Source organism: Aegilops tauschii, chromosome 6 (assembly GCF_002575655.3).
Source record: "Aegilops tauschii subsp. strangulata cultivar AL8/78 chromosome 6, Aet v6.0, whole genome shotgun sequence".
NCBI classification, from domain to species: Eukaryota; Viridiplantae; Streptophyta; class Magnoliopsida; order Poales; family Poaceae; genus Aegilops; species Aegilops tauschii.
This window is the reverse complement of record NC_053040.3, coordinates 90063329-90207507: the sequence shown is the minus strand read 5'-3', so window position 1 is coordinate 90207507 and position 144179 is coordinate 90063329. Positions and strand designations below refer to the sequence as shown.

At 50.0% G+C, this 144179-nt stretch overlaps 1 pseudogene; it reads left to right on the top strand.

Annotated features, from left to right (window-relative positions):
• The first annotated feature begins 67534 nt into the window (after positions 1 to 67534).
• Positions 67535 to 118532, top strand: LOC109740419 (uncharacterized; annotated as a pseudogene).
• Positions 118533 to 144179: the final 25647 nt, after the last annotated feature.

Here is a 144179-nt window from a genome sequence, read left to right as displayed (position 1 = left end):
GCTGACACGGCTCATACGGGATCATTTATAACCCGCCGCAGTCACCTCAACCTTCTGTGGATTCACATCGTGCTATCAACACCAACAATATACAACTTATGCTGGTTTATATCACGGTCAAAGTCAACTCCTCGAGTCACCTTGAGACTCGGGGGCTACAGTAATATGGCTCAGCAAATGTTGCCGTTTTTCAGTGAAGTCAAGAACCCAGGACGTTGGAGGGAAAGATAACCCGGTCCTGGAGGCTACTACCATATGGATGAAAATTTAAAGGCCGTCAGAAAGTTTCCGGCTTAGAAAGTACATGACGGTTACAAAATCCCGGCTCAATGAAGAAGTTCCGGGTCATCAGAAAGGATTCCGGTTTAAAAATCCAGTTCAAGGGAAGTCAGTCTCACTGAAGCTCTCAAATCTCCGGTTTACAATCCGGTTCAAGGGAAATCTATCTCCCACAAAGCTCCGAAGCTCTCAAATCTGGTTTAAAAATGTCCGGTTCAAAAAGGAATTAACTTCTCGCAAGTTCGAGTTGAAAGGCTGTCAGAAAATTTCCGGCTGAAAATGAAGAATCCGGTTTAAGGGAAATCTGTTCTCCCACAAAGCTTTTAAGCTCTCAATATCCGATTCAAAATCCCGGTTCAAGAAGGGTTTATCTCTTGCAAAAAGTTAAAGGGTGCCAAAGAGGACCTGCTGCCATGATGCGTGGTTCAAACATGGGTATCATGCCTTATTGGTTTATTATATCATTGATCACTTGGGGGCTTGGTCGTATCCGAACCATAGCTACACCTCTTGATCGGCGTAATGCCACAACATCACTTGGGAGCATGGTCGAACCCGAACCATGACTACGCCTCTTGATCGGCGTAAAGCCACAGAATCACTTGGGGGCTTGGTCGTATCCGAACCATAGCCACGCCTCTTGATCGGCGTAATGCCACAGCATCACTTGGGGGCATGGTCGAACCCGAACCATGACTACGCCTCTTGATCGGTGTAAAGCCACAAAATCACTTGGGGGCTTGGTCGAACCCGAACCATAGCAATGCCTTTTGATCGGCGTAATGCCACAGCATCATTTGGGGGCTTGGTCGAACCCAAACCATAGCAACACCTCTTGATCAAATATGGGGCCTGGCAGCCCGTGAAAAGCCTCGACTACAATGATTTTATTTTCCATTTGCTAATTTTTTCTTTCTTTTGACAAGATTTGTGATATTTTCAAACCAGTGTTCATCAACCCGGTTAGGCTGTCAACTCCAAGTTGTCAGTACATGATCAAGTTATAATCCGGAGACTATCAGCCCGGTCTGGTTTCGACTATAAGTCGCCAGTATTATATATGATTACTCCGGTGTTTATCACAACCCGGTGCGGTTTTATCATAAACCGACACAATATGGAAGGAGTTATCAGTACTCAAAATTTGGGTTATTACGCTTACTATGAAAGTTGGTAAACCAACGATGTGATTCAATGTCACAGATATGATATATTTCCTATTTGATTATTCTTAAGTGCAGCCTTGGTTATAAACCTGGGTTATATGTTGGGCACTATGACCCGTCCGGCGGTAAACCGCCAAGACACTTTAAACTTGTTGTATGCAGAAACAGGTTGAATAAAGCATGATTATAAATCACCGACGTTTATTAAACCGGCCTGGCTTTAAGACGATAAGTCGCCAGTATATGATGAGAAATTGTCCGGTGTTTATTAAACCGGCCTGGCTTTTGACTATAAGTCGCCAGTATATATTTGGATTGCGCCATTGGAATCATGCGCTTATAAATCATTGGGTTATATTATTCAAATAGCCAAACTTGGCTGAATTTTCATTATGATATTGAATAAATAAGGTTTTCATACCGGATTATATTATCTTGAATAGCCAACATGGCTGGATTTTTAATATGGTTATGAATAACCGGTATGATTGAGGTTTTCAAAGTCGCTTTAGCGCAATGGCTATTATTTTATCAGTGGATTTACAATGGAAGAAATAGTCCCGAGTCGCTGCAGGCTTACGACCCGGCACTTGGGGGCTACATTATTCAAATTGAGATTACATCAAATGTGCAAGTCCCATGTCACTGCCAGCATGCACCATGGCACTTGGGGGCTAATGCAAGATTACTTTTTATTGGCCATGTTGAAGACCCGACTCATCATATTATGATAAACCGGCCCTTAGGGGCTACGAATTGCTCCTGTCAACAATTCAAGGTACACAAGTCTTAATCCATTATATTGAAGGATCCACTGCTTAGTTGGTAAAGCACAAAGCTCTTAACCTTGTGGACGTGGGTTCAAGCGCCATGGTGAGGGTTACATCATATGATTATTTTCAATGAAAAGTCCCAGCTTAGTATTATCTTACTAAGCCGGCCCTTGGGGGCTACACATTGCTGTTCAAATTTACATGATCATATTTATAAAGTCCCTGCTCATTATTGCATAATGACCCGGCCCTTGGGGGCTACACTGGTTGAATTTTTTGAGCATCAGGCAATTACAAGTCCCAGGTTGCTGCAAGCATGACAACCCGACACTTGGGGGCTACATAATATGGAATATTCAGTTTTTACTAGTGGTTGGGATGAACAACATGGATTTCTTCAAAGTGGCAGCATTCATATTGAAGCAAGTCTTAAGCCATCGCTTTGTTCTGCTCAAGACTTGGGGGCTACAGGTATTATATTATTATCAAAGAAATATTTTCAATTTCTCTGTTTTGAGCAAAACCAGATTGATCCGGTGTCACCAATCATTATGACCCTGTGTCTGTAAACCGGCGTCATCAACAATCATAAACCGGCGTTGGCAACAATCATAAATCGGTGTTGGCAACAATCATGAACCGGTGTTGGCAACAATCATGACCCGGGATCATCAGTTTTTATAAACCCGGCAATTTTGGCAATGATAAACCGGCAAGCTCTACATTTTCAAACCAGTTGAGTATCAGTTGAATATTTGTAGACCAATATTTTTGTCAAATCAGAGCATTGAAGGCCGATTCAAATAGATTCTTTATTTACAATATTTATTCTACAAGCAAATTGGTTATGAAGCTGGCCTATTGACCCGGATTTTTTAGAAGAAGTGCCTGGATTTTTTGCATGCGCAAGGTTTGGACATATCTGTTAAAGGAGATTTGCTATAAGATCTTAAGTATGCATCCAGGAGGAAATGACAAGGACTTAAAGATGATCAGGTGCCAGTTCCGGAAAATGTTTAACCCGGAGCATAATCTGTCAAGTTTGTTCTTGTGTTTATTTTACAGGATCAGTTTAACATGGATGAATCCAAATTAAACTAGGGGTTAATGTTGGGGATATACCCCATGGCGTAAACCGGCCGGAAGTATAACCCGGCCGGACTTGGCGGTTTATTTGAGACCCCGCTGACACTTGGCGATTTACTGGCGACCCGCCCTGACCTGGCGGTTTACAAGCGACCCGCCTGGTCATTATGACTCACTGGTGATCCGGCGGGCGGGTCAGACGGATGACAAGGCCCAAGGCATAGAAGGCCGGTTCACATTATGGTGGGCCGGTTTACAAGGAAAGGCGTGAGGAGTATTTGTCTTACAAGGAGTTAAGACCTGGACTTGTATCCGGTTTGTATGAGAGATAGATTAGTCCTAATCCTAATAGGACTCTACATGTAACCCGCCCCTTCAACATATATAAGGAGGGGCAGGGCTCCCCAAAGGGGACGGACACGCAAGAAATAATCTTTAGGGCTAGACACAACTAGAGGAGGGCCGGTTTACGGCGACCCCCTCGTGATGATAATGAGACCTAGCCTCAAACAGCATGTAGGGCTATTACCGGATGATGTTTGCCGGGGCCCGAAGCTGTCTAAATCCTTGTCTTGTGTGTTGCGTCTCTCGTCCCGATCAACCCCTCTCAAGCTACCACATAGATGCGTTGGCCTCGCGACTAAGTCCTCACACTAAGGACATCTGACGTGTTAAATCCACGACAGTATGGGAAGAATTAATGATATTCTTATTCTTGCAAATAGGAATTATGTGCCCATAGATTTTATTGTTCTTGATATTGATTGCAATCCGTCTTGACCAATTATTCTTGGTAGACCGTTTTTACGCACTATCAGTGCCGTGATTGATATGAAAGAAGGAAATATCAAGTTCCAATTTCCTTTGAGGAAGGGTATGGAACACTTCCTTAGAACAAGAACTAGGCCACCATATGAATCAATCATGAGATCATCTTATGGATCTCGAAACAAAGATGACAAAACTTAGATCCTTGCTTTATGCCTAGCTAAGGGCATAAAACGTTAGCGCTTGTTGGGAGGCAACCCAATGAATAAAATTTATTTTTGCTATTTGCTTTCTGCTCTTGAGTGTTATAAAAATTATGCTACTGTTATGATTGTGTTTTTTGTGTTTTAATTAGTGTTTGTGCCAAGTAAAGCCTTTAGGATCTTCTTGGGCGATAGTTGTTTGATCTTGCTAAAAAACAGAAACTTTTGCGCTCACGGAAACAATTCTAATATTTAACCAGAGCATGGTAAAATACCAATTCTTTTTGCAGAAGATTAATATACAAATTGCTTTGGTATTCCTAATTTCTCAAGATTTTTGTTGTTTCATAAGTATTCAAACTATCCAAATTGCCATAGACTGTTCTGTTTTTGACAGATTCTGTTTTCTTTGCGTTGTGTGCTTGTTTTTATGATTCTATGGTTTTTTTGATAAGTTTTTGCCATAGAAAAGTTGGAATACAGTAGATATAATGCAAGAAAAAAATATCAATTGGTTTTCTACAATACTTACAGTAGTGATTTGTTTTCCTATACGAACGGATCTCACGAAGGTTTTGTTGAGTTTTGTGTGATTGAAGTTTTCAAGTTTTGGGTTATCTTACAATGGATGAAGGAATAAGGAGTAAGAAGAGCCTAAGCTTGGGGATGCCCCGGCATCCCAAGCTATTATCCAAAGAGAAGAAAGCAACTAAGCTTGGGGATGCCTCGAGTGGCATCCCCTCTTTCTTCTAACGACCATCGGTATTTTACTCGAAGCTATATTTTTGTTTGTCACATACTATGTGTTTTGCTTGGAGCGTCTTGTATGATATGAGTCTTTGCTTGTTTTGCTTTGTGTTTTTAGTCTTGATTCCTTGACGGACACACCTATTTGAGAGATCCAAAATTATGTCATGACTTGTTAGAATTGCTCTCTATGCTTCACTTAAATTTTTATGAGCTATGGATTTGCTCTAGTGCTTCACTTATATCTTTTTTAGCATGGTGTGCTTTAGAATTTTTGAAGAAATTCTCTCTTGCTTCACTTAAATTAATATGAGAGAAAGAAATATTATGCTCATGATCTTCACTTATATTTGTTTGAACTTATCAAAAGCAACATATGAAAATTAGTCCCAAAGTGATAGATACCCAAGAAGGATATAATAAAAACTTTCATGAAGATCATCGGACAAAATAAACTTGATTCCTTGCAATAGTTTTGAGATATGATGATGTGATATGTGAGTCATGTTTATGAGTAATTATGCTTTAGTAAGAATATTGGTGTTAAGGTTTGTGATTCCCTATGCAAGCACGAAAGTCAATAGTTATGCAATGAAATTATATCCTACTTGTGGTGCATTATTCAGTGTTGATTATGCTTAATGCTCGCTTATGAGATTATTCGTTTCTTGGTTGATCGCTTCTCAATCTTTTGTTAGCCTTCATTTTGCACTAAGTATGATCACTACTTGTGCATCCAAAATCCTTTAAACCAATTTTTCCACATGAGTCCACTATACCTTCCTATATGTTGTATTCTTTTGCCGTTCTAAGCAAATTTGTATGTGCCATCTCTAATATTCAAAATAAATTTCTCCTTTGTGTGCTCGTACCGCTCGCGAGGCGGTGAGGGGAGGCTAATATTTTCCATGCTAGATGTGTTATTCTCACGGTGAGTGTTTATTCACTTGTCATTGCACGAGAGTAAGGCAAAGGTATTAGGGATGCCCAGTCCCGAAATGAAAAATAAATTTACTTTATGTTGTCAAATAATAAATTCCTTGGAAAGTGTTGGTATGGAAGGCATCCGTAGATACGGTTAACCATGGAAAGTGAAAGTATGGTGGAAAAAGGAATAAACTTTAATTTCTGTTTGGGAACCGCCTATGATATATTTAGCGTGGAAAGTGTTGGGAACTCTAAGTCATTTTCGTTGGTGGGAAAAGTATGCCTATCAAAATGTTTTTATCTCTCAATTTTTGCTTTGAGCTCTGGCACCTCTACAAATCCCTACTTCCCTCTGCGAAGGGCCTTTATTTTACTTTATGCCATTTTTATTTTTAATTTCAGTCTCCATCTTCTCTTATAAAGCACCAACTAGGAGGCAGTATGATCGTACTTGAGCATTGGGTGTAGCTAATATGCGAGTGTGTTTCATGAATGGATCAATGGTTGAGCATGATGGGCTAGGGATAACTTATTTTAGCGTTGATATTTTGAAAGACTTGGCTGCTTGTTGGTATGCTTGAGTATCTAAATTATCATGTCAAAACTAGACTATTGCTTTGAAGAATATAAAAATCCAAATGTCCATGCTATAAAGAAAAGAATATGAGATGACATGTTAGGCAGCATTCCACATCAAAAATTCTGTTTTCATCATTTACCTACTCGAGTACGAGTAGGAACTAAGCTTGGGGATGCTGATGCGTCTCCAATGTATCTATAATTTTCGATTGTTCAATGCTGTTATATTATCATTCTTGGATGTTTTATAATCATTTTATAGTCATTTTACATCATTTTTTGGTACTAACCTATTGACATAGTGCCAAGTGCCTGTTGTTGTTTTCTGCATGTTTTTTACATCGCAGGAAATCAATACCAAACGAAGTCCAAACGCAGCAAAACTTTTTGTGGATTTTTTTGGACCAGAAGACATCCAGTGGACCGAAGAAGCACCTGTGGGTGCTCCGAGGGGAGCACAACCCACCAGGGCGTGTCGGGAGGCCCAGGCGCACCCTGGTATGTTGTGCCCACGTCGGGTGCCCCCTGGACCAACTCTTTTCTCTATAAATAGCCCAACATTCCATAAACCTTAGGGGAGTCGACGAAAATCAATTCCAGCCGCCACAGAGTCCGGAACCACCAGATCCAATCTAGACACCATCACGGAGGGGTTCACCAGTTCCATTGGTGCCTCTCCGATGATGCGTGAGTAGTTCTTTGTAGACCTTCGGGTCCGTAGTTAGTAGCTACATGGCTTCCTCTCTCTCGTTTGATTCTCAATACAATGGTCTCTTGGAGATCCACATGATGTAACTCTTTGTGCGGTGTGTTTGTTGGGATCAGATGAACTTTGAGTTTATGATCAGATCTATCTTTTTATCCATGAAAGTTATTTGAGTTTCTTTGATCCCTTATATGCATGATTGCTTATAGCCTCGTATTTCTTCTCCGATATTTGGGTTTTGTTTGGCAAACTTGATCTATTTATCTTGCAATGGCAAGAGGTGCTTTGTAGTAGGTTCGATCTTACTGTGCTTGATCCCAGTGACAGAAGGGGAACCGACACGTATGTATCGTTACTACTAAGGATAAAATGATGGGGTCTATTTCTACATAAACAGATCTTGTCTACATCATGCCATCGTTCTTATTTCATTACTCCGTTTCTCCATGAATTTAATACACTAGATGCATGCTGGATAGCGGTCGATGTGTGGAGTAATAGTAGTAGATTCAGGCAGGAGCCGGTCTACTAATCTTGGACATGATGCCTATATAATGATCATTGCCTGGATATCGTCATGATTATTTGAAGTTCTATCAATTGCCCAACAGTAATTTGTTTACCCACCGTTTGCTATTTTTCTCGAGAGAAGCCACTAGTGAAACCTACGGCCCCCGGGTCTCTTTCTCATATATTTGCCTGCACGATCTACTTTTATTTGCCTTTTATTTTCAGATCTATTAAACCAAAAATACAAAAATACCTTGCTGCAATTTATTCATATTTATTTTATTTGGCGTTCGATCTATCAATCTACTACAATTTATTCACGTCTGTTTGCCAATTTCTGGCGCCGTTACCCGAAAGGGATTGACAACCCCTTTAATACATCGGGTTGCGAGTATTTATTATTTGTGTACAGGTGCCGTTTACGTATTGTTGCTTGGTTCTCCTACTGGTTCGATAACCTCGGTCTCATCACTAAGGGAAATACCCACCGTCGCTGTACTGCATCATCACTTTCTCTTTGGGGAAATACCGACGTAGTTTCAAGGCGCATCAGTCGCCGGCGGCGAGCTTTCCGGAAGATCTCTGGTGACATCGATTTGGCGCTGCTGGCTATGGTTGATCCCGTGTGGAATTGATGTGCGGGATTGAAGCACGGGGACTGGGTGAAGCTCTTGGTGAAGGAAAATAAGAGGGGGAGGCTGTGGAGGCGTCAGAGCCAACACGACAGGGGCGGCGGCCCTTGTTGCCGGAGAGGAAGAGGACGGCCTCTCCAGGTTGTTCTGCTGCTCGGGGCAGTTTACAGAGGGAAAGAGAGGGGTGGTGATCAGCTAGGAGGGCTCTGGTGGGATTTTTATAGGGAGGGGAGGGCAGTGCCGTGGGTTCCACTGATGAACACATTGATGACGGCCATTGATGGCAAAGCGTGGGCAGTGGCGAGGTAGGCGTGGACGGCGCGGTTAAGTACGGACGGTGGCCACCCGCAGTTATGCTTGGGAGGAGCTGGGCTGCTCGGGATGCGCCACGTGGGTTGGGCGGAGACGTGGCCGAGCGGCACTCGTTGGGCGGCGGTCCTGGTCGTCGTGGATGGCGGTGGACAGTGCTAGGGGCCAAGGGAGGTTGTCGGCGAAGTCCTGGGTAGTCGTGCTGATCCAGAGGAGGATTAGGACGAGAGGTCGAGGCAGCAGAGACACGGAAGTAGCTCGGTGCCGACATGTCGACGTGTGCAAAACGCACGCTCTGGCCGTGCCCAGTGCATGCGCGCTAGGTGTTTAAAAAATTGCCAGTGGCATCTACTGGTACCCAAATGAGCTGAAAATTACCAGGGTGGTGCTTCTAAACATGGGAGGAATGATGGACATGTTGGTTTGGCTCAAGGCTCAAGTGTCATATGGAGTTCAGAAAGCTTTGCCCAATCCTGTCATGAGCTGAAGGTGTTTGACAGAATGCTAGGGCAAGCTAGAGGACTTTGATGGATTTTAAACTTTCCAGGATGGAGTCTCTTTAGAGGGTAGAGATGACGGTGGAGTTGTTTTGGCAAGAAGAGAAACTTATTAGTACAAGTTTTACCATAATTCAGTTCTGGACAGAAACTTGGGAGGAATGTTTGGTGGACTTAAAAGATGTAAATGGATCCGATCTTCCGGACTTAAGGTACTAGTTGGAAGGACAACAAGATAGCAAAGTTTCAGAATTATTGGAGATAGGAAAAAGAGGGTTGCAGTTGTAACTCAAGATGGGCCAGAATTGAAAAGTGAGTGTTTCACTGAAAATTTTCAAAAGACATAGTTAGGTTTTTGCACAAAAGTGATTTATAGGCATCGCCTGACCTCTTATAATTTTTGTGGGATGTTAAAACAATTATTTGAAATATTTTTAGTGCAACAGTAGCATTTCAAGGATTGAAAATGCTAGTAAAAGAATTGTTTGTGGAAAATTTTATTATGAAATTATTTCCTACCATTATTTATGATATGAATGAAATGATTTACAGAACAACCAAGGACCACAACATTCTACCAAATAATCTTCTATGGAGGGAAGAATTTTGTAAAAAAACAGAAAGGCTCTCAAATTATTAAATGACCTTGAATAGCTCAAAATTTAATTTCTGATCAAATTTTACTTAATAAAATTATGGTTAAACTTTTGGGGTGTTACATGATGTCGCTTGAAACTATGTCGGTATTTCCCCAAAGAGGAAGGGATGATGCAGCACAGCGGCGGTAGGTATTTCCCTCAGATATGAAACCAAGGTTATCGAACCAGTAGGAGAACCAAGCAACACAACGTAAACAGCCCCTGCACACAAATAATAGCCACTGGCAACACGACATGTTAAAGGGGTTGTCAATCCCTTTCGGTTACGACACCTCAAACGGTGCGTGGACGGGAAATAAATTGTAGTAGATTGAGTAATAGATAGCAAATAAAATAAAGTGCAGCAAAGTATTTTTGTATTTTTGGTTTAATAGATCTGGATAAAAAGAGCAAAGGAAAAGTAGATCGCAAGGCAAATATATCAGAAAGAAGACCCGGGGGCCGTAGGTTTCACTAGTGGCTTCTCTCGAGAAAAATAGCAAATGGTGGGTAAACAAATTACTGTTGGGAAATTGATAGAACTTTAAATAATTATTAGGCAATGATCATTACATAGGCATCACGTCCAAGATTAGTAGACCGACTCCTCCCTGCATCTACTACTATTACTCCACACATCGACCGCTATCCAGCATGCATCTAGTGTATTAAGTTCATGGAGAAACGAAGTAATGCAATAAGAACGATGGCATGATGTAGACAAGATCTGTTTATGTAGAAATAGACCCCATCATTTTATCCTTAGTAGTAACGATACATACGTGTCGGTTCCCCTTCTGTCACTGGGATCAAGCACCGTAAGATCGAACCCACTACAAAGCACCTCTTGCCATGGAAAAACGGAGTAATGCCATAAGAACGATGATGAATGACATGATGTAGACAAGATCCGTTATCTATTGCGGCAGATAGGGATCCCATCCTTTTATCCTTAGTAGCAATGATACATACGTGTCGGTTCCCTTTCTGTCACTGGGATCAAGCACCGTAAGATCGAACCCACTACCGGGCACCTCTTCCCATTGCAAGATAAATAGATCAAGCTGGCCAAAAAACCCAAATATCGGAGAAGAAATACGAGGCTATAAGAGATCAAAGAAACTTGTAACATCCCAAATTTTCAATTTGGAATGTTATACATTAGATCATCACTGCATATCATATTTTATTGCATTTTGGTTTGATCCTAGAAATTCTACGCAACTCAAGGACCCACGGAGAGAGTTGGGGATTTTGTTATTTTCATATTTGAGGTTTTCTCAAATTTTGAAAAGAGGATCATTTGATTTTAATTATTTTTCTCTCCTAATATTTCTTTTATGAAAATAAAAGAGAGGGGATAAAATGACTTTCCCAAAATAAAGAAATATTGGAGATTAAATATTAAAATCAACTAAGAATTTGATTCAGAGTTTTATCGCTATTTTATTTGAATTAGGAAAAATATGCATTTTTCAAAATTGCACTAGAGGCCCAAATAAATGTTCATTTTGTCCGCTATATTTTTAGAGGACGGGGAAATTTTATTTCAGGATTTTTGGAGTCCATTTAGTATTTCTTTTCTGTGTTTTTCTGCGCGCGGAATTATATTAAAAAAATGCCAGCCGACTTAACGGGCCGTGTCCGACCCGGACACTGCGCCCGGCCGGCCTTTAAGAGCCGGGAGGCCCGAGCCGCAGCCCAGCCCCCCCGAAACCCAAGTCGCCGCCGCCACCGCGAGTCGCCGCCGCCGCCGCGGATCCCGACGCCGCTGCCTCTCGCCCGCGCCGCCGCCACCCGATCCGCCGCCGGTTTTGCCGGTTTAACCGTTCGGTTTTTTATAAACCTGCGATTATATTTTTTTAGATCGGTTTATTTTTTCCCGGTTTAGTTAATTAGCGAACTCCCGTTCGTACGTTCGTTTTAACGAACGGTGTTCACCCGTTAGCTGCAGACAGCGAACGTTCATTCGTTAGCCTGTTCGTCAGTTTTCTTTTTCCAGGGTTTTTTCGCGATTATTTTTGATCACGATTTCTGCCCTGTCTTTCGTTTTAGTTTACCTTTTCGCTCGTTTATCGGAATCAGGCGATTCAAGCGCCTAGATCTTCGTCTTGAAGCCCTCTTTCTATTTAATCAACTTGAACAAGGTTTTGGTACTGTAAAATTTGACTTAAGTCCAGTTTAGTAAACTGATCTTGTTTCTTTCGCAGTTGGAGTTTCATTGCTTCGTTTGATTTGATTCTTTTTGCAAGCCGGAGTTCTTAAGTTGAACTTCCTGGTTAGATCTCTTATTTGAGTTTTACCCGTGCTTCTAGTTTAGTGCTTATTGTATGCTTGTTTGTCTGCGATAGAGTACCCGGAGTGCGAAGCATGCTACTATGAGTCTCTAGGTTTCACAGATCATCAGCAAGGCAAGTAACACTTTGATCATACCTCTTTACTACCCAGTTTTATTGCATCAGATCAATCCTCAAACAATTGCATGATTAGAATCTGATTAATATGTGGGTTTTGGGAAGTAGATGATGAGGTAGAACCTATTGCCCTATTTATTACCAAACCTTTGGGAGTTACTTTTATGTTGCTTATATTGCTATGATATGCTCGTAGACGTGGTTTGGTTCGATAGATTCATGACAGATGTGAGTGTTTTTACTTAATGATTAACTTAAGGTGGCTACTTTAACACACATCTGGGTGGATTGCTTGAGGCACCCTGGAGTACCCAGTGGTTGTTAGGGCACCTGGAGAATCCAGTGTTGTCCAAGGATATCCCGGAGTACCCGTGCGATCATCCTACGGTCCGCTACCCAGGCTCAAAGGGATCATAAGATTATTCATGCTAGAAACTTACGTGTGCAGCCACGAGCTATTATGGGCTCTAGCATAGTTGAGTATGTTGCAAGACCTCTTTCAGTGGTGGGCTAGCAGATGTAGGGGAAAGTAGGTGTAACTGTCCAGCCAGAGTAAAGAGTTATTGTTTCAGAAAGACTGTGTCTCGAATCTTCGACCATGGATGTATTCGAGTCTTGTGGGGAAAAGTGCGCAAACCTCTGCAGAGTGTACAAACTAATCATGGTTAGCCGTGTCCCCAGTTATGGATGTCTTGAGTATCTAGTTCTTGGATTATCATGTTGATCTCATCACTCTTAATATATTTTGATTGGGTTAATGATGATGCTTCATTGGGATTGAGTTGGAGGAACCTTCACAATGTTTAACAACCACCATGATACTTAAATAAAATTTATTCCTTTGTTGTAGGAAAAAATTGGCTTTATGCAAAGCTGTAACCATAGAGCTTTCCACCACCCATATATGCATGTAGTGATAGACATTATTCTGTTCATTACTCTATGTGTTACATTGCCAGCATATTCCATGTGCTGACCCGTTTCGGGCTGCAACGTTCATGTTGCAGACTTTTCAGACGACGTGTAAGGTGCCATAGGTCATTGTCTTTCACTCAGTGATGCCGTTGGAGTTGATGGACTCACTTTATCTTCCAAGCCTTCCGCTGTTATCGTTTTTAGATGGCCTTAAGCCATATTATCGTAATAAGTTCTGTTTTGAGACATTCAATGTAATAAGTGTGTGATTGCTACTCTGTTATAAATCCTCGAGTACTGTGCGTGTCAGCATTACCGAGCTAGGGATGACACTGATGCACAGAGATCAGACTGTTTGGGGTCTGGTTGCTACAAAACTCAAATAACTTTCATGGATATAAAAAGATATAACTGATCATACTCGAAGTTCATCAGATCCCAACAAACACACCGCAAAAGAGTTACATCATATGGATCTCCAAGAGACCATTGTATTGAGAATTCAGCGAGAGAGAGGAAGCCATCTAGCTACTAACTACGGACCCAAAGGTCTACAAAGAACTACTCACGCATCATCGGAGAGGCACCAATGGAAGTGGTGAACCCCTCCGTGATGGTGTCTCGATTGGATCTGGTGGTTCTGGACTCTGCGGCGGCTGGACGAATATTTCATCGATGCTTCTAGGGTTCTGGTATTTTTGGGGCATTTATAGAGCAAAGAGGCGGTCTGGGGGCACCCGAGGTGGGCACAACCCACCAGGGCGCGCCAGGGCCTCTTGGCGCGCCCTGGTGGGTTGTCCCCTCCTCGTGACTCCCCCCAGGTGCAACTAGGGCCCATCTGCTTCCTTTTGGCCCATAAAAAATCATCGTGAAGTTTCGTGGCATTTGGACTCCGTCTGATATTCATTTCCTGCGATGTAAAAAACATGGAAAAAATAGCAACTGGTACTTGGCACTATGTCAATAGGTTAGTACCAAAAAATGATATAAAATGACTATAATATGATTATAAAACATCCAATATTGATAATAAAACAACATGGAACAATAAAATATTATAGATACGTTGGAGACATATCAGCATCCCCAAGCTTAACTCCTACTCGTCCTCGAGTAGGTAAGTGATAAAAACAGAATTTTTGATGTGGAGTGCTATTCATCAAGTCATATCATATTCTTTTCTTTATAGCATGGACATTTGGAATTTTATGTGATTCAAAGCAATAGTCTAGTTTTGACATAATAATTTAGATACTCAAGCATATCAACAAGCAACCATGTCTTTCAAAATATCAATGCTAAAACAAGTTATCCCTAGCCCATCATGCTCAAACATTGATCCATTCATGAAACACACTCGAATATTAGCTACACCCAATACTTAAGTACGATCATATTGCCTCTTAGTTGGTGCTTTTGTAAGAGAAGATAGAGACTCAAATTCAAAATAAAAATTGCATAAAGTAAAAGAAGGGCCCTTCGCAGAGGGAAGTAGAGATTTGCAGAGGTGCCAGAGCTGAAAGCGAAAAATTTGAGATAAAAACATTTTGGGAGGTGTATCCATCCCACCAACGAAAATGACGTAGAGCTACAAACACTATTCATGCTAGATATGCCGTAGGCTGTTCCCAAACAGAAAATAAAGTTTATTCATTTTTCCACCATACTTTCACTTTCCATGGCTAGTCGTATCCACGGTTGCCCTCCATACCAACACTTTCCAAGGAATTTATTATTTGACAACATAGAGTAAATTCATTTTTTTGCATTTCGGGACTGGGCATCCCTAAAACCTTTGCCTTACTCTCGTGCATTGATAAGTGAATAAACACTCATCGTGAGAATAGCACATCCAACATGGAAACTTTTAGCCACCCGTTACCGTTCCGCCAGCGAAACAAACACACAAAAGAGAAGTTTATTTTGAAAATTAGAGATGGCACATGCAAATTTGCTTAGAACGGCAAAAGAATACCGCATATAGGTAGATGTAGTGGACTCATGTGGCAAAACTGGTTTAAAGGATTTTGGATGCACATGTAGAGGTCATACTTAGTGCAAAATGAAGGCTTGCAAAAAGATTGAGAAGCGACCAACCAAGAAACGAATAATCTCATAAGCAAGCATTAAGCATAATTAACACCGAATAATGCACCACAAGTAGGATATAATTTTCATTGCATGATTATTGACTTTCGTGCATGCATAGGGAATCACAAGCCTTAACACCAATATTCTTACTAGAGCACAATTACTCATCAACATAACTCACATATCACATCATCATATCTCAAAACTATTACTAAGAATCAAGTTTATTTTGTCCAATGATCTTCATGACATTTTTTACTTTATCCTTCTTGGATATCTATCACTTTGGGACTAATTTTCATGAGTTTCTTTTCATAAGCTCAAACAAATATAAGTGAAGATCATGAGCATAACAAATTTTCTTTCTCTCAAAATAATTTTAGTGAAGCAAGAGAGAATTTCTTCAAAATTTACTAACTCTCAAATAAATCTAAGTGAAGCAAGAGAGTATTTCTTCAAAAATACTAAGCACACCGTGCTCAAAAAGATATAAGTGAAGCACTAGAGCAAGTCCTAGCTCATAAAAGATTTAAGTGAAGCACAGAGAGCAATTCTAACAAGTCATGATATAATTTTGGCTCTCTCAAATAGGGGTGTCCAGCAAGGATTGATGACTTAAAACACAAAATAAAACAAGCAAAGGCACATATCATACAAGATGCTCCAAGCAAAACACGTATCATGTGACGAATAAAAATATAGCCTTGAGTAAAATATCGATAGTCGTTGGAAGAAAGCGGGGATGCCACTCGGGGGCATCCCCAAGCTTAGTTGGTTGCTCATTCTTGGATAAAATCTTGGGATGCCGGGGCATCCCCAAGCTTAGGCTCTTAAATCCTTCCTTCATCCATCGTAAGATAACCCAAAACTTGAAAACTTCAATCACACAAAACTCAACAAAACCTTTGTGAGATCCGTTAGTATAATAAAGCAAACCACTACTAAAAGTGTTGTATCAAACCAATTCATATTTTGTTTTTGTATTATATCTACTATATTCCAACTTTTCTATGGCAAAAACTCATCAAAGAAAACCATAGAGCCATCAAAATAAGCACACAACACAAAGAAAACAGAATCTGTCAAAACAGAACAGTCTGTAGTAATCTAACTTTGGCGAATACGTCTGTAACTCCAAAAATTCTGAAAAATAGGACGACCTGGATAATTTGTATATTAATCTTCTGCAAAAAAATTGGCATTTAATCACGTTCTGGTGATTTTTAACAATTGTTTTCGTGAGCACAAAGTTTCTGTCTTTTTCAGCAAGATCAAACAAAAATCACCCACGAAGATCCTATAGGCTTTACTTGGCACAAACACTAATTGAAACATAAAAAGCACAATCATACCAGTAGCATAATTGTGTAAACACACAAGAACAGAAAGCAAAAAGCAAAAGTAAATTTTATTCATTGGGTTGCCTCCCAACAAGCGCTATAGTTTTACGCCCTTAGTTAGGCGTAAGGCAAGGATCTAAGTTTTGTCTTCCGAATTTTTGGCAACTTTTGTAAGGGTTTACTCAAACCCGGAAGGCTCTTTACGCTTCCCTAAATTCTCCGGAAAAGAAACCATCTTAAGATCCAAAATATCCAATCGCTTGTTGCAAAGAGTAATCAAAGTATTCATGCGATTGATACTACCATTGAGGTGCTTGAGGGGTTCATTATATTTCTGTATTTCAACCATATGTTTATGCCAATCACCAAGTTTGTCCAACATTTGAACTCCCTCAGGGGTAAAAGAAAACCCCTTCTTTTGAGGAGGAATTCCCAAAATTCCCTCTAAAATTTCATAGGCAGCATTAGGATCAAGCTCAATAAAATTTCCTTTAGCGGCAAAGTCCAGAAGTTGCCTATGATGCAAAGCCAATCCTATGTAAAAATTACGAAGCAAAATTTAGCATCCCCCTTTAGACTGGAAACACGATATGATTCCATAAGCCTATACCAGGCATCTTTCAGATTTTCTCCTTGTCTTTGCTTGAAGTAAAGAACTTCAAAATCTGGTGACAAAGGAGGAGTAGGGACGCTAGCCATCAAGACTAGAAAGCAAGAAAATGACGAACGGAAAAAAGGGGTGAATAAAGCGGCAAATTTTGGTGAAGTGGGGGAGAGGAAAATGAGAGGCAAATGGCAAATAATGTAAATTGCGGGGAGATGAGATTTGTGATTAGGAACCTGGTTATGTTGAAGATCATCCCCGGCAACGGTGCCAGAAAGTGGAACATGGCCGGGAGACTATCTTGACTTGATCCTCCCCGGCAACGGCGCCAGAAATTCCTTTTGATGTCGCTTGAAGCTACATCGGTATTTCCCCAAAGAGGAAGGGATGTTGCAGCACAGCGGCGGTAGGTATTTCCCTTAGATATGAAACCAAGGTTATCGAACCAGTAGGAGAACCGAGCAACACAACGTAAACATCCCCTACACACAAATAACAGCCACTCGCAACCCGACGTGTTAAAGGGGTTGTCAATCCCTTTGCGGTACGACGCCTCAAACGGTGCATGGACGGGAATTAAATTGTAGTAAATTGAATAATAGGTCGTAAATAAAATAAAGTGCAGCAAAGTATTTTTGTATTTTTGGTTTAATAGATCTGAATAAAAAGAGCAAAGGAAAAGTAGATCGCAAGGCAAATATATGAGAAAGAAGACCCGGGGGCCGTAGGTTTCACTAGTGGCTTCTCTCGAGAAAAATAGCAAACAGTGGGTAAACAAATTACTGTTTGGCAATTGATAGAACTTCAAATAATTATGACGATATCCAGGCATTGTTGGGTTTAGTCCCACATCGGTTGTGGGTGGAGACATAACACGATTTATAAGGGCGGGGGTTTCCCTTCCTAACAGGCTAGTCTTTTGGGGGGAGAGGGCCCAAGGCCTCTCATAAGTCGGTGTTGCTCTCTAGTTGGGCCTAGTGACGCATGTGGGTCGGAAACGCTGGTGTAGCAGACCCGGGATTGCGTAACAATTGGTATCGGAGCCCAGGTGCCCGGAATAAATCTCGGTGGACTCACGGGTGGTCGATCATGGTTGGTGGGCTGGAAACGCTGGTGTTAGCGGGTCCATGGATGACCGATGTGTGAGGGTAGATTGTTGGGTTTAGTCCCACATCGGTTGTGGGGGGAGACATAACACGATTTATAAGGGCGGGGGTGTCCCTTCCTAACAGGCTAGTCTTTTGGGGGGAGAGGGCCAAAGGCCTCTCATAAGTCGGTGTTGCTCTCCGGTTGGGCCTAGTGACACATGTGGGTCGGAAACGCTGCTGTAGCGGACCCGGGATTGCGTAACAATGTTACATAGGCATCACGTCCAAGATTAGTAGACCGACTCCTGCCTGCATCTACTACTATTACTCCACACATCGATCGCTATCCAGCATGCATCTAGTGTATTAAGTTCATGGAAAAACGGCGTAATGCAATAAGAATGATGACATTATGTAGACAAGATCTGTTATCTATTGCGGCAGATAGGGATCCCATCTTTTTATCCTTAGTAGCAACGATACATACGTGTCGGTTCCCTTTCTGTCACTGGGATCAAGCACCGTAGGATCGAACCCACTACCGGGCACCTCTTCCCGTTGCAAGATAAATAGATTAAGTTGGCCAAACAAAACCCAAATATCGGAGAAGAAATACGAGGCTATAAGAGATCATGCATATAAGAGATCAAAGAAACTCAAATAACTTTCATGGATATAAAAAGATATAACTGATCATAAACTCGAAGTTCATCAGATCCCAACAAACACACCGCAAAAGAGTTACATCATATGGATCTCCAAGAGACCATTTTATTGAGAATTCAGCGAGAGAGAGGAAGCCATCTAGGTACTAACTATGGACCCCAAGGTCTACAAAGAACTACTCACGCATCATCGGAGAGGCACCAATGGAAGTGGTGAACCCCTCCGTGATGGTGTCTAGATTGGATATGGTGGTTCTGGACTCTGCGGTGGCTGGATGAATATTTCATTGATGCTTCTAGGGTTCTGGTATTTTTGGGGTATTTATAGAGCAAAGAGGCGGTCCGGGGCACCTGAGGTGGGCATAACCCACTAGGGCGCGCCAGGGCCTCCTGGCGCACCCTGGTGGGTTGTCCCCTCCTCGAGACTCCCCCAGGTGCAACCAGGGCCCATCTGCTTCCTTTTGGCCCATAAAAAATCATCGTGAAGTTCCGTGGCATTTGGACTCCGTTTGATATTGATTCCTGCGATGTAAAAAACATGGAAAAAATAGCAACTGGCACTTGGCACTATGTCAATAGGTTAGTACCAAAAAATGATATAAAATGATTATAAAGCATCCAAGATTGATAATAAAATAGCATGGAACAATCAAAAATTATAGATACGTTGGAGACGCATCTTTACACCAGCTAGAGAGCGAAAACGGTCATGAACATGCATTATGCATAAGTAACATTGGATATTAGCATGAGTAGGATATGAACACCATGAACATAAATATCATAGAGGCTATGTTGATTTTGATTCAACTACATGCATGAACATGTGCGAAGTCAAGCCACTCGAACATTCAGAGGAGGATACCATATCATCATACTACATCACAATCATTTTAACGCAATGTTGACATCCAAGATAAATCATTATTCACTCCTAGCTACTTAAACATGGAATGAGCAACTATAGTCTCTAATTGTCATTGCAAACATGTTTGATCATAATAGGCTGAATCATGGATACTAGGTTAAACATATTTACAAAAATGGAACAAGTCGAGTTCATACCCGTTTCTCTCTGCCACAACCAGTTCATCAAATATCGTCATTATTGCCTTTCACTTGCACGACCGAACGATATGAAATTAATAATAGTGCAAGTGTGCCATGGACTTAGCCGGAATCTGCAAACATTTTATTCAACAGGAGAAGACAAAGCAATATGGGCTCTTTGTTAGATCAACAATAATGCATATGAGAGCCACTCAACATTTTCATCGTGGTCTTCTCCTCGGTATGACTCAATAAAAAGAAAAGAAATTCAGAGGAACACACTAAAATATTTTTAGAGTTTTCGTTTTTCTTAAACAAGCAAATAAAAGGGAAAAGAAAAAATGAGAAAAACTATTCACACGGGAGAGCTCCCAACAATCAAAAGAAGAACAAGGAAATCTTTTTGAGTTTTCTTTTTAGTACTACAACAATTTAAACTAGGAAGAAAAACCGAAAAGAAGCAGGAAATATATTTTTGGATTTTCTAAAAGTTTTTCAAACACACAAGGAGAAAGCGAAAATAAATCTAGCATGGATAATACAATGAAAAAGTGAGGACAGCGACAACTGGAATGAAATGTGTGAGCATGAATGTAATGTCAGTGGAAATATGTACTCCCCCAAGCTTAGGATTTTGGCCTAACTTGGTAGTCAGTCAGTAGCCTGCATAATGGTCGGAGTGATAGCTCACGGAGGCTCTCGGTGCGGATGCCTCAGCTCGCCGTGCGGTCACAACCGCCGCGTTATGGGCTCGGGCCTCGCTCTCAAGAACGAAATATCTTCCCCTACTGTGAACATCAAAGAGAGCAGGTGCATGTGAATATGTGTCCACAACAGAACTTTTATTAAACAAAAGGTTATAAGTGGAATTATGGGGTTCACCACTAAGAATATTATGACGTTTCATAGCATCAAAGTCTAAGTACTGCGTGGGTAAAACAGGGTCATAAGGCCAAGGTGAAACACCCATCTCTCTTGCTAAGCGTGTGGCATCAATTTCACCAGAAAAATATCCACTACTAGCATTACGTTGCAATCTACGTGCAATAATAGCTCCAAGGTTATAACTTTGTCACCGGTGGGAGCGGTGCATATGAGGCTCAAGTCTGGAGCACAAAGTGTACTACAATCTTGTTTACTTACAATATATTTTCCATTAAATAATGCAAAGTACTGGTGTCGGTGAGAAACGACACCTATGGGATCACGGGAATCCCTACTACGGTTGTAGGGGCGCGGGGTTGTGAGAAGAGCAGGATCAACAGTCAACACAAGGATCGTTTACCCAGGTTCAGGCCGCGAGGATGCGTAATACCCTAGTCCTTCTTTGGTGGCTGTATTTCAGAGAGTTCTTGAGCTCTCGAACTAGCTATGGTGGCTACGTAGTTCAAAAGAGCTGACCCCCCTCCAGTATGCCATGGGCCTCCTTTTATAGTTGAAAGGGGATGCTACAGTGGCACACATGAGGTGGAAAGGCGTACAATGCTGCGAGCTTATCTCTTGTATTACAGGACAAGGCGCATTTAATGCGCCGCTTAGGTGTCCAGTAGCTTTATCGGGGCTGGGAACGAGGCCCGTCCCGTCCGCTGCCGCTCTATCCTGCTTCGACACGCGCCTAGGCCAGCAGTCACTACTAGGGAAAACCTTATACACAGAATGTTACCAGTAGCGCTTGTTAAAATGAGGCTCTACTGCTACTTAGCAGTAGCGCGTCTGCTAGAACGGCGCTACTGTTACCCGCTTAGAAGTAGCACGGCAGGAACAGAACGCGCTACTACTATAATTGCCACACCGTTCCCGACGTGCTAGGTATAGTAGTAGCGCCCTTCTACGAACAGCGCTACTACTACGGATTTTAGCAGCAGCGCGTTTTGCCTCCCCACGCTACTATTAAAGATATTTTCACCTAACCCCCCGCGCGGCCTGATTCCCTCTCCTCTGCTTCCTCCCCCAATTCTCCTCTACTATTCCTCGTCGCCTCCGCCTCCCCCGACCCCGCCTCGCCACCGTCTCCCCCGACCCTGCCTCGCCGCCGTCTCTCCCGACCCCGCCTCGTCGCCGTCTCCCACGACCCCGCCTCCCCGCCGTCTCCCCCGACCCCGCCTCGCCGCCGTCTCCCCCGACCCCGCCTCGCCGCGCCTCGGTGCCGCCGTCTCCCCCGACCCCATCTCTCTCCCCGCCCTCTGTAAGCACTCTCCCCTTCCGATCCCTCTTCTCTGCTTAGTATGAACCCTAGCTATTTAGTGCTAGTTAGTATGAACCCTAGGCTATTTTTAGTACTAGTTAGTTAATTACTTATATGGTAATTAGGGCAGTAGTTCCTAGGTACTAATTAGTTAGTAAGAACTAGGTACTAATTAGGTATTAGTTTATTTTTATTTATAGTAAGTTTATTTTTAGTAAGAACTAATTGAATTAATAGAACTCGTTAGTAAGAACTTGTTGCTATTTTTTTAGTTAAAGCAATTTTTCCCGCATCGACGTCGACGATGCCTATCCCGCATCCTCGTCGTCGAGTCGGCGGGGGACGACACCTGCTTGACCAGACGGGCCATGTCCGGGACTGGGCTCCGCCGGGGTGGTACTGGGAGGCTCTACCTACCGGGGGCACAGGTTGGTGAGGAGCCAGCCTGTCGTTGACCTGAACCTTCTTTGGTGGCGGTCGCGTGGGCCAGTGACGGTCCAGAGGCTCGAGGACCCCGCGGAGGTGGTGCGTCACCGTGTCAGTGAGGAGGACGCGCACGTCCGTCGCTAATTGTTTGCGTTGGAGCATAGGTTCTCCAATACCTGGCAGGTTCTCCAGGGATCTCACTGGAGCTATGATCCCGTGATGGTTCCTTCTCTGTGGGTGTCCACCGCCCGCGCCGATACCCGTCGTGTGCTAGGGTTTTAGTTGTATTAGTGATGTTATATGTATGACACTATTCGGGATGTATTAGTGATAATATTCGACGATGTACGGACGCATGAGATGATTTACTTTTGCTTATTGAATGCATGCTAATTTGAGTCCTATAAGATATTTTGAAATGTATATCTTGTGTTGCTCAAATAGGATATGTGCTTGCCCAAGTGGCCGGTCATGTTTGCAGGTTACACCTCCGAGTGGCCTATGTTTTGCCGGAGTGTTGATTCATTTCCGTTCCGGCAAATTTCAGGCGCTCGATATGTCCTATTTTAGCAAAGGTCATGCCGGATTTTTCCGTGAATTTTGGCATGACTTGTGCCAGAATATGTAGGAAATATCGAGTGCCCCAGATTTGTGTGTTGAGTATCCTGGTAGTTGTCTTCGATCGATTTTCAATTAATGTTTTAACTACGAACATAGGAAATGTCTGACGACGAAAAGGATTTCGGTATTTGCAAATACTGCGAAGACGAGCGCGGCCTGTGCGACAGAATCTTCCTAGATGATGATAGGCGCTTCAGCATCAAGATAGACGAGAACTTCGAAGTGGATACAGTAAGTCACAACGACAAGCCTTTTTTCGTAATTAAGCATGACATTTGCTTCAACTTATAATTTAAGCATGACATTAAGCATGACAAGTCTTTTTTTACTATTCTACTAGGGTATCCCCTGCCATGCAAGAGTTTTTGTATTGGATAAGATAGGTTTCAGTCGTACTATGGAGGAAAAGAAATTTTAATTGAAGACCGAGCATGGTTATATTTTCAACGTAAAATTGTACAATTCAGACGACTACACCTATTTTGGATGCAAAACATGGCGAGCACTATGCAAGACTGATGCATTTGAGCCTGATATGGTTATCACCTTTTATATTCGTCCGGAAGATGATATTGAAGGTAATACCGACATCTGGGTCGATGTGCAGACGCCTCCAGTTATACCATTATGTAAGTTTCTCAACCATATTTATGTCTTTGATATTGTTTATTCAAAAATAGTTGACAACTAATTTGTATTGTCAGCTTATTTCGGTGCAAGCAAACATGTCCAGCGCTTGGTAGACAGGACCGTATACTGTGCCGGGGCTGAACTCAACTGCGAGGAGCTCAGTCATTATGTTTCATGGCTTGCGGATCTTGATACTGTCAAGACAAATTTTCTTCCTGCATTTAGAAATGTTAGTACTGAAAACGCGCGACCAATAGTGTTCGTAATGAACTACGGTCACATCTATTTAGGAAGGATGGTAATATTTTTACTATTTGTCCTCAGTGCATCTTTTCCATACATTATTTTTGAAGCTAAACTTCATTGCTAAGTATGTTACCATACGATGTTCTTCAACAGGGACTCCCGATGAATGTTGTGCCTTATGGGATCGAGACTAAAGGTACCATGAGTATTATTAGCTTACGGCCAAGATATCCTATAGATTACTTTAGTGCATTCAAGATTAGTGATGGTTGCTTAATAGTGCAAGACTGGACCAAATATGTGATGGGGGAGCGCAGAGAAGTACTAGGGGGCAGCAAACAGATGCGCTACCCACGATTAGGAGACAGGTTCATCTGCATGCTCCAACTTGATCAAGGAGGAGAGCTACACATGTTTTATGTTATTTTACCTAAGAGAGAGCAGCAGGAGTGATTAGCTAGCTAGAAATGAGTTTGAGGATGATGATGTGCTACGCTATTACTATGATGATAAAATAGCTAGTGTTGGTGGTAATGACTATGATGATTATTATTAGCTAGTGTTAGTGGTGATTAAATAAATACTGTTGGTGGTAATGACTATGATGATGATTAAATAGCTTGTGCTGGCGGATTAGATTCAAGTGGAGGCAACATGTGGTGCACATCGAAAGTACTACTAGTCCAAACTAGATCAAGTTTGGATTAGTAGTATACTTTTGACATGCACCACATATTGCCTCCACTTGAACCTAATCCACCTTCATTTGACACACTGTTATGGACATAATGATGTAAACCTCATAACTGGTATTGTACCAATATTTGTACGATGGTGCATAAATACACTAAAAATAAAAAAAATAAAAAGAATACTAGTAGCGATGGAGAGAAAACACGCTGCCAGTAGTTACATTAGCAGTAGCGTGGGAGTGAACAAACGCTGCAGCTATTTGTCCTAGCAGTAGCGCATGCGGGCACGCGTTACTGCTAAGCAATAGCTGTAGCGCCTTATTAGTAGCGCGCCTACCCGCGCTACTAGTGAGCACAAAACCAGCGCTACTGCTAGGGTTTTCCCTAGTAGTGAGTGCGTGTGGTGCCATGTAGGCAGCCAGGCAGCTAAGGTGGCGCGGTGGTAGGATCTTCACGAAGATTTGCATGCCGCCACGTAGGTGTTAGCTGAGTTGGCCTGGAAGCTGCATGTTGCCACGCAGGTGCCTGCCCAGCTGGTTGGGCTGGCAGCTGCATGCGAACGGCGGCGGGGTCTTGACTGATGCGGGCCTGGCTGTGGTCCCGCTGATGTCCTCGGCAAGGGTCTTGCCGGGGCCCCGGCAAGGGTCTTGCCGCAGCGTCGTAGTCGTCCCCGGCAAGGATCTTGCTTGGGGTCTTGTGGTTTTCCTCGGCAAGGATCTTGCCGAGGGTCATAGTCTTCTGGTCCTCACCTGATCTCATATGTTCATGATCTTGACGAAGATCTGCATGCCACTACAGAGGTGCCTCCCGAGCCCTGGGTCCAACCGTAGTTGTTGGTGATGTTGGAACCCTTGGGCTCAAGGGTGGCTCACTCCATTGGCGTCGGGCAAGTTGCCCCGGCAAGGCTCTTGCCGGGGCCGAGGAGGTCGCCCCGGCAAGGGTCTTGCCGGGGGAGTCCACCTTGCCCTCTTGCTCTTTTGTGTTGCTGGTCTTGGCGTTGCCTCGGTTGTCTTGTGCCTTCGGCTTCCCTCCGGCTCCCCTCCTTTTCCCTGCTACGTGCGGCCGTGGCGCATGGCTCCGACTGCCCGTGCACAAGTAAAGGGGTCAAAAGGAGAGCCCCTACTTTTGTACACCGACAGGAGCCCCCGGGCCTGCGCCACACATAAGCGCGACACGTTGTTGGGCCAGGCCCGGAATGGTGCGCGGGCAGGCGGGGCAGATTTTACCGCAGTAACTTTTCATCCGCTGCGCTTCCCCATGACCCGCGTTGAACGCGCGACATGGAGGGTCGTGCGTGACATGGGGGTCATGCGTGGGGTGGTTTCCGCACGCATGCGTCACATCATGGGGATGGGGCGGCTCGCGCCTTCCCCAGGAAAGAGGGAGGCGCAGAGGCGCGGCTCATCTATTCGGGCGGAACCGGGTCGTGGCCTTCAAGGCGTCCGTGCCCCATGATCACGGGGTGGGGAACGGTCGCCTCACCCGTCCCCTCGATTGTGCTTGCTCGCCATGCGTCCCCCATGCAGGTGGCAGGTGGTGGAGGCGGGAAACCGGGCCATCGCTGATTGGGGCAGCGGGTCGGTCCTGGTTCCCTGCACCCCTATTGACTGGATTGGTCGAATGGGGCGGCCGAGCCCCAACTCCGCCCCTTTATAAGAAGGGGAGGGGGACGGTGTCCCACATTCTCCCATCATCCATTTCCTTCTACCTCTGCTCCCTTCTTCCATCTGCCATGGCGAGAGGAGGCGTCGGTCCTTCGACGGTGGCAGCGAGGGTTGCTGCTCGACAGCGCGTCCCCCCATCCCAGGAGCTCGCGATGGCGGAGCCAGCCGTGAGGGGAAGGGGAAGGGAGCGAGGCCGATGTCACTGTGGCGCTCAGGGGAGAGGAGGACGGGGTGGCATGCCGGCCCTGCCTCCACCCGCAGTGCCTCTCCCGACGGAGGGCCACGCCGGGGACCAGCCCCGCGAGTTCTTCATCAGGCTGCGCCGGCCACCGCATCGTCGTCTTCGCCTCCCCACCCCGTTCGCTCGGGAGATAGAGCTTGACCCTCCTCAAACCCTTAGGTTGCACATGAGGGGCTGCGGGAATGGCGGCACGCGGGTCGACGTCGACTTCCCTGCTCCTGAGGTCATGTACCTTTGCCACGGATGGAAGACGTTCGCCCGCATCCACAGCCTGACGGCGGCGCTCGTCCTCTACTTCAAATTAATGGAGGACGGCCTGCTCTCCGTCAAGGTCTTCGGGGATCTTGGAACTCGCCTAAAGTGCTACGTGGAGAGCTCTTCCGATGATGAAGATTCTTCCTCGAGCGGGAGTGACAAGGAGGACAGCGACAACGACGACGAGAGGGTCGGGCGGTAGGATGCCGACTCCGACTTCGACTGACCGCGCCGCCCCTCCCTCGGCCTCGCGCCCTGCTGAGGGCCTTCCTCGTCGAGCTCTCCATTGGGGTGCTCCCCTCCGTCTCCTTGGGTGGCTGGCGTAGGAGGGTTGGAGATGGCGAAGAAGGCGGGCCGCGGCCGTCAACTCGGAGTACGCGGGCACCGACGCCTTCGTCGCGTATTGGCGGGCCGCTGCCTCATCTTCCAGCTTTCTGCTCCTCGCACCTCACCTAGGCGCCCCTTTTGCTCTTCCGCCATCTTGTTCTGTCCCCCGAGGAGAGGGACAATAAAGGGATTACGGGCACCTTATCTCTTTTTAGTTTGTAAGCCTTCAGGCCTTAGTAGATTTTAAAGTTTGTAATCCCCTTGCTCATGTTTTTCATTCCGTGTGAACTGTACCTGTATGGGATGTTTTTAATGAAAAAGGGTGCTTGCCGGGTTCTTTTGTGCGTGAGAGAAGCCCATGCCAAGGAACAAATCCTTGTTATTCTTAAGATAAACATCGTCACTCAACAATAGGCCGTGCCGTTCCCCCCACTTTGTTCGACCATTCTCTCGCTCTTGGCGGAGGCAGGTGTGAAGTAGAGTTAGGCCCCTCGTTTACTTTCTCGCCACCGCGACTACGACCAAGTTCCGACCCAGGGAGATAGCCCTTGGGTACGGGACAAGGGGAGCACGGTGGTTTAAGAGTATAAATGTGGTTTCACACGTCCTAGTTCTATACGGAAAGGCATAACAGGGGATGGAAGACTTATCTGAATCCGCAGCCTCCGGCATCCTTGGCTCGCCATGGTTCGATCCTTGTGTCTTCAACCCTCGGCAGTCTTGGCTTGGCGGGGCCGGAGCGCCGGTCCATTCTCTTCCTCCCGACCAGCTCAGGAGAAGTGTCCACGTGCCCTGCGAACCAAAGAGGACAGAAAGACGCACACTCGACCTCTAGGCTAGGGGTTAGTCGCTGCTAAGCACTATCAACCCTAACCGAGAGAGAGACTCAACCTAGCATGCATGCTATAACTTAGGGCGCCAGCGCTTCATTTATTTATGCTCAGGGTCTGCGCCTGGCTTTGTACAGAGGGTTACATGCCTTGTTGGCAAGGCTCGTACAAAAGGTGGCTTGCCGGGAGGCTCGGCAAGCCACGCCTTATGGGTAAAACTTGCGAAGATGCTCGATGTTCCAGGAGTTGCTCACTGGGACAGCATCTTCGGTCTCCAGGCGGACTGCGCTGGGCCTGGTGACTCGTATTACCCGATAAGGGCCTTCCCACTTTGGCGTCAACTTGTTGGAATTCTTGGCTGACTGAACGCACCGAAGAACAAGGTCGCCTTCCTCAAAGCTTCGGGCATGAACCTTGCGGCTATGGTAGTGGCGCAAGGGTTGCTGGTAGCGTGCTGCTCTCACAGCCGCCCGAAGACGACCTTCCTCGAGGAGTGTTGCGTCATCTTGCCGCAATTGCTCTAGCTCAAGCTCGTCGTAAGCGAGCACTCGAGGCGACCCGTATATGAGTTCCGTGGGGAGATCTGCTTCTGCCCCGTATACCAGGGCAAAGGGTGTCTGGTCGGTGGCTCGATTTGGCGTCGTCTTGATCGACCAAAGAACCGCCGACAACTCATCAATCCAGCGCCTTCCACTCTTGTGCAGCTTGTCAAAAGTCTTTGTCCTCAGGCCACGCAACACTTCAGCATTTGCCCTCTCCGCTTGGCCGTTGCTCCATGGGTGTGCCACGGAGGTAAAACAGACCTTGCTGCCGAGGTCTTGGATGTACTGCATGAAGGTGTGGCTTGTGAACTGCGTGCCGTTGTCGGTGATGACTCTGTTGGGCACACCAAAACGGCAGACTAGTCCTTTGAAGAACTTGACGGCTGACTGTGCTATCACCTTCCTCACTGCTTCCACCTTCGGCCACTTTGTGAACTTCTCGATCACTGTGTAAAAGTACTCAAAGCCCCCGACAGCACGGGGGAAAGGGCCCAGTATGTTGAGCCCCCAGACCGAGAATGGCCAGGAGAGAGGGATTGTTTGAAGGGCTTGAGCTGGCTGATGAAGCTTCTTCGAATGGAACTGACATGCTTCACACTTGGTTACTAGTGCCGTTGCATCCTGGAGGGCAGTGGGCCAGAAGAAACCCTGCTGGAAGGCCTTGCCGGCAAGGGCCCTCGACCCTATGTGGGAGCTACATATGCCTCCGTGTATCTCTGCCAATAGCTCCAGTCCTTCCTCACGGGGGATGCACTTCAATTTCACACCGTTCGGTCTCTTCTTGTACAGGACGTCATCGACGAACTGATACATAGCAGACCGACGGGCTACTTTCTCTGCTTCTTCCTGCTCCTCAGGAAGCTCCCCTGTTTGGAGGAATCGGACGGTATGTTGTGCCCATGCCGGAGCCTGGGGCTCGACGGCAAGGACAAAAGGCATCTCCTCTGCCATGGGAGCGGCCGTCTCTACGGCCAGGGCCTGACGCTCTGCCAGAGTCTGTTGTCCCACGGCAGGCTCAGTGTCCCCGGCAACATCCTTGCCGGCGGCTCCGGGGAGCTCGGCGGGAAAGTACTTGCCGGGTCCTGATTTCCTCCGCTTGTTCTGCTCTGTTGATGGATCAATGGATGGCTAAGTTAATCGAAGCACAAAAGCACCTGGTTCCATAGGTAGTTTGAGGGCAGCGCGTTTTGACAGGTAGTCAGCGATGCCGTTCTCCACTTGGGGAACATGCTCCGCTTGTATACCGTCAAAACGCTCTTCCAGCTTCCTCACTTCATCTACGTATGCCTCCATCAACGGGCTGTGGTAATCCTTGTTAACTTGCTTGACAACGAGCTGTGAGTCACCCATGACGATGAGCTTCTTGATTCCGAGGTCTGCCGTGATCCTGAGACCGGCAAGCAATCCCTCGTACTCAGCAGTGTTGTTTGTCGACATCTCCCGGGGGAAGTGCATCTGGACCACGTACTTGAGGTGCTCTCCGGGTGGGTGTGACAAGCAGTACACCAGCACCTGCGCCTTGCCGCGAGAAGGCCCCATCAAAGTACATGATCCAGTCGCAACTTGCCTCCTTGCCGGGGAGAGTGGTCTCCTGGATCTCTTCGTCGGGTGTCGCGATCCATTCTGTGACGAACTCTGCCAAGACTCTGCTCTGGATCGTCAAAGTACTTTCAAACTTCAAACCAAAGCTTGATAACTCCAAGGCCCACTCCACAATCCTTCCGGTTGCGTCTGGGTTGTGCAGTATCTGTTGCAACGGGAGGCGGGTGACGACAGTGATCTCGTGTGCTTCGAAGTAATGACGCAGCTTCCTCGAGGCCATAAGAAGGCTGAAGAGCAATTTCTGCACACCGGATTACCTTGATCTAGCCCCCTGCAAAAGGGAGCTGACATAGTAAACCGGGCGCTGAATCATCTTCTTCTTCTGCACCACTCCACTTGGCTGTGCGGGCTCTGCCCCGACGGCGTCAGACTCTGCCGGGAGCCTTGCCTTGCCGGCACCAGGCCCTGCCGGGGGAGTCACTGACTTGCCGTCCACCGGTCCTGCCGTGGCCACTGCCTCTTCATCAACCTCCCTCTGCGCCACTAGCGCGGCACTGACCACTTGATTCATCGCCGCTAGATACAGCAGCAACGGCTCTTGTGGTTTAGGCGCAACTAGTATTGGTGTAGAGGAAAGGTATCTCTTCAGGTCTTGCAACGCCGCCTCGGCCTCTGGAGTCCACTCCATTGGGCCTGCCTTCTTCAAGATATTGAAAAAGGGAAGGGCGCGCTCGGCAGACTTGGAGATGAATCGGCTCATGGCGGCGACGCAGCCAGTGAGCCGACGCACATCCTTGATCCGCTTGGGCGCCTCGATCTGCTTGATAGCCTTCTTGTCTGGGTTCGCCTTGATCCCATGCTGCGACACAAAGAACCTGAGAAGCTTGCCGGACGGAACACCGAAGACACACTTCTCAGGGTTCAGCTTAAGGTTGATCTTGCGCAGGTTGGCAAACGTCTCTTCTTAGTCTTGTACAAGGGTTGTCCTGTCTTTGGTTTTGACCACTATGTCATCCATATATGCTTCCATATTTCTATGTAGCTGGGGCTCAAAACCTATTTGGACTGACCTTGCAAACGTCGAGCCAGCACTCTTCAACCCGAAAGGCATCCGTAAAAATCAGTACGTACCACATGGGGTGATGAATGTTGTCTTCTCTTCGTCTTCTCTTGTCATGAAGATCTGGTGGTAGCCCGAGTAGGCGTCGAGGAACGATAGCAGATCACACCCGACCGTGGAGTCAACAATCTGGTCGATGCGCAGCAACGGGAAGGGGTCCTTAGGACAAGCCTTATTGATATCTGTGTAGTCAATACACAGCCTCCACTTCCCGTTTGCCTTGCGCACCACCACCGGATTGGCCAACCACGTCGGATGGAGCACTACCCTTACCAAGCCTGCTGCTTCCAATTTCCTGATCTCTTCTGTGATGAACTCCTGCCGTTCCAAAGGTTGCTTCCTGACCTTCTGCTTGACAGGTTGCGCATGGGGCACATCAAGATGGTGCTCAATCACTTCCCTGGGAACACCGGGGATGTCAGATGCTTGCCATGCAAACACATTGACATTCGCCCGCAGGAAAGTGACGAGCGCGCTTTCCTATTTGCTGTCGAGGGTGGAGCTTATGGTGAAAGCCCCCCCGTGCCATCCTCCTTGACGGACACCTTCTTGGTCTCTGGTGGTGTAGCTCTGGATTTCTTGCTCTTGCCGGTGGAGCTCTCTGGCACGTCCTCGTCGGTAGCACAACACTCCGAAGAGGCGCGGTTGCCAGAGTGGGTGCGAGAGGAATTGCCGGTCTTCTTCTTCTCTCCCAGGGCTTCAGCGGCAGGGGCAAGTGCCTTGGCGGCAGCTGCTGCGACTACTTCTCGGTAGAGTAGGTCGGTGCAGATCGGCGTGTCTTTCCTGTCGGCGGGGACGGTGATGATGTTCATCGGCCCGGGCATGTTCAGCGTGTTGTAGGCGTAGTGCGACGCCGCCATGAACTTGGCCTGTGCGGGGCGGCCGAGGATCCCATTGTAGGACAAGGGGATCTTGGCTACGTCGAAGACAATCCTCTCCGTCCTGTAGTTCAACTCACCTCCAAACGTCATAGGCAACATGACCTTCCCCTTCGGCTGGCTCCTTCCCGGGTTGACCCCTTGAATCGTGCCCGTTTCCTCGAGGTCTCCATCAGGAATTTGCAGCCTTCTGATCACAACAGGTGAGATCAAGTTCAGACTGGCCCCACCGTCAACCAGCATCTTGTTCACCTTGAGGTTGCGTATCGTTGGTGAGACCAACAACGGAAAACACCCGGCCACAATTGTGCGGTCAGGGTGATCCTCGGTGTCAAAGATGAGGGGCGTGCTGGACCACTTAAGTGGCTTCTGTGCGTCGAACGAGGGCTCCGCTGCTATAATCTCACGCGCCCACTGTTTGAGCTGGCGGTGAGAAGTATGCAGCGAGGCGCCACCGTCAACACACATGGCCTCTGTAGCCTTCTGGAACCCTTGCTCACCGGACTCGTCGTCCTCGTCATGATCATCATATTCTTGGTTCTTGTCATGGCCCCGAGCGGGCCTCTCCTGTTGGCTATCGTTGCCGCGGCGACCTCCTTGGCCGCCACGCTTCTTGCTGGATCCCTCGGCACCATCCTGACCATTCTCCTTGTCCCGCCTATCATACTAGGCCTTTTGCTTCTCAGCAAGTAGCTCGACTTGCCGACAGTTCTGGAGGTCGTGGCCCTTGGTGCGGTGGATCTTGTGGTACTGCTTGTCGGAGCCCCCTGGCTTGTCGGCAGCCGTGAGGGCCCGGTAGGCGGTGCACCCAGCAATCTCCTTGCCGGGGTCGTCTGCCTTGGCCTTCTTGGTGGCGCCGGTGTCGTCGGATCCCTCGACAGCAAGCACGGCTTTGCCCTTGCACTTCTTGTTGCGACGCTGGCCCTTCTTCATTGGGGCAGCGGTGTCTCCATCGGTGGAGTTGGTTTCCGCGCCGGCGTCTTCTCCGGGGTACTTCCTCCCCTCCTCAGCCCGGGCGCACCTATCGGCCAAAACGTAAAGCTTGGTCACATCCTTAACCTTGTTCATGGCCAGCTCTTTGTGCATCTTGCGATTGCGCATGTTCCATCTAATCACGGCAGTGGGATGCACATCAGGGATTTTGTACTGCACCCGGCTGAATCTCTGGATGTACTTGCGCATGATTTCTCCATCCTTCTGGGGAATGATATGCAAATCACTCGCCTGGCTGTGAGCTTGGTGGGCTCTAGTGAAGGCACCAACGAACTCGTGACACATGTCCGACCAAGAAGAAATGGAATCCACCGGCAAGTGCATCAACCAAGACATGACGTTAGGCTTCAGCGCCAACGGGAAGTAATTGGCGAGCACCTTGTCGTTGCAGGCTCCAGCAGCCTGCATCGCGATGGTGTAGATGCTGAGGAACTCCGACGGATGGGTCTTGCCGTTGTACTTCTCGCCGACGTCGGGCTTGAACGTGCGGTGGGATGGCCACTGGAACTGCCGCAGCTCACGGGTAAAGGCTGGACAACCCACCTCGTAAGGTAGGCCGCCGGAGCCTCCCGGAGCCGGGGGGTCCGTAGCGGGCCCTTCCCGCTTGTCCAACTGGTGGCGTGTATCGCGCCGGCGCTCGATGGTGGTTCGAGCGTCTTCATGGGCTCGCTCCCAAAGAACTTGTCGCTGGTCACGGTTGGTCCGCGGGTCGGACGACGCTATGGAGTTGTTATCACAAGCGTCGTCATGACGGACTAAGACGCGCGCGGGCTGGCTTGGAGGAGGAGAGTGCACCGTGACCGTGGCACCCCCGGTCCTTCCACCGCCGGAATGTGGTGGCTCGATGGAGCGCCGGCCCGAGGGCCCCGCCGGTCGCGGATCGTCCTTGTTGGCGACGGCGACGAGGCTCCGGATGGTGGCTCTCCACTCGTCGAGCTTCTCTGCAGCGGGAGGGAAGTCGAGAAGCAACTGCACGCGCGCGAAAGCTTCTGCTGGCATGGGTGGTGGAGAAAGCTGCATGGACCATGGCGCGCTTCGACTTCTAACCACGTTAGGAGGATCTCTATCACGGCCTAGCGGCTGCGTGCCACTTTCGCCAGCACTTCGGCGGGCATGCTGGGCTCCTTCGTCGCACGAATGACGCACATGACTCTTCCCACGGCGATGTCCGGGGTTTCTAGCGTGGTGGTGCTGCTCGTCGCGCACACCCTGGGAGGAGCAAGTTGCGGGCGCTGGCGCTGGCGTCTCGGGGGCTGCGGCGCCACCCGTGGGTGGCACAGCAACACTCCTGGAGGGCCCCGCGCTGCCTGCGGGGGACCCAGTCCCGTCTTTGGATCTGGCGGTGTGCGGCGTGCCTGGCGCACGAACGAGGCTGCTCGCCAGGCTCCGACTGCCAGAGCGATGCTGATTCTCGCGGGCTGCGGCTCGGGTTTTGTCCGCGACCGGTCCGCCGCTCGCTCGCACTGGTGCGGGCCATCCGGCTCCCGGTGGACCAACCACGGTGGCCACCTTCTTCTTGGGAGCCATGGCGAGGAAGAGCTACTAGGCTAACTGCTAGACCAGATTCTCACAATTGCGCGCCCCCTACCTGGCGCGCCAAAGATGTCGGTGAGAAACGACACCTATGGGATCACGGGAATCCCTACTACGGTTGCGAGGGCGCGGGGTTGTGAGAAGAGCAGGATCAACAGTCAACACAAGGATCGTTTACCCAGGTTCGGGCCGCGAGGATACGTAATACCCTAGTCCTGCTTTAGTGGCTATATTTTAGAGAGTTCTTGAGCTCTCGAACTAGCTATGGTGGTTGCGTAGTTCAAAAGAGTCGACCCCCCCTCCAGTATGCCATGGGGCTCCTTGTATAGTCGAAAGGGGCTGCTACAGTGGCACACAGGAGGTGGAAAGGCGTACAGTGCTGCGAGCTTATTGCTCGTATTACAGGACAAGGCGCATTTAATGCACCGCTTAGGTGTCCAGTAGCTTTATCGGGGACGGGAACGAGGCCCGTCCCGTCCGCTGCCGCTCCATCCCGCTTCGACACGTGCCCAGGCCAGCAGTGCGTGCGGTGCCATGTAGGCAGGCAGGCAGCTGAGGTGGCGCGGTGGTAGGATCTTCATGAAGATTTGCATGCCGCCATGCAGGTGTTAGCTGAGTTGGCCTGGAAGCTGCATGTTGCCACGCAGGTGCCTGCCCAGCTGGTTGGGCTGGCAGCTGCATGCGAACGGCGGCGGGGTCTTGACTGATGCAGGCCTGGCTGTGGTCCTGTTGATGTCCTCGGCAAGGGTCTTGCCGGGGCCCCGACAAGGGTCTTGCTGCGGCGTCGTAGTCATCCCCGGCAAGGATCTTGCCGTAGGTCTTGTGGTTTTCCTCGGCAAGGATATTGCCGAGGGTCGTCGTCTTCTGGTCCTCACCTGATCTCATATGTTCATGATCTTGACGAAGATCTACATGCAACTAAAGAGGTGCCTCCCGAGCCCTGGGTCCAATCGTAGTTGTCGGTGATGTTGGAACCCTTGGGCTCAAGGGTGGCTCACTTCGTTGGGGTTGGACAAGTTGCCCCAGCGGCTCTTGCCAGGGCCGCAGAGCTCGCCCCGGCAAGGGTCTTGCCGGGGGAGTCCTCCTCGCCCTCTTGCTCTTTGGTGTTGCTGGTCTTGGCGTTGCCTCGGATGTCTTGTGCCTTCGGCTTCTCTCCGGCTCCCCTCCTTTTCCCTGCGACGTGCGGCCGTGGCGTGTGGCTCCGACTGCCCGTGCACAAGTAAAGGGGTCAAAAGGAGAGCCCCTACTTTTGTACACCGACAATTGGATTGAGGGAAAATGAATGCTCTTTAATCTACCCTGCATCATCCCCCTAGTCTCACCATAGCAAATACTAGTCAAGAATATCTCAAACTTAGATCTTGGTGGTTCGTCAAGTGAACCCCAGGATGGGATTTTGCAGCAGTAGGCAAATCTCTCTAGAGATATGGTAAATGGATTTTCATAAAGTTTAACTGACACCCTAGACTCACGGGGATGGAATTTAAATCCTTTGGTAAATGATTCAGTGAGAGTGAGGTGTTAGTTGCACTTATCTGAAATGTACGGACCGAGCTCGACATTGTGAACATATTGCTTAAATTCTTCCTTAATGCCCACACGCACCATATAATCGTTGCATGGTCATAAGCATGTTTTGGAGGCGGCATCGCGTATGGAACTTTCACTTGGTTCAACATAAGACCGACGAGCGGAGCTGCTACTAGAAGATGCCTCCGAGGATCTCCGCCTCGGAACTCCTTCCAAAGAGGTTAGTCATATTCACGTACAATTTTCTGAAAACAAATTGCCCCAAAAATTTGTTAACAAAACTTCACAAGATTGAAAGCAACTACTCATAGGGATGCATAGAGGCCGTAGCAAGCATTCGAACTACTTAGAACTCTAAGAATTCAACATGCAAGCTCATCTACAGCAGCACCAAGAGTAACTAATTATTCAAAATACAAACCACAAAAGCAAAAAACTAATTGGACCAACGGAGGAGTTACATACCAAGCAACAATCCCTCAATACAGTTTCAGAAACGGAGCTTCGAGCAAACAGATCGAAATCCGCGGGTTCGGGAGCAAGAACAGGAGAGAGAGAGAGAGCAATGGTGATTTTTTTTCTGGAGGTAGGTGGTGATGTGGGATGAAGAGATAAGTGAGGGGGACCACAACCCACCAGGGCGCGCCTGGGGGTCCTGGCGCCCACCTGGTGCACCTCCCTCTGATGTTATTTGAACCAACAATTCTTAAATATTCAAAAAAAATCGTATTAAAATTTCAAAGCATTCTGAGACTTCTATTTTTGGGTCATTTTTTATTGCACGGGAAATTCAGAAAACAGACAAAACTTGGCATTTTATTTTATTTAACTAATGAAAACAAAAAAAGGTAGGGACAAAAGGTAGTGCTCACTAAATTCATCAACTTCATACCTCTAAAAATGATCCATTAATAAGGTTGATCAAGTCTTATTAACAACCACTTTCGATTAGCATGAAACCAAAGAACTTTCATAAATCACTAAGTTACCTCAACGGGGATATGAATGTCCCAACGATAAGCATTTCATATTTCTTTTTGGCAGTAAGTAGAGGTAGTTGAAAACTTCCAATAGTGATTGTCGGAGATTTTTCAATAACATTATTAATACCATTCACTTGGAATTGTTTCTTCCGAAAGTGCACCGTATGCTCATTACTATTGATGTGAAAAGTGATCTTGCTTTTATTTCAATCAATAACAGCCCGTGCAGTATTCAAGAAGGGTCTACCAAGGATAATCAACATGTTGTCATCCTCGGGTATCAAGTATAACAAAGTTAGTCAAAATAGTAACATTAGCAAAAACAACAGGCACATCTTCACAAAAACCGATAGGTATGGCAGTTGATTTGTCAACCATTTGCAAAGATATTTCAATAGGTGTGAGTTTATTCAAATCAAGTCTTTTATATAAAGATAAAGGCATAACACTAACACCAGCTCCAAATCACATAAAGAAATTTTCACATAATTTCTCTTGATGGAGCAAGGTATAGTTGGTATTCCCGGATCTCCAAGTTCTTTAGGTACTCCATATTTAAAAGTATAATTAGCAAGCATGGTGGAGATTTCAGCTTCCGGTATTTTTCTCTTATTGGTGATGTTGTCTTTCATGTACTTTGCATAAGGAGCCATTTTTTAGATATCAGTCAAGCGAGTACGCAAAAAGACTGGCCTCAGCATTTCAGCAAAGCGTTCAAATTCTTCGTCATCTTTCTTTTTAGTTGACTTAGGTGGAAATGGCATAGGTTTGTGAACCCATGGTTCTCTTTTCTTACCGTGTTTTCTAGCAACAAAGTCTCTTTTATCATATCTTTTATTCTTGGGTTGTGGGTTCTCAAGATCAACTGCTGGTTTTACCTTGTCGGCGTTCTCGGAACGGGGGTCCCCAGACTTGCCTGCCTGCGGCCCACAACGTGGCTCCTCTAGCGGCCTGGTACGGCCCATCTTCACCAGCAAACACTCAAGACCCTCGTAAGGGGCCAAGCCTAGCGAGGCGGACGACACAAGACCTCCTCAGGGGCAGCCTCACTAGGCTGGCTCGCGAGGAGCGGAGAGATCAAGGCGCGGGGCACCTCGTGAGGTTCCCGTGACGTGAGCCATGACGACCAAGGCCAGGCGGGCGCCAGCGGGCGCAGAGTACTCATTTCCTCTTTGGTGCTAAAGGAGCAGGCATAGGCAAAGAGTCCCGAGGTGTCAGGCAAAGGTTTCCATGTCGGTGCAACAAGACCAAGACCAGCAGGACGGCAGGACGGAGGTCATCGCGAACCCACGACGGCGTCACCACTAGAGCCTTTGGCAGGCGAAGACCACCTTTTGTCAGGATAGCTTGTACTAGCTATCCCCCTTCAAATTGGCTGTTGTGGGATCCCTTCCCGCCTAACATTTGGGAAGAGGAACGAGGCCTCTATAAATAGGACTAGCCACCACCATAGGAGGCAGAGGAACCTTGGATCAAATCCATTCCACCCTCACACGCACAAGCTCACCGAGCTCAAGAACACCTCTCGTCAGGAGGCTGTTCTTCCCTTGTACTTGTTCATCCTCAGCCTACAAGGCAATCCACCACACCACACTGGAGTAGGGTATTACACCACATCGGTGACCCGAACCAGTATAAACTCTTGTGTCCCTTGTTCTTCGAGTCGGACAAGCTGAGCTTTGAGATCGTGGTGAGAGAGTGAGCTAGGGAGAGAGAGATCTTCGTGCGCACCCCAGAGTTTGAACCTTAAGGGTTTTGCCGGAACCCGCAATCCGACATTTGGTGTGCCAGGTAGGGGGTGCGTCGAAGCTTTCCTTCCGTCGATCCATGCTCCACCACCTCCACGCTCTGTCCCCATGGCTGGCGTTGCTCCTCCGACTAGGACGACGGACGCCCACGATGGCGCCAGGGGGCTCAGAGCTTTTACCCCCGCCTTGAGGTGGGTACAGTGGCCGCCCAGGTTCAAGCCGAAGATGCCGCCGCGTTACGATGGCGTGGTGGACCCACCGGCCTTCCTGCTGGCATACGAAGAGGTCGTCCTGGAGGCTGTAGGTGACGACAAGGTCATGGCCAACTAGTTTCCCATGGCCCTCGCTGGCGCACCGCGCGCCTGGCTGCTCACACTCCCAGGATCCTCAGTGGCATCTTGCGAGGAGCTGCGCGGCCTCTTCGTCGCACGCTTTGCGGCACCGCGCCCATCGCCGTCGCAGCCCTCCTCAGCGGCTCACAAGCACCGCCCTCGGACCGTCACACCAAGCAGTTCTTCCGCCAGATCGGCGCCGCCTCCATGCAGCAAGGAGCTCCCCCAGGTTGGGCGGCGCCCAAGGCCGACCTCACCTTCGACTCGGGGGATCACCCCGTCACCACCACCAGCTCGGGCATGCTCCCAATGCTTTGCACGCCCACCATCTGCAACGTAGCCGTAACCAAGCCCTCATCAACGGCGGGGCTTTCCATGGAAGCTTTCGGCTTGCTCCATGTGCCGCATGAACGGCTTCGTCCCACCAAGCCCTTCTCCGGAGTCCATTGTTACATTCAATCCCATTGATCTTGTTATTACAAGATACCTCGAACTGCTCTCCGTTGTTCCGAGAATCCTTTGAGCTTACTGCCTTGCAGTTCCTTGTCACCTGAATACACCTACAAATTAATCCTCACACACACACCGAGGATTTATTTCTCCCCAGTTGTTCATGTGTTTCACCAAAGTCTTCGAAATACTATTTGATCTTTCGAAAATCCTCAACATCCTGTTGTTCCTGAAATTCTTGCTTGCTTGCATTATGGGTAATCCCATAAGTATACTAATCTTATTGGCATCATTTGTCACTATCATTTTTGAGTCCCTTGATTCAATAAGTTGCAAATGTTCACAATCATCAGTCGAATCCTAGGATTATCCTTCCGGCTCAGACGTCATTTGGATATGAGCTGGTTCTTGACCAATCAATGCCTTGATCGGTTGTGCTTCTAAGTCTATTGGACTTATTCATTTTCGATCAGAACAATTGCTTCTGATCCCTTGATTTTGGAATCATAATTCCTTTGCATCTGAGCTTTGCTTTAGTCAGTTGTTTCTATAATTCAATGTCTTTGCATTGTTTCTTCCACTTGTGGTGTGCCAATGCTCACATCAGCTCCGTTGTGGATCGCCATATCCACTGTTGGATTATTATCCGATAGTGTTCTTCATAATTAATCACCTTGTGAGTTCTTTCTCCGATACATAATGCCTTTGGTAAATTGTATCCTCTCCTTTTGTCAACCATGCTCTGCTTTCGAGCTTCTGCTTATTACTCCTGAAGGTTGTGTTATATGTTCCTAAGATGCACCTGTGGGTTGAACCTATGCCTTCCCTAATCTATGGGAACTCGAAGGTTATGCGGGTTATACTCTACTGGCGTCCCATCAAAAAAATTTCAACACTACAACCTCGTTGAAAACGAGAAGTGAATGAGAGTTTATGCATTGAAGAAGTGGGAGTCGACCTTGAACTTTGTGTTCATGCCCATGGACACGATGTAGATCCTATCATGGAAGCTTCTTGTAATAATAACTTTTCCTTGGTATAATATCATCTGGTATCTGTGAATTGATCCTTTGCAATCATGGTTCCGACCATGATTGTTCTCCTTTGATTCCGTTTCTCAGACAAGATGAAGTACTTGTCTTCTGCAGATCATTTCACGTGTCCACCCTCTACTATGCTCTACCGTCAAGTATTACACTCTGGTATCTCGAGAATATCATGGAACTGCATAACTTCTTATGGGTTCTTCATCAACTGTTATTTCTCACTGATTCCAATTTTCCTGGGTTCTGGGTTTTCATCAACCGAGAACACCAAATAGTGAATCGAGTCCGCACTCCGATTCAATAACTCTAAGTAATTTTCATTGCTTACGAGTTTAATAATCCGTCAAATCATCCCAAGCCTGATCGGCTATATCATTATCGTGCTAAATTTTAACTGTGTTACCTGGTCCTTATTCCCGGAGCACAACTTTTGACGATGAGCCAAGCTTACGTCGATCTTCCTCGTCTTATCATTTCGCCATGAACATCAAGCTTGATTCCGAGTGTGTGTCGTATCCGTGGTTCCAATGACCCTTCGCTTCACCATTCCTTTTGCTTGATGTCTTTGCTGTACGATTGCTTCTTCGTGAAATCTCTCGACAATTGTGTCATGATCATCATCAACATTTTGAGCTCTTCCGGGATATCAATCGAATTCATGATGGGAAATACCATCCTTGCCCCTCGATGATTTGTGTTATCATCGACAACATTCTTACCTTCCGCCAACACAAACTTGTTCATGTTTTGTGTTGTACCTTGATTTCCTTGCTATCTAGCTTAGGTTATGTTCCACCTTGTAGTATTACTGTATTCTATATCAATAATGTTGTGAGGATTGCTCCACCTCTTAAGAATTCTTGTCATAGTGATACTTCTCACCATCACCATTCTTCCTTGGTCCCCGTGTTCATTCTAACCGGGATACCAACACGTGAACGATGTTGTTTGGATTCTGCCCTTCTAGCAACCCTATTGCTTTGAAGTTAATGGTCGATCGTTCATTCTTTGACTATTGGTTATCGAATAACCATTCTAACTTTGATTATGCTACCTAAGCCCATAATTCGGGTGCTCCTTCAACCAATATTTAATTGTGTATGTTTTCCTCGAGCATACATCATTATATCATTTGATCTAACAATTGTTATCTCGTTGTTCACATAATTGTGGGAATCCATCTTTTGTTAATCGCGATGAATTGTCGCAGAGTCCATCAACCACCTCCTCATCATCTCCTTGGTTTAATGATGAACTCTTTTTTCGTAAATCGCTTCCATAGTTCATTTCCCGAGAATCTTAACAATGTCATCTCGTCAAATTGTGTTGCACCTTTTCTTCTCAGACATCCTGACTCCGAGGTATCCTGACACCAATCAGATCAGAATCTCGGTTATGATGGTGGGAACATATTTCCAAGAGTTATCACATTGGTCTTTATATGACCCGATAAGGTGGTGTCATGCCTAGCACACCTGGCTAGAGGACCGATTGATATGAGTTTCCTTTTTTAGCAAGGTTAGACATTCTTCCATGAGGAAATTGTAAGACTTATTCTATAAGTTGTTCCTGATGGATCCTTTGTGTATCCAAAGTTTGACCTTTACTTGATGACCATGTCAATGTTATCTCGAAGCATGTCTGTGGTACTCTGATCTTCAATAAGAACATTTGAAGCACAATGCTAAATGTTTCTTGCTCAATTATCCAAACACCATTGTATGGGTAATGTCATGAAATTTCTCTCCCCTTACCTAAAGGGTTTTCTACATTATATCCTGTCATGGATATCATGCTCAGCTTGTCCTTGGGAAGGTATACCCCTGAAATAGGTGTTTAAACACATTTTCCTTTCCATTGTTCTATTTAATTTGATAATCACCTTTTCCTTCCCATTGTTTTGTTTAACCTTTCTTGCGATATATATGATCTAAGTAGTAATATGTTTCTGCTTATGTAAACACCTTTGTCGGCGTCCTGGGAACGGGGGTACCCAGACTTGCCTGCTTGCGGCCCACGGCATGGCTCCACCAACGGCCCGGTACGGCCCAGCTTCAGCAACAACGGCTCAAGATCCTCACGAGGGGCCAAGCCTTGTGAGGCGGACGACACCAAGACCTCCCTGGGGGCGGCCTCGCTATGCTGGCTCCTGAGGAGCCGAGATATCAATGCAAGGGGCACCTCGCGAGGTTCACATGACGTGAGCCGTGACGACCAAGGCCAGGCGGGCGCCAGCAGGCGCAGTGTACCAGTTTCCTCTTTGGTGTTAAAGAGGCAGGCGCAGACGAGGAGTCCCGAGGCATCAGGCAAAGGTTTCCATATCCGTGCAACAAGACCAAGACCAGCAGGACGGCAGGACGGAGGTCATCGCGGAGCCCACGACAGCGTCACCACCAGAGCCTTTGGCAGGCGAAGACAACTTTTGTCAGGATAACTTGTACTAGTTGTCTCCCTTCATACTTGGCCGTTGTGGGATCCCTTTCGCCTACATTTGGGAAGAGGACCAGGGCCTCTATAAATAGGACTAGTCACCACCATAGAGAGGGAGGGACAAACTGATCTGGGACCGGATCCATTCCACCAAGTTCATCCTCACCAGCTCCTAGAGCTCAAGAACACCTCCCCTCCGGAGGCTGTTCAACCGTTGTACTAGTTCATCCTCAGCCCACGAGGCAATCCATCACCACCACACTGGAGTAGGGTATTACACCACATGGTGGCCCGAACCAGTATAAATCTCTGTGTCTCGTGTTCTTCGAGTTCTTCGAGCTAGGCCGTGGAATCGTTGGGTAGGCAGGCTGGGCAAAGAGAGTCCTTTGTGCACACCCCAGAGTTCGAACTTCTCAAGGATCTGCGGAGCCCTGAATCCGACACTTGGCGCTCCATGTAGGGGTGCGCCGAAGCTTTCCCTCTGTCGATCCACGCCAATCCAGGTAGGGGTGCATAGAAGCGCCCGCCATGGATGCGACGAAGCGATGGGACACGGATCGGCGCAAGGAAAGCTTCGGTGCACCCCTACCTGGCGCGCCAAATGTCAGATTACGGGTTCCGGCAAACCCTTGAGGTTCGAACACTGGGGTGCGCCCAAAGATATCTCCCTCCCTCTAGCTCGCTCTCGCCACGATCGCAAGGCCTAGCTCGACAAACCCAAAGAACGAGACACACAAGATTTATACTGGTTCGGGCCACCAATGTGGTGTAATACCCTACTCCAGTGTGGTGTGGTGGATTGCCTCTTGGGCTGACGATGAATAGTTACAAGGGGACGAACAGCCTCGTGAGGAGAGGTGTTCTTGTGCTTGGTCACCTTGTGTGTGTCGAATCGATCCTAATGATCCATCCCTGCTAGGATGGTGGCTAGCCCTATTTATCGAGGCCCTGGTCCTCTTCCCAAATATTCGAGCGGGAAGGGATGCCACAACGGCCAAATTCGAAGGGTGACAACTAGTATAAGTTATCCTGACTAAAGGTGGTCTTCGCCTGCCAAAGGCTCTGGTGTTGACGCCGTCTTGGGCTCCACAGTGACCTCCACCCTGCCGTCCTGCTGGTCTTGGTCTCGTTGCATCGATATGGAAACCTTTGGATGATGCCTCGGGACTCCTTGCCTACGCTTGCCTCTTTAGCACCAAAGAGGAAACGAGGACACTGCGCACGCTGGCGCGCGCCTGGCTCCCGCCTGGCCTTGGTCGTCATGGCTTGCATCACAGGAACGTCGCGAGGTGCCCCTTGCCTTGATCTCTCCGCCCCTCGCATGCCAGCCTGGTGAGGCCGCCCCCGAGGAGGTCCTGCGTCGTCTGCCTCGCGAGGCTTGGCCCTGCACGAGGGTCTTGAGTGTTTGCTGGTGAAGATGGGCCGTACAGGGCCCCTGGTGGAGCCACGCCGTGGGCCGCAGGCAGGCAAGTCTGGGGACCCCCGTTCCCAGGACGCCGACAGTAGCCCCCGAGCCCAAGGCGCGCTCGGGCTTGGCTTCGAGGCGAAGACAAGGGGCAAGTGCGGAGCGCCGCGGGCCCCAACAGCCTGCGGCCTCGGTTGACGCGTGGTGATTGATTGGACGTGGGCGTCTCCACTTCCCCACGCTGCCTCGGCAACTGCCCGACTTGACGAGTCCCTGCTGCATGCAAAGGAAAATCATCATTACCTGTTATCGTGGGGATCGCCGGTTGGCCTTCTCCCGCTATAAATGAGGAGGGGGGCGGAGCCCCCGTCGCTCATCTCTTCCTACTCCACTCGCTTCTTCTCCCTTGCTTCATTGCTAGCAGTGACACATCCATGGCACTGATTCGGAGGTTCTCGGCCGCGGAGAAGGGAAAGACCCTCCACGACGAGCTCGTGCCACTTCCGCCGAAGAAGAGGCTGGCCCACCGCCGCGACGTAGTCGTACGGCCGGAGGTGTCGAGGCCTTGGTGCGAGCGGCCACCTCCCGGGTATCCGCTGCCTATGTACGCCCAAGCCAGGGGCTCCGGAGGGAGAGCCGCGAGCGGCACCGCCCACGCCGTGGCCGTGGTCGCCGCACCGTGGTGATGCACGCCGTCGCCCCAGGAGCCCACGCCGCGGACTCTTCGCGCGAACTCGTGATGTGGGCGGCGATGCCTCCGCACACTTGGATTCGCTTTCCGCAGTTCTTCTCTGCCGAGATGCCGCCGAGGGGCCCCCTCGAGCTTTGGCTGTAGCACGCCGACTGCGATGCCCTGGCGACTGGAGCGGAGGTTGAGGCCGTCTCTCCAGGCAAGATCTTCATGACCCACAGCTGGGGGGAGGTTGCTCGAGTCTGCCGTGCGGAAGGCGCCCTCGCCATCCACTTTGAGTATGACGGTGCCCCCACCATGTTCTTCAAGGTCTTCGACGAGGAAGGCCGCTGCCTGGAGTGCTGCCCTGGAGGTGGTCGTCGGGACGACACTGCGGCAGGAGCTGGGCCTGCCGCTAGCCTCGCCAGCAGTTCCTCCGGCAGCAGCGATGGCGCTTGGGAGTCCAGCAACTCTCCCGAGCCCTGCAAGACTCCGGAGACGAGCGACGATAGCTACGCGCCCCCGAGCTCTCGCCGCGCCCGGAGTGCAGCAGCAGCGTCCGCCCGCCACTGCCGCTGATCTGGATGGGATGGGTGTCGGCCTCCCGTGGCCCACTGTTGATGATGGCGTCAGTGGCGACGCTCGTAGTTATAGCTTCCGATAGTCTTTTCCTTTTGTTCCCTGCGAGAACTCAAGATGAACCCCACAGGGGTGTGTAAAGAATTTGTAGCGCCTTTTGTGTTAATATTATCCATATTATGAAAACTTGCGAACGCATGTCCTATTTCGGCTTGGTCTCCCCTTTCCAACCCCGCGGCAGCTTGGTGCTCTACGCTGACAGGTCCCGGTCCCCAGGCAGGCTGTAGTCGTCGCTGGTATGCCAGGTCGCGATGCCGTGGTCAAGGCCAGAAGATGAGCGGCCCGAGGTCTAGTAAGAGATCCTGAGGCGCGATGCTCAAGAGGTCCCCTTTAGCACACAAGCAGCCACCGAGAGGTAGGAAAGGGAGGCGACGTTGCCGTAGCAAGGCTGCAACAAGTGAGAATCCTATGCCATAGCGCTTGGTCGACCCGGGCCCGGAACTTATCTTGGCAGTCCAGAGTTGGTTCCTTGTGCTGCACCAGATTCGTGCGTCGACAGCTGCAGTGTAGCTTGGTTGGGCCCTTGCGAGCCTCCCCCTCTCCTCCACGCTCTTCTGTGTGCTCTACGTCCTCAGGTCCCGGCCCTCGAGCAAGCTTAGCCGCCGCTGGTATGCCAGGTCGCGATGCCGTGGTCAACGCCAGGGGGTGAGGGCTGGAGAGCCAGTAAGAGCTCCTGAGTCGCGATGCTCAGGAGCCCCCCTTTTAGCGCGCAAGCGAATTGCATGGGAGAAGAGGTAGCCCGTGGTACCGCCTGTTGTTGTCCTCAGGAGGTCCTTGCGGGTTAGCACGAGGAGGAACACAAATTGCCGCTATGATTGCCGGTCTGCCACTGGTCACCCCGCAAGAGGATGAAGGCACTGAGGGAATGGTGAGGTGACATGCACGGGGCGTGCCACGAGTCAGAGCTCAACCGCTCAGATTTGTCGATGTTGCAGGGACGGACACGAGCGCAAGCGTCGTGCCAGCGTGAGTAGCTCCCGTGGCGAGATGATCATGGGGCAGATTGGCGATGTGGGCGGTCGCGATGGGTGACGATGAAGCAGGTGATAACCATAGATAACACGTGAGATAGAACAAGCTAGCTTAGGATAAATGCAAGAACGATACATGCCACTGGGTCGGACCCGAGCAGCCTGGGGATGATGCAGCCCGAAGGGTGCCCCCAGCAGAGTAAGCTAAAGACGTAAAAGGATACATGCCGCAGGGACAAGCCCACACGGCCTAGGAATGATGCAGCTCGGGGGGCGCTCCCAGTTGAATAAACTTGGAAAATGTCACCTGGTTCCGTTGTCGAAGGGACGTTGGGGTAGCTGAGGATGCATGGCGAAGGGGTTTCTCCTCACGAGCCACCGGGGCCCTGAGCCTCGGGAGGCTCTGGGGGTCCAGGCGATTCCTTGAGGACCGTCTCCATCTCCGCCAGGACTGCGTGATGCCTGGCCTCCTGAGCCGCCAGGACGCTCCGCAGGTTGCGCTGGAAGGCGTCTGCCATGCTCGGCAGGCCGAATGGCATGCGAACATAGCTGTGAGGTGGGCCCTCGCAACGTCCCACACGCGAAGGCCAGAAGCGCTCCTGAGATACGGCCCTGTTTAGCCCTGGGATGTCGATGCAGACGTGCAGCCCGCCATCCTCGCCAGGATGGGGAGCTACGCTAGGTGGGCGGTGGTCGCCGCGTATGGCTCTTGCATCCTGTAGCTCCTGAGCGGTCTTGGCGATGAACTCCTCAGAGCCGGGCACTCCTCGCCCGGTGTCCTCCTAAGGGAAACGTGACGCAAAGCACACCTCCATGTGGTGCCCGAGCGCCTCCCTCGTGATGTTGGCTAGGTCTGAGGCCCTCCAGAAGAGAGCCCCCGAGCCCAGCCTGAGGAGGGCGCCGGGCGCGCCTTCCTATGCGAGGGAGGGAGGCGCCCCGGGCGTGGGCGCCGATCCTGATGTGGCACCGCTAGAGGCGCCGCTCCCCTGGGGCCCTGTGCGGAGTAGTTGCTTCTTCTTCTTGGGGATGGCCTCAGGAGGGTACTGTGCATCGTTGTTGTCGAGGTCTTCGATTGCCGCGGCTTGGAAAGCGCGCTCGAGGGAGCACACCCGGTCTCTTTCTTCGCAGGGGACTGTGATGATCCCACCGCTCCCGGGCATCTTGAGGACGTTGTAGCCGTGGTGAGTCACTGTCATGAACTTGGCTAAGGCTGGGTACCAGAGGATGGCGTTGTACTGCAAATGGATGTGGGCGGTGCCAAAGTCGATGAGCTTGGTGCGTTAGTTGTCGCGCTGGCCGAAGGTGATAGGGAGGCGGACCTGCCCTATCGGGGTGGTGGAGCCGTCAGTCACTCCTGAGAAGGGCTTGATGGGCTAAAGCTGATCATATGGCACTTGGAGGCTGTCGAACGTCTCCACAGACAGGACGTTAAGTCCCGCGCCGCCGTCAATGAGGGTCTTGGTGACTTGTACGTTGCTGATGACGGGTGAGCAGAGCATCAGGAGGGCACCAACAGTGGCCGCGCACTTGAGCTGGTCCGCTGAGCTGAACGTGATGGCGCACTTGGACCACCTGAGAGGGCACGTGGCCTCGAGCCTAGGAAGGCTGCATTCACCTCGCGAGAGAACTGCTTGAAGATGCGCTGGGATGCTGGGGCTTGAGCTCCGCCCCAGATGCAGGCAATGGCACACGGTTCCTGGAAGCCCCCAGCCCCCTCATCCTGATGGTGGTCGTCATTCCTTCTTGGCGGTGGCGGCAGCGGAGGAAGACCGGCGTTGCCCTGAGGGCGGTCCTCGCAAGGCTGATCTCTCCAGGCGCCCTCACGAGGCTGGTCCTGCCAGCGGTGCTCGCGAGGCCGATCGCGCCACTCCTGGCGGGGGCCGCGATCGTCCCAGCATCCTCCGCCTCGTCCTCCTCGGCCGTAGCCCCGATCATTGCGCTTGGGGCGTCGACCGAAGCGTCCATCTCGAATGGCCCTGTGCTCTTGACAGTCGTTGGTGTTGTGGCTGTCTATGTTGTGGAAGGCGCAGAACGGTCGGCTGCTCTTGGACGACTCGGGATGGTCCCGGCCACGCTTCGTGTCCGGCTCCACCGCGAGCACGGCTACTCCCTTGCGCTTCACATCTTTGACCTTGGCTTTCATCTCCTCCGGGTCGGTAGCTGGGTGCTCGAGGAGGGAAAGGCGCCCCTCCTCAGCCCTTGCGCACTTGGTCGCCAGGTTGAACAGCTCCAAAGCCGTGCATAGCTCCTCGTGGATGGCGAGCTCCTCTTTCATCTTGACATCACGGACGCCATCAGAAAACGCCGAAATGATGGCCTCGTCCGTCACCTTGGGGATCTTGAGGCGAACGCTGTTGAAGTGCTGGATGTACTTTTGCAAAGTCTCCCCTGGCTGCTGCTTCATGTGGCGCAGGTCACCCGCGGCCGGGGGCGGTCGCGAGTGCCCTGGAAGTTGGCGGCGAAGCGGTCGCGCATCTCATCCTAGGAGGAGATCGAGCCCGGGGGCAGGTTCAGGAGCCACGAGCGAGCACCATCCTTGAGAGCCATGGGGAACCAGTTCGCCATGACTTTTTCGTCGCCGTTGGCCGCCTCGATGCTCAGCTCGTAGAGCTGCAAAAACTCCGTGGGGTCAGGGGTGCCGTCGTAGCGAGGAGGCAGGTCTGGCTTGAACTTCCCCGGTCAGGCGACGCTACGCAGCTCAGGAGTGAAGGCGCGGCAACCTGCCGTGGCCACCGGGGCCCTTTGCTGATGCGGAGCCTGCCCTTGATGCCCGCGCGCCGCCACCGCAGGCAGCACACGGTCTTGTCGCGGTGGCGCTGGGAGCGCAGGAGCATTCTCTTGTGGTCGGGGAACTTCTTGGCAGCTTCCTTCTTCTCGCACGGGTGCCGACGCGGTGGGTCACGCCGGGGGGGCGCGCGCCTTGGCGCCAGAGCGCCGACTTGGTGCAGAGGTGGTGGAGGCGCTCCGTGAGCCACTTCGCCCGTAGTTAACGGAGGGCGAGGCAGCGAGAGGGATGGCGCAGGGGAGCCCCCTGCGGCGCTGACGAGCTCAGCGATGCGGTCCAGCCAGTCCTCGTAGAGGTCGTCGACGGGGCGGTAGCGCAAGAGCTCGCGTGCCATGAGCAGCCGAGCTTACGCGTGTGTGGGAGCGCGACGTACGTGGGACGATGAGCCGGCCGGAGTCAGCGACGGGGTGGCGGTGCGGCCGTCCCGCCGCATAGAGGGGTGCAGCGAGGACGCCTGCTGCTCGTTGCCCGCCGGGCCGGCGGCGGCATTGGCGGCGGGTGACGGGGAACGACGGGGAGGCCCGCCGACAGGAGCCGGCTGAGCGACGCGGGTAGCGAGGGCGGCCCGGCGCTCAGCGAGGACTCGGTGAGTGTCCGCCATGGATGCGACGAAGCGATGGGACGTGGATCGGCGGAAGGAAAGCTTCGGCGCACCCCTACCTAGCGCGCCAAATGTCGGATTACGGGTTCTAGCAAACCCTTGAGGTTCGAACACTGGGGTGCGCACGAAGATCTCTCCCTCCCTCTAGCTCGCTCTCGCCGCGATCTCACGGCCTAGCTCGACGAACCCAAAGAACGAGAGACACGAGATTTATATTGGTTCGGGCCATCGATGTGGTGTAATACCCTACTCCAGTGTGGTGTGGTGGATTGCCTCTTGGGATGAGGATGAACAATTACAAGGGGAAGAACAGCCTCCTAAGGAGAGGTGTTCTTGTGCTTGGTCACCTTGTGTGTGTCGAATTGATCGTAATGATCCGTCCCTGCTAGGATGGTGGCTAGCCCTATTTATTGAGGCCCTGGTCCTCTTCCCAAATATTCGAGTGGGCAGGGATGCCACAACGGCCAAATTCGAAGGAAGACAACAAGTACAAGTTATCCTGACTAAAGGTGGTCTTCGCTTGCCAAAGGCTCTGGTGGTGACGCCGTCTTGGGCTCCACGGTGACCTCCGCCCTGCCGTCTTGCTGGTCTTGGTATCGTTGCACCGATATGGAAGCCTTTGCCTGATGCCTCGGGACCCCTCGCCTGCGCTTGCCTCTTTAGCACCAAAGAGGAAACGAGCACACTACGCGTGCTGGCGCGCGCCTAGCTCCCGCCTAGCCTTGGTCGTCATGGCTTGCGTCACAGGAACCTCGCGAGGTGCCCCTTGCCTTGATCTCTCCGCCCCTCACGAGCCAGCCTCATGAGGCCGCCCCCGAGGAGGTCTTGCATCATCCGCCTCGCGAGGCTTGGCCCCTCGCGAGGGTCTTGAGTGTTTGCTGGTGAAGATGGGCCGTACAGGGCCGCTGGTGGAGCCACGCCGTGGGCCGCAGGCAGGCAAGTCTGGCGACCCCCGTTCCCAGGACGCCGACAGGCGCCTCTCCCTCCTCGAGCTCCCTGCTGCTGACCCAGAAGACAAGAAGGCCAAGACCAAGGATGTGAAGCGCAAGGGAGCGATCGTGCTCGCGGCTGAGCCTGAGATGAAGCGCGGCCGCGACCACCCGGAGTCCTTGAAGGGTAGCTGCCCTTCTGAGCCTTCCACAACGTGCACAGCCACAACACCAATGACTGTCAGGAGCTCAGAGCCATCCGCGATGGGCGCTTTGGTCGACACCCCGAGCGCAACGACCGAGGCTACGGTCAAGGAGGAGGACGAAGCGGAGGACGCTGGGACGACCGAGGCCCTCGTCAGGAGTGGCGCGACCAGCCTCGTGAGGACCGCTGGCAGGACCAGCCTCGCGAGGGTGCCTAGAGAGACCATCCTCGTGAGGATCGGCCCCAGGGCAAGGCTGGCCTCCCTCCGCTGCCACCACTGCCACGAAGAAATGACGATCATCACCAGGACGAGGGGGCTAGGGGCTTCCAGGAACCGCGCGCCATCGCTTGCATCTTGGGTGGCGCTCAGGCCCCAGCCTCCCAGCGCATCTTCAAGCAGTTCGCTCGTGAGGTGAATGCGGCCCTCCCCAGGCTTGAGGCCACGCGCCCACTTAGGTGGTCCAAGTGCACCATTATCTTCAGCTCTTCCGACGGGCTCAAGTGTGTAGCAACCGTCGGCGCCCTCCCGATGATCTGCTCTCCCATCATCAGCAACGTCCTTGTCACCAAGACCTTCATCGACGGTGGCGCAGGACTCAATGTCCTATCCATCGACACATTCGACCGCCTCCAAGTGCCAAACGATCAGCTGCAGCTGACCAAGCCCTTCTCAGGAGTGACCAAGGGCTCCACCACCCCGATAGGGTAGATCCGCCTCCCTGTCACCTTCGGCAAGCGCGACAACTACCGCACCGAGCTCATCGACTTCGACATTGCCCACATTCGCCTTCCCTACAACGCCATTCTCAGGTATCCGGCCCTGGCCAAGTTCATGGCGGTGACTCATCATGGTTACAATGTCCTCAAGATTCCAGGGAGCTGCGGCATCATCACGGTCGCCTACAAAGAGAAGGACGCGGTGTGCTCTCTCGAGCGCGCCTACCAGGCTGCGGCGGTCGAAGACCCAAACAATGAAGGCATCATCTACCCCCCTGAGGCCGTCCCCAAGAAGAAGAAGTAGCTGCTCCACCAAGGGCCTCAGGAGAATGGCGCCTCTAGTGGCACCTCCTCAGGACCTGCGCCTGCGGAAGGGGTGCCTCCCTCCCTTGCATAGGAAGGCCCGTCCGGCGCCCTCCTCAGGCTGGGCTCGGGGGCTCTCTTCTACAGGGCCTCAGACCTAGCCAACATCACGAGGGAGGCGCTCGGGCACTACATGGAGGCGTGCTTTGCCGCACACTTCCTTCATCAGGGCGCAAGGCACGAGGTGCCTGGTGCTCAGAAGTTCATCACCAAGACCACCGAGGAGCTTACCATGCGCGTCGACCGCCGCCCACCAACTGGAGCAGCTCCTTGTCCTGGCGCGGACGACGAGCTACGCGTCTGCGTTGACATTCTAGGGCTCAACATGGCCGCATCTCAAGAACGCTTCTGGCCAACGCGCGTTGGCCGGTGCGTAGGTCCACCTCATAGCTACGTTCGCATGCCTTTCGGCTTGCCGAACACGGCTGTCACCTTCCAGCGCTGCCTACGGAGCACCCTGGCAACCCAGGAAGCCAGGCATTAGGCGGTCCTGGTGGAGATGGCGACAGACCTTCACGAGCCTCCCGGCCTCCCAGAGCCCCCCGAGGCTCAGAATCTTGGCGGCTCGTGAGGAACGACTCCTTCAACACGCATCGTCAGCTACTCCAACACCCCCTCGACAATGGTGCCAGGTGACATTTTCTAGTTTATTCAGCTGGGGGCGCCCCTCGGGCTGCATCATCCCCAGGTCGCATGGGCCTGTCCCTTAGACGTGTATCCTTTTGCATCTTTAGCTTACTCTGTTGGGGGCGCCCCTCAGGCTGCAGCATCCCCGGGCCGCATGGGTCCATCCCTGTGGCATGTATCGTTCTCGCATCTATTTGAATTAGCTTGCCTCCTTGCACGAGTTACCTTACGATTACCACCTGCCTGTCCGGTACGTCGATGCCATGAACATCGTGCGCCCTTGCAAGCCCACCCACGACCGCCTCATGATTAAGGACTGGCATGGCGTCTGTGCTCGGGTCCGTCCCTACAGCGTCGCTAAACCCAAGAGGTTGAGCTCTGGCTCGCGGGCCAGCTCCCGTGCACGTCACCTCCGATGGCCCTTGGTGCCTTGTTCTCGCATGGGCTAATCACGGGCGGACGAGCAAGGGCGTGCGACCCAGTGCCTTGTCACCACGGGAGCCGCGCGCCGGTCGTCTTTCTTCAAGATTCTTCACATGAGAAGACTAGGCACGGCGTCTGTGCTCGGGTCCGTCCCTGCAGCGTCAATAAACCCAACGACTGAGCTCTGTCTGGCGGGCCGGCCCCATTCACGTCACCTCCTGGGGTTGTTGGTGTTTGGACTTCTCATGTGATCACCTCAGGAGATTCGTCCGGCGCAGGTCGCCTAACCATCTTGCAGGGCCACCGCAGCTATCAAGAATCAAGAGCAGGCGCAACCCGCCTTGAGGTAGGGCCTCGTGAGTCCCGTGCTGGCTCGCGAGTGCCCAGACACACCTCGTCTAGCCCTGCCGTGCAAGCCATGTGTCAGGGCGGGGCTGTACACGCCCTGGGGGCTCCACTCAGAGGGAGCCCTCACACCCACGCACCAGTGGAAGCACCATGCTCCGCGCTGGCAGTCGACACGGTCGAGGAGCGGCTATGCCCGTGCAAGTGCGGAAGCGCTACGCTCCGCGCTGGTGATAAACAACTAAGGGCGGCCTCATGGCCGTATCAACCTCAGGGAGCCTCCGGGCTCAGTGTCCAGCCTCGTCGCAACACTTCCCCTCGGGAGAGTCACGCGAGGGGGCTGGGCACGGGGGCTGCGCTTGGGTCACACCCAAGCGTACGTCACCCTCCCAGGTCCCTCGAACCTGGTCGTCGCATGCCCCTCCCCAGCGGGACCTCGGCGAGGACAGGTATGGAGGTCTGTTCATACGTCAAGGGGGACTCCTGAGCATCACGACTCGGGAGCCTAACTAGCCACGTGGCCCCTCACCCCTTGGTCTCATCCTGGTGATCCGGACAACTCAATGGCAGCTGAGGCATGCGCGGGGCTGGGCCCTGCCGACGCAGAATGCTAAGGCCTAGTTTCACGTCTCCCTCCCGAAAGTTGTTCGTACGTCAAGGGGGACCCCTTAGCACCGCGCCTCAGGGGCCTAACTGGTCACATAGCCCCTCACCCCCTGGCCTCGTCCTGGCAATCCGGACAAGCCAGCGGCGGCTGAGGCATGCGCGGGGCCGGGCTCTACCGATGAAGAACATTAAAGAAAACAGGAAGGAAATTGCAGAATCCTAATAAGTTATTACAAAATGTACTGTTCTTCAAACACCAAACACGAGTTTTAAACGCCTCCACAAGGCATGGTGCATGTTGCAGGCGATAAAAGCGGGAAGAGGAGCTACCAGCAAGCCCCCTCGTCAGCCTTGGGCACCGTCATCACCCGCGAGGAGCGCCCCTTCGCCGACGATGTTGCCCCCGCCCGTGCCGTCCGCCGGAGTCGCAGGGTCGGCAGCACTGTCGGTCGAGGGCGCAGGGTCGATGGCAAGGAACTTCTTCTACAGGGCCTCCACCGGGCCCTTCACTGAAGGAAATATGCCCTAGAGGCAATAATAAAGTTGTTATTTATATTTCCTTTATCATGATAAATGTTTATTATACATGCTAGAATTGTATTAACTAGAAACTTGGTACATGTGTGAATACATAGACAAACAGAGTGTCCCTAGTCTGCCTCTAGTAGACTAGCTCGTTAATCAAAGATGGTTAAGTTTCCTAGCCATAGACATGTGTTGTCACTTGATGAACAGGACCACATCATTGGAGAATGATGTGATGGACAAGACCCATCCGCTAGCTTAGCATAATGATCGTTTAGTTTTATTGCTATTGCTTTCTTCATGACTTATACATGTTCCTCAGACTATGAGATTATGCAACTCCCGAATACCGGAGGAACACCTTGTGTGCTATCAAACGTCACAATGTAACTGGGTGATTATAAAGATGCTCTACAGGTGTCTCTGATGGTGTTTGTTGAGTTGGCATAGATCGAGATTAGGATTTTTCACTCCATGTATCGGAGAGGTATCTCTGGGCTCTCTCGGTAATGCACATCACTATAAGCCTTGTAAGTAGTGTGACTAATGAGTTAGTTGCGGGATGATGCATTACAAAACGAGTAAAGAGACTTTCCGGTAACGATATTGAACTAGGTATGATGATACCGACGATCGAATCTTGGGCAAGTAACATACCGATGACAAAGGGAACAACGTATGTTGTTATGCGGTTTGACCGATAAAGATCTTCGTAGAATATGTAGGAGCCAATATGAGCATCTAGGTTCCGCTATTGGTTATTGACAATAGATGTGTCTCGGTCATGTCTACATAGTTCTCGAACCCGTAGGGTCTGCACGCTTAACGTTTGATGATGATTTGTATTATGAGTTATGTGATTTGATGTACCGAAGGTTGTTCGGAGTCCTGGATGAGATCATGGACATGACGAGGAGTCTCAAAATGGTCGGCACGTAAAGATCGATATATTGGAAGGCTATATTCGGACATCGGAAAGGTTCCAAGTGATTCGGGTATTTTTTGCAGTACCGGAGAGTTACGGGAATTCGCCGGGAGAAGTAGTGGGCCTTAATGGGCCATACGGGAAAGGAGAGAAGGGCCTCAAGGGGTGGCCGCAGGCCCCCCCATGGGCTGGTCCAAATTGGAATAGGAGGGGGCGGCGCCCCCCTCCTTCCTTCTCCCCTCCTCCTCCTTCCCTCCTTCTCCTACTAGGAATAGGAAAGAGGAGGGGAATCCTACTTGGACTGGGGAGTCCTAGTAGGATTCCCCACACCTAGCGCGCCCCCTAGGGCTGGCCACCTCTTCCCTCCCCTCCTTTATATACGTGGCCAGGGGGCACCCCATAGACACACAAGTTGATCTTTTAGCCGTGTGCGGTGCCCCCCTCCACAGTTACACACCTCGGTCATATCGTCGTAGTGCTTAGGCGAAGCCCTGCGCCGATAACTTCATCATCACCGTCACCACGCCGTCGTGCTGACGAAAGTCTCCCTCGGCCTCAACTGGATCAAGAGTTCGAGGGACGTCACCGAGCTGAACGTGTGCAGATCGTGGAGGTGTCGTGCGTTCGGTACTTGGATCAGTTGGATCGCGAAGACGTTTGACTACATCAACCGCGTTACGAAACGCTTCCGCTTTTGGTCTACGAGGGTACATGGACACACTCTACCCGCTCGTTTCTATGCTTCTCCTAGATAGATCTTGCGTGATCGTAGGCAAGCTTTTTGAAATACTACGTTCCCCAATAGTGGCATCCGAGTCAGGTCTATGCATAGATGTTATATGCACGAGTAGAACACAAAGAGTTGTGGGCGATGCTACCTCTTGAGCATGCGTTGGTTTTCCCTTGAAGAGGAAAGGGTGATGCAGCAACGTAGCCAAGGTTGGAAAAAGTGGTAGGCGTAAGAGAGGCGGTTGGCCCTCGCCTAGTGCCTAGGCGATGCTTAAGCGCCCTAGGCGCGGCCTAGGCGGTAATATAGTTTTACTATCATGGTGTATTTGTTAGTATTATATGTGTATCGATATTAATGTAGGGCATATAAATAAGTTAACTGCGAGCTACTGCCATTTGAATACGGCCCATTTGGCATATCAGTGCAATATGGTATGACTCCTCGCTTGGGTAGACAATTTCTTGCTTGCCCTGCCTAGACTTCCATTTATGCCCTAGGCGAGGCATTTGGCCATTGCCTAGCGCCTAGGCGTGCCTAAGCGTCTCCTAGGCACTGCCTTTTCCAACAGAGAACGTGGCGCAAGTATTTCCTTCAGTTTTTCAGAACCAAGGTATCAATCCAGTAGGAGACTACACGCAAATCGCCTAGTACCTGCACAAACAATCAAGAACCTTGCAACCAACGCATAAAGGGGTTGTCAATCCCTTCACGGCCACTTGCAAAAGTGAGATCTGATAAAGATAATAAGATAAATATTTTGGTATTTTTGTTGTATAGACTGAAAAGTAAAGATTGCAAAATAAACGGCGATAGAAATTGGCAAGTTGACGATAAACTAATATGATGTAAAGTAGACCCGGCGGCCATAGGTTTCATTAGTGGCTTCTCTCAAGATAGCATAAATTACGGTGGGTGAACAAATTACTGCCGAGTAATTGATAGAAAAGTGCATAGTTATGAGAATATCTAGGCATGATCATGAACATAGGCATCGCGTTCGTGTCAAGTAGACCGAAACGATTCTGCATCTACTATTATTACTCCACACATCGACTGCTATCCAGCATGCATCTAGAGTATTAAGTTCATAAGAACAGAGTAATGCTTTAGGCAAGATGACATGATGTAGAGGGATAAACTCAAGCAATATGATATAAACCCCATCTTTTTATCCTCGATGGCAACATTACAATACGTGTCGGTTCCCTTTCTGTCACTGGGATTGAGCACCGCAAGATTGAACCCAAAGCTAAGCACTTCTCCCATTGCAAGAAAGATCAATCTAGTAGGCCAAACTAAACCAATAATTCAAAGAGACTTGCAAAGATATTAAACCATGCATATAAGAATCAGAGAAGAATCAAATATTGTTCACAGATAATCTTGATCATAAACCCACAATTCATCGGATCTCGACAAACACACCGCAAAAAGAATTACATCGAATAGATCTCCAAGAAGATCGAGGAGAACTTTGTATTGTGATCCAAAGAGAGAGAAGAAGTCATCTAGCTAATAACTATGGACCCGAAGGTCTGTGGTAAACTACTCACACATCATCAGAGAGGCTATGGTGTTGATGTAGAAGCCCTTCATGATCGAATCCCCCTCCGGCAGATCACCGGAAAAGGCCCCAAGATGGGATCTCACGGGTACAGAAGGTTGCGGCTGTGGAAAAGTGGCTTCGTGGCTCCCCTGGATGTTTTCAGGGTAAAGGCCCCAAGATGGGATCTCACGGGTACAGAAGGTTGCGGCTGTGGAAAAGTGGCTTCGTGGCTCCCCTGGATGTTTTCAGGGTATAAGAGTATATATAAGCGAAAGAAGTAGGTCCCTGGAGTTACGAGGGGCCCACGAGGGTGGGGGCGCGCCCTCCTGCCTCGTGGCCGCCTTGTTGCTTCCTTGACTTTCACTCCAAGTCTTCTGGATTTCGTTTGTTCCAAGAAAGATCCTCACGAAGGTTTCGTTCCGTTTGGACTCCGTTTGATACTCCTTTTCTGCGAAACCCTGAAATAGGAAAAAAACAGCAATTTGCACTGGGCCTTCGGTTAATAGGTTAGTCCCAAAAATTATAGAAAAAGGTATAGTAAAGCCCATTAAACATCCAAAACAGATAATATAATAGCATGGAACAATCAAAAATTATAGATACGTTGGAGACGTATCAGGCGATAATAGTCATACTTCTTACCAGCACGTCATACTTTGATTCGGCGGTATTGTTGGATGAAGCAGCCCAGACCGACATTACATGACCGCGTTCATGAGAATGGTTCTATCGCCGTGCTTCACACACAGGTGGCTAGTGGGTGTCCGTTTATCCAACTTTAGTTGAATTGAGTGGGACTACGCCCGGTCCTTGTTGAAGGTTAAAACAACACAATTGACGAAAAATCGTTGTGGGTTTGATGCGTAGGTAAGAACGGTTCTTGCTAAACCCGTAGCAACCACGAAAAATTGCAACAACAAAGTAGAGGACGTCTAACTTGTTTTTGCAGGGCTTGCTGTGATGTGATATGGTCAATACGTGATGATATATAAATTGTTGTATGAGATGATCATGTTTTGTAACAGTTATCGGCAACTTGCAGGAGCAATATGGTTGTCGCTTTATTGTATGAAATGCAATCGTCATGTAATTGCTTTACTTTATCACTAAGCGGTAGCGACAGTCGTAGGAGCAATAGTTAGCGAGACGACAACGATGCTTCGATGGAGATCAAAGTGTCAAGCCGGTGATGATGGTGATCATGACGGTGCTTTGGAGATGGAGATCAAAGGCACAACATGATGATGGTCATATCATATCACTTATATTGATTGCATGTGATGTTTATCCTTTATGCATCTTATTTTGCTTTGATTGACGGTAGCATTATAAGATGATCCCTCACTAAATTTCAAGGTTCAAGTGTTCTCCCTGAGTATGCACCATTGCGACAGTTCGTCATGCCGAGACACCACGTGATGATCTAGTGTGATAAGCTCTACGTTCACATACAACGGGTGCAAGCCAGTTTTGCACACGCAGAATACTCGGGTTTAACTTGACGAGCCTAGCATATGCAGATATGGCCTTGGGACACTGAGACCGAATGTTCGAACGTGAATCATATAGTAGATATGATCAACATAGTGATGTTCACCATTGAAAGCTACTCCATCTCACGTGATGATCGGACATGGTTTAGTTGATATGGATCACGTGATCACTTAGATGATTAGAGGTATGTCTATCTAAGTGGGAGTTCTTAAGTAATATGATTAATTGAACTTTAATTTATCATGAACTTAGTCCTGATAGTATTTGCATAACTATGTTGTAGATCAATAGCTCGCGATGTAGCTCCCCGTTTATTTTTGATATGTTCCTAGAGAAAAACTATGTTGAAAGATGATAGTAGCAATGATGTGCACTAGGTCAGTGATCTGAGGATTATCCTCATTCCTGCACAGAAGAATTATGTCCTTGATGCACCGCTAGGTGACAGACCTATTGCAGGAGCAGATGCACACGTTATGAACGTTTGGCAAAGCTCGGTATGATGACTATTTAATAGTTTAGTGCACAATGCTTTACGGCTTAGAACCGGGACTTCAAAAACATTCTAAACACCACAGAGCATATAAGATGTTCTAAGAGTTGAAATTGGTATTTCATACTCATGCCCGTGTCGAGAGGTATGAGACCTCTGACAGTACTTTGCCTACAAGATGGAGGCGAATAGCTCAACCAGTGAGCATGTGCTAAGATTGTCTGGGTACTACAATTGCTTGAATCAAGTGGGAGTTAATCTTCCAAATAAGATAGTAATTGACAAAGTTCTCTAGTCACTATCACCAAGTTACTAGAACTTAGTGATGAACTATAATATGCAAGGGATGATGAAAGTAATTCCCAAGCTCTTCGCGATGCTGAAATCGGCGAAGGTAGAAATCAATAAATAGCATCAAGTGTTGATGGTTAACAAGACCACTAGTTTCCAGAAAAGGGCAAAGGGAAAGAAAGAGAAACCTCAAAGAATAGCAAGCAAGTTGCTGCTCCCATGAAGAAGCCCAAAGCTAGACCCAAGCCTGTAACTGAGTGCTTCTACTGCAAAGGAAATGGTCACTGGAAGTGGAACTGTCCTAGATACTTGGCGGATAAGAAGGATGGCAAAGTGAACAATAGTATATTTGATATACATGTTATTGATGTGTACTTTACTATTGTTTATAGCAACCCCTTGGTATTTGATACTGTTTTAGTTGCTAAGAGTACTAACTCAAAACGGGAGTTGCAAAATAAACATAGACTAGTTAAGGGCGAGGTGATGATGTGTGTTGGAAGTGATTCCAAGGTTGATAACATCACCATCGCACACTCCCTTTACCTTCGGGATTAGTGTTGAACCTAAAATAAATGTTATTTGGTGTTTGCGTTGAGCATAATATGATTGGATCACGTTTATTGCAATATGGTTATTCATTTAAGTCAAAGAATAATTGTTATTCTGTTTACATGAATAAAACCATCTGAGGTCATACACCCAAGGTGAATGGTTTATTGAATCTCGATCGTAGTGATACACATATTCATAATATTGATGCCAAAATATGCAAAGTTGATAATGATAGTGCAACATATTTGTAGCACTGTCGTTTAGGTCATATTGGTGTAAAGCGCATGAAGAAACTCCATGCTGATGGGCTTTTGGAATCACTTGATTATGAATCACTTGATGCTTGTGAACCATGCCTCATGGGAAAGATGACTAAGACTCCATTCTCCGGAACAATGGAGCGAGCAACTGACTTATTGGAAATAATACATACTGATGTATGTGAAAGTGCAACTATCCCTGGGTGGTTTTGGTAATTCCTAACAACATATATCTCATTGAGCTAATGCTATTTCAAGATAAATATTTCAGGAAAGCTCAATGATTGGCATGGCATGGATGAGAAAAGTGGATCCCTCAAAATGCTAAGGACAAAAGGATTGGCTGAAGCTCAAAGAACAAGACTCTAAATTTTCTATTTTAGTGATCCAAGATCACATTGAGTCTATAGGAAAAGCCAATACTATCAAGGAGGAATGAGGTGTTGCTTAATGGCTTTCTTGCTCAAAATGCTTAGTGATATGCTCCAAAGCCCTCAACTACTTTCTCACATCCACATATGACCCAAACTAAAAGTCCAACTCGGCCCCACCAATTCTTTCTACCCGGCGCCACCGAGTTCAGATGTCATAGCCACTGCCACAAACCCAAGTCAAATCGGTCTCACCGATAGGGATCGGTCTCATCGAGATGGGAATGTAATCTCTCTGTTTCCCTTCGTAACGTTTCAGTCAAACCGAGATGTGCGATGGTCCCACCGAGATTGCAATGTAAACTCTCTGTTTCCCTTTTGTAACGTTTCGGTCTCACCGAGCTGAGCGAATGGCTCCCACCGAGTTTGCCTGACCAACTCTCCGGTTAGCTTATTACCAAAATCGGTCCCACCGAGTTTGTGCAATCGGTCCCACCAAGATTACGTTATGCCCTAACCCTAACCATATCGGTCCTACCGAGTGACATGTCAGTCCCACCGAAAATCCTAACGGTCACATTATTTGCTAAATCGGTCCGACCGAGTTTCATGATTCGGTCCCATCGAGATTGGTAAGTTGTGTTTAACGGTTAGATTTTGTGTGGAGGCTATATATACCCCTCCACCCACTCTTCATTCGTGGAGAGAGCCATCAGAACGTGCCTACACTTCCAACATTCATTTTCTGAGAGAGAACCACCTACACTTATGTTGAGGTCAAGATATTCCATTCCTACCATATGAATCTTGATCTCTAGCCTTCCCCAAGTTGCTTTCCACTCAAATCTTCTTTCCACAAAATCCAAATCCTGTGAGAGAGAGTTGAGTGTTGGGGAGACTATCATTTGAAGCACAAGAGCAAGGAGTTCATCATCAACACACCATTTGTTACTTCTTGGAGAGTGGTGTCTCCTAGATTGGCTAGGTGTCACTTGGGAGCCTCCGACAAGATTGTGGAGTTGAACCAAGGAGTTTGCAAGGGAAAGGAGATCGCCTACTTCGTGAAGATATGCCCGAGTGAGGCAAGTCCTTCGTGGGCGACGGCCATGGTGGGATAGACAAGGTTGCTTCTTCGTGGACCCTTCGTGGGTGGAGCCCTCCGTGGACTCGCGCAGCCGTTACCCTTCGTGGGTTGAAGTCTCCATCAACGTGGATGTACGATAGCACCACATATCGGAACCACGACAAAAACATCCGTGTCTCCAATTGCGTTTGCCTCCTCAAACTCATCCCCTTTACCTTCATATGAAATTGTTTTACATTCCGCTGCTATACTCTTAGAATTGCATGTGTAGGTTGATTGCTTGACTTGTGCTAAGTTGCTAAAATCTGCCAAGAACTAAAATTGGGAAAAGGCTAGATTTTTATTTGGTCAAGTAGTCTAATCACCCCCCTCTAGAAATACTTTCGATCCTACAAGTGGTATCAGAGCTTTGGTCTCCATTTGCTTTGATTTCCATAGCTTTTGGTAGTCATGGCCTTGGTTTCACAACCTAGGAGAGTATGGCGTCTAGCGAGGGAAATTACCACCGTAGAGGTCCTTACTTTGATGGTACTAATTTTGCTAGTTGGAAACATAAGATGAAAATGCATATTCTTGGACATAACCCCGCCGTTTGGGCTATTATGTGTATTGGCTTGCAAGGTGAATTATTTGATGGGAGAGAACCGAACCGTGAAGCTACCGCGGAAGAGTTGAAGATGTTGTAATACAATGCTCAAGCTTGTGATATCGTCTTCAACGGATTGTGCCCCGAAGAATTCAACAAAATCAGCCGTCTTGAGAATGCAAAGGAAATTTGGGATACTTTGATTGACATGCACGAAGGTACCGACTCCGTCAAAGAATCCAAATTGGATGTGCTTCAAAGTCAACTTGACAAGTTCAAAATGAAGGATGGTGAAGGTGTCGCTGAAATGTACTCTAGGCTTGCTCTTATCACAAATGAGATTGCCGGCTTAGGAAGTAAAGAGATGACCGACAAATTCATCATAAAGAAGATCCTAAGAGCTTTGGATGGAAAATATGATACCGTGTGCACATTGATCCAAATGATGCCCAATTACAAAGATCTCAAGCCAACGGAAGTCATTGGAAGAATTGTTGCTCATGAGATGTCACTCAAGGATAAGGAGGAGCTCCACAATAAGTCAAGTGGTGCTTACAAAGCCTCATGTGAATCTCCCACATCATCAAGTGAGAAACAAACCTTCAATGAAGAATTGAGCCTAATGGTGAAGAACTTCAACAAGTTCTACAAGAGTAGGAGCAAGGAAAGAAGTTCCAAGTCAAGGTCCTACAATGGCAAAAGATCTTCTAGTCGTGAGCGTAATTGCTACAATTGTGGAAGACCCGGACACTATTCCAATGAGTGTACGACACCCTACAAAAGAAGAGAAGATTCTCCAAAACGAGGAAGTAGAAGAGAAGAATCACCATCCAGAGAAAGAAGGAGTAGAGATGATCGTTATGAACGAAGAACATCCCGGAGAAGCATGGATTCGGAAAGGAAGGACAAGTCATCAAGGAGCTACACAAAACAAAGACATCAAGCTCATGTTGGTGAATGGGTATCCGGCTCCGACTCCGACAATCACTCCGAGAGAAGCTATCACTCCGACTCCGAATATACTCAAGATGAAGGTGTTGCCGGTCTAGCACTTGTGTCTACCAACTCCTACGACATATTTGATTCACCAAATGAAGGACTTGGAAGATGCTTCATAGCTAAAGGCCCAAAGGTATCACACCTGGAGCATGTTGATTTCAATAGTGATGAAAATGACTTGTTAGGTGATGATGATTTACTTGTTGACAACTCTAGTGATGAATACTATGATGAAACGTCAATTAATCATGCTAATCAAGATAAAACGAATGACAATGATAAGGAGAAGATTGAGCTCCTAACTAAAGAACTAAACACTCATAAGTTAGCTCATGAAACTATCTTAGGAGATCATCGAGAACTTTTAAGGACTCATGAGAAGTTACGCTTTGAAAAGCTCAACCTTGAGCAAGAACATGAGTTTTCAAAAGCAATCAATGATGATCTTCGCAAGAAAAGTTCTTCTTACATTGCCAAGCGTTTACTCTTATCTACTTACATGCCTCAACTCAAGTCTAGTAACAAAAACAAGAATGATTCTTCCTCTAGTAGTAACAATAATCATGCTAAATCAAATGTTGTTGCTTCTAGTAGTTCTCTTGATTCCAATAATGATACTCTTAGCCAAGTTACACTTGAGCATGAAAATAGCTTATTGAAGGGAATTATAGAGAAAGGTGTTTACAAGAGCCTTGCCAGGAGTAAGCAATTTGAGGAAATTGTACGCAAGCAAGGAAGGCACCGAAAGAACCAAGGTGTTGGTTTTGAACGAAAGTTCAATGCCAATGGAGTTGAGTGGGAAGAAGATGAATACCCCAAGATGATGTTTGTTCCTCAACAAGAGAAGTATGATCCTACTTCTTTTAAAGGGACACAAGCTGAAGATGATCTTCCACCACAAGACCACAAGCAAAAAGGCAAGGATAAGCTTCAAGAAGAGATTGATGCATTTGAAGAAGCTCCTAAGGCCTTGGTCAAGTGGGTTCCCAAGACTACATCAAGTTCTACTTCATCAAGTACAACTACAACTCCAAGGATTCCCATCAAGATGTTGTGGATCCCGAAGAGGAGAACTAGAGAGTTCTTGAGGGTGACTCCGCCAACATATTTCACTCTTATCATTTTGGCAAGGACAAGTGCAATCAACTTCCACATCTTGCACTAGTTCAAGGAGTCACAAACCCTCTTGTTGGTAAGACAAGGGACAAGGTAACCTAATGTTTTCGTGGACATCATCATGTGTATGCATCACTCTATGTCTATGGATATCCCTGTTTGTTCCTTGTGGGACTAACCCGTGTAGGTATTGAAAGTGCAACTCACTCCAATGGATTGCTCCAAATGATCTACATCAACATTGAGCATCCACATCTTCAACACCTACATGAAGTCATCATCGACAAAACCCAAGGTTAGTTCATCCCTCTTAGGGGGGATCTCACATCTAGGGGGAGCTTTACTCAAATAATTGAGCCAAAGCAACTCTAATGGTGTGAACAAAACAATGCTTTATGTAAAAGTGGTAACCCCACTTGTGCTTAAACGATGAGTATGACCTATGATCAAATGTTCTCATTTGACCCCTAAGTCAATATACTCATATATAGATGACATAGTCATTGCAAATTGCTTGATAGATGCTAGAAGTGTTTGTGCATGCTTTGTCACATATTTCATTTGCCATTTTATTGTGTGAGCATGTTGGTTGCATAATTTACTCATTCAAGGACATCCACTTGTAGCTTTGATTGTTTGGTTTCTTTTCTTTTTCCAAGTGGATGGACAAGAATGCCTAAGAACCTTCTCTAGCTATCTATGCTCTTCTTGTCTCAAACTCTATTCATGCTATATCACAAAGTTTGATCAAGTCAGATTCGAACCACTCTGTGTGAGGAGCACTCGGAGTCCCCGATTCATCATAGACTTAAACTTCCAAAACCTCTTTGTGTGTTTCGGTCTGACCGATTTGAACCTTTCAGTCATATCGAGATCACTAAGTTGATCTAGGTTTTCAATCTCGGTGCAACCGATTTGAACTTTTCGGTCACACCGAGTTGCAGTAACTGCTTGCAGTAATGCATCTCGGTGCCACCGAGTTGTTCCACTTGGTCACACCGACAGGGTCAGGCTATATATACCCACGGGCCAAAATTTGGAAAAAAAATTCCGAAACCCTTCGCCTGCGCACAGCCTGCTCTGCCTCTTCGGGTCTCCGGATCGTCCTCCTCGTCGCCAGCGACCTCCCGCCGTTGGTCTCCGCTGCCGCCAATGGGATTCTGCTCCGCCGTTGTTGCCGTAGCAAATCCATCGCCACATTAGGGTATGGATTTGAACTTTGTGCTATTCTTAACTCCGATTCCTAGCACATTGCATTGCCATGAATCTTGCCACGTTTGAAATCTTCCTATCTAGCAAAACTACTCCGTAGATTAGTCTTGGATTGAAAATTTAGGGTTAAGTTTCCACCGAATTCATCTCGGACCGACCGAGTTGTTGAAATCGGTCTCACCGATTTGGCTTCGGCCATTGCACAAGCGATTTTCGGTCTGACCGAGAATTGCAAATCGGTGTGACCGAGTTCGATTCTTTGTGAAGCCCTAGCAGTCTCCGTGCCACCGAACTGTGACTCGGTCTGACCGAGTTCACTAGTTTAGGTTCCAATAGCTGCTTCGGTATCACCGAGTTCACAAATCGGTAGCTCCGAAATGCTTTCTGTGGAAAACTAAAACTAAGTTTTTGACTCAATTTTTTGCAAAAACCTCGGGGCTTTGTGATGCTCATCTACTCTACCTCATCTACATCTATTCACAGGGTCTGCTGTCAGAGTTTGCATCATGTCATATCAGAGTGACAGTCAGAACAAGTCTGAGGGGCAAGTTCATATGAGTGAGGGCACTAGTCCCTCTAGCAGTTATGATGAGGGTAGCAGAAGCACACCCAGCAACTTGCCAAAGGCAGCCACTAGGGCAAGGAAGAAGAAAACCTCAGAATCTGAAGATGAGGACTATGTGGCTGTTGAGGATGAGGCCACTTCCAAGAAGAAGGTGCTGAAGAAGGAGTATGGCACAGCTGCTACCACGAAGCTAGGAGTGCAAATGAAGGCACCTGCCAGGAGAATTCCCACTTCCAAACCTAGGAAGGGTGCCACTGGTGAAACCATGAAGTTCACCATTGAGTCTAATTATGAAGCTGCTGGCCAAGATAAGAAGAAGAAGAGATTCAGAACTACTACTGCCAAAGTACTTGGCAAGCCCTCTATGAGGAGAGACTCTAAAGAAGAAGAGGAAGAGGTTGCTGCACCAGCACCTAAAGCTCAGAAGCTGATGGGAGATGCTATAAGATCAGGGGCTGCTCCATCTAAGCCCAAAGATGCTCCCAAGGCTGCTGCTCCTAAGCCCAAGTCTGCACCTAAGAGGAACACCAGGAACATTCCAGCTGAAGAGAAGAACAAGGCCCCAGTGCCTGAAGCTGCTGAAGAAGATGAAGATTCACTTGTCTTGAGAAAGTTGAAGCCCAAAATTCCTGATCATAATGATGCTCATCCAGTTGCAGAAGATATAGCTCAGGAAGGATGCAGGTCTGAGACTGTGGAGACAGACTGATCCCTATGCTGTCAGATGAAGAACTACAGTGGACTACAGGTTCCACACTAAGGAACAGCAAGATTTCTATGAGACGGTGTTGCTTGACAAGAAGCCCATAGTATGTGACATGAGATGGGTTGACTGGGAGTACATCAGGAAGAATGAAGAGCACTATCCAGGAGTGTATGACAGCTTCCATGCTTGTGGAGTAGATGACTTTGTTAGCCAGAATCTCACCAAGTGGAATGATGAGCTCATTATGCAGTTTTACTCCACAACTCACTTCTACCCAGATGGGAAGATATTCTGGATGTCAGAGGGTACAAGGTACCAATCAACAGTTGAAGAATGGTCTGAGTTGATTAATGCTCCAAAAGAGAATGAGGATGACTTGGATGTCTATGCCAAGAAGAAGAAAGACCACAACTCCATGGCTCACATGTACAGAGAGATCCCAGATGCTGCACTAGAGACACATAAGTTTGGATCTGTACATTACCTGTTGTCAGGATTGCCTACTATCAACTGGATCTTAAGGCACACTTTGCTGCCTAAGTCAGGTGATCACAAGATGATCAGAGGCCATGCAATCAACTTGCTGCATATATTTGATGTGCCTTAGAAATTCAAAGTCATGATCCTGATTGTGGAAACAATCAAAAGGACTGCTGCTGATCAAAAGAGGAGTTGTGGGTATGCCCCACACATTCAGGAGCTTAATTATAAACTCCAAGATGGGCACAGGCACATATCATTTGGACAAGGAGAACCTGCCCATCTACCCTGATTATGAAGACAACACCATTGTGATGGATGAAAATGAACCATCATCTGTGCAAGCACAAGAGAAGAAAGAGAAAGCAAGGGCTGAGTAAGCTGCTAAGATGCCAACTGCTGAAGAGGCATCTCAGATTTTCCTGAAGAGCAAGCAAGATCAGCTTGGCTACTTGATTGCCTCCACCATGAGTATTGAAAAGGGCTTGTCCGCCCTGACTCAAAACCAGGAGAGCTTGGAGAGAATCATAGAGCAGAAGTTTTATGCTCTTGATGTCAAAGTTACTGAGATCCAAACTATAGTTGAGCAACTTCAGGAGGATGTGGAGGAGAAGAAGGGCAAGTCTACCAGAAATGCTTTTGCTAGAGTGCCCAGAGGTCAGAGATCTGCTGCAGTGCCTGTTCAAGACCCCAGAGCTACATCATCTGCACCAGCTACAGCTTCAGTGCCTCCAGCTCCAGCACCCACTCCACCAGCTCCAGCTACATCAACAGAAGTCTTCGTCCTTGGAGCCATCTCTACACCATCACATGAAGACCACGCCTGAGAGTCATTTAGCACTATGCATTTTTGTGAACTTTTTGGTAACTTGTTGCCAAAGGGGGAGAAAAATGTATAGATCATAGGCTTCGAGAGAGAGTGTTGCTTTTGATCTCTCTTGTCTTTTTGGTGGTTGAACTTCGTTATTTGTGTGTTTGCTTGATACTTTATGCCTTTTGTGAGATTCTTGGATGATCATGTGTTTGATCATATGCTATGCTACATTAATGCTTGTTGGATGATATTATCTATCATATCCTCATATGGTCATTCACTTTGCTTGGTGATGAGTGCATGTGTTTAATTATTATCATTTTGAGCGCTCCACCAAAATGTATGTGACATGGAAGAGTAACCCATGATCCTAACTCATTGTGCATTTGCAGTCCAAAGAAAATTCTAAATAATGCACAAATTTAGGGGGAGCTCTTACTTTTCACATACTTCTCAAAGCGACGATATTTTTCAATCTTATTATCATTTGTCGAACCTTTGATCTATATGTTGTCATCAATTACCAAAAAGGGGGAGATTGAAAGTGCAACTATCCCTGGGTGGTTTTGGTAATTCCTAACAACATATATCTCATTGAGCTAATGCTATTTCAAGATAAATATTTCAGGAAAGCTCAATGATTGGCATGGCATGGATGAGAAAAGTGGATCCCTCAAAATGCTAAGGACAAAAGGAGTGTCTCAAGCTCAAAGCACAAGACTCTACATTTTCTATTTTAGTGATCCAAGATCACATTGAGTCTATAGGAAAAGCCAATACTATCAAGGAGGGATGAGGTGTTGCTAATGGCTTTCTTGCTCAAAATGCTTAGTGATATGCTCCAAAGCCCTCAACTACTTTCTCACATCCACATATGACCCAAACCAAAAGTCCAACTCGGCCCCACCGATTCTTTCTATCCGGCGCCACCGAGTTCAGATGTCATAGCCACTGCCACAAACCCTAGTCAAATCGGTCTCACCGATAGGGATCTCGGTCTCACCGAGATGGGATTGTAATCTCTCTGTTTCCCTTCGTAACGTTTCGGTCAAACCGAGATGAGCGATCGCTCCCACCGAGATTGCAATGTAAACTCTCTGTTTCCCTTTCGTAACGTTTCGGTCTCACCGAGATGAGCGAATCGGTCCCACCGAGTTTGCCTGACCAACTCTCTAGTTAGCATATTACCAAAATCGGTCCCACCGAGTTTGTGTAATCGGTCTCACCGAGATTACGTTATGCCCTAACCCTAACCATATCGGTCCTACCGAGTGACATGTCGGTCCCACCGAAAATCCTAACGGTGACATTATTTGCTAAATCGGTCCGACCGAGTTTCACGATTCGGTCCCACCGAGATTGGTAAGTTGTGTGTAACGGTTAGATTTTGTGTGGAGGCTATATATACCCCTCCACCCACTCTTCATTCGTGGAGAGAGCCATCAGAACGTGCCTACACTTCCAACATTCATTTTCTGAGAGAGAACCACCTACACTTGTGTTGACGTCAAGATATTCCATCCCTACCATATGAATCTTGATCTCTACCCTTCCCCAAGTTGCTTTCCACTCAAATCTTCTTTCCACCAAATCCAGATCCTGTGAGAGAGAGTGTTGGGGAGACTATCATTTGAAGCACAAGAGCAAGGAGTTCATCATCAACACACCATTTGTTACTTCTTGGAGAGTGGTGTCTCCTAGATTGGCTATGTGTCACTTGGGAGCCTCCGACAAGATTGTGGAGTTGAACCAAGGAGTTTGCAAGGGCAAGGAGATCGCCTACTTCGTGAAGATCTACCCTAGTGAGGCAAGTCCTTCGTGGGCGACGGCCATGGTGGGATAGACAAGGTTGCTTCTTCGTGGACCCTTCGTGGGTGGAGCCCTCCGTGGACTCGCGCAACCGTTACCCTTCGTGGGTTGAAGTCTCCATCAACATGGATGTACGATAGCACCACCTATCGGAACCACCACAAAAACATCCGTGTCTCCAATTGCGTTTGCCTCCTCAAATTCCTCCCCTTTACCTTCATATGCAATTGTTTTACATTCCGCTGCTATACTCTTAGAATTGCATGTGTAGGTTGATTGCCTGACTTGTGCTAAGTTGCTAAAATCTGCCAAGAACTAAAATTGGGAAAAGGCTAGATTTTTATTTGGTCAAGTAGTCTAATCACCCCCCTCTAGACATACTTTCGATCCTACAGTATGTGATCCGATGAGTGTTGAGGCTCGCGGCGGGTATCGTTATTTTCGGACCTTCATAGATGATTTGAGCAGATATGGGTATATCTACTTGATGAAACATAAGTCTGAAACATTTGAAAAGTTCAAAGAATTTCAGAGTGAAGTGGAAATCATCGTAACAAGAAAAAAAGTTTCTACGATCTGATCGCGGAGACGAATATTTGAGTTACGAGTTTTGGTCTTCATTTGAAACGATGTGGAATAGTTTCGCAACTCACGCCACCTGGAACACCACAGCGTAATGGTGTGTCCAAACGTCATAACCGTAGTTTATTAGATATGGTGCGATCTATGATGTCTCTTACCGATTTATCACTATCGTTTTGGGTTATGCATTAGAGACAGCTGCATTCACGTTAAATAGGGCACCATCTAAATCCGTTGAGACGACACCATATGAACTGTGGTTTGGCAAGAAACCTATGCTGTCATTTCTTAAAGTTTGGGGCTGCGATGCTTATGTGAAAAAGTTTCAACCTGATAAGCTCAAACCCAAATCGGAGAAATGTGTCTTCATAGGATACCCAAAGGAAACTGTTGGGTACACCTTCTATCACAGATCCGAAGGCAAGATTTTCATTGCTAAGAATGGATCCTTTCTAGAGAAGGAGTTTCTCTCGAAAGAAGTGAGTGGGAGGAAAGTAGAACTTGATGTGGTAACTGTACATGCTCCCTTATTGGAAAGTAGTTCATCACAGAAATTAGTTCCAGTGATTCCTACACCAATTAGTGAGGATGCTAATGATGATGATCATGAAACTTCTGATCAAGTTACTACCGAACCTCGTAGGTCAACCAGAGTAAGATCCGCACCAGAGTGGTACGGTAATCCTGTTCTGGAGGTCATGTTACTAGACCATGACAAACCAACGAACTATGAGGAAGCGATGATGAGCTCAGATTCCGCAAAATGGCTTGAGGCCATGAAATCTGAGATGGGGTCCATGTATAAGAACAAAGTATGGACTTTGATTGACTTGCCCGATGATTGGCGAGCCATTGAGAATAAATAGATCTTTAAGAGGAAGACGGACGCTGGTAGTAGTGTTACTATCTACAAAGCTCGAATTGCCGCAAAAGATTTTTGACAAGTTCACGTGTTGACTACCATGAGAATTTCTCACTCGTATCGTTGTTTAAAGTCTGTCCGAATCATGTTAGCAATTGCCGCATTTTATGATTATGAAATTTGGCAAATGGATGTCAAAACTGCATTCCTTAATAGATATATTAAAGAAGAGTTGTATATGATGCAACCAGAAGGTTTTGTCGATCCAATAGGTGCTAACAAAGTGCACAAGCTCCAGCGATCCATTTATGGACTGGTGCAAGCATCTCGGAGTTGGAATATACGCTTTGATAGTGTGATCAAAGCATATGGTTTTATACAGACTTTTGGAGAAGCCTGTATTTACAAAAAGGTGAGTGGGAGCTCTGTAGCATTTCTGATATTATATGTGGATGACATATTGCTGATCGGAAATGGTACTGAATTTCTGGATAGCATAAAAGGATACTTGAATAAGATTTTTTCAATGAAAGACCTCGGTGAAGCTACTTACATATTGGGCATCAAGATCTATAGAGATAGATCAAGACGCTTGATAAGATTTTTCAATGAGTGCATACCTTGACAAGATTTTTGAAGTAGTTCAAAACGGAACAGTCAAAGAAGGAGTTCTTGCCTGTGTTGCAAGGTGTGAAGTTGAGTAAAGACTCAAAACCCGAGCACGACAAAAAATAGAAAGAGGACTAAAAGTCATTCCATATGCCTTAGTCATAGGTTCTATAAAGTATGCTATGTTGTGTACCAGACTTATTGTATACCTTAGCATGATTTTGGCAAGGGAGTACAAGAGTGATCTAGGAGTAGATCACTGGACAGCGGTCAAAATTATCCTTAGAGGACTAAGGAAATATTTCTCGGTTATGGAGGTGATAGAAGAGTTCATCGTAAAGAGTTACGTCGATGCAAGCTTTTGACACCGATCTGGATGAATCTAAGTCTCGATCTAGATGCATATTAAAAGTGGGAGCAATTAGCTAGAGTAGCTCCATGCAGAGTATTGTAGACATAGAAATTTGCAAAATACATACGGATCTGAATGTTGCAGACCCGTAGACTAAAATTTCTCTCACAAGAAAAACATGATCATACCTTATTACTCTTGGGTATTAATCACATAGCGATGTGAACTAGATTATTGACTCTAGTAAAACTTTTGAGTATTGGTCACATGGAGATGTGAACTATTGGTGTTAGATCACATGGCAATGTAAACTAGATTATTGACTCTAGTGCAAGTTGGAGACTGAAGGAAATATGCCCTAGAGGCAATACTAAAGTTGTTATTTATATTCCTTATATCATGATAAATGTTTATTATTCATGCTAGAATTGTATTAACCGAAAACTTGGTACATGTGTGAATACATAGACAAACAGAGTGTCCCTAGTATGCCTCTACTAGACTAGCTCGTTAATCAAAGATGGTTAAGTTTCCTAGCCATAGACATGTGTTGTCATTTGATGAACGGGATCACATCATTAGAGAATGATGTGATGGACAAGACCCATCCGTTAGCTTAGCATAATGATCATTTAGTTTTATTGCTATTGCTTTCTTCATGACTTATACATGTTCCTCAGACTATGAGATTATGCAACTCCCGAATACCGGAGGAACACCTTGTGTGCTATCAAACGTCACAACGTAACTGGGTGATTATAAAGATGCTCTACAGGTGTCTCCGATGGTGTTTGTTGAGTTGGCATAGATCGAGATTAGGATTTGTCACTCCGTGTATCAGAGAGGTATCTCTGGGCCCTCTCGGTAATGGACATCACATAAGCCTTGCAAGCAATGTGACTAATGAGTTAGTTGCGGGATGATGCATTACGGAACGAGTAAAGAGACTTGCCGGTAATGAGATTGAACTAGGTATGATGATACCGACGATCGAATCTCGGGCAAGTAACATATCGATGACAAAGGAAACAACGTATGTTACTATGCGGTTTGACCGATAAAGATCTTCGTAGAATATGTAGGAGCCAATATGAGCATCCAGGTTCCGCTATTGGTTATTGACCAGAGATGTGTCTCGGTCATGTCTACATAGTTCTCGAACCCGTAGGGTCCGCACGCTTAACGTTTGATGATGATTTGTATTATGAGTTATGTGATTTGATGTACCGAAGGTTGTTCGGAGTCCCGGATGAGATCACGGACATGACGAGGAGTCTCGAAATGGTCGAGACGTAAAGATCGATTTGGAAGGCTATATTTGGACATCGAAAAGGTTCCGAGTGATTCGGGTATTTTTGGGAGTACCGGAGAGTTACCGGAATTCGCTGGGAGAAGTAGTGGGCCTTAATGGGCCATATGGGAAAGGAGAGAAGGGCCTCAAGGGGTGGCCGCCCCCCCATGGGCTGTTCCGAATTGGACTAGGAGGGGGCGGCGCCCACTCCTTCCTTCTCCCCTCCTCCTCCTTCCCTCCTTCTCCTACTAGGAATAGGAAAGAGGAGGAGAATCCTACTTGGACTGGGGAGTCCTAGTAGGATTCCCCACACCTCGCGCGCCCCCATAGGGCCGGCCACCTCTTCCCTCCCCTCCATATACGTGGCCAGGGGGCACCCCATAGACACACAAGTTGATCTTTTAGCCATGTGCGGTGCCTCCCTCCACAGTTACACACCTCGGTCATATCGTCGTAGTTCTTAGGTGAAGCCATGCGCTGATAACTTCATCATCACCGTCAACACGCGGTCGTGCTGACAAAACTCTCCCTCGGCCTCAACTGGATAAAGATTTCGAGGGACATCACCGATCTGAATGTGTGCAGATCGTGGAGGTGTCGTGTGTTCGGTACTTGGATCAGTTGGATCGCGAAGACGTTCGACTACATCAACCGCGTTACTAAATGCTTCCGCTTTCGGTCTACGAGGGTACATGAACACACTCTCCCCGCTCGTTTCTATGCTTCTCCTAGATAGATCTTGCGTGATCATAGGAATTTTTTCTGAAATACTACGCTCCCCAACATTCACGGCTTCGGCGGCAGCTGCGCAGCGCTCTTTCTCCACGGGCTCGAGCAGCTCGCCAAGGTCAGCGTCAGGGTCGCGAAGATGGAGATGGCTGAAGACGCGCGTCAGAGCTGAGGAGGAGAGTGCGTGGGCTTCCCCCTCCACCATGGGGCCGATCCCGTTGACGACGTCCCGAGCGCCGCGACAAGATGAGGGAGGAGCTGGGCGTGGCCCTCGTCATCAGTCGCCAGCGGCTTCTCCAAGCCCATCTCGTAGAGCTCCTGCAGTGCTTCACGGGACCTCTGCTCAAGAGATTAGAAGGCCACACGATCCTCGGCAAGAACCTTTGCCTTGGCCTCCAACTGGAGCTTCTCCGCCTCCACCTTCTTCTCCAGCTTTTCCAGGCGGCTGCATTCTGTGGCCTGCGCCCTCGCCGACTGCTCCAACTCGGCGTCACGACTGGTGACTACGTCTTCTCGGGCCTTCATTTTCTCCTCCCATGCCTCGCGATCACGAGCCTCGGCCACGCGCTCGTTGAGCATGGTCTCCAGCTCGGCCTCCACCAACTGGCAGCGTTCCTTGGCAGCCTCGGCATCCTTCTGCGCCGCGTCACGGGCGGCAGCGGCCAGACCAGCGGCCCGTTCGCCTTCCTTGGAAGCTGCTACGGCCTGGCTCCACGCAGCCCAGATGGACGTGTCGGAACGCAGCCACCCCTAGATCAGCTCCAGGCGTCCTGACGCCAGGCGGAGGTCGGAGCCTTGGAGGTCGTCCCAAGCCGGGTCAGCGCAGAAAGAGCCTCCTGCAGAGCATCAGGCGAAGCGGAAGGATCACGGGCCAGCGGCGTGATGGAAGGAGGAGGAGACAATGTCATTGCCATGGCCTGCGAGCTGGTGGCGGCAGAAGAAGAAACTAGGGGTTCCTGAACCTTGGGAACCTCGGCAGGCGAGCTGGGGGCGGGCGCCTCTGGAGCCAACTTGGTTGTGGAGGTCGCTTTCTCCTGAGGTTGGTCCTGCGGGCCTCGCGAGGATGACCGGACCGGGGAGGCACGAGTGCCGTCGCCGCCCTTCCGCGCCAAGGGTGGTGCGGCCGCAGTAGGATATTGGGTCCAGAGGGCACGGTCGCTCCCTCTCTCTTCTTCTTCGCCGCCAGCGTTCGCCTGCTGGTGTAAGGCAAAAGCGTCAAGAGACAGCTGCAGAAGCAGGAGCAAAATCAGGTCAAGGCACTTACTGGTCCACGGCGGCGTAGTCCCTCAGCCTCTTCTGAAGCACAAAGCCCGAAGGCTTCGCAGCCTGGGGCGCGGGCGTGCAGATCCCAGGAGCGGATGAGGGGGTAGCAGTCGGGCCTGCAGCAGCACCAGTCGGCATCGAGGCAGGGGCACCGCCTCGGGAGATCAGCGCCGACCTGCTCTTCGTCGGGACCCCAGCCGGCAGCTTCTTCGGAGGAGTGACCTTGGACCTTGTAGTGACCCCAGCGAGGGGCAGGGCCTCCCTCACCGGATGGTCATCAGCGTCGCCGTCGTCGGGGAAGGCACGGAGGAGATTGGTCATGTGCGGAGGGGAGGTCTCCCCTGCCCCCTCCCGGGCCGCCTCCGAGTCCGGCTCCTCCTCCTCCTCGTCGGAGTCACCGAAGGACAACACCACTGGGGCCTCGGCGGGCACCGGCGGCACGAGCCCGTACTCATTGAAGACAGGCATGGCGGTAGCGATCTCTGCCCCGTCAGCGCGGCGGTACAGCGGAAGATGCAAGTCCAGCGGATACCCCTGATCCTCCCCGGCCAGGAGGCAGAGGGTTGTGTCCAGCTCCTCGTCAGACAAAGGGTCCGAGCAGAAACGAAGCTCGTCCCCCTCGTCCTCAAGCTTCCACAAGGGGCGCGAGTGCACCTGGAGCGGGGCTAGGCGCTGCGCCAGGAACTCCTTGAGTATCATGGCCCCCGTTAGCTTCTCCGCCCTCAGGTCATCAGGCTTCAAGTCGGCGGTCATCTTCTCCAGCACATGCTTCGCCCGGGGGTCGGTGAGCTTCGTGCTGAGCCAACCCTCGTGAGAAGAAGGCATCCCCGTCGGCAGCAACAACCGGGGGTAGGACCATTTGGCATCCATGAGGACCCATTTGTTCCTGAAGCCCTCGGCCTTCTTCCTAGCCTTCCAGATCACGTTGGTCCCGTTGGCCGCGACGAAGTTGGCGCATCCCGAGCAATGGCCATCCTTGATCCGAAGGTAGAAGAAGTGGCGCAGCAGCGCCACGGATGGCATTACCCCCATGAATGCCTCGCAGTAGAAGGCAAAACTCGACAGGAGGGGAACGGAATTGGGATGAAGATGGAGAGCATGGAGATTGTAGTGGCTAAGCACGGCATAGAAAAAATCGGAAAAAGGAGGGACCAGCCCGGCAAAGACACTGTTCAGGAAGAAGGGATGGAAGGCACTGCCCGGAGCCTCAGGCTTGGCGGAGCCGGCCCGAAGCGTTGCCGCTCTTTCCTCGTCGTCGCCCACCGTCATTCGGCGCGCAGCGACAAGCTTCTCCTCCGAGACCGTGGGCGCGCTCAAGGCCGGCTCATGCCAGGCGGGCGAGCGCGAGGCCTTGACCTTGCCGGGCGCCATCAGATGCGAGCTCGGGGGGGGGGGGATTTCTGGCAGATTGGGAGTCTTTGGGGGCGAGAAGGAGGAAGGGGATCTGGAGCAAGGCGAAGGAAGGCAATGAAGGCTCCGCGGCACGCGCCAGCCTTTTGTCAGTCGAGGACAGTTGCTGAGGCAGTGTGGGGAAGCGGAGGCGCCCACATCCCGTCAATCGTCACGCGTCGACCAAGGCCGCAGGCGGCTGGGGCCCGCGGCGCTCCGCACTTGCCATTTGGCTTCGCCTCAAAGCCAGGTCCGAACGCACCTTGGGCCCGGGGGCTACTGTCGGCGTCCTGGGAACGGGGGTACCCAGACTTGCCTGCCTGCGGCCCATGGCGTGGCTCCACCAACGGCCCGGTACGGCCCAACTTCAGCAACAACGGCTCAAGACCCTCGCGAGGAGCCAAGCCTCGCGAGGCGGACGACACCAAGACCTCCCTAGGGGCGGCCTCGCTAGGCTGGCTCCTGAGGAGCGGAGATATCTATGCAAGGGGCACCTCGCGAGGTTCACATGACGTGAGCCGTGACGACCAAGGCCAGGCGGGCGCCAGCGGTCGCAGTGTACCAGTTTCCTCTTTAGTGTTAAAGAGGCAGGCGCAGACGAGGAGTCTCGAGGCATCAGGCAAAGGTTTCCATACCGGTGCAACGAGACCAAGACCAGCAGGACAGCAGGACGGAGGTCATCGCAGAGCCCAAGGCAGCATCACCACCAGAGCCTTTGGCAGGCGAAGACTACTTTTGTCAGGATAACTTGTACTAGTTGTCTCCCTTCAAAATTTGCCATTGTGGGATCCCTTCCCGCCTACATTTTGGAAGAGGACCAGGGCCTCTATAAATAGGACTAGCCACCACAATAGAGAGGGAGGGACGAACTGATCTGGGACCGGATCCATTCCTCCAAGTTCATCCTCACCAGCTCCTAGAGCTCAAGAACACCTCTCCTTCGAAGGTTGTTCACCGTTGTACTAGTTCATCCTCAGCCCATGAGGCAATCCATCACCACCACACTGGAGTAGTGTATTACACCACATGGTGGCCCGAACCAGTATAAATCTCTGTGTCTCGTGTTCTTCAAGTTCCTCGAGCTAGGCCGTGGAATCATTGGGTAGGCAGGCTGGGGAGAGAGAGAGTCCTTCGTGCGCACCCCAGAGTTCAAACCTCCCTCAAGGGTCTGCGGAGCCCTGAATCCGACAACCTTGGTGTACAACCGTGTCACTAAGACCGTGTTGCTTTTGTTGATGACATTCTGGTAACCACCAATGGACGAGAACTTTGCCTATTGGTCCGCCTCGTTTCAATGAGCAGGAAAATGGTTCTCTCCGTCCCCCGCCCTTGGTACTAATGTTGATGCCGACATAACTGACATGCTATCCTCTGACATGCCTTACTATCATGACCGTGCAAGATGTCACCACACTTTCTACTTTAACCCACATGGTGGGCCATAACCCACAGTTCCACATGATCGAAACCTGACTCTCCTATACATTCCCGGTTTCCAAAGTTATTCCTCGCGCGTGGCCTTGTATGTAATTCACGAGCCACCTCTCGAGAGATCATCAATTCTGGTATTAGACACAATACTTATTCACATTGCTCTGAACCCCTTTCACACTTTGTTTCAGGCATCGAACGATTGCCTACCTGAAAGGATTGATATAGTTGACTAGAGGGGGGTGAATAGGCAACTAACAATTTTAAACTTTTCTTTACCAAATTAAACTTTGCATCAAAGTAGGTTGTCTAGATGTGCAACTAGGTGGGCAACCTATATGATGCAACAACAACAAGCACACAAGCAAGCAAGGAATGTAACACAAATAAACTTGCACAAGTAAAGGCACGAGATAACCAAGAGTGGAGCCGGTGAAGACGGGGATGTGTTCCCGAAGTTCCTTCCTTTTGAGGGGAAGTACGTCTCCGTTAGAGCGGTGTGGAGGCACAATGCTCCCCAAGAAGCCACTAGGGCCACCGTATTCTCCTCACGCCCTCACACAATGCGAGATGCCATGATTCCACTATTGGTGCCCTTGAAGGCGGCGACCGAACCTTTACAAACAAGGTTGGGGCAATCTCCACAACTTAATTGGAGGCTCCCAACGACACCACGAAGCTTCACCACAATGGACTATGGCTCCGCGGTGACCTCAACCGTCTAGGGTGCTCAAACACCCAAGAGTAGCAAGATCCGCTAGGGATTAGGAGGGGAATCAAATTTCTCTTGGTGGAAGTGTAGATCGGGGCCTTCTCAACCAATCCCGAGCAAATCAACAAGTTTGATTGGCCAGGGAGAGAGATCGGGCGAAAATGGAGCTTGGAGCAACAATGGAGCTTGGGATGGAAGAGGTAGTCAACTAGAGGAAGAAGACACCCCTTTTATAGTGGAGAGACAAATCCAACCGTTATCCACTTACTCAACCCGCGACCTGCGGTACTACCGCGACCTGCGGTACTACCGCTCCAGACAAGCGGTACTACCGCAGGGGCTCATGGTACTACCACGACGGGCCGCGGTACTACCGTACAAGACATTCCTTCTCCCATTATAAGCTCTCACGGTCAACGAAGGATATTCCTTCTCCCGGGAAGACCCGATCAGTATCGGAATCCCGGTTACAAGACATTTCGACAATGGTAAAACAAGACCAGCAAAGCCGCCCGGATGTGCCGACAAATCCCAATAGGAGTTGCACATATCTCGTTCTCAGGGCACACCGGATGAGCCAGACGTCGGGTTGGCATAGACCCTGGTTGCCCAGGGGGCGCCGGACATCGCTCGGTTTGGACCAGCACTTGGAGAAGCACTGGCCCGGGGGGGTAAAATAAAGATGACCCTCAGGACAACTCCCATGGGAAAAAAAGGCTAGGTGAGGCAAATGGTAAAACCAAGGTTGGGCCTTGCTGGAGGAGTTTTATTCAAAGTGAACTGTCAAGGGGGTCCCATAAATCACCCAACCGTGTAAGGAACACAAAATCCGGGAACATAATACCGATATGACGGAAACTAGGGCGGCAAGAGTGGAACAAAACACCAGGCATAAGGCCGAGCCTTCCACCCTTTACCAATTATATAGATGCATTAATTAAATAAGAGATATTGTGATATCCCAACACAGTTCATGATATCCATGTTCCAACATGGAACAAACTTCATCTTCACCTGCAACTAGCAACGCTATAATAGGGGCTGAGCAAAGCGGTAACATAGCCAAACAACGGTTTGCTAGGAAGGGTGACAAAGGTTAAAGGTTCATGGCAATTTGGGAGGCTTGATAAGCAAGTGGTAGGTAACACAACATAGAGATAGAACGAAGCAACTAGCATAGCAATGATAGTAGTGAGATCCAGGGTAACGGTCATCTTGCCTGAAATCCCGCTAGGAAGAAGAACGAGTCCATGAAGAAGATGAAGCCACCAAAACGAACCAAGCGTAGTCGAACGAATCCTCACGAACGCAACGAAACGGGAACTATCGAGAAGAAGCACAACTGGAAAGAAGCAAACAACAGGGTAAACACGCAACACATAAGCATGACATGATGCACAACCAAGCATGATGCATGACAATGCTACATGAAGCTACTCATGGCAAGAGATGATGCATACAAGAGCAACACATCAAAGCAAGTTTAAATGAGGCCGGGAACAACATATAACAATTCCGGTAAGTCCTCATATGCAAATTTAGAATTTGGTCCAGATCTGAACAAACCTTATGTTCAAGTTGTTAAACAGCAAGTTAAGATGCACCAAGATGATCTACACGAAATTCTAGTCAAGTTACATATTGTTGAGGATATAACCATTAGAGTCACCTGCCCAGGAGGGGCCGGGTTACTCATAATGGTCATCATGTGAAGCCCAGTACCGAGCTTGAAGACGGCGGGTTAGATAATGGGCTTAAGACCCGGAGGGGGCTTAAGGCCCGTAGTGATAAACCGCCGTATGGCAAGACTTGTAGTGTAAGGCAGGAATAGTTGAGAGTCTGAGCCGGACACTCTTATGAGCCGGCCGGGACTCTGAGAGCCGCTGGGCGTCAACCTCTCTATATAAAGGGACGACCCGGCGGCGGTCTAGGGACAAGTAAGATCAGATCGATAACCAGACAGGGCCGTTTAGCTCCTGGTCGTCGAAACCTCAAGTAATATAACCTCAAATGGACGTAGGCTTTTACCTTGACCGTAAGGGGACGAACCAGTATAACCCTCGTGTTCCTTGTCCCGTTTAACCCCTTTAAGTTTCCTAGCTACGATGGCTCGACGACTAAGTCCTAGCTCAAGGACATCTGCTGTGACAATTCCACGACAGTTGGCGCCCACCGTGGGGCCAGCGCACGGTGGATTTGAGTTCTTGAAGGCAGCTTCGAAGGGCTCAAGGGATACGTTGTGGGCCGGATGACCAAGAGTCATCGCGGCAAGCTCTACATCGACGATGCAAATTGGGGCCCCGACGCCGGCTCAATTGAGTACGGGTACCGGGTCCCCTTCGGCGGAATTCATGTCTTCATTGGCAAGATTGGTGAGCCGGGCCCTGAGCCGGATCAGTCCGCCGATCTCATCGAGACGGCTCAGCGTGCACGACCCGCCCGGGCCCTGCCTGCCTTGAAGCATGCTTTTGTGGGATGCGTTCATGGATGACTCTTTGATGGATCTGGATCTGGTGATGAGACGGCCGCCGGCTCTGACGGCGAGTCGTCTACGGATGAGTCAAACTCGTTGTATCAACTTCAAGATGGCAGGCTCAGGGGTTGTTCCGATGGCGACAGCATTCCGGACCCCTTTGAACCGCCGAGCCGGGTTAGAATCTTCATGGCCGGCGCACAACCTGTTCAAAACCCCGCCTCCGGGTCAGGAAGCCCTGTGCCTTCGCCGCCTCAGGTGCTGATGGATCTTACAGATAAAATGACGGTCCTGTTGACCGCCACGGTAGCTCCGGTGGATCAAGTTCAACATGACGCGGAGGTGGCACAGTTAAAGTTGGATCTAGCAAAGGCCAAGGAGGATCTGGCGGCGGAGGGGATCAGGATGGCTGCAGAGAGGGCGGCTCTCGACGCCCAGACACAGCTGATTCAGGCACAGTCCTTCCGGTTCACGATGGATCAAAACGCATCCAATGAGGTCATGAGAAGGAGGCATCAAAAGGCCCAATCTCGACTCCCTCCGGTTTACGATCCTCGAAACCTCTTCAACACGCCAGGTGCAGGGTCTAGTAACCCGCCAGAGATCATAGTACCCGGGGCTGGGACACCAATTCAGCCCCAAGTAATGGGACCACCCCGGGTGAACCCTGCCCCACCTCAGTATGTGCCAATACCGTCGGGTCATTATGCCAACCCGTTGGAAAACATGGTCGCCACAGCGGCACGGCTGGCGGCTCTTCCAATTGATGACGACTCTCCAATAGCGGACGAAACCCGCCGGGTCAGGAAGTACCTTCAGACAGCTCTGGCGCAACAAGAGGCGTACTCTTACAGTCGGGACAGGATCCATTCAACCCCTCGTCCAGGCCGGAGCCCGAGTTATAGCAGACACATGGTTTCAGCGACCGGCTCAAGTAATGTCCGACGCCATGACTTACCGCCTGGCCATGGCCCGGCTCATAACGGAGCTTTTCACGCAACAGACCAAGACAGAGCACGGCAAGAGGCGGAGTAGGTGCCTCAGTTGACGGCTTACCAGACACCCCCGGCTTATCCGACGGCTTCCGTCGACGTGGGTATCCCTACACGGACTGGAGGCGTCCCTTGTTTAGTGCCGGCTCTCCGCAATGAACGTCTACCCAAGGACTTCAAAGGTCCTAGGAAGGTGCCTAATTACACGGCTGCTTTACAACTCGGAGCCTGGATCGAGAGTTACGAGATGGCCATGGAATTGCTGGAAGTCAGCGAAGCGGCGATGGCCAAGTACTTCACCATGATGTTAGATGGGACTGCCCGCACTTGGTTGAAAGGGCTGCCACCGAATTCTATCGGGTCTTGGGCTGAGCTGAAAGCCCGGTTCATCCAAAATTTCAAAGATACCTGTAGGCAGTCTATGTCAATTGTGGATTTGACTAGCTGTAAACAGCAGGAGGGTGAGTCTACGACACATTGGGTTCGCCGGGTCAAAGAGATAATACATTCATCTGATAAGATGGACGCCGGTTCTGCAGTCTTGATGTTGGAGCAGAATTGTTGTTTCCTGCCCTTGAAGATGAAACTCGGGCGGCTCAAGCGCGACTGCAATGATATGGGTATGCTGATGGCAGCTCTCGTCAAGTACGCCGACTCTGATAGTACCCAGGACCCCGCGTCAGATGATGAAAGGACAGGGAAGGGAAGGAAGAACGGCAATGGCAAGGGTCCTCAGCATAACCCGGCAAATCAAGGAGGTAACAAGCGCAAGGCTAATGGCAGCATGGAGTTCGTGGCCAATGCCAACTCACAGGGTAACAACCAGCAACGTAAAGGGAGGCCACCTCCCCGAGCTGGCGGGTCAGGCCCGACGCTCGAGCAGTTGTTAAATGAGCCTTGTCCGAGGCATGGCTCTAGGGAGAAGCCAGCTACTCATCTATGGAAAGATTGCGCAATCATGAAGGCCTTTAGGAATTCCAATGCCTTTAATGGCAACAATGGCCCGGGCGGCGGCTCAGGCGCTGGCGGTTTTCATGGCCCGGGCGGCGCCTGTCACGACCGGTTTTCCAATAAAAATATTTATTGAGAAATCGATCCCTTTTACGGACCAGTAGAGAAGAATTCCTTCTTACTGTTAGACAAAAACTTGATCACAGAAGGAAATACCAGGAGTACTAAATATAATACAAGGTTGAGCGGAGACTGCTCAACAATTTATTACAAGCACGCCAATAATACATAAAGGCGGATAGGGTGGCATAACTACTAACTCATGATAAAAGCGGTGGTGGATATATCACAGCGAAGTGGGTGATATGACTCCTGAAAACTAACAGCTCTCCGAGCGTCGGAGTGAGGCTCGAGGAGACTTATTGTGGGTGGCGGAAGCGTATATGATACAAATGACCAATATCCAGGATCGCACGGGACTGACTGGGATTCCTCTAGGCGTCGGACTCACTATCAAACTCTTCATCCATGAGATCGCCTTCGTCAACATCTGGCCAAATCAACAAGCCAGGTGAGTACTATGAAAGTACTCGCAAGACAGTTCAGACATAAGATATATCAAACGTAAACATGCTGCATATGAACAGATCAACAAGCGCACTCAGACAACGAGATAATAATGCATGGGAAAGTAAAGGGAAGTTGGGCGGTAGTCCTCCCGAAATCCCAAAGTAATACTGAGGGCCAAACGAGTGTCTGAATGACTCCTCGAGAGGAAATAAAAGAAATAACAATGCCGCAGTCGGGCGTCAAGGCGACACCACATAAAGGGCTTATAATATAATATAAAGGACAGTGCATGCCACAGTCGGACGTCTGAGCGACATCACATAAAGGGCTTATATCAAAAGTAAATAACAAGAGTGCCACAGTCGGACGTCTGAGCGACATCACATAAAGGGCTTATATCAAAAGTAAATAACAAGAGTGCCACAGTCGGACGTCTGAGCGACATCACATAAAGGGCTTATATCATAACTTAATAATTCAGTAGCTCAAGAATATAAATCATTTCAAGTACAGGATAAATAAAAGGTTAGTCCATCCACAGGAATAACAATTAAACTGGGTTTACCACTCAAGCTTGTTCACCAGGGATATACCACGAGGATTGACATAGATATGGATATACTGGCCATGGTCCTTGACCATAGATACGATGACTCGGAAGGAATTTGACTCTGCAGAGTTTGTACTTTAACAACAGCCAACGGATTTCAGTAGTCACGGGGACTAGTTCCGTTTACGGTGTTTTAGGAGAAACACATCTAACCAGTACACACCCATTCAACATTCCGAAGCCAGGAATCACCCTCGGCAACGTTCAAGAAATACCTTGAGACGGGGAGGCTACAACCTCGCGTAGCATGGGATCAAATTTATATACGCGCGCTCTAAGGGGTGCCCCCCTCTCGGTCCCAACCGAAAAAACCCATGCCCCCTGACCGGATGACTGGCTTTAATCCAGGGCCATGGAACCCTCATCCCGGCCCCTCTATTTGGTGTGTACACGGAAAGAGGTTACCAACTTACTAAACCGTATTCTTTGCAGAAAACATGTGGCGGCACGGAAAGGGGGAAGAACGATAACGTGACTCAGTCCACGTTAACGTCGGAGTTTATCGGACATCGTAAGGTTGGCATGCTACAACAATACCACCTTACTGCCTTTCATGTCACCACATGACTAGGCCATCTCTCATCAGAGACCACAGTAACTTCGGAACACACGGGCAGTTGCCTTACATGCAACGAGATACTCACCGGTGCTCATATGCCATGCACAAACCATTCGAGCAAACATGCAAACACCCGTCATATCAAAGGTTCAAACATGCTTCCCTGGTTCGGAGAAGTCGGACTCTAGCTCGGCGAAGTTCGCGGCTCCGTCACCTCTTCCGGAACCTACGGTATAGCGAAAACGTATACTAACGTGAAAATCATCGCGTGCATAAAAGTTGTCCCAAATTTTTTCCAAATAAATACTATAAAAAACTAGACAAAAATATAAGACTGTCAGAAAAAGAATCACTCAAAAATCATCTTTTATTAAGAAGTTATAAGGGTTTTAGTCCAGGGACTAATCTGTGATGAAACAGAAAAGAACCAGGGACTTAACTGAGAAAACAGAAAACGGTTCTGAAAGAAACGCGCCAGCCCAAAGGGAAAACGTATTCTGCCTGAAGGCGCCAACTGAAAACGGTTCGCCGGTGAGAGAAGAGAGGCTGACGGGGGGGGGTCCACACATCAGGTTAAAAAACCTCGCCGGCGCCCGAAGGCTGCGGTGGTCGCCGGCGTTGAACCATGGCGAGACAGGGAGATCGGAGTGTACCAAGAATTTCAGTGCGTCCTTCTGCGTCGGTGGGTGGTGGACTTGACCGACGGAGAGCACCACGTCGACGGCGACACTTTCTCCGGCGGACGGCGGCTCGGGCGATGGTGGAGAACTCCAGTGGGTGCTGCAAACTCTGAATTGAAGAGCGGGTCAGGAGAGTGGATGCATAAGGAAGCTACTGGCAAGAGTTGAGGGGTGGAGGTGCACAAACGGGGGCGAATCGAGCTGGATCCCGTGGCGGGTCGCGACAGTCGGAGTTGGGGAAGAAGGGTCCCTCGGGGCTCTTCCAGTGGCTTGGCGTGGTGTTGGTGGAGTGCAGAGGTGGTGTGGGTTCGAGTTCGAGCTCGGGGCCTCTATTTATAGGCGATTCGAGGGGGTGGCCGTGAACGGGAAATCTCCGGCGAGCGATTACGGCGAGGTAGTGGTTGGGCAGTGGATTTAGGAGGCTAGGCACCATCAGTGAGAGTTACTGGTCCCGTTCCACTGCTAAACTTGGTCGGGCTTGGCGTAATGGCACCGGTCTTTGACGGGGCGGCCGTACGGGCACTGCGACGGCAGAGAGCATGCTCCGTGCCCAGCGGTTCACAACGAGGGTGGCAGCGCGCACGAGGGAGTGGATGGCCACGCTGCGGCCTCGGGTGGCTTGGGCGGCGCTGGGCGGCGCCGTCTACGCTGCGCCCCTCTCTGCCGGCCGCAAAGCCGCCGCTGCCGTCGCTCACGGGGTGGCGCACCTCCTCCTGCTCATCGCCGACGCCCGCAACCTTCCAGGCGTTCGTGCGACGCAGGGACAAGAGGGAGGGGACGGGGAGCAAGGCGCCACAGTGACACTGGCGAGATTGACAACGAACACTGAAGAAAACGACAGTAGTTTCAGACACTGTATCTCTGAATTAACTGAACATGATATTGACAGTGCTCTGCAGGTGTTCGACGAAATGATTTGGCATGAAGAATTTTTTTTCTGGAGCTGGGACTTGGTGAGGTGACCTCTCAATGCACGCAGAGGCTGCCTGATTATTCTCAGATTTTTAGGAGAAGAATTCAAATGAATTTCATCAAATTTGGCAAATAAGGTCCAAACTTGCAGCAAGTATAGTTTGAATTATTTGAACTGGAGACCAGTGGATCTTCATGGATCCTGGTTGAGGGCTCAAAGGACTAGCTAGGGAAATTGGTTTGGAAGCAAAACTCAAAGCAGAAAGGGTAGCTCCTTTGTAAACCTCCAAGGATCAAGATAGAAGGCAGAAATTGTTTTTGATAAGAAATAAATGGAAATAATTATATGGAGAGGTTCAACTTGCTGGATTTGAGGTATATCATGATCCAAATATGGGGAAAGGTTTATGGGAGTGGATTTCCACTTAGGTCATGGCAAGAGGAATTTTGAAAAGGGGAGGAGATCACTCAAAATGCCCTAGGGCCATTTAAAAGATTTTTCAAAATAATATTTTCCCAAGTGAAAAGCATTTGGTTTTGAGTCCAAACAAAAGGGAAAAACTCCAAGACCAAGAACCAAGTCTTGGGTGAACCCAAAACAAAATACTTGCCATAAAGAAAGTTTTTGAGAGGGTGGGTTCTTTAGAAGAAAATTTAAATACCCTCCTCAAATAAAAATAAAAGTTTGAAGAAATCCAATTAAAAATTTTGGGTGTCACAACGCCTACCCCCTTAGGAAAAATCTCGTCCTCGAGATTTCAGCTGATCCTCAAATAGATGTGGGTACTCTGCCTGAAGGAAATCTTCTCTTTCCCATGTAGCTTCATCCTCGGTGTGATTGCTCCACTGAACCTTGAAATTTTTTATCGTTTTCTGCCGGGTCCTCCTTTCAGACTCTTCCAATATCTTTACTGGCCGCTCTCTGTAGGTGAGGTCTGGTTGCACATCGATGCTCTCATGAGATACATGCTTCTCCGGGTTACTTACACATTTCCTCAATTGTGAGATGTGGAACACGTCATGGACGTCTGACAGCTCCCTGGGTAGGTCTAGTTTGTAGGCCATTGTGCCTCTTCGTGCAACTATACAGAATGGTCCAATAAATCTCGGGGCTACCTTCCCCTCAATTTTGAACCGTTGCAGGCCCCTCATAGGAGACACTCGCAGGTATACGAAATCACCGGGTTCAAAGCTGACCTCACGATGTTTTTGATCGTAATAGCTCTTTTGTCGGCTTTGAGCTATCTTGAGTCTGTCCCTGATCTGCTTAACCTTCTCCTCGGCCTCCTTGAGCATGTCTAGGCCGAAGATATGACTGTCACCTGCCTCTGACCAATTTAGTGGGGTACGCCACCTCCGTCCGTGCAATGCTTCAAAGGGTGCAATTTGTAAGCTGGCTTGGTAACTGTTGTTGTAAGCAAACTCGGCATACGGCAAACTTTCTTCCCAACTGGATCCATAGGTGAGCACACAGGCTCTCAGCATGTCCTCTAGGATTTGATTCACGCGTTCCGTTTGTCCATCAGTCTGGGGGTGGTACACTGTACTGAAAGCTAGTTGCGTGCCCAGAGCTTGTTGTAGGTGATCCCAGAATTTCGAGACAAATTGGGTGCCTCGGTCGGATATTATAGTCTTTGGGACTCCATGCAGACAAACTATACGGGAGAGATAAAGCTTGGCTAGCCTTTGAGTGGAGTAGGTCGTCTTCACGGGAATGAAATGAGCAACCTTGGTTAGCCTATCTGTGATGACCCATATGGCATCATTTCCTCGTTGCGATCGAGGTAGTCCGATGATGAAGTCCATTCTGATTTCATCCCATTTCCACTCAGGTATCCTGTTTGGCTGTAGTAGCCCTGCTGGCTTTTGATGCTCGGCTTTGATGCGGTGACATGAATCGCAACAAGCAATAAATGCGGCTACATCCCTTTTCATACCGTGCCACCAAAATCTTTCCTGAATGTCTTTGTACATTTTGGTTCCTCCAGGGTGGTTCGAGTAAGGAGCGGTGTGGCTTTCAGTTAGGATTTGTTGCTTGAGTCCCTCAATGTTAGGTACGCAAAGTCTGTCCCCGTACCATAATATTCCTTCATTGTCTGTGACGAACTCTGAAGCTTTGCCAAGACTCATTTTTCTCTTTATTCCTTCGATGCTGGGATGTCCCTTGTCAGGTGGTTGGTGCGACATATGCCAAAGGATGGCTTATCATTGTGGGAGCCAATAAAACGTCGCCGGTGCCTGGAAACGGGATGAGGCGAAGACATGCACGCCGGCGAATCTTACCCAGGTTCGGGGCTCTCCGAGGAGATAACACCCCTAGTCCTGCTCTGCGGGGTCTCCGCATGATCACTAGCTCGATAAAGAGTAGCTACAATCGCTCCTAGAGCTGTTGGGATCAAGGGAGAAGAAGAACAAGGCTAGCTCTTGCTTCTCTCTATCTATGGTGTGTGTGTGTGTGTGTGCTATGCTTGGAAGCCAAACATGCAGAGGCGCCAACTATGCTTGGGTGCGAACTAGAAGCCAACTATGCTCAGTGGCCAACTATGCTCAGTGGCCAACCCTTTGCATGGGTGCTCCGGGGGGTTTATATAGGCCTACCCCCCAGGGGTACAATGGTGATCCGGCTGGGATCTGGCCCCAGCCGTCAGTGTCTATGCTCGCCGGCTTCTCCGCCGGCTGCTGGGTCCCGCCGGCTGGTGGGTCCCGCCGGCTGCCGGTTACTTGGTCGACAGGCCGGCCCCACCGCCTAGGGCTTTGTCGACGGCTGCTTACTGTAGCCGCGCCTCTGATGATGAGGGCTTTGTCGTGGTGAGCATGGCTACAGTGGGCCGCCTCGGGGGCTATCACTGTAGCCTCACCTCGTCTTGTCTCCTTAATGGGGCTCCTGCTTCGAGGAAGGGAGTAGCCGGCTTCCGGAGGCCGGCTATGCTCCCGGCCGACTAGGGAAAGCCGGGCCGCCTTCACACCTCTCTCTGGCTGAAGGGGCCCGCAGTCCTTGGGCCGTACAGGAGGGGGTCGTGGATGACGTCGTAGCTGGCGTGGCTACAGTGCCGGGCCGCACGGGAGACATCCCTCCCGTACGGCCTCCTGTAGCCATGCCCGCCTCGGGCTTCGGGGGTCGTGGGCCGCACTGTGGCCATGCCCCGTCAGGTCGTCGTTATGTAGGAGTGGTTGTGGTCTTGGCCGGCTTCTAGGAGTCGGCGTCCTTCTTGGCCGGCTTCTTGGAGTCGGTGAGGCTGGGTCGCCTTCCGGGAGTCGGCTTTAGTGGTAGCCGGCCCGGGAAGGCGGCCCAAATGCTTGGAGTGCTTGAAGGCCCAAAGGCCTGATAAATTTTCTAAAGAGCCAGGGGTAGCCGGTTTGGCTACCCGTGGCCACTTACTCCGACAGTAGTCCTTGAAGCTGATCGGGCTTCGAGGTGGAGTAGGGTTCGAGAAGCTCGAACAGCTTCTCATCATGACAAGCCGGCAGCTGGGAGCCGGCCTTGGTCAGGCACGTCGCCTGAGCCGAAATCTTCTGGAGTCGGAGGGCGGGAATCCGCTGGCATGTGCGCCGGGCCGTGGGCCGGCCGCGGGCCGACGGCGCGCCACGTAGCCGGAAAGCCTGCCAGCCCATGCGCGAGACGGGACGTTGCCGAAGAGAGGGGGCCCGCCACGTCCGCGCCCCGGCCCAGGCGCGGATCTTTTGTATCCCGGAACCGCCCGCACGTTCCGTGCGGCAGTTTCGGCTCGCACTTATGCGTAATAAACGCGAGACGTGGGGGGAGTGGGCGCAGTTAATCCCACGTCTCCCCCCACGTCCGGCCTCTTCGGCCGCGCGAGGCTATAAGTAAGGGGAGGTGGAGGGCGGCAGGCCTTCGCACGCTCCTCCTACTTCCGCCGTCTTCTTGCCTTGCTCGTTCTCGCAACAGCGCCTCGCCGCCGCGCTCTTCCTCCGCACGCTCCTCCGCCGCCGTGCTAGCTTCCGCCATGCCTCCCCACGTAGAGCAGTGTGGCGGGGATTGGGATGGCTCCATCGTCCACAACGACTTCCTCCGGGACACACGGCGTCTGCCCAGTGCGGACAAAGTGGAGGTCCGCCTCGCGCCGGAGAAAGAAATCAGGCCGGCGCCGCGGGATGGCGAGCGGGTGGTCTTCCGCTCGCACTTCCTGCGTGGCTTCGGCTTGCCAGTGAGCGCCTTCTTCCGCACCTGGCTGGACTTCTATCAGCTCCAGCCGCACCACCTCACCCCCAACGCGGTGGTGCTGCTGTCGGCCTTCGTCACCCTGTGCGAGGGCTATCTTGGCGTCCTCCCCACCCTTGAGCTCTGGGGGGAGTTCTTCCAGTCGAAGCTGGGTACGCGCAGCCAGGGCGTGCCGGCCCACACTGGCGCCTTCATCGCGTCGCGAAGATCGGGCGCCGACAACCCCTTCCCCGTCATCACGCTGATCCAATCGGTGAAGAAGTGGCAGAAATCATACTTCTACGTGCGGAACATCGCTCCACGGGGCGACTACGTCAACCTGCCGGCTTACGTGGCCGGCCCGCCGGCGGGGAGGCTGCCCCAGTGGTCCTTCCGGGCGGTGACGCTGTCGCAGGGAGGAAACGCCGCCATCGCCCGCCTGTGGGTGATGGTCCAGACGGAGGGCCTGACGGGGCCCGACCTCCTGGCCGCGTTCGTCACACGCCGGGTCCTCCCGCTCCAGAGCCGGCCTCATCTGATCTGTCAGATGAGCGGCCAGCTCGATCCGAGCCGGATGTGTACCAAGGACATGCCGCAGGCCGACGCTGCCGACATGGTGAACTACCTCGCCAACTGCCAGCTTCCCGATGACTGGCAATTCAGCAAGGAGCCATACAGCCGCGCCAATCCTCCGCCTACGGTACACTCCCCTTCTCTTTTTCTCTTTGTCGCCGAGTTCCTCCGGGCCGACTCTAACTCAGTCGGCTCGCTCTTTCGATAGAATCCTCTGCTTCGGCCGGCCAGCGGGGTGGACGTGGAGCGCCGCTTCGTCCCCGACCGGACCGAGCACGACCAGGAGGACCCCGATCTGGGGGCGGTCCATATGGAGGAAGCCGCCGAGCCGGCTGGTGGCCAAGCCGGCGGCGAAGCAGGCGGCACCGGGTTCTCCACGACCTTCGATGATTGGCCGGACGAGGACGAAGCCGAAGTCGTCCCGCCCGGCCAGCCAGCCTCCGGACGCGGCGCGGGCTCCTCCGGCGCGCAGCCTGCTCGGGGTAGAGGCCAGAAACGTCGCGCCGCCCAGGGCATGTTCGGTAGCCGGACGAAGAAGCCGAGGGGTGGGGCGGCGGCCACCAGGCGGGAAGAAGCGGCCGCGAAGGCGGCTCGCTTCCGCAAAGTGGTGAAGCAGCCGCAGGCTGTGTCAGCGTAAGCTTTCTCTCTTTCTGTGTATTCCCCTTCTTTCTTTTCTTGGGTGGTTTTCTGAACCTTCGTCTTCTTTTCTTTGATCAGAGCTCCACTGTCACTCGAGCGGGCGGCTGCCGGCTCCGTTGTCGAGTCGCCAGGGGGCTCTGGGAGCACCTCCCGCCGCATAGATCCCCGCGCTGCCCTCCTGGAGGCGACGGAAAGGAACGCGCGGGAGGTGCGGGAGGAGCAGGAAGCGCGGGAGGCGGAGGCACGGAGGGCAGCCGCCGCCCAGGCATCTCGGGAGGAGGAGGCGGCGAAGGCGCTTGCCGAGGCTGCAGCCAAGGCCCAGGCAGAGGCCGAGGCCGAAGCGGCGGCAGGGGAGGCCTTGATGGTCACCCCCCTGCGCGCCATGGCACCCGAGGACGCGGATCCCTCGCCAGGGGGAGCCAGCGGTTCCCAGCCGGGTCTGGGCGGGAGCGGCGACGACGTCATCTTCGTGAGGGAGGCGCCGGGGCCGACTCCTCCGACCAGGGCGGCCCAAGGCGGTCAGACCGAGCCTGCGTCCGCACAGTCGGCGGAAGGCGAGCCGGCCGCGGGAGCTGCGGTGGCGGTCCGGGTTCCGCCAAGCCGGCGCGCCGGGAAGGCCGCGTCGGAGCCGCAGAAAGCGGCGTCGGAGCCACGGCCGGCCGTGGGCTCCAGCTCGTCAGCCCGAGACGCGGAGGCGGCCAGCGCTACCTCCGGGTGGACGCCAGGCGGAGGGACAGACGTAGTGAACATCGCCGCGCAAGACGTCCGGACCCGGCTCCAGGGCCAAGCCGCGGCGCTGCGGCAGTTCACCGACGAATTCCTCGCCACGCGGGCTGCCATCCGGGTTAGTATTCTCATCTTCTTCTTGATTTCTCTCGTGGGGGCGCGTCAGCGCACCCACTGGGTGTAGTTCCCGAGATTCGGGCCGACTGCTGAGCAGTCGGCTCAGATCTTCCTTGATGATTTCTCATCGTTGCTTTCGTTCTCACGTCGATCTTCTGTCCATCTTGCAGGACTATCACAACCTCCGAGCGGCCGCCTTCAACTCCCAGGCTCGGGAGCTGACGCAGAAGAGCGCCGATCTCACTGAAAGCCGAGGTATGTGACTTGATCTCTATCTCATGTGGGGGCGCGTCAGCGCACCCACTGGGTGTAGTCCCCGAGATTCGGGCCGACTGAGCAGTCGGCTCGGATCTTCCTTGATGATTTCTCATCGTTCTTCTTGTTCTTCTATCTCTGCAGCGGCCAACGCCAGTCTGAGGGCACAGCTGGGGGAGTCCCAGACTGCTCTTCGTGCCAGGGACGCGGAGCTCGCCGTCTTGGTGCAGGAGCGCGACCGCCTGGTCAAGAAGCTGGCCGACCAGGAGGAAAGCCACAAGGCGGCGCTGAAGGCCGCGCAGGACCGCGAAGCCGCCCTCCAGGCCGAGTTCGAGACGGAGGCGGCCGCCTGGGACGAAGCCAGGCAGACTCTGGTCTCCGGCTATGGCCAGATTGAGGATCTGGTTGACGGTAAGTCGTCTACCCCTTCGTCCTTTCTTGCCATCTGTCATTTTGACTTGTTTTTCTGACTTGGGGTTCTTCTTTTCTTTTTTGCATAGAGTACTTCCCCGGCTATTCCACTGCCGCCAACCAGGCCATCGAAGCTCGTCGCCAGGCGAAGAGGCAAGCCGGCTTCGAGATTTCGCCGACTGCCGGTCGCTCGCTGGCGGAGCAGCTCCTGGCGATCCAGGCTCGTATCCAGCCGGCTCACAGGCTGCTCCGCCGGCTTCAGGGTGGCGGGTCGCAGGTCCTGGCCGCCCTCTGGCCCGGCCAAGTGATCCCGCGCACTCCCAGTCGGACCGCCGACTGGTTGGAGGTGGCCGTCGGGCGCTTCGAGGCTTGGAAGGCGTCAGCGGCTCGCTCCGGCGCCGCGCAGGCGCTGGAGTTCGTCAAGGCCTGGTACCCAGGCTTGAATCTGGACCAGCTGGCCACCTGGCAGCAGCAAGCCGACGCGGAGCTGGAGCCGGCGCGGCCGGCCATCATTCGACGGGCTTCGGCAATCGCCGACTACACCGACACCAACGTCTTCGCCCCCGAGGTGGACGACAATGGAGTCGCCCAGCCGGAAGATTGGTTCGGGCTGGACCCGGCGTACGGCGAGGACTCGGCGGAGGAGATCGACTCCAGCGACGAGGGCGAAGAGGAGGAGGAGGAGGGTGAAGACATCGAGCCGGCTGGTGGAGCAGCCGGCCAGCCTGACCGCGCCTCCAGCACTACGCTGCGTGCGAGTGCGTCTCGTGTTGCGGGAGGCGGTCAAGCCGGGACCAGCTAGGCGGCCACTCCTTCAGCCGGCGAGCTGCCTTCACCGACCAACTCGGCCTTCGCGCCTTTGTCTTCTTTCTTTTGTTTCCTGTCTTGTTACTTTTGAACAATGTTTTTGGTTTAGTCTGCGCAGTTCCACCCACTGGGTGTATTGAAACTCAAGTCTGTTGCCGCCTATCGGGGGCTTTTATGTATATAAGTTATGCAATCGGTCTTTCCTTGTACTTTTGCTTTTTGTCCTTCTGCTTTTTTCCTTTGTCGTTCTCCCTTGGTTGCCGTCTCCCTAGACAAACAGTTGCTCTGCAATCTGTAGCCGGGGAGTGCCTGGCCGATTAGGGAGGGGGAAGTACTTTTAGCTCGGTCGGACTTAAGCTAAGTTTTTAGGAAGCCGGCCAGCCGGCTGTTGTGACAGTCGGCAGGCGTATATGGAGGCCGTCTTTTTGCTATATAGGTTAGTTGTTCCTTAGCCGTTTTCGTGTGGGCGTCCTTTCTGTCTTCTCTCTTGCTAGTCGGACAGTCAGTTCTTTGAGCTGCGACTTTCAACAAGAGAGGACTGGGGAGCCGGCGCACTACTTTGCTGACTTCGGGAAGAACTTATAATATAGCTTAAGGCGGCCAGTCCCCGGGCCGACTAGTCGGACCCGGTGCCGGACAAGAATTCAAAATGTAATAAGACATTCATGGATATGACACTCGTCATCCATAGATAAATAAAAGGCAGTCCCCGAGTACTGTTCGGGGGGCCTGTTGGTTTGTAACTTAATACAAAAGGGGTAGCGTGATACATACTGCTTTTCAGCTGTAAAATCGTCTTAGGAGGTTCGCGTTCCATGGTCGCTCCAACTCCTTGCCGGAGTCGTCTCTCTTGCGTGCTCTTGGCTTTTGCGCGTCGATCAAGTAGTAGGAGTCGTTGCCGAGTGCCTTGCTGACGACGAAGGGGCCTTCCCAAGGGGCCGAGAGCTTGTGCTGGCCGGCTGTTCGCTGGATCAGCCGGAGCACAAGGTCGCCCTCTTGGAAGGATCTTGGCTTGACCTTGCGGTTGTAGTAGCGGCGCAGGCCTTGCTGGTAGATGGCGGACCGGCTGAGGGCTAACAGCCGGCCTTCTTCCAGTAGGTCGACGCCGTCTTCTCTTGCTTCTTTGGCTTCCTCCTCCGTGTACATGGTGATCCGAGGCGAGTCGAACTCGATGTCTGTTGGGATGACAGCCTCGGCACCGTACACGAGGAAGAATGGAGGGAAGCCGGTTGACTTGTTGGGTGTAGTGCGCAGACTCCAGAGGACAGCCGGCAGCTCTTCGAGCCAGCAGCCGGTCGATCGCTCCAGAGGTACAACCAGTCGGGGCTTGATGCCGGAGAGGATAAGTCCATTTGCTCGCTCGACCTGGCCGTTTGACTGCGGGTGGGCAACGGACGCTAAGTCCAGTCGGATGCCCTGTGTCGCGTAGAAACGTGCCAGTGCGCCTTTGGCGAAGTTCGTGCCATTGTCGGTGATGATGCTGTGCGGCACGCCGTACCGAGTAGTGATGTCGGTGATGAATGTCACGGCAGTCGGCCCGTTCAGCTTCTTAATCGGTTTTGCTTCGATCCACTTTGTGAACTTGTCCACAGCAACGAGTAGATGTGTCAAGCCACCGCGGGTTGTCTTGAAAGGGCCCACCATGTCCAGTCCCCAGACGGCAAAAGGCCAGGTGAGGGGAATGGTCTTGAGGGCAGAAGCCGGCAGGTGTTGTTTGGAACTGAAGACTTGACATCCTCTGCAGGTCTTGACTATTTCTTTAGCATCCTCCAAGGCAGTCGGCCAGAAGAACCCATGGCGGAAAGCCTTGGCCACGAGGGATCTTGAGGCGGCGTGGTGGCCGCATTCGCCTTGGTGGATGTCTTTGAGGATTGCCACTCCTTTTTCTGGCTCGACACAACGCTGGAAGACTCCAGTAACGCTGCGCTTCACCAGCTCCCTGTTGATTATTGTGTATGCTGTGGCTCATCGTTGGACTAGTCTTGCTGCGATCTCGTCAGCCGGCAGCTCTCTGCTGACTAGGAACTTGAGGATGGGCAGGGCCCATGAGGGAGCTGTGACTTCTTCTGCTGTTAATGTAGCCACCATGACTCGGGTGGGTGGGTTGGGTGTTGCGTTGGGGTCGACCACCACTTCTTGCGTCGTTGCAGTCCCCGGGCTGACTGCTGCAGTCCCCGGGCCGGGCTCTGAGGTCCCTGGGCCGGGTGCGACTACGTCGGTTCCCGGGGCAGTCGTCGAAGTCCCCGTGCCGCCTGCGGGATTTCTTGAGCCGGATCCGGCTGTTTCTGGCGCAGGCGGTACGAAGATGGAATCCGAATTTGGAGACGGCTTGATGGACGGCTTGAGGAGGAGCTGGAGGGAGACGCCAGTCGGTATGGCTTGTCGGGTGGGGCCGATCCGTGCTAGGGCATCTGCTTGGTCGTTGTCGGCCCTTGGCACGTGAAGGAACTCGCACCCTTCGAAGTATCCGCTCATCTACTGGACGAGGAAGCGGTAGCTCGCCATGTTCGCGTCCTTGGCGTCCCAATCGCTAGATGATTGCTGGACCACTAAGTCGGAGTCGCCGTAGCACAGGATCCGGCGTATGCCGAGCTCTTTGGCTAGCCGGAGCCCATGTACGAGCGCCTCGTACTCGGCCACGTTGTTGGAGGCGGCGAAGTGGATCTGCAGCGTGTACTTGAGCTTGTCGCCTTTGGGAGAGGTGAGGACGATGCCGGCTCCCAAGCCGGTGCGCATCTTGGACCCGTCAAACTGCATCTGCCAATGGGTAGAGTCGGGAGCCGGCGGTAAGTACTGGGTCTCGGCCCAGTCGACGAGGAAGTCGGCCAATGCTTGCGACTTGATGGCGGTGCGGGGTTGATAGAAAATCGTGTAAGGCGCCAAGGCAATGGCCCATTTGGCCACCCGGCCGGATGCATCCCGGCTGCCTATGATCTCGGCGAGCGGGGCAGTGCACACGACCGTGATGGGGTGCTCTTGGAAGTAGGGCTTCAATTTCTTGGCAGCGAAGTACACCCCATAGCACATCTTCTGGTAGTGCGGGTAGTTTTGCTTTGAGCTGGATAGTACTTCGCTGAGATAGTAGACCGGCCTCTGGACCAGCTGGGCTCGGCCTTCCTCCGGGCGCTGGACCACAACAACAGTGCTGACGACTCGGCTTGTCGCGGCGATGTAGAGGAGCATGGGCTCCTTCTCAGTCGGCGCGGCCAGGACAGGCGGAGTGGTCAACATTTTCTTCAACTCATGGAAGGCTTGGTCGGCTTGATCATTCCACTCAAAGTGAGTGGACTTCTTCATGAGTCGGTACTGGGGGAGAGCCTTCTCTCCTAGTCGGCTGATAAAACGGTTCAGGGAGGCTAAGCAGCCAGTGAACTTCTGCACATCTCGCAGCTTGGTGGGTATCTCCATCCTCTCGATGGCCTTGATCTTGACAGGGTTGCACTCAATGCCGCGTTCGGAGACCAGGAAGCCTAGCAGCTGGCCGGCTGGTACTCCGAACACGCACTTCTCGGGGTTGAGCTTGATCTGGAATCGGCGCAAGTTGGCAAATGTTTCCTTCAGGTCTTCCAGCAAGGTACCGCGCTTCTCTGTCTTCACCACAATGTCGTCTACGTAGACGTGGGCATTTCTGCCGAGTTGTTTCAAGAGACATTTCTGCATGCAATGCTGAAAAGTGGCACCGGCGTTTCTCAAGCCGAATGTCATTGTCAGGTAGCAGAAAGCTCCAAAGGGTGTGATGAAGGCAGTCTTCAGGCGGTCAGCTGGGTCCAACTTGATCTGATGATATCCTGAGTATGCATCCAAGAAACTTAGCAGCTCGCATCCGGCTGTAGAGTCTATCACTTGGTCAATCCGTGGCAAAGCAAACGGATCCTTTGGGCAGGCCTTGTTCAGACTTGTGTAGTCTATACACATGCGCCACTTGTTATTCTTCTTCAAAACCAGAACTGGATTGGCAAGCCATTCTGGAAAGAACACTTCCATGATGAAGCCGGCTGCAAGGAGCCGGGCTATCTCTTCTCCCACGATTCTTCGCTTCTCTTCTGATAGTCGGCGGAGGGGTTGCTTGACCGGCTTCGCATCAGCTTGGACATGTAATTTGTGCTCGGCGAAATCCTTCGGGACACCCGGCATGTCCTTTGGGGACCATGCAAAGATGTCTCGATTCTCACGGAGGAAGTCGGTGAGCTCGCCTTCCTATTTACTGTCCAAGTTTGCCCCAATCACGGCGAACCTCTCCGGGTGCTCCGGGTCTAGAGGTATCTTCTTCGTCTCTTTTGCAGGCTGGAAGGAGCCCTGTGCGTCACAGTCCTTGGGGTTGGGGGACAAGGTCGGCTGCTTGCCGGCCATGGCCACAACCCGTTCCAGCATCTTCTTCTCTTCCGCCACCACGAGGGACTCGGCCAGCCGGCTGCTGGCCATGGCACACTCGATGGACTTCTTGTAGTCGCCGGCTACCGTGCTGATCCCCTTCGAGCTCGGCATCTTCATCTTCAGATAGGCATAATGAGGCACAGCCATGAACTTGGCCAAAGCAGGTCGGCCAAGTAGCGCATGATAGGGGCTCTCCAGATCCACCACCTCGAACCATATTGCGTCCCGGCGAAAATGATCTTTGTCTCCGAAGAGAACATCCATCTTGATCTTGCCGATTGGAGAGCAAGATAGGCTGGGTACGATACCATGGAAGACTGTGCGGCTCGGCATGAGCTGCTTCGCTTTGATGTTCAGCTTGTCCATGGTATCGCGGTACAGTATGTTGATACTGCTTCCGCCGTCTATCAGGACGCGGGAAAATCTGGCAGCTCGCCTCTCCGTCGCAAGGGTGACGTCCAAGGCCATAGCATAGGAGCCAGGCGAAGGCATCACCTCCGGGTGGTCGGCCTGGCTCCAGCTGATGGGCTTTTCCGACCAATGCATGAACTCGGCGGTGCTAGAGGCGACTGCGTTTACTTCTTGGTGTTGCCGGCGTCGGCCGCGCTTGTCGTTGACTTGACTCGTGAAGACGACGTAGGCGTCGTGCGCTTCGGGGAACTCGTCTTGGATGGCACCGACTGCCGGCCGGGCCGCCGGCTGCTGGGGAGCTGGAGGCGGCGGGCCGGGAGGCGGAGGCGGCACTATCCCTTCGCCCTTGGTGATGCGGGTGAGCCAGTGGCATTTCCGTGTTGTATGGTTGGACGGCTTCGCGCCGCTGTGGAACTTGCAGGGGGCATCGAGTGCTTGTTCGTAGGAGAAGGACGGCTGCCAGGGCGGCCGGCCTCCCTTCTTCTTGGGAGCGGGCCGCTCCTCGGGCTGCTCGTCTTCAACTGTGGCCACCTGCCGACTGGAGGAAGTCGGCATGGGGCCCTTGCGCTTGTGGTCGTTGTGGTAGGGGTGCCGGTTTGGGTCGCCAGCCGGCGTCTTGGGAGCCGGAGCGACTACCTTCCCCGAGGCGTCCACTCGGAGCTCGGTCTTCATGGAGGAGTCGGCAGTGGCGTACTTGTCGGCGGTGATCAGCAACTCATCGAGGGTGGCGGGCTCGTCGCAGAGGAGTCGGTGCTTGAGGAGGGTGCCCTCTCGGCACCCGGCAGTGAAGTACTCGATGGCCTGGACCTCATGCACTCCCTCACAGGAGTTGCGGAGCTCGGCCCATCGCGTGAGGTAGTCGCGGGTCGACTCGTTGGGCCCTTGGACGCAGAGGGAGAGCTGGCGAGGCTTGGGAGGCCGCTTGTAGGTGCTAGTGAAGTTGCGGACGAAAACCTCGGTGAAGTCCAGCCAGCTGTTGATGCTGTATGGCTTGAGGCTGTTGAGCCATGTGCGCGCCGTGCCCTGCAGCATCAAGGGGACGTACTTCACGGCAACGCGCCGGTTGCCGTGGGCGATGCTGACGGCTGTGGAGTAGTCAATGAGCCAATCTTCCGGCTTCACCGAGCCGTTGTACTTGGGCGTGTCTCTGGGGAGCGAGAACCCTTTGGGGAAGGGCTCGTCGCGGATGCGGGGGCCAAAGCATGGCGGGCCGACATCGTCTTCTTCTTCTAACGCCAGGGACCGAGCAAGGCGGTCGATCCTGTGGCGGGCGTCACTCTCGCCGATTCCTTCTCGGCGGCCGAGTCCGTCGCCAAGAGTCGGATGGGTGACAGGCGGTGGAGTGAGGCGTGTTTCTCTTCGAGGCGGAGGAGGAGGTAGGTTTCCCTGATGTTCAACCGCCCGAGGGCGGCCTTCCGCGTCGCGCTCGATAGTGATGCGAGTCCGGCTGCGGCTGGCAGCCGGCTCCTTGTCTTTCTTCTAGCGCGTGCCGCTCGCAGTCGGCGAGCGGGACGTCGCGGCGTGCTCCCGGCGCGGGGGATGGCTATCAGCTCGGGCGCCGGCTTCGTGCCGTTCTGCAGCCGCATCGATCAGCTGCTGGATCCGTCTTGTCATGTAGGGGAGCTCATCGGCTCCCAGCCCATTGAGCTCCTCTGCTGCCGCCTGAGCGGCTCGCAGATTCTCGAGCGGGGTGGCGTAGACGGGGCGATCTGCGCCCAGCATGCTGGCAACGGCAGCGCCGCGCTTCTGGACGAAGCCGGCTCGGCTCGGGCCGCTCGGCGGCGGCGTCCCGAAGGCGGCGCGGTCGACTTCGCGCTGGTGGGCCTCGGTGAGGCGTCTCATCGAGGCTATCTTCTTGCTCTCCATGATGAGGGCAAGACAGCGTGCCTCCAGGGTCTCGGCGTCGGCGTCGGCCGGGAGGGGGATGGAGAGGTCGTGCATCGCTGCTTGCTGAGCGTCGCGGGCGCTCCCGCCCGAGTTGGAGACGTGGCTGATGACCAGCACTTCGGTGACAGCGCTGCTGCCGCTGTCAGCTCGAGGGAGTGGGTCGTCGAAGACCACCACGTCGGAGGGGTAGGCGTCGAGCGACGCGGTGTCGGAGTCGATGAGCATCGGGTCGGTGGAGCCGACAGACTCCATGTCCGCAGCAGGCTCGCTGGAGACGTGAAGTTGGTCGAGGAGGCTGATGAGACGGCTCTCGGGGTAGTCGGTGCCTGCGTCGGACGCAGGCTCGTCGGAGATGCGAGTCTCGCCGAGCAGATCGGCGAGGCGGCTCGCTGCGCAGGCGTCGTCGACGCCTTGCAACGCGTCGGGGCAAGCGCCATCGGGCGCAGCAGGCTGGCTGCGCTCGCGGGGAAGGAAGAAAGTTCCCGTCCAGAACAGGTCTCCGGACGACGGTGCACCTGGCCCCACGGTGGGCGCCAAATGTCGGGTGGTTGGTGCGACATATGCCAAAGGATGGCTTATCATTGTGGGAGCCAATAAAACGTCGCCGGTGCCTGGAAACGGGATGAGGCGAAGACATGCACGCCGGCGAATCTTACCCAGGTTCGGGGCTCTCGGAGGAGATAACACCCCTAGTCCTGCTCTGCGGGGTCTCCGCATGATCACTAGCTCGATAAAGAGTAGCTACAATCGCTCCTAGAGCTGTTGGGATCAAGGGAGAAGAAGAACAAGGCTAGCTCTTGCTTCTCTCTATCTATGGTGTGTGTGTGTGTGCTATGCTTGGAAGCCAAACATGCAGAGGCGCCAACTATGCTTGGGTGCGAACTAGAAGCCAACTATGCTCAGTGGCCAACTATGCTCAGTGGCCAACCCTTTGCATGGGTGTTCCGGGGGGTTTATATAGGCCTACCCCCCGGGGGTACAATGGTGATCCGGCTGGGATCTGGTCCCAGCCGTCAGTGTCTATGCTCGCCGGCTTCTCCGCCGGCTGCTGGGTCCCGCCGGCTGGTGGGTCCCGCCGGCTGCCGGTTACTTGGTCGACAGGCCGGCCCCACCGCCTAGGGCTTTGTCGGCGGCTGCTTACTGTAGCCGCGCCTCTGATGATGAGGGCTTTGTCGTGGTGAGCATGGCTATAGTGGGCCGCCTCGGGGGCTATCACTGTAGCCTCACCTCGTCTTGTCTCCTTAATGGGGCTCCTGCTTCGAGGAAGGGAGTAGCCGGCTTCCGGAGGCCGGCTATGCTCCCGGCCGACTAGGGAAAGCCGGGCCGCCTTCACGCCTCTCTCTGGCTGAAGGGGCCCGCAGTCCTTGGGCCGTACAGGAGGGGGTCGTGGATGACGTCGTAGCTGGCGTGGCTACAGTGCCGGGCCGCACGGGAGACATCCCTCCCGTACGGCCTCCTGTAGCCATGCCCGCCTCGGGCTTTGGGGGTCGTGGGCCGCACTGTGGCCATGCCCCGTCAGGTCGTCGTTATGTAGGAGTGGTTGTGGTCTTGGCCGGCTTCTAGGAGTCGGCGTCCTTCTTGGCCGGCTTCTTGGAGTCGGTGAGGCTGGGTCGCCTTCCGGGAGTCGGCTTTAGTGGTAGCCGGCCCGGGAAGGCGGCCCAAATGCTTGGAGTGCTTGAAGGCCCAAAGGCCTGATAAATTTTCTAAAGAGCCAGGGGTAGCCGGTTTGGCTACCCGTGGCCACTTACTCCGACATCCCTGCTGAGCCTTCTTAATTTGTTCCACTAGGGTGGGATGTATCTCCAGATTCGATACGGTGCCCTCTGAGACCAACACCATGTTGAGTCTAGCGAACTCCTGCTGAATCTCAGGCCTCAAGTTTTGCGGACTGTTGTTGTCTGGGCTGGGGTTCCGACTAAGGGCATCAGCCACTACATTTGCCTTCCCTGGATGGTAGTGGATGCCGACATCATAGTCCTTGACCAATTCCAACCAGCGTCGTTGGTGTAAATTTAGCTCTGGTTGTGTGAAATATATTTAAGGCTCTTATGGTCCGTATATATTTCACAACGATTACCCAACAGAAAGTGCCTCCACTCCTTGAGTGCATGGATGACCGCTGCTAGCTCCAAGTCATGAGTTGGATAATTTTCCTCATGCTTCCGTAGTTGCCTGGAAGCATACGCGACAACTTTGCCATCCTACATCAGCACACATCCGAGGCCTTTCCAAGATGCATCACAATACACTTGAAAACTCTTGTGTATGTCTGGCACAGTTAAGACCGGTGCGGTTGTTAGTTTCTTCTTGAGTTCTTGGAAGCTTTTCTCGCATGCTTTTGTCCATACAAATTTCTTGTCTTTCTTGAGCAACTGTGTAATTGGTTTTGCCACAGTGGAGAATCCTTCAATAAATCTTCTGTAATATCTGGCCATTCCCAGGAAACTCCGCACATCTGTCACGTTGGCGGGTGGTTTCCAGTCAAGTATGGTCCTGATCTTTTCTGGGCCTACGGCCACGCCTTCTTGGGTTAATATGTGGCCTAGGAAACCAACTTGCCTTAGCCAAAATTCACACTTCCTAAATTTCGCGTACAATTTATGTTTCCTTAATTCTCCCAAAACAATTCTGAGATGCTCAGCATGCTCTTCTGGTGTCCTTGAATATACCAGAATATCGTCAATGAACACCACAACAAATTTGTCCATAAATTTCATAAACACTTTGTACATGAGGTGGACGAAATATGCGGGGGCGTTCGTTAATCCAAATGGCATTACTGGGAACTCATATAATCCATATCTGGAAGTGAATGTTGTCTTGGGGATATCTTCTGTCCGTACTTTCAATTGATGATATCCCGATCTTAAATCAATTTTTGAGAACACTTTGGCTTGTGCGAGCTGGTCAAACAAATCATTTATCCGTGGCATCGGATATTTGTTTTTGATGGTGACCATATTGAGAGCTCGATAGTCTATACATAGTCTCAGTGTCCCATCCTTTTTCTTGGCGAATAATACTGGTGAACCCCAAGGTGAGGAGCTGGCTCTAATAAATCCCTTGTCCAGTAATTCCTTTATTTGTTTCTTCAATTCAACCAATTCCGAGGGTGCCATTCTATAAGGTTTCTTATAGATGGGAGCGGTGCCAGGTGCTAGTTCGATGCTGAATTCTATCTCTCGGTCTAGTGGCATGCCTGGTAGTTCTTCAGGAAATACGTCAGGAAACTCACACACCACTGGAACTTTCTCAGTTCTGAAATGTCTACTTTTTCAGCTTTGGTTGCCGTGACCGTGGTCTTTCTTGAGCTGTAACTCTTATTGTCTTGCCGTGATGATGAGTGAGGATCACAGTCCGATTGAAACAGTCAATAAATCCTTTGTTGGTGGTCAACCAGTCCATCCCTAGGATGACATCTAGTCCTTTATTTTCCAACACGATGAGATTAGCTTGAAACTTTAATCCTTCGAACTCAATGATCACTCCTTGGCAGTAGCTCTGAGCGATCTGCTTATTTCCGGGGGACTTGATGATCATAGATTTTTCCAAGGGGAGTATCGAAAAACCATGTTGTAAAACAAAATTCTTCGAAATGAACGAATGGGAAGCTCCAGAATCAAACAAAATCGTGGCAGGTACGGTGTTGACAGGGAACGTACCGAGTACGATGTCTGGGGCATTCTGGGCTTCTTCCCTGGTCACATGGTTCAGGTGACACTTCCTGTGATTGTTGCTGGGATTGAAATTGTTTCGCTTGGGGGCTAGATTGTTCCCACCATTGTTCAGCTTGGGGGCCGAGTTCCTTGGCTTTGGGCACTGTTTGGCATAGTGCCCCTCTTCACCGCAAGCGTAGCAAGTGACCCCTGGACGGTACGTGAAGTCCTTGTCCCTGGAATGAAACTGCCTGGTTGGCCTTAGATCAGTAGTCGTGGTTTTTCTTGCTTCAATCCTGTGAACATCAGTCTTGCTTCGGTTGTTGCGAGCAAGAGTCGTCTTGGCCCTTTTCCACTGACGGATATCTTCCAGGCTGCGGCGCTCATTCTCCAAGGTAATGGCCTTGTCAACCATAGTTTTAAAATCTGGGAAAGTGTGTACAACCAGTTGGCATCTTAGTGCCGGTGCCAGGCCGTCCAAGCATTTTTCCATCCTCTTGTTCTTTGTCATGTGCTCGTCGTAGGCATAACGAGATAGCTGGGTAAACTGACCGTTGTATCCTGTCACTGACATGCCTCTTTGCTTGAGGTCATCAAATTCTCTTTTCTTGATTTTTATGATGCTCCTGGGGATGTGTGCCCCACGAAAGCCTTCCTTGAACTCTTCCCAGGTGATGTTGTGTTCACTGGGATGCATGTGTAGGAAGTTTTCCCACCATGCTGCAGCTGCTCCAGTAAGGTAGTGGGGTGCATAAAGCACCTTCTCATGATCTGAACACTGAGCAATATACAGCTTTCTTTCGATGTCACGAAGCCAATCATCGGCTTCGAGTGGCCTATCAGTGTGAGCAAATGTTGGAGGGCGAGTCTTCTGTAATTCAGACAACTTGGAGTGTGGTTGATAGGGCTCACGGTGGTTTCCCATATTGATGACGTGATTCATCATCTCTTGGTGTTGCTGTTGGCTTTGTTCGAAGAGGCGGCATACTTGAGATAAGGCTGCCTCGCTGTCCTGTTGACTAGACTGTCCTTGAGTGAAGTTGTTGCTGGTCTGTGTCCCATAAACTTCTTCTGGTTGATTGGGCATGGAACGAGTCCACGGACGAGACATTTTCCACTCTGGGGTATTATTTAGCAAAACTCATGAGAAGAACTGTGTGGCACACGGAAAATCTTGCAAAGGCAAAAATTTAAAAGACCTCAAGATTTTTCAAGAAAACATAAATGGTTTTTGTACGGAGAAGAACTGCTTAGCACATATCTTACACGCGAAACGCAAACATACGATACAGCACTCAGGATGTGCGTACACAATCCTGACATGTTATTTAGACTAGCACACTCCTCCGGAATGCAGCGCACACAACTACTACAAACTTAAGCACATAAAACATAACATACATGCAGACACAACGCGCGGCTACTCGGCGCACTCAGTCGGAGATGGTGAAGATTTCCTTTCCCTTGCCGAGGGTAAGACCCAGCGGTGCGGGAGACTCAACCTCCACCTCCTCCCTAGTAGGCTCTAGGCGCGTAGCACTGTGCTGAGGTGATGGTGCGGGAGCGACAGGCGGCAGTGCAGGAGCGGCAGGCGGTGCAGCTCTGACTGGAGTAGGAGCGATGACTCGATCGAACTCCTCAGTGGTAGGCAGACGGCGAGCAGTGGCCAAAACGGCCGGTGCATAAGATGCTGAGGACGAGATGAAAGTCAGAGGCGGTGCCGTGTGGAGAAGCTCCTTCCTGCAGGCAGGACCCCCCCGAACTAAGTCCATGCGGGCAGCCACAAGATCGTCCACGAGGTTGTCGAAAGATTCCTCCAGAGCTTTGAGATACTCCACAACCATCTCAATGGCGTCATCTCGCTCTCCCCTATGGTAGGTGAATGCATAGTGACAAGTATATGGCACATGGCATGGGAGGTAGCGGTAGCGACGAGTCTTCATCATAGGAAGAATGTCCCGAAGGCGAGCTATCTGCTCACGGGCAGCCATCTGCATGGCATGCCTCTCCGTAGGCATGGCCCTTCCCACAAAACGGAAGTGGCGAGACGCAGAACGTCCTCCCTTGAATTGCACCATGGCCTGGTGCATAGACACATCGTCGCTGAGCTTGTGCTAGTAAAGCGTGAACTCCGGACGAGTCGCTGGCCCGATCGCGAGCTTGGTGATGGAGACGAGCAGTTTGACAAACCCCTCGGGCACATTAGTGAACACCCGAGTCTTGCAGTTGCTGCCAGCCATCTACATAAGTAGGCAAAAATTCGGAGTAGTCATGTCATAAATTTATGATGACCAACAGAAAATAGCTACATTTTGCAAAATGCTGAAAAAGCACAAAAGACGCTAATAACCGATTAGCGAGCGCACCTAGTGGCTTCCTACAGTCAGCCTGGCTCTGATACCAAGCTTGTCACGACCGGTTTTCCAAAAAAAATATTTATTGAGAAATCGATCCCTTTTACGGACCAGTAGAGAAGAATTCCTTCTTACTGGTAGACAAAAACTTGATCACAGAAGGAAATACCAGGAGTACTAAATATAATACAAGGTTGAGCGGAGACTGCTCAACAATTTATTACAAGCACGCCAATAATACATAAAGGCGGATAGGGTGGCATAACTACTAACTCACGATAAAAGCGGTGGTGGATATATCACAGCGAAGTGGGTGATATGACTCCTGAAAACTAACAGCTCTCCGAGCGTCGGAGTGAGGCTCGAGGAGACTTATTGTGGGTGGCGGAAGCGTATATGATACAAATGACCAATATCCAGGATCGCACGGGACTGACTGGGATTCCTCTAGGCGTCGGACTCACTATCAAACTCTTCATCCATGAGATCGCCTTCGTCAACATCTAGCCAAATCAACAAGCCAGGTGAGTACTATGAAAGTACTCGCAAGACAGTTCGGACATAAGATATATCAAACGTAAACATACTGCATATGAACAGATCAACAAGCGCACTCAGACAACGAGATAATAATGCATGGGAAAGTAAAGGGAAGTCGGGCGGTAGTCCTCCCGAAATCCCAAAGTAATATTGAGGGCCAAACGAGTGTCTGAATGACTCCTCGAGAGGAAATAAAAGAAATAACAATGCCGCAGTCGGGCGTCAAGGCGACACCACATAAAGGGCTTATAATATAATATAAATGACAGTGCATGCCACGGTCGGACGTCTGAGCGACATCACAATAAGGGCTTATATCAAAAGTAAATAACAAGAGTGCCACAGTCGGACGTCTGAGCGCCATCACATAAAGGGCTTATATCAAAAGTAAATAACAAGAGTGCCACAGTCGGACGTCTGAGCGACATCACATAAAGGGCTTATATCATAACTTAATAATTCAGTAGCTCAAGAATATAAATCATTTCAAGTACGGGATAAATAAAAGGTTAGTCCATCCACAGGAATAACAATTAAACTGGGTTTACCACTCAAGCTTGTTCACCGGGGATATACCACGAGGATTGACATAGATATTGATATACTGGCCATGGTCCTTGACCATAGATACGATGACTCGGAAGGAATTTGACTCTGCAGAGTTTGTACTTTAACCACAGCCAACGGATTTCAGTAGTCACGGGGACTAGTTCCGTTTACGGTGTTTTAGGAGAAACACATCTAACCAGTACACACCCATTCAACATTCCGAAGCCAGGAATCACCCTCGGCAACGTTCAAGAAAAACCATGAGACGGGGAGGCTACAACCTCGCATAGCATGGGATCAAATTTATATACGCGCGCTCTAAGGGGTGCCCCCCTCTCGGTCCCAACCGGAAACACCCATGCCCCCTGACTGGATGACTGGCTTTAATCCAGGGCCATGGAACCCTCATCCCGGCCCCTCTATTTGGTGTGTACACGGAAAGAGGTTACCAACTTACTAAACCGTATTCTTTGCGGAAAACATGTGGCGGCACGGAAAGGGGGAAGAACGATAACGTGACTCAGTCCACGTTAACGTCGGAGTTTATCGGACATCGTCAGGCTGGCATGCTACAACAATACCACCTTACTGCCTTTCATGTCACCACATGACTAGGCCATCTCTCATCAGAGATCACAGTAACTTCGGAACACACGGGCAGTTGCCTTACATGCAACGAGATACTCACCGGTGCTCATATGCCATGCACAAACCATTCGAGCAAACATGCAAACACCCGTCATATCAAAGGTTCAAACATGCTTGCCTGGTTCGGAGAAGTCGGAGTCTAGCTCGGCGAAGTTCGCGGCTCCGTCACCTCTTCCGGAACCTACGGTATAGCAAAAACGTATACTAATGTGAAAATCATCGCGTGCATAAAAGTTATCCCAAAAATATTCCAAATAAATACTATAAAAAACTAGACAAAAATATAAGACTGTCAGAAAAGGAATCACTCAAAAATCATATTTTATTAAGAAGTTATAAGGGTTTTAGGCCAGGGACTAATCTGTGATGAAACAGAAAATAACCAGGGACTTAACTGAGAAAACAGAAAACGGTTCGGAAAGAAACGCGCCAGCCCAAAGGGAAAACGTATTCTGCCCGAAGGCGCCAACTGAAAACGGTTCGCGGGTGAGAGAAGAGAGGCTTACGGGGGGGGGGGGGTCCACACGTCAGGTTTAAAAACCTCGCCGGCGCCCGAAGGCTGCGGTGGTCGCCAGCGTTGAACCACGGCGAGACAGGGAGATCGGAGTGTACCAAGAGTTTCAGTGCGTCCTTCCGCGTCGGTGGGTGGTGGACTTGACCGACGGAGAGCACCACGTCGACGGCGACACTTTCTCCGGCGGACGGCGGCTCGGGCGATGGTGGAGAACTCCGGTGGGTGCTGCAAACTCCGAATTGAAGCGCGGGTCAGGAGAGTGGATGCATAAGGAAGCTACTGGCAAGAGTTGAGGGGTGGAGGTGCACAAACGGGGGCGAATCGAGCTGGATCCCTTGGCAGGTCGCGACGGTCGGAGTTGGGGAAGAAGGCTCCCTCGGGGCTCTTCCAGTGGCTTGGCGTGGTGTTGGTGGAGTGCAGAGGTGGTGTGGGTTCGAGTTCGAGCTCGGGGCCTCTATTTATAGGCGATTCGAGGGGGTGGCCGTGAACGGGAAATCTCCGGCGAGCGATTACGGCGAGGCAGCGGTTGGGCAGTGGATTTAGGAGGCTAGGCACCATCAGTGAGAGTTACTGGTCCCGTTCCACTTCTAAACTTGGTCGGGCTTGGCGTAATGGTGCCGGTCTTCGACGGGGCGGCCGTACGGGCACGGCGGCGGCAGAGAGCGCGCTCCGCGCCCAGCGGTTCACGACGAGGGTGGCAGCGCGCACGAGGGAGTGGAAGGCCACGCGGCGGCCTCGGGTGGCTTGGGCGGCGCTGGGCGGCGCCGTCTACGCTGCGCCCCTCTCTGGCGGCCGCAAAGCCGCCGCTGCCGTCGCTCACGGGGTGGCGCACCTCCTCCTGCTCGTCGCCGACGCCCGCAACCTTCCAGGCGTTCATGCGGCGCAGGGACAAGAGGGAGGGGACGGGGAGCAAGGCACCACAGCGACACTGGCGAGATTGACAACGAACACAGAAGAAAACGACAGTAGTTTCAGACACTGTATCTCTGAATTAACTGAACATGATATTGACAGTGCTCTGCAGGTGTTCGACGAAATGATTTGGCATGAAGAATTTTTTTTTCTGGAGCTGGGACTTGGTGAGGTGACCTCTCAATGCACCCAGAGGCTGCCTGATTTTTCTCAGATTTTTAGGAGAAGAATTCAAATGAATTTCATCAAATTTGGCAAATAAGGTCCAAATTTGCAGCAAGTATAGTTTGAATTATTTGAACTGGAGACCAGTGGATCTTCATGGATCCTGGTTGAGGGCTCAAAGGACTAGCTAGGGAAATTGGTTTGGAAGCAAAACTCAAAGAGAAAGGGTAGCTCCTTTGTAAACCTCCAAGGATCAAGATAGAAGGCAGAAATTGTTTTTGATAAGAAATAAATGGAAATAATTATATGGAGAGGTTCAACTTGCTGGATTTGAGGTATATCATGATCCAAAGATGGGGAAAGGTTTATGGGAGTGGATTTCCACTTAGGTCATGGCAAGAGGAATTTTGAAAAGGGGAGGAGATCACTCAAAATGCCCTAGGGCCATTTAAAAGATTTTTCAAAAGAATATTTTCCCAAGTGAAAAGCATTTGGTTTTGAGTCCAAACAAAAGGGAAAAACTCCAAGACCAAGAACCATGTCTTGGGTGAACCCAAAAAAAATACTTGCCATAAAGAAAGTTTTTGAGAGGGTGGGTTCTTTAGAAGAAAATTTAAATACCCTCCTCAAATAAAAATAAAAGTTTGAAAAAATCCAATTGAAAATTTTGGGTGTCACAGCGGCTCAAATCTTAATCCTCAGAATGGTCAAGGGGGCTATAATCAGCAGTCCGGCCAGGGTCATCAACAGCAGTAGGGGGGTTACCAGACCAATCCAAAGCAGCTTAACGGTGGACAGTATCACGTGTTTACCACCAGTCTGTATAAGCGAGATCAGAAGCTTCATAAGAGGGCTGTGAATGCTGTTGAGCCGGCGGTTCCACGCTATTTAAGATGGTCTGAGCAGCCTATTGTGTGGAGTAGGGAGGATCACCCTCCCCGGGTTGACAATCCGGGTCATTTGGCCCTGGTGGTGGCTCCTCAGGTGGGAGGATATAAGTACACTAAGGTGCTCATGGATGGAGGCAGCAGCATCAACATCCTCTATTATGAGACCTTCCGTCGTATGGGGTTGATTGATAAGAACCTCAGCCAGTCCAATACTGTTTTCCATGGCGTGGTGCCGGGTAAGTCGGCTTATCCAGTTGGTAAGATCGAATTGGAAGTGGCCTTTGGAGATGAGTACAACTACAGGGTGGAAAAATTGACCTTTGAGGTGGTCAAGATAAGAAGCCCGTATCATGCCATATTTGGGCGGCCGGCTTACGCCAAGTTCATGGCACGGCCGTGTTACATATACCTACAGCTCAAGATGCCGGGTCACAATGGGACCATTACGGTTCATGGTAGCCGAAAAGTAGCCTTGGAATGTGAGGAAGGTGACGCGGCTTATGCAGAGTCTGTTTGTGCAACAGAGGAGCTGAAGTTCTACAAGGATCATGTTGACCCAACAGATATGACATCTCTGAAAAATCCGACCACGGAGCATGAGCCGGCAATGAAATTTAAGTCAGCTGATGAGACCAAGCTTGTTGATTTCGTTCCAGGTGACTCATCTCAGCAGTTTAGCATCAGTGCCAATTTGGATCCAAAATAGGAAAGCGCGCTCATCGAGTTCATCCGTGAGAACAGGGACATCTTTGCATGGAAACCTTCTGACATGCCAGGTGTACTTAGAGAACTCGCTGAGCACACTCTCAATATTGATCCGAAATTTAAGCCGGTCAGGCAATTCTTTCGGTGGTTTAATGAAGAGAGGCGGAAGGCCATTGGTGAGGAGGTGGCCCGGCTCTTGGCGGACGGGTTTATTGTCGAAGTCTTTCATCCAGAATGGTTAGCCAACCCGGTGCTCGTGCTCAAGAAGAATGGTACCTGGCGGATGTGCGTGGACTACACGGACTTAAACAAGGCATGTCCGGCTGATCCTTTTGCCCTTCCCCGTATTGATCAAATCATTGATGCTACGGCGGGTTGCGAGCGCTTGAGTTTCTTGGATGCTTATTCTGGATACCATCAGATTAAAATGGCAGTTAAGGACAAGGAGAAGATGGCGTTCATCACTCCCTTTGGAGCCTTCTGTTATGTGTCTATGCCTTTTGGACTCAAGAGTGCACAGGCGACTTACCAGCGTTGTGTGCAGAATTGTCTTCATAGCCAGATTGGGCGCAATGTTCACGCCAATGTGGATGGTATCGTGGTTAAGTCCAGGGAGAAGGAGACCCTGGTAGATGACCTTAGAGAGACCTTTGATAATCTCCGGGTTTACAAGATGATGCTTAACCCGGCCAAGTGTGTTTTTGGTGTTCCTGCAGGCAAGCTCTTGGGTTTCCTGGTTTCTAACAGAGGCATTGAAGCTAACCCGAAAAAAATCAAGGCAATCACCTCTCTGGCTAAGCCAGCGTGTATAAACGACGTCCAGCGCCTGGCGGGTCGTATCGCTGCTTTAAGCCGGTTTATAAGCCGTTTGGGTGAGAAGGCCATGCCGCTGTACCAGTTGATGAAGAAAACTGATGACTTTATCTGGAATGATGCTGCTAATGCTGCTTTTGAAGATTTGAAGAGACAGCTGGCCGAGCCCCCAGTCCTCGCTGCTCCGGTTGACAAGGAGCCCTTATTACAGTATGTAGCTGCCAACACACGAGCCGTCAGTGTGGCTGTGGTGGTGGAGCGCAAGGAAGAGGGTAAGGAATATCTGGTTCAGCGGCCGGTTTATTACGTCAGTGAAGCGCTCATCGAGTCCAAACAGCGGTATCCACATTGGCAGAAGTTGGTTTATGGTGTATTCATGGCAAGCCGGAAGCTTAAGCACTATTTTCAGGGTCACCCCATTACGGTGGTTAGTTCTGCTCCCCTTGGAGATATCATCCAAAACAGAGAAGCCACAGGGAGAGTGGCAAAGTGGGCTATAGAACTTGGGCCTCATGGTCTGGAATACGTGCCACGCACTGCTGTTAAATCTCAAGCTTTGGTGGATTTCATCAATGATTAGACAGAGCTACAGGTGCCTGAAGAAAAGCCGGATAATACATATTGGACTATTCACTTTGATGGGTCTAAGCAATTGGAAGGCTCGGGGGCTGGAGTTGTATTGGCTTCCCCTAAAGGTGACAAGTTTCATTATGTGCTACGGTTGATGTTTCCTTGTACTAACAATGCGGCTGAGTACGAGGCCTTGCTCCATGGTCTTCGGATGGCTAAGGAGATGAGCTTGAGCCGAGTAAGGTGCTTCGGCGACTCAGATCTAGTGGCTCAACAAGTATCAGGCAAGTGGGACTCCAAGGACCCTCTCATGGCGGCTTATCGCCGTGAAGTTGATGCCATTGCTGGACACTTTCAGGGTTACCAAGTAGAGCACATCGATCGCAGGAAGAACGAGGCGGCTGATGCATTAAGCCGGCTGGGTTCTCAGCGAAAGCCGGTGCCGCCTAATACTTTCTTGTACATCATGCATAACCCTTCGGTCAAGTTACTTACAGAAGGAGACTTGGCTGTCCCTGACCCGGAGGCACAGTTGGTGGCGGCTCTCCACATCACCCCAGACTGGACAGTACCATATCTGGCATACATGACCCGGGGAGATTTGCCTGAGGACGAAACTCTGGCCAGACAAATAACCCGGCGGTCTAAGTCAATGGTCATCATCAATGGTGAGCTGCATCGCCGCAGTGTTACTGGAACGTTCCAGCGTTGTGTTTCCCCTGAGGAGGGTCAAGAAATCTTGCGTGAGATTCACGAAGGGGATTGTGGCCATCATGCTGGCTCAAAATCCCTTGTGGCCAAGGCTTATTGTCATGGTTTTTATTGGCTGACGGCTCACACTGATGCGGAGGACTTGGTCAGTAAATGTGATGGTTGCCAGAGGTTCTCGCGACGGGCTCATGTGCCGGCTCAGGAGCTGAGGATGATCCCAATTACTTGGCCATTTGCGGTCTAGGGGCTTGATATGGTTGGGCCTTTTAAAAGGTCCAAGGATAAGAAGACCCACCTCTTGGTGGCAGTTGACAAATTTACAAAGTGGGTTGAAGCAGAGCCAGTTAGCAAGTGTGACGCAGCCACGGCGGTTCAGTTCATGAAAAGGGTGATATTTCACTTTGGCTTTCCACACAGCATTGTAACTGACAATGGTACCAATCTGTCTAAAGGCGCCATGGAGGAGTTTTGTCAACGAGAGCATATTCGTCAATCCAATGGTCAAGCTGAGAGAGCTAATCAGGAGATCTTGAAGGGCATTAAGCCCCGGCTTTTAGTCCCTTTGCAACGGACGCCGGGTTGTTGGGTGGAGGAGCTACCCTCCGTGTTATGGAGCATCAATACTACTCCTAACAGGTCTACGGGTTACACGCCCTTCTTCATGGTTTATGGAGCGGAAGCAGTCCTCCCCGGTGACATCCGTCACGACTCGCCTCGAGTGGTGGCTTATGTTGAGGCGGATAATGAACAGGCGCGCCAAGAGGCTCTTGACTTGTTGGATGAACAGCGTGACGTGGCAGCAGCTCGTTCAGCGATTTACCAACAAGACCTGCGCCATTATCACAGTCGCCGGGTTAAGTCCCAGGTCTTCCAGGAAGGTGATCTGGTGCTCCGGCTCATCCAAGATCAAACAGACGCACACAAGCTATCCCCGCCTTGGGAAGGGCCCTTTGTGGTCAGCAAGAACTTGCACAACGGGTCATACTACCTTATTGACGTTCGGGAGCATAAAGATTCATGTAAGTCGGAGGAAGAGACCCGTCGGCCGTGGAACATAGCTCAGCTTCGGCCTTATTACACTTGAGCCACCGGCTCTCATAATGTACATATTTCTATAGCCATGTATATATTATGTTAAATAATAAAGCAGGACCTCTGTCCTTTTCTCCTCCAAAGGTAAAAGTGTTATTTCCATTACACCATCACATGGTCACTTGGAGGTGGATCCGGCTTATGATCATATTCGAATCTAGCCGTATGCAATATAATCACCTGGGGGCTTCCTGTTCAAACATAGGTCGTATTCGAACCAAAGAGAACATAGCTGTCGATACCCACTTGATTGGCAAAGTGTCGAGCTCATTGGGGAGTTTTCTTTGATCATATTTGAATCATATCTCAACCCCCTTTTTGGGAACCGATGTGGATCGTATTCGAATCAGCGTCGTTAAACAACTTTTCAGGTCATTTGGGGGCTTCCTGTTCAAACATGGGTCGTATTTGAACCAAAGAGAACATAGCTGTCGGTACCCTCTTGATTGGCATCGCCAAAGCCACTAGGGGCTATATGATCGCATTCGAATCTTAGCTTAACCCCTTTGGGACGGTTCTCTGGTCGTATTCGAACCGGAAGCCCTTAAGTTTTTGACTTACAACAAGTTCTGTTGGTCACATCAGCAGTGTGCAAGGGCTTCTCCTTTGCCGACGTAATTTTGATTCACAATGTTGATAACATATAATAAGTATTCTTGACGCTGGTAAACTGGAGTTGAGGTCTTCATCTCATCATTCGGGTTACATAAACCGGAACTCTACTTGAAAGCCCGTAAGTATGCCATTATGGTTACATCAAAGAGGTAATGGAGGGCCAGTCTTTGAGGATTCTTAATTCTTATTCCGGGTTATGTATGTAAGGTCTATGGTTCTCAGTACGGTAAGCCGCCTCGAGACTTGTGACTTGTTTTCTATACAGGATGGTTCAAGACAGCTATTCGAGCTTAAGGAACATAAATGATCAATTATGACCCGGAGGAATATAAGGAAGCAACTTCAATGGAGTTAAGCATTCAACACGTGCACGATGGCACGACAAAGTTAAAATGTTTGTCCTACTCTATTACAAGACTCCCCGAGTCCAAAAGGTGAGGCATTGTTTAACAAGCATAACCATGGGCCGCCTAAAGAGTCAAGATGCTTGCTGGGTCGAAGCTTCCGGCTCATCCCTCTCCGCTCCTCCGGCTGTTCCTATGACCTGGAAGGTTGACGATTTCCAGTCAATGCCGCTCAAAGCTTCAAATTGAGCCTCCTTGTCAATTAACCCGGCCGGGTCAACTTCCGGGGCGAAGGTATGCTTACGAGTCAGAGGGATCAAGCTGATTGCTTCGTAGCGTGGAGTGGGGATCCTCTGATTTTCCGAGTCATAGCCCGGCTGAAACTTGGTGAGGTCGGTGTCATTCCCAATTAAGGTAGCCACCGGGCGCACACTCTTCACACAATCAGCAAAATCTTTTTGGTCAAAAGGAGTACCGTCTTCCTTCAGACTGGGATATCCAAGCGCGATCTCCACCGGGTCTAGCTCCGGGAGGAAATCCTTGGCCCGGCTCAGAGCCGCTATGGCTCCGGCTCTTGCAGAGGCCCGTCGCAGCTCTTGGAAACGCTGAGGAAGAACGGCAAGCCGGCGAAGTACGTCCGCCAGGTGAGTCGGAACCTCATTGGACAGGGCCACAATGGCCAAGGCGCGTTGTGACCCGGTGTAGAGTTGTTCCACCAAAGTGTACACGGCCTTCAGCTTGGTCAGCACATTTTGATTGAGGTTGACGCTTCTGGCACCTGTTTTACAACGTCAGGTAAGCTGCTAGCAATGATGGGAATTATGAGACATAGCGAATGTAAACTTGTTGAAAGTCTGCAGAATGACTTACCAAAGATTGCGGCGACCATCTGTGACACATGGCGCTTTAAGTCGGAGAGTTCGGCGGTTCTCTCCGTCAGAGCTGCCTCCGCCTGTTCGGCCCGGCTGACCAGAGCAGCCTTTTCTTCGGCCCAAGTCTTCCTTTCAGTTTCAAACTTTTTCTTCAGCTTCTCTTGTGCAGAAACACTGAACTCGAATTTGGCGTTGGCCTTCCGGGTCTTAGTTTCCTGAGTCTTCAGGCGGTTCTTCAGCTCAGAGATTTCAGCTTCAAATTTTTTGCCAGCAGCCTGTACAAATTCCGGGTTATAGTATGAGTGATTGTTATGCAATATTAAAGTCCCAAGCACTTTCCAAGCAAAGACACTTGGCACTTGGGGGCTAATGCATGTTGAAAGATTATATTTACAGATTGCCGGTTCATGAAAGTAAGCCGGACGTTAAGTCTACAACATATTCTATCATAAGTAATAGACTTGGGGGCTAGCATAGTAAGACTGACTATGGAGTAAGCAAGAGATTTGTACCTCAGATTTTTGTTGGATCTGCTTCACCATATCAACCTCCGGATCCCGGCTGTTGTGCACTTGACCAATGTAACCCGAGACAATGTCTCCAATGCTCAAGTTAGCATAATCAGTAATCTCCAATCTAGCCCGGCGGTGCTCTAGCAGCTCTTCCTTGGCAGAGCATCTGGCCAGCACAGTGGGTCTTCCCGGCTCAACTTATTCAGTCCAGGTAATCACCACATCCGGGTCACCGGCCGGTTGAGCTGAGCTGGGGATCTCCGGGTTAGCAGAAGTCTCTGTGGTTGGCTTGTCGGTTGGAGCGGTGGCTTCAGGAGCAGAGGCAGCTGGCGGCTCTTGAGCTGAAGCCTCCGGTTCAGTCAGGACCGGCTCTTCGACCGGTTTATTCTTCTTCGCTCTCTTACTGAGCTTTTCTTGAGCACTGAAAGGACAAAAGGTTAGTACAAAAACATGAGTAAGATAAGTACAACATAAGATGATCATCATTACCCGGGCGCGGTCTTGAAAGCCGGCAGGGTAGATTGCATAGAATCACCAGAGGAAAGTGAGGTTTCCTGATAATTTGAATCAGACGAATTGAGCGGTTGACGAGTGACACCCGCTAAAGGATGAAAAGGGTACAAGTTGGAGATAACCTCAGTCCGGCGCTTTCTTGATGCCTCGGGTAAGCTGGAGGAGAGGTCTGCATCCTTGCTGGCCCGGGTGTGCCGCCGGCTCTCATGAATCTGTTGCTTCAAAAGAAATTGAGGATCTTGATAAGCTAAAGGATGTGAAAATCTTACTTTCCGGGTTACTCTTCGGACTTTCGGCCTTGGCAAGGGCTCCGAGTCGGAGGAAAGTGTCGTTACCTCTTCAGTCACCGGGTTACTTGCTCCGGTGTCATCCTGCTGATGATCAGTATCGATAAGGTGGATAGGAATAAACAAGAAACAAAACAAGAGCCTACAGATTCAGGGGTTACCTCTGACTCGGAGCTGTCACTTAGCTGTAGCAGCTCTGAGGCAGTAGGCCTGCTTCCCTTCTTGCGGGGAGCGGCTCTCCTGGCGGCTTTCTTAGCCTTCCTGGCTTTTTTGGCCGCCTCATGGTCATACTTGACCTTCCAGAACTTATCATCAGCCTGAAAAATACAATAAAGACTTCTTAAGGTTCAGATGAAAACTATCTAAGGAGAAAATAAGGTGTTCAGATCAGTGGCTTACCGCTGGGGCCGGGTTAGTCTTGCAGAAGGGGTTTAAGCCGGTCCTCCCGCAGTCTGTCAAGCTCTCATTCAAGAGGGACTTGGTCATGTCGTCAACAACATCTTCAGGTAGATCGTTGCGGCTGTGTCGCAGAGGGTCATCTTTCCGGCCCGTGTAATCACACATTAAGCCGGGGCGGTAGCTTAAGGGGATCACCCGCCAAGAGATCCAGACCCGGACCAGATCAATGCCGTTGAGGCCATTTCCCAGGAGAACTTTAATTTTGTTGATGGTGGGGATCAGAGGTTGACGCTCGGCTTGAGTTAGCTTATCCGGTAGGGAGTGACTTGGCTCCAGACGCAGGGCACGAAAGCCGGGCAGAGGGCTCTCGTCAGCCGGCGAAGTATCCTGGCAGTAGAACCATGTCTGGTTCCAGTCCTTTGGATGGCTGGGCGGCTCAGCATAAGGAAAGAGGCAGTCTCTACGGCGTTGAATGGAGATTCCACCAAGTTCCAGGCTTGGCCCGTTGGCACACTCTTCTAGCGGTTCAGATAAAATAGCTCTCTAAAGAGCAGCAGGCTGGGCTCTTCTCCAAGATAGACTTCGCAGAATACTTGGAAGTTGCATATATTTGACACGGAATTGGGTCCAATGTCTTGCAGCCGCAGATCAAAGAAGTTCAGAACATCCCTAAAGAATTTTGAGCCGGGCGGTGTGAAGCCCCGGCTCATGTGATCAGCAAATATTACCATCTCACCATCTCTAGGTTGAGGTCTCTCCTCCGACGGGTCAGGGGCACGATAAGACATGATATCCTTCTTCGGCAAGTAACCCATCTTCACGAAATCAGCTAAAGTGTCATCGCTGACATTGGATCTCATCCAGTTGCACGTGATGGGTGCCTTGGGAGCTTTGGGTGGCATTGTGAAAGATGAAGCCTATGACAAAAGGAAAATGTCCGGTTCAATTATAAGCCGGCAGATGTCTACAGTTCAATACTCAAATGGCGGCTTATGGAGGGGCCTAATGACATATGGCTAAGTGCATCGGGTTATCTAAGCCGCTGAGGGCATTGTGAGTAATTCAAATTGTCTACAGCTTTATCATAAATGAGCCGGAAATTTTACAGTACGTGGTTTCTTTTAAGCCGGAAACGTGAGCCGCCATAACTAAACAGATGCCATTTTTGACTCAGTGTGGCGCAAACAAGTTTCACAAATCGCAGTAATTGTTTTGGATCAAAACGGTCGGCTAAAAAGAAAATTTTCTAGACCTAGAACTGACGCAGAAGAAGTTCATGGATTCAGAACGAGATCTTATTGCAGACAAAGGGGATCTACTATCATAAAAACGGATGCGCAACAACTACCGCAGGAGCTCTGTACTACCCTTGGATCAAAAGTGACTGTAGTGGAAGAACTACAGGGAACTCGGGAAGAACAGTGAAGAACAGAGGAAGAACAGTGGAACCCTAATGCGGATCTACGGTGGAGAGGTGCAGGGACTTACGGATGCGGAGTTACTGCGGAGGTTCGTCGCGTTTCTCTGGTCACGTCAGGTTGATGCAGCGGCCTGAGTTGGTGAAGACGAGGAAACCCGCGGCGGCGGCGGCGGAGCTCGGGCGGCAGCACCGTGGCAAGAGGAGGAAGAAGATGGAGGCGACGAATAACTGGATGCTCATGGGCCGGCCTCTTTATAAGGTGAGGCTCATAAGTGGGTGCGAGAAACGAGGAGGTCATGGCGTGATTTTCTCGCCACAAAAGCGCCTCGATTTTCGGGGTGACCATTAAAGATAAGATCCGTTGGGATTTAACGGAATTAAGAAATGAACTTAATGGAAGGTGACGTCATGGCGGGTTATCAGGAATCCAGAAGATGACGTCACGGCGGGTTAAAACCTTCGCACAGATGTAAGCCGAAAATTTTTCTTACAAGGGGATTGAAGATTGACATGAACCGGTTCAAATCAATCTGGGTCCTAATGTTGAGGATATAACCATTAGAGTCACCCGCCCAGGAGGGGCCGGGTTACTCATAATGGTCATCATGTGAAGCCCAGTACCGAGCTTGAAGACGGCGGGTTAGATAATGGGCTTAATACCCAGAGGGGGCTTAAGGCCCGTAGTGATAAACCGCCGTATGGCAAGACTTGTAGTGTAAGGCAGGAATAGTTGAGAGTCCGAGCCGGACACTCTTATGAGCCGGCCGGGACTCTGAGAGCCGCTGGGCGTCAACCTCTCTATATAAAGGGACGACCCGGCGGCGGTCTAGGGACAAGTAAGATCAGATCGATAACCAGACAGGGCGGTTTAGCTCCTGGTCGTCGAAACCTCAAGTAATATAATCTCAACTGGACGTAGGCTTTTACCTTGACCGTAAGGGGCCGCACCAGTATAACCCTCGTGTTCCTTGTCCCGTTTAACCCCTTTAAGCTTCCTAGCTTCGATGGCTCCACGACTAAGTCCTAGCTCAAGAACATCTGCCGTGACAATTCCACGACACATATAAAGTTCATTTAGTTCGGAGCTACGGCCTACAAGATATGAGCAACACAAGATAAACATGGCATTGATGCAAAATGCATTCAAACATCAAGCAAACACCTCAAAACAAGGATGCAACATGATAATATGAAACTACATGCAATTCTAAGCAAGTTTCATATAGAGCACACCCAAAACGGAGCAACGGTGCAACACATACACTCCAAACAAGATATAACAATAATCTGTCCATAACAGCAACTAGGCATTTTGCAAGCATCAAAACAACATGCTACAACATCCTAACATAAAAACAAAAGGCATGGACGTGATGTACAGGTAAAGCATGACAAAACATGAACACTGAGATATCTCCAGAAACCATTAGAACATGCTCAAAAGGACATGGCAAGATTGCAAATAATAACAGTTTCACAGACTTAACGGAATTCACTGGACATGGCAGAAATAACATCAGGTTGCAATGTTTAGAGCTATCAATCAACACATTACAGCAAGCTATTATGGCAAACTAGAGCATGGCATGCTATTACTAAAGACAAAGAACAAAACTCCTTTACTGAACTAACTCCAAAGATCAACAGAGAACATGGTAGCATCCATGCAAACATGACAAATAATATGACAGAATCAGACAGTGAAAATACTAACATGCCAGAAATAACATCAGGACGCCATGTTTAGAGCAAGAAAACAACATGCTACAGGAACATATCCTAGCAAATAAAGGCATGGCATGAATCTACTGAAAGCATAGAACAAAAGTCCCTTACTGACCATGAGCCAAAAAGGATCAGAAGATATGATGGCATCCATGTAAACATAGCAAGTTTCGTTAACAGATTCTGACAGCAGAAAACGGAGCATGGCAGAAACAACGATAAGTAGGCATGTTGGTGAGCTTGAACCACTCACCACAGAGCATTACATGGTGTGTGAAGTCAACCAGAAGTAAGATGGCATAAATATGAAGCTAAGAATGGCAATAGAATATACATAGGGTGCATGGATCACTAGCAAAACACATGGCAAAACTGAACTTAATGTTAACAGGCTGACAGCAACATTATTTAGCAAGTTTGGGGCATGATAACAACAAGCTACAGCAGGCTATAAATAAAAACAAGAGCATGGATGGATAGAGAATAACATGTATAGCAAAACATCTTTAGTGAACATCTCCAGATTATGCATAGAACTCATGGTAGCAGTAGGTTTACATAGCAACAAAATATAACAGACTCGGACTTGGCAGAAATGACAGTCACAGAAATCAGCAACATCATTGAGGCTACTTAGCATGCTTATGCTAGTCACCACATATATCACAAAACTACATGGCAAGCACCTCTGTATAGAAGGCATGATGTAGTTCAAATCACATGTAGAGATCATGCTCATAGGATGCACACATCAAATGCAACAAAAATGACAAATCAACAAGTTCTGATAACAGACAGCAGTTAACATCATATAGCACTCTTCCAATGATGATTAGACCATCAAGATGAGCTCACACAAACATGGCGCAATGGGACAAAATGAAGAGCATCTCATGATAAACATTTTGATATATCTTGCACGCAAAACGGAGCAGCACACACAAAGATACAGCAGGTGAAATATGCCTATATGATGTCGAAATTCAAGGACTTGGTCAAAATTCGGAAAAAAGACAGGGGTGCTCACGTTGGGCCACACGGGCCGAATCTGAAGCTGGGCCGACTCTGGCGCGCTGCGCGGGCCAGGTGGCAGGAGGAGGCAGGCCGGGGGGAGGTTGGAGCGGGCCGGGGCGCTGGGCCGGGGCGCCGGGGCCCACGCGAGGCGCGGTCAACGCGGAGGCGAACGGGAGGCCGGCTGGATCGGGGCACCTCCCCGATCGGGCTGGAGAACGGCAGCGGCGGCGCTCCGGCGGAGGAGCGGTGGCCGGGGACGGCGCCGGTGGCGGGGACCGGCCGGATCGGGCGGCGGCGGCCCGGATCCGGAGGTGAGACGCGGTGGAGGTGAGGTCGCGGCACCGCGGCGGCGGAGGTCGACGAGGGCCGGGCGGCGGAGCAAACGGCGGCGGGTGAGGGAACTTCGGCGAGGTTCCATGGCGGCGGTGGCTCCTGTCGGTGGCGGCGGCGTCGGGCGGTGACTGGCGACGGAGTCCAGCGGAGTGGCGCGGGGTCGCGCTCGGGGCTCGGGCGGCATCGACGATCTAGGTCGGGCGGGCCGCGATGCGGTGGGGAGCTGGCGGGGGCGCGTGGCGGCTCCCTTTAGGCGGCTGATTCATCGGAGTGAGGTGGAGGCTGGACGTGTCTGGCGGCGGGGAATTTTGTCCGGTGGCACGAGGTGGAAGGAGGCTAGGGCTTCATCTGCGCGAAAGTTCGGGGGGATGCACATATTTATAGGTAGAGGGAGCTAGGAGAGTCCAAATGAGGTGCGGTTTTCGCTCACACAATCGTGATCGAACGACGGAGAGCATGGAGGGGGTTTTGCTTGGTTAGTGCGCTGATTTGGAGGGGTGTTGGGCTGCAAGACAAAAGGGGCTTTCAGGGTACGCGGTTAACCGTTGGGGCATCAAACGACCTCCAAATGGAACGAAATTTGACGGGCGGTCTGTCGGTGCTATACCAAGGCCACTCGGCAAATCTCGGCCCATTCCGAGAACGTTTTTCTCCCGCTCATGAAACAAGGTCTGAGAGGGGCGACGGCGCGTGCGAGAGTGGTCGGGCTCAGAACGGACAACGGAGAGTACAGGCGGAACCCGAACGGATGCAAGTTTTGAAAAACATGCAGATGAAATGCAGATGATGACATGGAAAAATGCAACACGCAAGCAAACAACATGGCAACGACGGAGAATAACTGGAAGGCACCTGGGGCATCGGATCCGGGGCGTTACACGGTACTACTGCGCGCATGGGGCGGTACTACCGCGTAGGGCGCGGATGTAAAAAATTACATCCGCCCCTACAGCCGCAAGAGAGGCTGAGCCTGGTCCTGAGGCCACGGTACTACAACTCCATAGGAGCGGTACTACCGTGTGTTCCTACGGTACTACCGCAAGGGCTTGCGGTACTACCGCTCCTAGGAGCAGTACTACCGCATGCCTCGGAAGCAACACTAGGAATCCTTATTTTGCACAACAATGAAGATAACAGAGGATGCTCCAAGGCGCAAAGGGAAAGGCGGTGCAAGGGAGAAAACGTGTATGTGATGATTCCACCCGAACCTTTCCACCGTGGACCCCCTCTTAATAGAACGACTATCCTACGACTCAAATCCACCAAAGGAGATGTAGAACACCACCGTCTTCAATAGTCTTCGAGGGGTGCCAAACCGTCTTGTGCCTAGCGACGAAGCAACTGAAATACTCAAGGCACACGATTAGTCCGCAAAAGCATTGTCATCAATCACCAAAACACCTTAGGCCTAAAATGCCCTTACAATCTCCCCCTTTTTGGTGGATTGATGACAATACGGGATTTGCACAAAGGGAAAGAATATAGCACATAAGCAAACCCCACAACTCTAAAATATGGACGAGCTCCCCCTAGATGCGTGCCAGAGGGTAAAGTGCTTTGGACTGCACGGCACGTAACTAGGATGAACACTCCCCCTATATTTTAGACAAAGCATATCTTGCAACCAACGGCTAACACTAAGCAAGATAGTAAATATGAGCATAATATAAATAGCACAATATAACATAAGCTCAATAAGGTAATAAGGTACGATAGAGTGCATAGGTCTTACACCATATGATATACCAAGTCTCACGAGCAAACTAAACCAAAGCAAGCAAGGTTCAATGGAACAAACCCGAGCAAAGCAAACACAAGATACAAGACACAAGACTCTCGCAAATCCCTACTCACTCTCCCCCTTTGGCAGCAAGACGCCAAAAAGGCAGAGAGGACACCTACACACAAGTGGTGGCTCAAGCGGAGTAGTCTGACATACAGTCCTCGTCAGACTCGGCAGCAGGAATGGTCTCCTCGATGCCTCCTCAGAATCAGTCCACTTGAAGCCTTGTTTCGCCATCCACTCAGCCTCTGGAGTGACGAGATCCTCAGAACCGCCAGAAACATCCTCTCCAAACAGCTTCATGATCTTCTTGTCACGGCAACGACTCTCCTTGGAGGCGACATGAGTCCTGTACCGTCCCTTGGCCTGCATGCAGAACAAGGTCTTCATCTTGTTCTTCAGCCTCTTAGCCCAAGATGGCTCAGAGGTGGGAGGGGTGTAACCCTCAGAGCTGACCTCATCTGTTGGCTCCTCCTCATCCTCATCTGCATCCACATCCATCCTGGCAGCCTCAGAAGAAGTGGTGGTGTTAGCCCATTGGGGCTTGATGCGGAGCCTGATGGGCTCATGACGAATCCAGCCTGGAGCTTCAAACTCATCAGTGGGAAAGAGCTTCTCCCAAGACTTGGAGATCAGGTGAAACAGGTAGGGCCCATAGATGGGGACCTTACGGTTGAACACGGCGAACTGAAGCTCACACCACATGATATGTGAGACATCAAGTGGCTGAGTCTGAGCCTGACGAGCCTCCTCACAAAGCAGCATCATGTGAATGAGGTAAGCATGCACCTGGCCCATGTCACCAATGCGCGGGAATAGGGTGTTCCGGAAGAGCCGATGCATGATGTCAAGAAACGGGTTAAGCACCCACACCTTCTTCTTGCTGGCAAGAGTCTTCTGAACAAGGAATGGCGCGAGCTTGTTCTTGTTGGCAGACTCGGAGTTGGCATGAGGGCGAACTCCAACTGGCGTGTCGAGCCCTTCATCTGGAACTTGAAGCAACTCCATGAACTCCTTCCATGTAGCAGACATCTGTCGACCATTGGTCATCCAAGTCATGGTCCTTGCTTCATCGATGCCGAAGTGGATGGAAGCGAAGAACTGTGCTATGATCTCTGGATCAAAATCCTTGTGAAAGGTGAGCATGTGCTCAATGCCGAACTGCTCCACTAGATCCAATGCCTCTCCAAAGTAGCCACAGTGCTTGTCCTGCCGCATATGATGCATGTCAATCCAGTGCACTTCCACGTAGATGTTCTGCTTGGCCTTGATCACATCCAGCTAGATCAGATTCTGCTGCTTGGTCCAGAAGAGATCATCGCCTCGCAAGTTAGCTCGGGGATTCACATATGGATTGATCTTCCTTCGAATGACAAACTCGGCCTGGGGCATCTCATCCATGCCCATGACGGGTTCCTTCTGCTTGTTGGCGGTGTGCTTGGTCCTGCGTTGGGGGGCACTGGAGCCCTCAGGAGCTTCATCTTGATTGCGCAGATGCTTGGAGCCCGTGTCACGGCTTGGGTTGGAACAGCGAGCATGAGCACCTGAGCCACACACCATAAAACAAACACGCAAGAAATGCGAGAAGAATTGTCACGACCGGTTTTCCAATAAAAATATTTATTGAGAAACCGATCCCTTTTACGGACCAGTAGAGAAGGATCCTTCTCACTGGTAGACAATTTCTTGATCACAGAAGAGAAACCAGGAGTACTAAATATAATACAAGGTTGAGCGGAGACTGCTCAATAATTTATTACAAGCACGTCGATATTACACATAAAGGCGGATAGGATGGCATAACTACTGACTCATAATGAAAGCGGTGGTGGATATGTCACACTGAAGTGGGTGACATGACTCCTAAATCTTACAGCTCATCGAGCGTCGGAGTGAGGCTCGAGGATTCTTATTGAGGGTGGCGGAAGCGTATATAATACAAGTGACCAATATCCAGGATCGCCCGGGACTGACTGGGACTCCTCTAGGCGTCGGACTCACTATCAAACTCTTCATCCATGAGATCGCCTTCGTCAACATCTGGCCAAATCAACAAGCCAGGTGAGTACTATGAAAGTACTCGCAAGACAGTTTGGACATAAGATATAACAAATGCAAACATGATGCATATGAACAGATTAATAAAGCGCACTCAGACAATGAGATAGCAATGTATGGGAAATAAAAGGAAGTCGGGCGATAGTCCTCCCGAAATCCCAACGTAATGCTGAAGGCCAATCGAGTGTCTGAAGGACTCCTCGAAGGATACAAATAAAATAACAATGCCGCAGTCGGGCCTCAAGGCGACACCACATAAAGGGCTTATATCAAAAGTAAATAATGAGCGTGCCACAGTCGGACGTCTGAGCGATATCACATAAAGGGCTTTTATCAAAAGTAAATGACAAGAGTGCCACAGTCGGACGTCTGAGCGACATCACATAAAGGGCTTATATTCAAAGTAAAATAACAAGAGTGCCACAGTCGGACGTCTGAGCGACATCACATAAAGGGCTTATATCAAAGTAAAAGATAAGAGTGCCACAGTCGGACGTCTGAGCGACATCACATAAAGGGCTTATATTTGATAACTTGATATTTCAGCAGCTCATGAATTTAAATCATTTCAAGGGAATATTCAGATACGAGATAAATAAAAGGTTAGTCCATCCATAGGAATAATAATTCAACCGGGTTTACCACTCAAGCCTGTTCACCGGGGACTTACCACGGAGACTGACATAGGGACTGACGTGGATATGGATGTACTGGCCATGGTCCTTGACCATGGACACGATGACTCGGAAGGATTTGACTCTGCAGAGTTTGTACTATTAACCACAGCCAACGGATTTCAGTAGTCACAAGGGACTAGTTTCGTTTACGGTGTTTTAGGAGAAACACATCTAACCAGTACACACCCATTCAACATTCCGATGCCAGGAATCACCCTCGGCAACATTCAAGAAAAACTTTGAGACGGGGAGGCTACAACCTCGCGTAGCATGCGATCAAATTTATACCGCGCGCTCTAAGGGGTGCCCCCCTCTCGGTCCCAACCGGAAACACCCATGCCCCCTGACCGGATGACTGGCTTTAATCCAGGGCCATGGAACCCTCATCCCGGCCCCTCTATTTGGTGTGTACAAGGAAAGAGGTTAGCAACTTACTAAACTGTATTCTTTGCAGAAAACATGTGGCAGCACGAAGGGGAAGGACGGTAACGTGGCTCAGTCCACGTTAACGTCGGAGTTTATCGGATGACGTAAGACTGGCATGCTACAACAATACCATCTTACTACCTTTCATGTCACCACATGATCAGGTCATCTCTCATCAAAGATCACAGTAACTTCGAAGCACACAGTTAGTTGCCTTACATGCAACATAATACTCACGGATGCTCTTATGCCATGCACAAACCCTTCAAGCAAACATGCAAAACACTCATCATATCAATGGTTCAAACATGCTTGCCTGGTTCGGAGAAGTCGGAGTCTAGCTCGGCGAAGTTCGCGGCTCCGTCACCTCCTCCGGAACCTACAGTATAACGAAACCGTATACTAACGTGAAAATCGTTGCGTGCATAAAAATTGTTCCAAATTTTTTCCAAATAAATACTATAAAAAATTAGACAAAAATATAAGACTGACAAAAAAAGAATAAATCAAAAAGCATCTTCTGTTAAAAAGATATAAGGGTTTTAGTCCAAGGACTGATCTGTGATGAAACAGAAAAGAACCAGGGACTTGTTTGAAAAACCAGGAAACGGTTCGGTAAGAAATACGTCAGCCCAGAAGGAAAACATGTTTTGCCCGAAGGCGCTTTCAGAAAACGGTTCGAGGGAGAAAGGACAGAGGCTGACGGGGGGTCCCACCCGTCAGGTTCAAAACTCCCAACGGAGCTCGCCGGCGCCCGAAGGCTGCGGTGGTCGCCGGCGTTGAACCACGGCGAGGCAGAGAGATCGGAGGGTACCAACAGGTTCAGGGTGTTCTTCCGCGTCGGTGGGTGGTGGACTTGGCCGTCGGAGAGCACCACGTCGACGGCGACACTATCTCCGGCGGACGGTGGCTCGGGCGATGGTGGAATGCTCCGGTGGGTGCTGCAAGCTTCAAATTGATGCGCGGGTCAGAAGAGTGGATGCATTAGGAGACTACTGGCAAGATTTGAGGGGTGGGGGTGCACGCACGGGAGTGAATCGCGCTGGATCCCGAAGCGGGTCGAGGCGGCCGGAGTTGGGGAAGAAGACTCCCTCGGGGCTCTTCCAGTGGCTTGGCGTGGTACTGGTGGTGTGTAGAGGTGGTGCGGGTTCGAGTTCGAGCTCGGGACCTCCTTTTATAGGCGATCCGAGGGGGTGGCCATGAACGGGATAGCTCCGGCGAGCAATTACGGTGAGGCAGAGGTTGGGCAGGGGGTTTAGGAGGCTAGGCATCATCAGGGAAGATCACTGGCGCCGTTTCTCTGCTCAAACCTCGGTCGGGCTTGCGTAATGCACTAGCCCTTGACGGAACGGCCGTACGGGCACGGCGGCGGCAGGGAGCGTGCTCCGCGCCTACCAGTTCACGACGATGGACCTGCAGCGTGCACGGGTTAGTGGATGGCCACGCGGTGGCCTCTGGTGGCTTGGGCGGCGCTGGACGGCGCCGTCCAACGCTGCGCCTCTCTGGCAGCCGCAAAGGGCGCTGCTGCCGTCGCTCACGGGGTGGCGCACCTCCACCAGTTCGTCGCCGACGCCCGCAAGCCTCCAGGCGATCGTGCGGCGCAGGGGATAAGAAGGAAGCACAGGGTTCTGAAAGGGTTCTGAAAGGCGATCGTGCGACACCGCGATCATGCGACACCACGGCTACTGGCGAGATCGAGAAAGGGTTCTGAAGAAAACGACAGTGGCTCACTGAAACTGTATCTCTAAATTTCTGAACTTGATAGTAACAGTGTCCTTCAGGTGTTCGACGAAATGATTTGGCATGAAGAAATTTTATTCTGGAGCTGGGACTTGGTGAGGTGACCTCTCAATGCATCCAGAGGCTGCCTGAATTTTCTCAGATTTTTAGGAGGAGAAAACAAATGAATTTCATCAAATTTGGCAATTATGGTCCAATCTTGCAACAAGCACAATTTGAAATATTTGAATTGGACACCAGTGGATCATCATGGATCTTGGTTGAGGGCTCTAAGGACTAGCCAGGGAAATTGGTTTGGGGGCAAAACTCAAAGGAGAAAAGGTAGTTCCTTTGTAAATCTCCAAGAGCCAAAGTAGAAGGCAGAAAATATTTTTGATAAGAAATAAATGGAAGAAAAATCATGGGGGAGTTCAACTTGCTGGATTTGAAGTTTATTTTGACACAAAGATGGGGAATGGCTTTTGGGGGGGGGGGATTTCCACTCATGTCATGGCAAGAGGAGGTTTTGGAAAGGGGAAGAATCACTCCAAATGCCATAGGGCTATTTAAAAAAAAGATTTTCAAAAACTTTTCCAAATGAAAAACATTTGTGTTGAGCCAACCTAAGATGAAAAGACCTCCAAGATCAAAGGTCAAGTCTTGGGTAAATCCAAACCAAATACTTGTCATAAAAGAAAAATTTTGAGAGGGAGAGTTCTCTAGAAGAAAAATTTAAATACCCTCCTTCAAATCAAATAAAGATGTTGATAAAACCAAAATAAAATTTTTGGGTGTCACACACAGTAACCGAAACTTAAGGTGAAGCAAGAAGGGGGGCAATGATCCTCTTTCTTTATTTTCTTGCCCTTCTTCTCCCATGCCTCTGTCTCCGTCTTTGTCTCGTCTGACATTTTACGGGGCGGCATGTGCAGATCTTCCCTGATTTTCAAATCTTGCAAGTATTTTATTGCCTTCGGCCCATCCTTGGTCTTATCCGGCATGTTCATTAGTGTTGCGAGCAAGCTCTCAAGGACATTCTTACAGATATGCATTTGATCAAGGCAATGAGGTGTATAGAGTTTGTGCCAGTACTCCAAGTCCCAAAACACAGACCTCGCCTTCCATACCTTCAGCAGCGGCTCCGGCGCCTTTCTCATTGTCTTTCCCGGCGCGGGGCACTCCTTCCAGTTTTTCAACAGCTCATCGATGTCATCACCGCTCCGCTTACGTGGAGGTCCTCGATGCTTAGCGTGACCATTGAATAGATCTCCATGGTTTCTCCACGGGTCGTCCTGTTCGAGCCATCTTCGATGCCCCATGTACACGATTTTCCCAGACCCGCCATCTTTCCTTGACGTTAGCTGCTGAGACGTCGTATCATCCATGCACCGCGTGCATCCGCAATATCCATGGCACACCTGGCCTGTGACATATCTGTAACCGAGATTGTCCTGCACCGTCGTGATCAGCACGGCTCTCATGTAGAAATACTCGCCTTTGCTGGCGTCCCATGTCTTGGCCAGTGTTTTCCATAACATGTCTAACTCCTCTTGAAGTAGCCCCAGATACAAATTAATATTATTTCCTGGTTGTTTCGGCCCTTGAATAAGCATGCTCATGTGAATGTACTTCGACTTCATGCACAACCAGGGGGAGGTTGTACATCCATACAAACACGGGCCATGTGCTATGGTTGGTGTTCTGGTTGCCAAACGGATTCATGCCATCGATACACGCGCCGAGCACGATGTTCCTTGCATCACATTTGAAATACCGATAGAAGCTGTTCAACGCTCTCCACTAGCTTCCATCCTTGACGTGTCTTAGCTTCGGATCATCTCCATCGTCGGGCTTCTTCCTCTCCGCGTGCCAGCGCATTAGCTTTGCTTCCTTGGGATCTACAAAATACCTCTGGAGACGGGGAGTGATTGGTAAGTACCATACAACTTTCTGGGGACATTTCTTCCTGGCCTTCTTGTATCAAGAAGCATTGCACACCGGACAACTTGTCTTTTCCGTGTGCTCCTTCGGATAAATTATGCAATCGTTGATGCATGCACGGTATCTAACGTGTGGCAGATCAAGAGGGCACACGATCTTCTTGGCCTCATCAACACTAGTAGGACATAGATTACCCGCGGTAAGAACATCCTTTAGGTACTTGAGATGCTCATCGAGGCTAGTGTCGGTCCATTTGTTTTTAGCCTTCGTCTTCAGGAGTTGGAGCGTGAAACTCAAGTGGGTCACCTCAGGGTTGCAACCATCATACAATGGAGTGTTCGAGTCTACCACTAGTTGCTCCAGCTTAGCCTCCTCTCTAGAAGCAGCTCTCTCAGTACTCGTCTCCTTGCGAAGCAATGCTTGAACATGAGGGTCCCGCACGATTGAACTTAGTACCGACGAACTCTGCTGCGTGGAGTCCATGTCGTTCTCTCCGCCACCATGTCCGGCCGCTTCTCCTCCGCCATGTCCGACCCCTTCTCCGCCGCCATGTCCGGCCTCTTCCCCACCGCCATTATCGATCATCTCTTCGTCTTGCCCCGTGTCATCATTGCCTGCCCCGTCGGCATCCTCAACATAGTCATCCTCATCCTCATCTTCAATTATCCACCGAGTATAGCCATCCATGAAACCAGTCATGAGCAGGTGCGCTTCGACACGACCATCATCATGGGGGTCGAGCCAAACTATTCCTTTGCATTTTCGACACGGACATAAAACCTCTGTCCGGTTATTTTCTTTCATGTCCTGCACCGCCGACTGCAACCACCTGTCCACCATTGTTCCACTGACCATCGTCAACTTTTCACGGTAATAATAAACAAATTGATTATAAAAATGCATGCATGCATCAAAGTCATACAAAAATTTGGCATGACCTTCCTAAAAAATAGGACATATATAGATCTAGAGTTTGCCCGGAATTCGCCGAAATGGAAATAAATCGACATTTCAGCAAAACATATGCAACTCAAAAGCACAATTTGGCGTCAACTCATGCCACACACACAATTTCCGTAATATTGCCTAATTATCATATCACACACACATACACATATTTCCATTTTGCAAAAGCATGAAATTTTAATCACCTCTATCTCGGGATCGAGCACACGGTGGAGATGATGATGTAGGGAGATCAAAAGTGCACAAAGCTCTTCTTGACAAAGATAGATCTAGTTAGGGGGCAAATAGGTCACTTAACTAAATGCTACATCTACCTAGCTACCTAATTTGGGAGGAGACAACTTCAACTAGTAGTGGAGGGGGAAGGAAAAAGAGAAATGGGATGCATTAATGGAGGTGGTGTAGTTAGGTAGGAGTAATGAAGAGAGAGAAAGGTAGGTAAAAGAGGGAGTGTAATGGGGGAGAAGTATTGAGGAAGAAGAAGAGTGAGAGTGGGAGGATGTGGGAGGTAGGGGAAAGGGGAAGACGGGTGGGGAAAAGGTGGTGGGTAGGTGCGGATTAGCAGTAGCGCGGGACGTAAAACGCGCTGCTGATAAGAATGTAGCAGCAGCGCGCTTTCACACAAGCGCTACTGCTAAACCGGACCAGAAGTGTGCCCAATTTGAAAATTAGCAGCAGCGACCTTAGAAAAACCGCGCTACTACTACAGCTTTAGCAGTAGTGCGACTCGCCACACCGCGCTGCTGCTAAATGTAGTTTGGTGGACACCGTCGGTCGATGTTTGTAGCAGCGCGTTTTGGACACAGCGCGCTACTGCTAAACCCTTGTCAGTAGCGTGTTTTGCACACCCGCGCTACTGCTAATTAGCAGCAACGCTCCTTTTTGAGCCGCGCTGCCGCTAAGATTCTGTGTATAGGGTTTTCCCTAGTAGTGCCTATCATATGAGCGAATGATATTGGTACCTCTTGATGACACGGCAATCTTATACAGCCACCTGCTCTACTATGTTCTCTTCTTTTGCAGATAAAAAAAGACCCGAAAGTGAAAAATGTTCTGCACTATAACAATCTCATCGAATGCCTTGATCTCCATCTTACAGAAATTGATTTGATCGACTACCGGGGCAGCACATCAGAGATTAAATTGGCCAGGTTCTTTGTTCTGGAGGCAAGTGTGCTCAAGGTAATGAGGTTTGGCGTTCTCTGGCGCAACAATGAATGGCGTGCTGATCAGCGCAAGCGTCTAAGCCTAAATGAGAAAGTCTCCGCACAAGCTGGATTTGTTTTTGAAACATCAAGTGGCCAGAGACTCGAAAACTTATTTGCCCATTAGTGACTTGTCAGGGCGGTGGATTTTAGTTTGTACGATAATGCTGCATCCACCTAAAGTAACGAAAGTTCTTACGTAAACTTCCTAGTAATTCCCTCTTCGTAGGTGCAGCATTACTCCTAACATTTGTATTATCAGTTTGAAACTTGTAATATTGTCGTGTCCTATTCCTGCGTTTTCAAAATCCTGCGAATCAAACAGGTCCTGAGTTGGTGATGGTGTTGTGCCTGCCGTCTTTCACCAATAGCCGTCGGATCTAGATCTAACGCATACAAACCAAACTTCTCCAGTTTTGCAAAAAGATGCCCGCACTTGTTCCCTATTTACAAACAACTCCTTATCTCTCACAATCAGCCTTATCTCCTCCCCACCACATCTAGAAGGCCATGGAAAAATATGGCGCGATGGCCGCTGTCGGCGCCGTCCACCCCCCAATCTTGGTGTTCCGTGCAATGCACGGGCATCTACGCACGGGAAATTATGTTGAACACGGCTAGTTGTAAGCATGCTAGGTCTACAGCCATGATGATAATGACTGTAGACGGTGAGGCTAACTATGGTATGGCGAACACGGCGCCTATACTCAGGTGTCATCTCCGGCGTAGGGTCTTGTCACTTCACTGTGAGGAGCAGCACGTAATAATTTGACCAACGGGTACGACAGTGCTACTACATTGGTAGTACTACTACTAGTACTAGCACCACCGTCTGGATTTAGTAGTACTACCACGTCCATCTAGATTTAGTATTTGACTAGCAATATCTAGTAATGCATGTCACAAAAAATGTACCACTCCCCCTATAAATAAATACATGGTGTATTGTTTTATTCCTGGCGGGATAACTTAATGTCTTTTTGCTACTTAATAGCATTACATGCAATGAACTAACCACTGCATGTGATGTTTGGTAGTCTCAAGTCATTGAAAGGATGCACGGCCCACATCTCTCATTGGTTGATATGTCACGAAATAAGAAACGAGGAGGGAGTTAATGTACCGTGCCTAAGTGTTTTGGGTTTATTTGGTTTTCGTAAGGTGACTTACACAACATTTTTGGTTACATGCATTAAAATTTTATTAGTTAAATCAAAGGTCAAAACTTGGCGCAAAATGCAAAGGGGCGTATGACTTACTACACCTGCAGGGCGGTGAGATTACTATACTGCACCGGTACGGAGGGGGACGCAGCTTCATTGACTTACTACACCTACCTTTGAGTGTATGACACGTGGGCCCAACGGGTGGATGGCCAACCTGTCAAACAGCCAAAGGCAGGTGCTGTAGAGGGGCGAGGAGTAGATGGCAACACGCACGTGAATTCAACGCAGTCTGCACTTCTCATATAAAGGCTCCCGCCAGTCCAATCTACGAAATCCTACGCACCTACGCACCCAAGGGAAAGAGTGATCACTTCAATCGCAAGATCAGTTGACTAGAAGCTAGACCCATGGAGGCGATGAGCGCGAGCATCAGCCGGCTATGCCAGATGGTCCACGACGCCAGCCTGCGGCCCGGCACCGAGGAACGTCTCCATGTAGTGCTTGAGGCCGCCAGGGCGAGGGGCTGCTAGGACGACATCTTCGTCTCCTTGTTTGACGCGGTCCTCGTCGGCTTCCTCGACAAGTTCACCGTCATCAAGAAGCTCGTGGACGACCTTGACGTACGCCTCCAGCCCACGCGCCCAGGCTCTGCGATGCCTGCCACCCTCAACGGCCTCTATGGTGACAACCGCTTCAACGCATTGGTGGCCATGCGACTGCCCGCCATCGCGCTTGGGAATGTCCACCTCGAGGTCGCGCTCGCCGCGCAGCGCCTGGCGCAGCAAGACAACATCGACATAATCACCCACGTCTACGCGCAAATCGTCCACAAGGACTACTACATGCAAGACGAGGACGATAGGACGCTGGCCTTCTTGGAACGCAGGGGAACCATGGATGGCATTGCTCAGAAGCATGTTGAGCTTGCCACCAACACCGCTGCTCCTCACATGTCGGTTGGTGACCCGGTGCACTAGCGCGTGAGGATGTCGTTGATGGATCCGTATGTATCTTTATCTTTTTGTCAAATCCATGTATAGTATATTGTACTACTAGTTATTATCTTACCTTTCACATCAACTTCATAATTTTCGTACATACTCCATGCATGAACCGCGCCAGAACCAAACTTCTCATTACTCTAGGGAAAATCGTCATTTCTATCTATCGGTCGCGCCATGGAGCAGAACCAAATTTTACAAGTTACAAGTTCAAAAGGAAAAGCCTGTCGTGATTGCGTCGCACCCCCATACGGTTTGTCCGGCACGCCGCTCAAGGGGGAATGCGTGTTGTGTTGCATTTTCACTTACAAGTTGGACCACAGTTGACCAAACCGACGATCGGCAAACCCCCAACCCGCCCACCGCACGATGGCTGAGAAAACGGGAGGGAGAAGAGATGGCTGTAGCACGGACTCCAAGAAAATTGTTGTCGTATGGGACTTGTGTGGGTGGAGTGTGCCGTACTGCTAGACATGAATGCTAGTTATGGCCCATGCCACCCCACTATATCGAGGTGCTGGTTACGGAGAAAAAATTTACCGGAGTCCGTGCTCAGCCCTCTCTATCTCTCTTCTCGGCCAGCCAGCAGACACGCGGAGCCCATCGTCTGTTTGCTCATATGCCGTCCCACATGTCAGTGAAAACGCAAGAGGACCCACTGAACCTGCACATCTTTCACCTTGACGTGCTGGTGATGAAAAACAAATCCAATAAAGATCTTCGGTGGCCACTTTTGGAGTTAATCAAGAGTAGTATGATTCTATTTACAGTTTAACCCAAGATGCACATCACGTGGCTTCAACTACCACTTTATTTTCTTGCATGACACGACCTGGATGCTGGATGTCCCACATGTCGGCAAAAGGAGGAAGAACTTGACCAAATCTTCGATTGTGCTCTTGGATTAGACTAGTTGTGCTAACTTAAAATTTTATTGTGTAGAATGGATGCAAGTTTTGGTATTGGGAAGAGGAGTACAACGATATATTGATAGAGCGCAATTTAGTAGATGTTCTAGCACTTTTAGCTAGCATAGAGGCTAGATATGAGACTAGTGCACTTGTTGATAGAATAGAGGCTGGACACGTCTACTTATTTACGATCGAAGAAGAAAGAAGCATGCAAGATCGAGCCTCCGCATATCAACAATGAATGCATCGAGAAGGCACTAATCCAACTTACAGGAGCAGTTATGGAAGTTGGATATCTTCTAAAATGTATTCTTCTGGTTCTTGTTTTCTTTGGTCTTGCTTTTCTAGTCAAAATTTTGGTGATGTATTTCCATGTATCAAAAAATCAATGATGAAAAAAAGATATGTGTTTGCAAAGAAAAATGTACGCGGCCAGGATGCGTCCGCGCGTTCCGCGCATGGCCACCGCATCCGAGAAATGGCCCGGACACGACCCCATTGCCCTACCCAAACGGACATAATCCGGGCAAAACGGAGGTCCGTTTGGGTTTGTGCATTGGAGTTGGCCTTACAAGTGGGACCGCAGTTGAGGAAACCGACTATCGGCAAACCGCCACCTCGCCCGCCGCACGATCGCTGAGTTAGAGAAACGACGAGGTTGAAGAGATTGCTGTAGCACGGACTCCATGAAATATGGTGTCAGCTGGATGTCGTGCTGGTGGCGTGTGCCGTACTCCTGGACGTGAAAGCTTGTTCAGGCCCATGCCACCCTAATACTCCTACTATTTATAGTAGTAGTAGTATCGAGGATTCGAGGTGCTTGTTACGTACAGCGAACACATTAACATATGGCCCACTTCACAATGTGGCCAAATTTCCCGCAGTCTGTGCTAGGTTAAAAAGTGTTCTTTGTGAGGATGGGTGGCTGGTCTCAAGTTTAAAACTTGTTGTATTACATACGTAGACGAAGAGATAGTGCAACATGTGAAGCTAGTACAAATAGTGTACTATTGTTGATTGGCCTCATCTGATAACCTGTTGCAATGCACGTAAATTTATGTATTCGGAAAATATTTTTTTGCCTCGTCACAGCACCCACTTAGAGAAGCGACTCGAAATCCATTCATAAATTTAGTAAGTTTATCACAGGCATATCATTTTATTACATACAACAGGTCATCAACCAACGACGACAACGAGGATACATTATAAATATGAAAGTTTTCATCACACAACAATAACAAGCAATGAAATGAACTTCAACTCAACCAGTCCTCGGCGTTGGAAACGCTTGCTTTGAACCACAAGCGATTCTCTGACAAGAGCCAGCTACTGTCAATCTCGAGACCAACACATGACTGATCATCCAGGCTGAAGCGGCCTAATATATCACGACTAGGGTAGGGAACCACCGCAATGTCCAACGTATAGATACAATTGCTTCTCATAAATGGTAGTAAGGTTGTGTCAACAGCAGTTGGATCGCCTTTGACCATCATTGGATTGTTTTGTCCAAGGAAGAGTGAGTTTTCTCCATGACTATCAATACTGTACCAGGGAGAAGGTGTTGGCGCTAGCACACTAGTATCCCTCCCGAATACCATGCAACGGGTGTTGGAATAGGTCCGGAGAGTGCGACCATGGGAGACAACACCTGCTCCCTCAGTAGTAACATCAGCAGTTGGCAGTATACAGAGAAGAAGGGGTGATCCATCGGAATGAGTTGCCAGCCGCCAGTGAGCATATGGGCCCTGCTCGTCCTCATGCTCGTGATCATCACCATCGTCATCTCCCCCTTGGTTATAATTTTTTTCAAATATAGGTGGTGGAATGATCACAGGACCTTGGAAACACAAGAAGAAGGTTAATTAGTAGAGAAGGGAAACTTGCTAACTCGCATGCATGTGGATGAAACAATTATAATTACGGTGGAAGACAAATGTACCAAAACTACGAGGATCATGGCCCATGCAAAAACAGTGCCACGAGTGGTGGCAGCAAACACAAGACCCTCGTATTGAATTGCATCACAGTACACATCCGTGTATAGAAACTGATTTTTGAGCAATATCCATCCAGTCGAACCACGAAGGACGGCAACAAGCTTGTCGAAGATAGCAAGAACTTGATAGTTCTTGTAATTCCAAGAGCGGTTGGGAACTCGACAAATTGCTATCTTCCGTAGACGACAGTCACCATGATCGTATTTGAACATACGTAGATCATCTGTGTGCTCAACCTCAGGGCACTCGGAGATTTTTGGAAGTGGAATCCGCTGACGAGTGTACACATTCACAAGTTCCCACTCGCAATTGCACCCAATATAAACAACCCAATCTCCATTTGCACCAGCCCAGGCCTTACCCTGAAGCGATGGCATCTTGACATCACACGTATCGTTATCAAGTGGCATCAACTTGCACAAGGCGAGGCCTCCGTCGTCCGCGCCCATGCGAACAGGCTTATAGAGAAGAAGATAAGGGAGATCAAACCGCTCCTGGACCCTTGGGTTCCTTGTAATGATGTTATTAGTTGAGTCAAGAATGGTCTTGAACGAACCTGCCATGCTAGCCGAGGTGATGATGTCACACCGATCAATGAGTTCCCCCACCACGTCATCTTTCAGATCGGGGCAAGAATAACGGGGTCGTTTCCGGCTTTTTCCCTCCATGGAGAAGACAATCGAACAATTGCAGAAGGAAGGATGAAGGCAAATGGAGGAGGGAGGAAGAGCGTGCGACATCAGTTCCAAATCGAGAGGGAAAGGCGAAGAGTCGGTGGACGGTTGCAAGTTTGCCATGGTACATGAAGAGGCGCCCCGGCCTACACGCCCTTTCCGAAATTGTGCAAAAGGACTCGCCGTCGTCTCACTGACATGTTGGAACGGGACCACATGTCAACGAAACATGGTGTGTAATTTCTCGTGCAAAATGCGATCTGGCCGCGTGGCCCGAGGTGCCGCATTAGTTATGGACCTTTATTTTTTTAACATGCAATTTGAGTGGATAGCTCATGTGGTCATCACACGTGAGCGGATATATAGGTGGGCTAGGTGGGCAGGCGGCAACAATCTGTAAGTGCTAAAAGAGTTGATCTCGAAAAAAATAGTTGATCCAATGCTTGGTTTTGTTTGGATTTTCCAACTATGACCATTGGATAGAGTGAATCAATGGCTTACGTTCAAAGTTATTCTCATAATATAGAATGGTATAGGAACGTGGAGAGATTTGGTTGATTTTATACCACTCAATAATATAAAATATCATGAGTGCAGACGCTCCACCCCGAGGTTTGTTGCTCCTTCTCGGTCGTCGGGAATCTATGTTCTTCCACTCTTTCGTCTAAGACATGAGCTTTGTTTGTCCTTTTGCCGACACGCGGGACATCTATATGCCTCCAAGACACGCGGGACATCTAGCATCAAGGTGGCGTGTCATGCAAGAAAATGGAGATATGCAGTGCATAAGTGAGTCGTGCACTTCGATGGCACCTAGTACTACTACGCAATATTTTTTCTCCTCGATGGCACGTGAATAGTGCATGTACTCAATGATAGAGCACGGGATGGTAGCCATGGACATGGTCAGCCCTTTTTGAAGAGAGTACTAATAAATAACTTTGATGTGTCCCGTCAATTCGCAGAATGAAGAGAAGCTTGCTTACTACGCCTTCTCCCTCGCCAACGCGTGCGCGGTGGCTCGCAGCACGAGGATAAACTTTTGCTTACAAGTGGTGGAGGTGCAGCAGTTCATTTGGTGTCAGATTGCCAGAAGTACTATTGTAGTACCATCATTATTGTTCGACTTCCGGAAGAGGAGAAGATCCAAGCGCAAGGTCACCTGCTAACCTAGTACAGTACTACTATAGCCAAAGTTGGTCCACCTTTTTAGAGCATGGTTAATTAATATAGGCGGCTCTTTCAGCGGCACATCATTTAGAGCAAGGACTCTCTTCGTAGGAACAAAGGAAGTGAAACAAAAGTTGGAGTGGATGCTAGATTGCCAACTAAAACATGATTACATAGGAAAAAATCCTATAGCATTCTATCCTATGAATCAAACGACCAATGTAGGAAAATTATGAGGGGGGTCTCTCCAACAGTGTTCCTCGGCTCGCACCTAGCATCATGGTGGTCGAACTTGGAGTCATTCATCCAGTACAGGCGGCATCTTAGATCCGGACATAAGGTGACGCGACCTCACACTTCCTCCGCCATTTGAAGCGGCGCGCCGGTGGAGGGCTAGCATACTCCAATATTAGGTTGGCTCTATGTGATGTGGCAACTTCATATACTAACCGAATGCTGGCTATACTACTATGGTACTCACACTCCAAGAAGTGATTCGAAAACCATTCATAAATTGAGTCTATGACATACATTTGCAAATGTACCATTCATTACATGCAACAAGTCATCAACACACAACGACAACGAGGATACATGTTGGATTATAGATTATTTCAACATTCTAGTAAATACTGAAGTTTTCATCACACAAAAAATAACAAGCAATGAAATGAACTTCAACTCAACCAATCCTCGGCGTTGGAAATGCTTGCTTTGAACCATAGGTGCTCTGGGAAGGGCCAGCTATTTTCAATATCGAGAGCAACGTAGGACTGATCATCCAGGCTGAAGCGGCATATTTTAGGACCAGGGTAGGGAACCACCGCAATGTCCGAGGTATAGATACAGTTGCTTCTCATAACTGGTAGTAACGTTGTGTCAACAGCAGCTGGATCGCCTTTCACCATCATTGGATAGTTTTGTCCAAGGAAGAGCGAGTTTTCTCCAAGACTATCAATACTAAACCAGGGAGAAGGTGTTGGCGCTAGCACACTAGTATCCATCCCGAATACCCTGCAACGGGAGTTGGAATAGGTCCGGAGAGGGCGACCATGGGAGACAACACCTGCTACCTCAGTAGTAACAATCACAGTGCGCAATATAATGACAAGAAGAGGTGATCCATCGGAATTAGTTGCCAGGCGCCACTGAGTATATAAGTTCTGCTCGTCCTCATGCTCGTGATCATCACCATCATCATCTCCCCCTTGGTTATAATTTTTTTTAAGTATAGGTGGTGGAATGCTCACATGACCTTGGAAACACAAGAAGAAGGTTAATTAGTAAAGGGAAACTTGCTAACCCGCATGCACGTGGATGAAAAAATTATAATTACGGTGGAAGACAAACGTACCGAAACTACGAGGATCCCATGCAAAAATAGTGCCACGAGTGGTGGCAGCAGACACAAGACCCTCGAATTCAATTGCATCACAGTACTCATCCGTGTACAGAAACTGATTTTTGAGCAATATCCATCGAGTCGAACCACGAAGGACGGCAGCAAGCTTGTCGATGATAGCAACAACTTGATAGTTCTTGTAATTCCAATAGCGGTTGGGAAGTCGACAAATTGCTATCTTCCATAGACGATAGTCACCATGATCGTATTTGAACATACGTAGATCATCTGTGTGCTCAACCTCAGGGCACTCGGAGATTTTTGGAAGTGGAATCCGCTGACGAGTGTACACATTCACAAGTTCCCACTCACAATTGCACCCAATATAAACAACCCAGTCTCCATTTGCGCCAGCCCGGTTCTTACCCTGAAGCGATGGCATATTGACATCACATGTATCGTTATCAAGCGGCATCAACTGGCACAAGGCGAGGCCTCTGTCGTCCGCGCCCATGCGAACATGCTTATATCAAAGAAGATAAGGGAGATCAAACCGCTCCTGGACCCTTGGGTTCCTTGT